Here is a 144,179-nt window from a genome sequence, read left to right on the forward strand (position 1 = left end):
GAAAAAGTATTGTAAAAGTCATGAAAAAATTGCTTAAAAAAGGTTTGCGCTATATGTTGTTTACTGCTCACATTTGTGACAGATGTATTTACCAGTGAGCAGCATGATGATGGGAAATGTAGTTCTGAGAGGTCCATGGGGGTATGGGACACCATCTTGAGGCAGGGAATGTAATTTAAAAGTTTTAAAAAGTGGTCAAAATGTAAAAAAAATTAAAATGTAAACAATACGCACAGCTTACGTAAACAGTTGTAGCAGCACATGGGAACAGGTAACACAATAAAATAAAAAGGTCCTTCTGTGCCCTTTAACTGGCAAGAGGATGAATTGGTGTAAAAATTCCAGAAAATAATTAACCACATGGTGATGGAGGTTGTATGGAAGTGGAAGTTGCATGAAAATGAAAACACAAGTACAGGTGATTAGAGTACAGTATGCATAGTACATTTAGAGGGCAGTACCAAGGGATTGGAGTAGTGAAAATGAAGGAAGGGCTCGTCTCTGAGCCACATAGAATAGGAGCAATCCATCAATACATAGTATGGAGTATTTTTTTTGTGCTCAGTGCAGCCCCAAATGGCCTGTGTGGACTGTGGATGTGTCAAATGTAAATAAACTGTACTAAACATTGGCCATATCCATTGCTTTCCACACCATCGACCTCTTACTGCCTTTCGCACACTAGGCCTCTTATCAAGTCCTGATATTTTCCTTAATTTCAAACTCTTTTCGTTTTAAACAAATTTGTCAGTACAGTTGCTTTGCAGGGATGTTAAGTAAATGTGAACTAAGTGTAAAATATGTTATATATTTTAAAGTAGTTGTTTAAAATTGTTGTTTTGTTGTAGATGGAATTCTTCACTGCATACATCAAGAGGATTAGTCTGATTATTAATACTCTTCCAAGTCTTGCTCTCTTCAAAATAAAACATTTGTTCGAAACCCAATAAATACTCATCCACATTGGAAATACTAAATGGAAAAAGTAGCTTACTCCACTGCTAAACCAGCCTCTACCCAGGTTTAACTTACCCTCTTATTTACTTTAAGTGTCACAAGTGATGTTTTTTGTTACAATTTGGCACTAGAGTAATTCGTTTTTTCTTTTTTTCTTTCATTTTTACACTTAGCTGTTTTGTTGTCTCTGTGTTTGTGTATCACCTGTGGAATCGATTGATTTGAAACAGTGTGCACGTATATATATATAATATATTATATATATATATATATTATATATATATATATATATATATATATATATATATATATATATATATATATATATTTATAGAAAACTTTTTTTTCAAGTAAATAGTTAAAATTGTACAACACCTAAATACATTATAAATACTATACAAACATTAGAAAACATCTATTTTCCTGAGCTGATATAAAACCAACATGTGGTCCAACATGACAAGAACATTGGAAAATTCATCTCCCAACTACTGGGTCATTTATTCAAGCTGTTTTGAGGTTGTGGTTATATTGTCTTTTTTTTTTTTTTTACTAAGTATGTATTCTTTGTCTCATTTGATTCCATTCATAGTAAACATTACTTATCTAATACTTACACTATTTATGGTGTCTACTATGAACATTTAAATAATCAGTCAAGGCCTATGAATCCCAGAAGCTAGGACTAAACTGTGAGAAGATGGCGTAAAAGTTTCATACTGATTTCAAGACTCAGTTTGCCTAAAATCTATATATTGATCCTGTAATTTAAAAGCATATCAGCCTTTTCTTGGATGAAGAACGTTAATAAGAACAGTAATAAAGTGGTTTAATGGTGCATTAAATTCTTGATTTAATGCCAATATTTCTTGAAACTACTGATAAATAGTAAACAATGCTATTTTTAAAGCCGACTTGCCACACACACATGCAGTCTACATCATATAATTGTTTACTGTTATAAGGAAATCAAATAGACATTTACACACCAATAATTTAATACAGAGAGTAATTGATATAATTGTTTTGTATGGCAAAGCAAATTTAATACACTTATCTAAAGCCTCACTTCAGTTACAGTAGGGGTGGGTAAAAAAAGAAAAATCTTCGACACAGGACAGACTCAACTAAATATTTTTGTTCTAGTGTTTGAGTTTCAAATTTTACACGTCTCAGCAACTCCGGAGTAAAGGCATCTGTGAGACTTGAACATCAGAAGTTTAATTCTGTGTGCTTACCATATCGAACCAAACTAGCAGCCCTCGAAAGTAGGCTGCTAATTTCTTAAATGGTTGATGTTTATAAAAATACATCAAATAAGGAATAATTTATTCTGTGAAGAGATGTAAACAAAATCTGTATGCCAGTGTCACAAGGATCCGTTAAAACATTGAAAAATTTTAAAAATGTGTACCTCTAATTGGTATAAACATTATTACTGGCTTCTCTTGTGTTTTTGGTTCTTTGCTTTTTATACTCTAATTAGGGTCCAGGGATATACACATGTTCATTGTGGTGTGAACTGAGCTACAGTACAGGAGGTGATTTCATTCCAAGAAGCAGCAGCAACTTTTAATTCTTTAGTGTTCTTTGAAATACCAACAATACCAGCATATTCCAAATTGAAGAACATACAGAACGAACAGATCTTCAACAGGAGAAAATGGGAACCAGCGATAACACTAATCTGAGGTAAGAAAACAGACTTAAAAAAATTAGTAGTGACTAGTTTTAGAAATAGGGAAAAGGTTTATCTTTTTATTATTTATTTTTTATTACAACTTATATAATTGAATTATAAATGACTTCGAATTTGGTGGATATTTTTACGTTATATTTATTTCTTAATGAAATGTGAACAAAAAAGATACATGCTTAATAACACAGGAAAACATACCAGATCTGAACTGACCTACTTCTACCTGATTTTGTTTCCGGGTGGCTGGGTTCAGAGCTTGCAGGTTGCTCCTTCAATTACAGTATTAGCTTCAGGCAGATCTTTTTTTCTGTAAATACCACTGTAATGTGATACATTTAGCAGTAAACACTTAATGATTATCACCAAGTGTGTTTGGCTCAATATAAATAAAAGTACATTTAAGTTCTAATATAATTTCTATAACATCAATCCAAATACACTTTATTTTGTGAATTTGTGTTGGCAAGCCAAACATCCAAATACTGAATCTATGATGTCCCAGGATTCCCAGCTATTATTAAAGCTTGTTAAAAAATAAACCTCTGAAAAACACAGACTTTATACGACACATTGAAAATGACCTGCCTCCAAAAACATATATGCATTGCACCATATTTGATTGTATTTTGTTATCATTAAGTACAAATATCAAAGAATTTGGTGATTCACCACTAGTTGCATGTTGGGTCAGCTTCTGCAGCTGTGTTAGTATAGACATGCCTGGGAGGGCATTAAATTTACACAGTGCTGGATATTTTAGTGTGATATGGTACAAGGGACTATTCACCATCAACAGCCTTGGAGTATACAGTGTTGTATTCTTCCTAGAGTCTAATGGGAACAGTAATACTGAAATGACATTGTCCCCAAACTGGTTCAAGAGCAGTTCCAATATATAGTTCAATTGTATCGGCAAAGCTGCTCTTGACCTAGTAAGGATAACATAAGTATGTTCAGTCTAATGTAAACTATATCCTTTAAGTCTTTAATGCGTTTTAATAAGCTAATATAGCACAGCTCTTAAAAGGCACTATATTGAATAATCTAAAAAGAGAATACAGCCATTCTAGCTACAGTATGTTAAATTATCATGAGTGGAACAGTTTTCCCAGTTTTGAATGCCAGGGTGAAGTTTACTGTTACAGCTGTTGGTTCAATTTATAAAATCTCTGCCAGTGTAATATTTGTTTTTGTGATAAGATTATATGTGATATATTATATACTTTCCAGTCACAAACTCTTGAAAACCATAACATACAGAACACAGTATAATAAAACACACAATGTAATTTGATTTGCACCAGTGCTGTATGCACTTTCAATTACTCTCTAGGGAAAATTAAAAATGCATGCTGTTGTTTTTCATTTTTAACATAGTATGTTATATTACAAACACAGAACAAAAAATGCTTACTTTTAAAATTGAATACATTCATTTTAAGGAAAACAATAATGTGTATAGTTTAGATTACAGGACACATCAAAAGCTTTGCTACAGGAAGCAACCCAAACACTAATATAATTACATTAAAGAAGCAATTAGGTACGGTAGAAGCAGAGCCCATTTCACCGTGCTGCTTTCTTTCCTGTACATCAGTGAATTCAGGGGAGAGTAATTCCATCTCAGTTTGGATCATTTACACATATTGATATCAGTGCAGTTCAAACTGGCTACACAGACCATTTATTTGGAATAAGGATGCAAGCTTGGGATGTTGCTCTTTATATTTTGTAAGGCTTTAGACCATGCCAAAAAACCAAATAGTAAATTCTGAGCATAACATATTATCAAATGTCATAAAATTAATCCTTGAGATGGAACTGTGTAAATATTTTAATGAGGCATATTGCTGTGTGTGCAGAAACGAGAAAACTAAAAAAAACAGCTGAACAGACATTGGCTATTATGAGCATTGTCAGTTTATGTTGGATAAAATGGTTGAAATGTTTCTGGCTATTTTTTTTCTTAAACATGTTTTAGTGCCTCAATAGAACAACTTCAATACTGACTAAAATGAGATATTTTCATGCTGCACTTCACATGCCATCTGCACAGTGTTTGACTTTCATCACGCTTAGACCAAGGAAGGATGAAGTGATTATACAATACTGTGGCTAAACCAAATTTAACAACAAAACATTTCCCAATAGATGGCTTCCTACTGCGGCGCTTCTGTACCCTGATAGAGAGGAACTTGAAGTAAAATTGTCACCTGACTTCCAGGTTTGCTATGTCTTTCCTGGCAGTAACTTGCAAAACACTCACTCATCTTACATTACATAACCTTTCTGACGCACTGTTCCAAAGAGTACCGAAATTCATGAAATGGAACAGTCCTTTTTGTTCTTGGCAAAGGACATTTATACACATACACACACACATTTCTGTTGATGTGCAGTTAACACGTTATAGGGCTTGCAATAATTATTTCCGGAAGTTCTGTCCTTGGTACTACATTACATGACCTCCTTCCAGTAAACTATATATATATATATATATATATATATATATATATATATATATATATATATATATACACACAGCTCTGGAAAAAATTAAGAGACCACTGCAAAATTATCAGTTTCTCTGGTTTTACTGTTTATAGGTATGTGTTTGGGTAAAATGAACATTTTTGTTTTATTCTATAAACTACTGACAACATTTCTCCCAAATTCCAAATAAAAATATTGTCATTTAGAGCATTTATTTGCAGAAAATGACAAATGGTCAAAATAACAAAAAAGATACAGTGTTGTCAGACCTCGAATAATGCAAAGAAAATAAGTTCATATTCATTTTTAAACAACACAATACTAATGTTTTAACTTAGGAAGAGTTCAGAAGTCAATATTTGGTGGAATAACTCTGATTTTCAAGCACAGCTTTCATGCGTCTTGGCATGCTCTCCACCAGTCTTTCACACTGATGTTGGGTGACTTTATGCCACTCCTGGCGCAAAAATTCAAGCAGCTTGGCTTTGTTTGATGGCTTGTGACCATCCATCTTCCTCTTGATCACATTCCAGAGGTTTTCAATGGGGTTCAGGTCTGGAGATTGGGCTGGCCATGACAGGGTCTTGATCTGGTGGTCCTCCACCCACACCTTGATTGACCTGGCTGTGTGGCATGGAGCACTGTCCTGCTGGAAAAGCCAATCCTCAGAGTTGGGGAACATTGTCAGAGCAGAAGGAAGCAAGTTTTCTTCCAGGACAACCTTAGTTTTTGTACCTCTGTTTATTGTTATGTGATTTACTTGTAAAGAATACTGCAATAACTTTTAAATAATTACTATATATATATATATATATATATATATATATATATATATATATATATATATATATATATATATATATATATATATATATATATGTATATATATATATGTGTGTGTATGTATATATATATATATATATATATATATTGTGTGTGTGTGTATATATATATATATATATATATATATATATATATATATATATATATATATATATATATATATAGTAATTATTTAAAAGTTATTGCAGTATTCTTTACAAGTAAATAAGAGGTACAAAAACTAAATACATCCTTATTTTAAAGTGAAATCTAAGCCAGTTGTAAAAAGTAATTTTTAACATGTTGTATTATATGTGATGATAGTGATCTGTTTAAATACATGTATAATTTGTAATACTTGATTTTCTAATCTTAAAATGATTTCCATGAAATTACATTTAATTAATATAGTCAAGCTGCTGAACCATCTAAAAATGGTATATCAGGGTCATTTAACATCGTTATACGTAAAGCTAGAGTCATTTATATGTAGACCACGGGGCAAGTGACAATTATATTGTAAAGAAACTGCAAATAACTCAGAATTCATCCCTGTAGGAGACAACTCCAGGGTTTCAATGATGGAAATCGTATTGCAACAATTATTATGGGAAATGTTTAGTATATTAATTAACATGCTCCTAGTTAAATTGTATTTACTTTCATTTTTGAACAGTTAATATTAACTGCTTGTATAGTTATGATATCGTGTTCATTCAGTGGAATTTGACTTGCCATGTCTTTGTTTGACTGAAGGACTGATTAGTTTAGAGACAGTGCAAGAGGGTGTGTGGACAAAGATGGTGACTATATTTGTTGTTCAGCTGTGTATTGATTTAATTGAGTTCACTTAAAATTCTACAATATCACAGGTAACATGAATACAACACACGTGCAACTCTATTACTCATTATGCATTTCACCCAAAACCTTAGTTGTTGGAGAAAAAATTTTGTAAATCTTTTTTATTTGACTTAGAAGAATAGAGTAGATAAGTATGTGACATTGAATTTGATTAGAAAATGGATCGGAGACCATCGCTTCTGCTCTGGCACTTGATAGGCAGGCAGCCACTCCTACTGTGGCCTTTGAGGATGGTAGCTCCTCATACTTTAGCCTCTGGGGATTGTAACTCCTTCCCCTCCAGCTTTCGGGGCTCCAGCACCTCCCTGTCTTGCTTTTCATCCATGTCTCCGTTGGCTCCCCTCTCTGGCTCCCTCAGCAGCACCTCCGGCTTGACGTGTTCCCCCAAAAACATTTTAAGGATTTGGGGCATCAGCTCTTTTCCCAGGGGTTCTCCCCCCTTGAATCTCAATCCCCTCCTGATGTCCCACCTTACCTCGGCAAAACGTAGTGAATCCCACTGCAACCACCATTTGTTGCTGAGTGACAGGCAGGAGATCGAGACAGAGGTTATAGGTGATACGCCCTGCAGGCAAACAGGTGTTATTTATATAGACACACACACTACAGCTCTGGTAGTGCACTGAAGAGGTTAATGTGCGAAAATAAAAATAAACTACTATAAAAAAAAACTGTAAAATGTCTGCTCTTGCGCTCTGATAGTGTAAGGATTATATGGAACAATGGTCAAAGGTGCTTTGGACTGTTGATGGATGGAAAACGGCACATGTGCCTTCTACCAGTTTTGTTGGCAATTCAGCGCTTGTCTTCTTTCTATTCCTTAAGGATATTATCTTCAAGTATTGCTCATCCTTGTTAGACAGCTTTTTGGGTCTTCCAGTCCTGGGTTTATCAATGACTGATGATATTTCTCTGTACTTGTTGATTATACTTTCAGATACCACACCTTGAAAATCAAGTGGTGCGAGCTATTTCACGCAATGCTTTTCCTTCTTTATGCAAATCAAAGTTATTATAACAGTACAAAACACTAATGGAGGCTTTGAGTAAATTGCTGATGCTCATGGTGCATTAGAGTAGAAAAATGCAACATGTCTAAGACAGTAGTGTATAATTATTTTAGTTTTACTTACTCAATGTGAAACTTGTTGCTGGTGCTGAACAACAATTCTGTCAGGACGTGGAGGTTTCTTCACCAAGCACACATGCATGTCATGGTCAATGTTCATCCTGGCTCGGTACTTTGTTTTCATTGATGTCATGGCTGAAAATCCGGTTACACATACGTAGGTTGTACTGAATGGGACCAACACTTTCAGTGCTGCAAGAAGCAGTGCTGTATTCATCGGCGCACTTGCACCAAAATATCTCCAGCGGCATTTCAATGAACTTGTGCCCCCACAGATATGAACTTTCCAGAGTTGTAGTTTCCTTTTGACTGCGTCCATTCTTTCACACTGGGCAATAAAATAAATGCTCCTACCTTGCATAGTTTTATTCAGCTTATTCATTTCACTGAATATGTCTGTGAGGTGACCCAGTTTTACCAGCCACACATTATCTTTCAGCACTTCAGCAAGTTTGGATTTCTTATCAGCTAAGAAAGTAAATCTTCCATGAGATTAAATATACAATATAACCCTCTCACCTCTGTATACATGAGCAAGGAATGGTACTCTGTGCCCACTTCCTCAAAAAGTACAGCAGACCTGGAGTTTATTGCTCTGGAATTAATACAATTAATGAGTGTTACCGCTGTGTTCAGAACACTGTGAAGACCTGGTTCAATATCTTTCACAGCAAGCACCTCTCTGTGTAAAAGGCAATGTGACCAAATAGCGCGAGGTGCAACAGCTTTTATTTTTTGCACAACACCAGAATGCTTTCTGGTCATTGCTGTGGCTTCACCAGTGCAGACCCCAATGCAATTAGTCCAGCTGATTTCTGCTGAAGTCATAAAATCATCAAACAGTTTGAAAATATCACCTGACTTTGTTGTTGTCAAGCTCCTTGCAAAACAAAAAGTCTTCCTTTATTCTGTTGTTCTACACCTACAGAACATAGGCGAGTAAATAGGACATTTAAAAAATTTTCACGCAGCCGATCAATGCACTGGGAAACTCTGTCTTCTGACATAAAAGCGATCCATCGTTTGACAGTGTCATTTGACATTGATATTTTTGCCAGTTCCTTGGCTGCCTACTGTCCAATCATTTAGTTTACAATGGCACACTCAAGTCCTCAGCAATCGTATGAGATTGTTTTGCTTTAGCAATTTTCCGTGCCACTATGTATGATGACACTACAAGCTTTTTATCTGCGGTAGTTGTATATTTCATTACGGCTTTAGTACCAAACAGTTCCTTAGCCTTTCACTCAAAAAATTAATGTTGCTTGTTTTTATATATTTCATAATTAAATGTCTCTGTAATTTGGAGGGTTTCAAACATTCATTGGACAGTACTTGTGCACAAATTACACACTGCGGTTGAGGTCCAACTCAATATTACTCAGTTAGGTATAACTATTCAAGTAGCTGTCTTTGTATTTCCTTAATTTTGCAGGGTAAATAATGGCTTTTTGTTTTGTTTTATTTTTTATTCACCACCTCCTCGCTCTTCTTCAGCACTTACAATTGAACTTTGTGAAGGAAGTTCTGTATTGTCATTCTGTGGGTTTTATTGTTTTGGTGCAGATAGCTAAATAAAAAATATAGCCATATCTGGTATTTATTGTGTGTGTTTCCAATGATTTTTCCTCCGCTTTGTAATTTGTCGTGCTTCCACTGAAATAGCTCTATTATACCATAAGTGACCCAAGAACATGTTACTTAACCTGAATACATGTTAATTTATGCGCATGCTTATGACATGCTGAAGCTAATAGGTTTCAGCATGTCATAAGCATGCAGTGAAAATAACACATTCTCTGGTTTATTTTTGGAGGACCCCTTGAAACCTCCTCAAGGCCCCCCAGGGGCCACGGACTCCCAGTTGAGAACCCCTGAGAGGACAGATCTCAAACCCCAGTGCACTAGAGTGGACATTTTGAAAGTAGCTTGGAAGCAGACTTAAAAGTTATAAATGTAAAAAGTTGTCAGGATGTTAATAATGAAAATAAAAATTACATTATTTAAACAGTTGTAGAAACACATGGGGATGTATAATGCTATTGGAATCCCAGAGTATTTTAGTATTGCAGAAAGTGGTGTGTGTGTGTGTGTGTGTGTGTGTGATAAAGTGATTGATGCCCTGAATGACCCGCAGCTAGTCTAAACAAGATCAGCTCTACTGTCAACTTGATCAGCTCTACTGTCAACTAGATCAGCTTTACTGTCAACTAGTTCAGCTTTACTGTAAACTAGATCAGTTTTACTGTAAACTAGATCAGTTCTACTGTCAACTAGATCAGCTCTACTGTAAACTAGAACAGCTTTACTGTCAACTAGATCAGCTTTACTGTAAACTTGAGCTTCAGCTTGTTTGATCGTAATTAATTTAATTTTTATATAAACTTAATTTCTGTTTATCTGTGTATGGTTTGGTATACGTTTTACTGGGACTGCTGTCAGCTCTATTAATATTATAATAAGGGTAACATCCTATATGTGAAATATGCCTATAAACTAGAGTCTCCACAAATCAGACAGTAATGGTAAAGTCACCATACTATTTATCCTACTGGTGGTTTTATCAATCAGGTAAAAAAAAGCTGTTAGTGTAAGAGCGACCTGTAAACACTGCCACTCCATACATAACCCCCATGACAAACTGTATTGGTAATAACAATGGTGTAAAAATAGCAGCCTTCCTCAGGTACAGGTTTAGGGGAGAAGACTTATTCTGTAAATGTAAATCTGCACTTTTTGTTTTGTTTCAATAGCCATTTTACTTTAAAATAATTTCTTAGACTCATAATGCTATTATTACTCAGTATATAATCAAGGAAGACGATTGCCTACTGATGCAAATAAGATGCATAAAGTACCGAACTGTGTAATTATAACACAAACACAATTAGCACTCCACCCTGTATTCAGTTAAGCTTCTGTACGAAGAGCAAAATATTTCTATACCAATATTTTTAAGAACTATCTGTTTTAAAAACAAAAGACATTCAGTAGTAAATTAATATTAAATCAAATGACTATTTTCTAAACAAAACTGATTGGTTCAAATGGTAGGCCTACAGTAACAGTAGCCCCCAAATAACAGAAACATTGAAAAGAATAATTAAATTTCATTAATGAGCATTCGTGCATTACACTTTGAACCTCCCCTAAAAAATCTTCAGTGTTTAAATACAAAGCCAATATATGATGTTGCAAGACCACATTCTATATACACGTTCAAACCCATTCAAGTAAGCATCAAACCTCACTGTTATCTATTTTGAAGTAGATCCTAGTGTATGATCATCTGTCTTTCCATTATGTGCTTTGTGTGGCAGATGAATAAGGCCTTGTACATGCTAAATGTTATTATATCCAACTTTTTTCCTATCTTTACCTACTGTGCAAAACAAACCCCCTTTTTGTGCATAATGGAATGTATTCAAAACTTAGCACCTGTTGATGTCAGCTCAGACCTTATAGAGTGTTATATATTTATCCTTGTACCAAAATGCCTTAGTTATCAAAAATTCTGGACTTGTTTTATAAATGTTGTTCTCTATATACAGTTGTTTCTTGTTAATCATAACCTTGTTCAATACTAATGAAGTCAATCTGATGTGATGAGAATTATCTACTGACAAAACATTTCTTTTATCCATAGTCATTTGCCACTTTGATTTAAATGACGTGTGCTTTGTTCACCAGCTATTTTTGTAAGCAATAATCATTTGAGTAGTTTGTTACAGAGCTGTTCATAAAATACAATGTTTGTTATAACTTTCACAGGCACTAATATAAACAGAATCTGCTTTTACAAGTTTTAATGGAATCTGTGTGACATTGAGCATTCCCAAAAGTCCATATGGCATTGTCACTCAATATCTACCATCAAAGGCCAATCATAAAAGCATGTTTATATAAATGATAAATATGTAGTATAAAAAATGATTTGCCATCGTCAGATTTCCCTGAGCTCTTATACAAGGACGCACTGTTCATATGAAGATGCCTCTGAACATTTTACAGGACACTCCAGTTTAATGATCTACTTTTTTCAGAATAGAATAATCATGCAAGTTTAACAGTGACGTGGGTTTTGAAGCCTTATCATTCAGCAAATTCCTCTGTGGTTTGGAATCAGTTATTTAAAGAACTGTCGAAGAGAATTCCTCACCACATCTAAACAGACAGATACTCTAAAAGGCCTAACCTTTCTAGAGTATCTGTTTACAGAGTAAAGTATGAACTGGTGGAGCAGGCCCCTTTGGAGCATGCATTAAACTGGCATAAACATCAGAGTATTAAAAATAGCTTGACTGTGTAGCAGATGGGTTCTTTCTACTGTATATTCCATTTTTGGCAGCCTGTGGAAACGAACTGTGGATTTATATCGCATTCTAATTTAAACTGAAGTGTTTTAGTTTGACTTTAGCCTCAAGTATTCATTGAAGATTTTTTTTAAAGACTGGGTTAAAATGTCAAGAGCAGCTGTTAACAGTTGCGCTAACGTAATCTTTACAGTCAAGTGTATTTCTCTCCACAGAAATGTGGAAATCGATATTTGCTTTTGGACAATTCCTCTATAAATCTGTCACTACAAAATATTTATACACGTGCCGCCTGTTCTGTCAATATCATTGCCTTTATTGAATTCGAAATAATTTTGATCAACAGTCTTCAGTTACCCTTTAAAATTTATTACAACAGCTATGGGGCGCAGATTGCATGTGGGCATTGAGACAGAGCAGCTACCTCAGCTCTCAACAACAGCCACTTATAACCAGAATCAAAGGATGTATTATTTTGGATTTTAAAACATGGTCAAACAGTCGACATGATGTGATTTAAACATGTCATGTAAACAACAGTCTGTTGTGAATAGTTGTCATGGCAGCCATGTGCAAGGCTTACTCACCAGGTGTGAATTCTGACTTGTAAAATTACATTACATCATAATCTGGAAGTGGTCGCAAGTGGTGGAAAATGATACTGCGGCTGCTGTAGGCTCAGAATAGCAGCTTTTCTTTTTTTGTTTCTCAAGGGAAAAACAATACCAGGATAACCATGTTATCAAATCTCGTAAATACCTTGTACTTAATAGCATTTCATTTAAAAATGTGTTTAGCTCAAATATATATATATTTTTTTTTTTAAATGGGAAACTAAATAATGTATTGTTTAATATTAACATAAAACTATGCAAATGTGCTTTACGTATGCCAAGTTTAATTTTTTTTAGCAGTATTATGTTTTTATTGATGTCTGTTGCTTAGAAAAGGCTTGATCAGATCACTAATGGCAGGAATAATCAGTACTATATGCATCAGCATATATTCACTGGAGAAACAAGTGATTCAAGATTTAGATTTTAGTTTCTAGAATTGGGTTAGATTAGGGTTAGATTAATAATAATAATAATAATAATAATAATAATAATAATAATAATAATAATAATAAATAATAATAACAACAACAAGCTGAACAACCAGAGAAGGTAAGTTCATCAAGCAAAATGAAAAGCAATACTTTAGAAGAAATAACAGAGGTATTCAAAGGGTCCAAGTATGTAGGACAATTGTTTTTTCGTTATGTTGTATGAACCTACTGAGATCAGATCTGCAAGAACATGCACCCTGATTAGATGTATTACAGTTCTATACATTCTATGCATTATTTGTCTTTTGCTCTTAGATCCATTAAGAAATGCTTACATTGTAAAAAATAAGTGGTAGGTCCAAAGCCATTCTTTTACAAGACATACACCAGCATTGCGTCAACTGACTCTGCTTGTCATAACAATACTTAAAAGGCTTAAACATATAAACAAGAACTTGCTGAGGTTCACTTATCATGACCTGCTCTTAAAAGCCGCAAAGCCTAAAATATCCATGTAATTTGAATTAGAAGACAATGAACTTGTGCTGTTCAAAGTTCATGCAGAGTGTAATAAACAGAAAACTGCAGGGAGAACATTTTTGGGGCAGTGATATTAGCTCTGATTTTGACCAATAACTCACAATTTATTTTGATAAAATCAGAGCACTGTCAGGGGGGGTGGGGGATATCAATAAACACTACTGTATTATTTTAAAGTAAAATGCCAGCCTTCAACCTTATATATTCCTGCCGCCTTTGCAATTATTACAAACAAGAGACTATACAAACATATCTATATGCGAGATCCAGGTTAAGCACCAGGAATCTGCTCTGGTACCGTGGATATGCTACAGTCTGAGCTTTTGTATAGATTTGGGGTGGCTGGTACTGGTCCTTGGAAAAGAAAGCATATCAAAGACATATACAATGTACTAAAGCCAAAATACATATAGGCAAGTGTGATGGGGTGCCAGTTCGTCTCCTGTAATTTGTGTTGATTATCATTTTTACTGTTTTCATTATGATTTTCATTATGTTTCTTGTTTATTTTGGATCGGCAGGGATAGGGTTAAATTCCTCCCTGCCAAATACATGTGAGAATGTGGCTAGAGCCTTAATGGGCTAATTGTTAATTATTGATTAATGGGGCTCCAGCCACAGACTAAATGGCAGATGGAATGTTTGTTCGGGCGGCGGGCAGCGGGCGGCGGGCGGCGGGCGGCGGCCTGTGGGCTGCAAAAAGTGTCGAAGTACTTGATTAATGTACTTGTGATTTATTTTTGTTTGAAACTTTTTTGTGTTTGTACCATTTTTTGGCCCTTGTGCCTTTTTATTTCTGTGTTTTTGCTTAATTAAATAATTTTTGTTTCACTGCATTTTCCTGACTCTGAGTTTTCCCTCTGTGGCTGTCCTGTCACAGCAAGTCTATTGGAAACAGAGTTAGCAGTATGAAACAACTGTCTGGTTGCAGAAACACTGTAAGAGGTATACAAGCATAATTAACTATAAATATAAAAGGAGTTGTTAACATGAGGGTACTGTCTGAATTAAACATGTGGTCACATGAGCAAGAAGGGTGACCCATTTATCAGCATATGCCACTTTTGATGGCTTTACAAATCAAAGATGCATAGATTCATTGTCTCATCACATTAACTAGCTGGTGAGTGGACCTATAAGCAAAATAAAAGTAATCTGTAGTTGTGTAGAAAAAATAGGTGGTCAGAACTAATGTTTCTAAGTGGCTTCCATTATTTATTTAGAATAGCATGGTTCTTAGGAATATCCCAGAAAGTATTTTTTTTATTACGAACAGTTCCAGTATATGTGTACAATGATTTTATACAAGCTGTTATATCAGTGGTTACTCACGTAATGGGATATGATACTGAGTAACAATGAACCAATCAATTTGAGTGTGCTTGGTATAACAGATAGTATTCCTACACACTGAGTCACAGTGGCCTGAATATTTTATTTGTAGCTTACATCATTTGAAAAAGCAGTTTGATCATGGACAAATTACTTTTAGTTAAAAGAAAATCATGCTAAGAACTTTTTTTCTTTTTCTTTCTGGAATACATAGCTTCCTGTTGGTATCTATAGAAGGGTACCATTGCGGTCAGGGCAAATTGTGGGAATAGCAAACGCAGGACACCGGATATTGCAGTTCAAGGTGCTTGGTAACAAAATAATTAAGCAAAACAGAAGCACTCAAGCAACAGCTATCTCAGCGCAGACCAACAAGCATAACCTGCTGCTCTCAGTCCTTCTTCTAAACTAACAGAAGAGACAAGTGGCTCCTTGAGGCCAGGGCTTATTGATAATCAAAACAATTAGCACCTGCCTCATGGTTTAGCAGGGATGGGAGTTGAACTCTATCCCTTTCACATTGCGCACATACTTTTTTCAAACAAAACGAAAAACAAACACCCTATGTGCACGTGCAGGCCCTGGCCTGCCACAGTCGCTTTACTTCAATAATGGATTAGGTTAGCACCACAAAGGCAGTCTTATGTTGGACAAACACCACTCTAAGGCTATGGTGTGTATCTAGAAAATGAAAGGTTAAAAAATGAGAAACCTGCTGAAATGTAGGTATGAAAGAAGAGAATTGCATACAACATGAACTGGTAAAAGTTACAATGCCTGGTATTGTAAGGGGCACTGAGCTGGTATAAATTACTGTACCAAGGTTCCACTGTTTTGTCTTGGTACTGTGTTTTGCATTATAATTTTAATCCTGATGAGACTTTGGGAAGCTTTGTCAGAAATCCACTAGTTACAAGGATACAGAAAATCTATTTTGATTTGGGCTGAGGATTACTTTCCCAGGTCAAGCAGCTAGCATTACTTTAAATTGCATATATTGTCAATTTTATATATCATCAGAATATCTAATTATAAAACCATTGTAATTCTCACCAGTTACCAAGTTATATGAACTATGTGTCAAAACAAAAAAGTTGTTCTAAGTTGATAAGCAGATATAAGCAACATATAAATCCTCAGATGATGCGACTCAGCCATGGGTGCTTAAAAAGAGTTTTCAGATATTGCAGTAACAACCATCTAATGTATTTGTTTTACTGTACTTTTAAGCATGCTGTATTGTAAGAAAACAGACAGGCTTTAAAAAAAAGAAAAAAAAAAAAGCTTTAAAAGCTCTTGATGTTATGCTTTTGTCATGAGATGTTGGTGTGCCAGATTCACTTTGGAAAGGTTATGATGAAATTTAAGTACGCTACACAAAGGATGACTAAAGGATCCTGAGTTAAATTGTTTTCAAAAAATCATTGCCATTATAAACCGAGCAAAATATCAAATTGCCTTGTATACAAGATCTTACTGTCTGCACACATACTACTCGTTTATCTTACCTGTACCAGTATATAACTGCCTTTATGCCCATTCTCCTATATCTGCACGGAGCTACCAGTGCGTTTGGCAACCAATCCTGACCTACCCAACTGAGCATTCCAGTGAAATAGTCCAAGAATCACAGCACAGAAATGAATAAAAATACACTTTAAAAAAAACAATTAAAGACAGCAAATACAATGCTGTCTTCTTACAGGGGAAGTCTCTTGAGTTTTTAATCACTAAGCAACAAAAGAAAATGTAACAGACTTCAGTTTATTGATGTACAGTGTTTGGAACAAAAGCTCTTGAAACACGCATACATGGTAAGGTCCACTATAGTGATGGGAGAACCTGACTAAGTGCCACTCAACAGATCACAGTATTGCACTTAGTCATAGGACTCATGCCCCAAGGACATTCGTGAAACTGCAACCAGATCCAGGACGGTTAAACTAGAACTCCTTACTAACAAAACTGCATTAAATTAAGTTTCTTTTCTAGAAATTACTGAGGAATGCAAAACAAAAGGACTTGAATTTAATATTGTGTCCAATTCTCAATCATGTTGAAACTTTAAACATAACATGTAGGGGCTACTCGTGGCTAAGAATAAATAAAGGTTGTTTTTTTAACACAAAGTGCTTGCTGTTGAATAATGTGATATTGTGACAGCTTATATGTTATCTTTTTAGGAAGCTATATAAAGGATGTTCCGTGAACATTCATGCTCTACTGTTCCATGTAGAAATAACCAATCCTCTATTTATTCCATTCAGCAAACCAGTGGTTCAGGCAGGGAACTCACTTTCTCATTTGTTATTTGATAAACAGCATATCCAATGATCAGCTAAAAAGTGCTTTATATGTTACCTCAATCCATGCCTGTCATGCCTCAGAGTTCATCTCCTCCTCTCCAGCCTTCTCCTGTTTTTTGGCTTTAAGAGGGAGGGCAGCTGTCCTGCCTCCCTGCCCATGGTTCACCTACAGTCAGTCTCTCCACTAAATTATAGGCAGGTATACCTCAAAGGGTAATAAATACGGTTCTTTCTATCGCATGCGTTTTCCAGATTGAAATATAAACCACAACATTTACTTTTTTTTTCATTTTATTAGAGATCTGCATCCAAGTATTCTGTTTATAAAACAAGTTCAATATTGAAATATAAATTAATCACTGAATTTGGGAAATTACTCACTTTATTTCATGCTCCACATGTGCTTAGCGAGGTATTGTTATTTGTAACTCTGCGTCAGTCATTATGTTGTCGAATTTGAATGAATGCAATACAGATTCCAGAATTTGCTCCAGTGTAAATAATAGATAAGTTATTAATGCTGTAGTGTTGAATACACAAAAGCTATTCAATGATAAATCTTATTACACGTCTTGTGCAATGGTAGTACATGTTTTTAATACTTTATAGGATAAAGGTAAAATGATTTGGAAATTAAAACCTGATCAATTTACTTTTGAGGATTTTATTGTAATGATTTAACTGTTTACAATTTAACAATTTACTGGCATCCCCTGCCCATACCCCCACACCACTGGAGAGTCCTGTCTTACTCGCATGATATTTCTTTAGGATACAGTCTTTGTCGAAGACTATAAAATCATAGTCAATCACGTGACTCCCACCAAGTCCTACCTCTGCTTTCTTCCTAGGAGTATTCTGAAACTGGCTTTTAAAGGTTGCTCAAGCAGCAGTCACTTGGAAACATCATCTTTTAAGGCAGGAACCTGGAATATTTGTGACCCAATTAGTTCTTGTTACACTCCATTTATTCCAACATAGACGCACTGTCCTGACTAGATTTTATACAATCTAAAAACAAAAACAAAACAAAAACAACAGCAACCTAGTTTTAACCACTCAGATACTTTTTAACATGTGTTCCCCCTGTAGTCTGTTACTCCTTCATGCGTTATGTAACCTGTCCTAAGAAATAAAACAACATGGTACACTCTGCTAGTGAAATTGGCTTTAAGAATGGTATTCAAGGATAAAAGACCCTTTTCACTTTCATTTATCTATTCTACTCTCTTCTACAATAGTCCAGCACACAAGTTTAGGCTCACTCTTGCCCCCACGTACAAACACATGCATCTATTTGCGCAACTATATGGTACAGTCAAATGTGCAGAAATGCAATTTTATGATGTGTGTGTGTGTGTGTGTGTGTGTGTGTGTGTGTGTGTATATATATATATATATATATACTATATTATATATATATATCTATAATATATATATAGTATATATATATATATATATATATATATATAGAATGCTTTCTGTTTTATTGCTAGACTTTAAACTCAGCACTTGTCTTTCTAGTTATGAACAGACACAATTACAGTGAATACGGTAATAATGAAGTATCAGAAATACCTATATATTTAGTATGAAGGAAATAACTTAATTTGATTGTCAAGCTTAATTTTCAATGTTCAAAATTCTATGAACTTTGATAGTAGATTAGTTTGCCCCAGTGCATATACATGTTTGGTACATTTTCTATAGTCCTTGAATTTTGTGTATATACTCAGAGTGTAAGCAGGTTGTGCAAAATAGATGTCAGTTGTATATTGTAATGCAAGGACTTGCGAAACATAAAATGCAATAGTGTCCATGAAATACCAGCCTGTAACAAGTTAATTGCCTTTTATAATTTCCAGAAAGTACAACTGAACTTGGCTTAAAGTACAACTCTAACATTTTCAATGGGTAGATAGACAGCTCCCTCATAAGCATCAATTTGGTAATACACTGCAGAGTCAAGCCAAGATAGCACTGAGTTCAAATTCATAAGTGCAAAAAAAGCCATATGCAAATAAGTGTAAATCTGGCATATTTGTAATGAAAACTAAATTAAAAGGATACCTGTTAGCTCAAAAATATTGAAGTCACTGTAGGTTAAGTAACTTTGTGGCACACTTGATTTCCATATTAAAATACTTGGAAGTCTTCCATAAAGATTAACAGTTACACAGTATTAGCAATATGTTTGGTCCACCTTTATATAAAAAAAGAGTAACCTCCCTCAAGGATGAAAGCTTTGATAAAGCTCTGACATTTTACTAATTGTCTTGGCATATTTTCTTTCATGGATTTAGTTATAAGAAGATATCTGTGGCATAGATGTAAGCAGGTCTAGAATTAAATATATATTTTTACAACAAAACCTTGAAAAGGCTTATATAAAATATATTATAGCCTCTGATACTGTGTTATATTGTGTGTACAGTGTTGAATTATGTGTTCTATTTTAGTAATGAAACAGACAGTAATCTACTATAGTAATACTACAACTTTTAATAAGAAGGAAAAAAAAAATAGACAAGAGCAAGAGCTGTAGAGGAGGGGGCTGCAAAGCAATTCAGACAGTAAATTGTGTCATAACAGCAACTTCTAAAACTATCAAAATGTTCTGCTATACATGGTGGACAATAAAATTACATCAGAATATATATATATATATGAGATCCCTTGATTATGTCTGAAAACAGATTTTTTTTTTACTACATAGAATATAAAGAAGTAAACACAAGTGATGGAAACAATATTACTCTTTTTGGCCAAATGCATAATAATTTAAATAAAGTAATTGCAAATCACACAAAAGTGGTCCTGAACTTAAGGTTATTAATCTATTGGTTTAGAGTTTAATGACTATTTCTAAAGCCTCATTATTGTGTTATATAAAGCCTAAAACACAAAGTGCTTTCAAAGACAACAAGCATAGTGAACAAATCTCCCGGGGTATTCCGTAGTTCAAAGTAGCCTTGTGCGCTCTTACACTAAGACACAGTTGGCACTAAGCTAGTGATGCTGCATGCTGAGTTTGTTTCAGGCATATGTTACAAATCAAAGGATTAAACTGGAGATGTTCTTAATTAAGCCATTTAACTTACTGTATAATGGGATTTTAGCACATTCGTGCTAGAATTCCTTAAACAATGTATAAACAAATAAATGACCAACAATTTGTAAAACTGAATACATTAATATATATCACTTATATTAGGAACATGAAAAAATAGGCTCAGTCCTGGAACTCCTCCTGTTTTCTCTCTACACCACTCCCTGGGTCCCCTCATCTCCTCCCATGGCTTCGTGTATTGCTTTTATGTTGATGCCCAGATCTGCTTTCCCACCTCTGACTCCAACATTTCCTCCCTTATCGCTACCTGTCTCTTGGCCATCTCCTCCTGCATGCACTTGCATCATCTCAACCTCTCCAAATCAGACTCCACCCCCCCCCATGCTCCCCCACCGCTGATCTCTCTATCTCTGTTCCTCTTGAATCCACAACCCTCTCCCCCTCCTCTTTCACCAGAAAACCTTGGTGTCCCTTGATCCCTCCCTCTCCTAATCTCTGCACATCTTGACTGGCATGCTCCTGTCTCTTCTTGCTCAGCAACATATGTAGAATTCGCCCCTTCCTCATCGATTACTCCACACAGCTCCTAGTTCACCCGTCCAGTAGTACACAGTAGTACACGTCTGCTCCAGCTCATCCAAAACTCTGCTGCTTGCCTTGTCTTCTCCCTTCCTCGTTTCTCTGGACTGGCTCCCTATTGCTGCTTGCATCCAATTCAAACTCACCTAACGCTGTCTTGACCATTCTGATCATTTCTCCCTAAATCCCCCCTCTCTGAGATGGAAAGACCAATATAATCATCCAATGACTAGCCTGTAAAAATGTAATGTATTGTAGGGGTACTAACTCACATTTAATATACTTATGAAAGGATTTTTTTTATGGCAGGTAAATCAACAGCAACTTTTCGGAATGAGAAAACATTACTTTATGTGTTTTAAGTAGCTGTTAATTTTCAAAATACAGTTACCAACAATATTCATGATTTTATACCAATATCATTGACATGGTTATTTTGATGTAGGATTCAGCAATGGCACTTCAATGTACACATTTGAAAATTGCAAACAGAAACCTGTAATGGACAAATGTAATAGACAACTAACTAAATATTTAAGATTTATTTTAAATCTCTTCCCAAAGGAAAGTCTACAGCATTTACTCACAGCAGATGCAGGCATACCTAGGAATGGGTGTTTACTCACCTAACATGAAAGTTTTAAATTCTACTGGCACATGTCAAAAGCTCAATGGGTTTTGGCCAAAAGCAATATGTTTATACCAAGACAAATGTGTATACAGAATGTCACAGTACACTGTACAAAACACGTTGCTGTCTCACAAACTGTATTTAGAAGTTCCTTCATCACCCTTCCTCTGTTCACCTCATATGACCAAGCTCAACTACAAGTGTGTAATGAACTGCATTATCAAACAAAACAATGTTCTAATGTGTAGTTTTATAAAATCTAATGTATTTTTTTCCCCTGTGTTTACAACATTATTGACCTGGTGCCTATGGCAACAGAATAAGAGGCACAGCTAGCAATCAGTTGCTTTTTTGTTTCCAGGGGAGTCAGTTTGGAGCAATGTGTGGAAATTTATAGCTTAATCACAAAGTTCCCGTCTGTTTGCCATAAACTGAGGTGACGCCAGCTTATACAGAGAGGTGCTTGTTTCAGTGCGTAGCATTGGGCTTTCTCTGTGTGCGGCACTGTGCTCTACATCTGTTCCCAGTTAGTCTTTTTTGGAGGTTTTTCTGTGCATAATGCGGAGGTTGTATTTCATTTGAAAACAAATGTTGATAGTGGAAGTTCTCTAATTTTAAATTAAATAAGTTAGAATCGGGTGAAATTCTCAATAAAAAAGTACAGGTACTCCTATGCGCAGCTGGGTGGAGTCAACCTGGGATTTATTTTACCTTTTTCCTACACGTAAACATTTTAAAAAAAAAAATAGGAGAATTTGTATAGATATCAGTACACAATACATTTTTTTAAATACAAAGTAAGCTTTCAGAAATAACTGATCAATTATAACCAATCCGCCATAAACAAGGAAGCTGAAAATACAGAAACCTTTGTGTGCTCTGCATGTATCACTCAGTCATGTACTGTAATATAGCACTTAAGTTAAACCTTAAATGACAGGCATTAAGAAATACTGCAGCAAAGCGACAACGGTCAGGGGTTTGAAGATTCATCAAGGGACAATGGAATGCTTGAGGGAGAAGGGACAAAGGCCTTGAATTGATCAGTACTTCTCACAAAGTCAGCAGAATGAAACCAAGTGACAGGAAGCAAACCACAGTTCACAGGATATCAGCACCCCTGTCATAGATGTGAGGAGGACTTGCATGCATACAACTAGTGATGAACCTAATGATCCTTGCGAACCCGGTCAGACGAACCAGCGTAAGAGAGAAAAGAAACTCATCGGGCACAAGCCTGGAGTTAAATGGCCAAGAGCTTCTGAGAAAGAAGTAGAGCAAGCTGTGAAAAAAGCAAGGGCATCATCATCTCCAGGGCCTAATGGAGTTCCATACAAAGTGTACAAGAATGCTTCTTCTACGAATCCTGTGGAAATTGATGAAAGTGGCATGGGAAAAACAGGTTGTACCAAGAGCATGGCGCCGAACAGGTGGAGTCTTTATACCAAAAGAAAAGGATTCTACAAGCATCGGTCAATTTCGTCCTATTTCTCCATTAAACGTAGAAGGCAAGATTTTCTTCAGCATTATTGTGCAGAGATTGTCAACATACCTGTTAAACAACTGCTTCATTGACACTGCAGTACAAAAAGCAGGCATTCCTGGTTTCCCAGGATGCTTAGAACACATCGGCGTAATCTGGCAACAAATTCAAAAAGGAGAGGAAGGAACTCTATGAGACATTCCTGGATTTGGCTAATGCATATGGTTCAGTGCCACATGAACAACTTTGGGCAGCATTTCATTTTTTCAGCGTACCGATGACAATAACAAATTTTAGTGAAAGCCAACTTTGGAGATTAGCAATTTAGTTTTTCAACTTCAGAATTTGGCACTACATGGCAATGCCTAGAAGTTGGAATAATGGCAGGATGGACCATTTCTCCACTGGCTTTTACCATGGCAATGGAAGTAATTATTAGGGCATCAAAATGGGTAGTGGGAGGAGAGCGCTTGGCTTCTGGAATGCGACTGTCACCAATTTGAACATACATGGATGATGTGACAACAATGACTACAACCATAGCCTGCACTAATCTGTTATTGGGCAAATTAACCAATAACATTGAATGGGCACGAATGCAATTCAAGCCCACTAAATCAAGGAGCATCTCTAAAGGCAAAGTAGTAGATAAAAGGTTCTACATTAATGGTGAGGCAATACCAACAGTGTCCGAGAAGCCAGTGAAAAGTCTAGGGTGATGGTACGACGGGGATCTAAAGGACACAGTTTGTGTGGGAGAAGTTAGACAACAAGCAGTGGAAGGGTGGTGAAGAGCATAGACAGCAGCGTTTTACCAGGCAAACTGAAACTGGTGCTTTCAGTTTGGTGTACTGCCAAGACTGCTGTGGCCACTGACTGTGTATGAGGTTTCCTTGACAACAATTGAGAAGCTGGAAGCTTTAATCGATTCATACGTCAGGAAATGGTTGGGAGTTCCACGCTGCCTCAGCAGAGTGGGACTTTATGGTATAGGAATACTGCAGCTACCAATCTCTGCTCTAACCGAGGAGTTTAAGTGCACCAAAGTCCGACTGGAAATGACATTAGTAGATTCACGTGACAAATGCACTCCTACTACATGGCGCAAGGCAACCCCAACTCAATGGAGGAAGCTGGTAGTCAGTGAGGTGCAAAAGCAGCAGGAAAGGATCAGATATATAAAGGCCATTTTCCCAGGGAGAATGGATGAGATGGGAGAATGTGGAACAACACAAGATCGGCTGGCAAGACCTGTGGACAATGGAACAGAGCAGGATCAGTTTCCTCATCAGATCAGCATATGTTCTCCCATCACCACAGAACCTAAACCTCTGGGTGGGTGAGGCTCCCTCATGTCCTTTGTGTTCATCACCTGCAACATTAAGGCACATTTTGACAGGATGTAAGGTGGATCTTAGCCAAGGACAGTTTAATTGGTGCCATGACCAAGTGCTGCGATGTTTGGCCTTAGCATTGGAAGACAAGCATAACCTGACCAATAAGTTGCCACCAGTTCCATCAAAACATTACACACAAAAGACAATATTCCTCTGTCCAGGAGAGCAACCACCAAGAAAAGGTGTTAAAACCAAGCCTCGCCCAGGACAACTGGAAGCTGCTAGAGACTGGAAAATGCTGGCAGATGTTGGTCAACGGCTTATTTTTCGACCTGAGATTGCCACCACTAACCCTCTACCAGATATTGTCTTGTGGTCTGGATCAGCATGCCTTGTTCATCTGGTAGAATTAGTGCCATGGGAAGATGCTGTGGATGAGGCGTATGAGAGGAAGAAACTTCGGTATGCTCTAGCTGCTGAAGTGGAACAGTGAGGATGGAGAGTCCAAGTTTACCCAGTGGAGGTGGGTTGTCGAGGATTTGTGGCACATTCTACAACCCAGTTTCTCAGAGACGTCGGCTTCAGTGGTCAAGAGTTGCGTTGCACATTGAAGAACTTATCTGAAGCAGTAGAAAGGAGCAGCAACTGGCTGTGGTTGAGACGGAAAGATTCTGGATGGGGATCTCAAGCACAATAGAAAGCAAGCAACGCTGATGTTCAGGTAAGTAAGCTGGGCTGAGCTGAGTGGGGGATGGAGGGGGGTGATGCTGGGACACCAGATCACATTAGTTTACTGCAAAGGTATGTCTTAGTTGGTGCTTACCTTGGCGAGAGCTGAGTTCAAATCAGCATGAAGTTCAACATCTACTCTCATTTAATGGAAATCACTATGCAGTAACTGTTGTAGAGAGGGTGTTTTGTTTCTTTAAAAAAGGTGAAATGTTATGAAAGAAATTGTATAAAAAACAACTTTGCTATGAACAAGTTAAATAATGCACAATAGGGGCTAAAATACACCTCATTGTTTTCATGTAACAGGCTCTACTCTTAAAGAAATGTACTTCACTTGGTCATTTTAATTTCATTTTAATTCTCTGAAATCATCCCCATACCTTCCCCACCCTGGGCACTCGCCTACAATAGGGCCTGGCTATTCTACATTGATAGCCTTGAATTAGAGCATATATCCTTGTTTAATTTGTTTTACTTATTACTTATCTACAATAATAGAATATATCTGCTTCTCTGTTGTGTTTCTGTTCAGATTAATTACCATTAACTATTCCAGAAAAAAAAATGAAGTCTTCTCAAAGCTTCAATTGAAATGTGATTGAATTATCAGTGTTACACGTACTGTACACCTTCTTCAATTGAAATGTGATGGAATGATGTCAGTGTTACATATACTGTACACCTTCAATTGAAATGCTATTGAATGATGTCAGTGTTACATCAGTCAAAGCTATGAGAAGTCTTTTCAGTTTTTTTTTTTTTTTTTTTTTTTTAAACACGTTTGCTAGTCAACATGGCAAATACTTAAAATATTTATAAAACTGAAAGTTTCAGTTTTTATAATGCCATTTTCAGATTGTTTTCAATCTAATACAATATGCTAGTGGACTGTGTAAGAGTGGATAGAATACATACACATTAAATGAAAAGCAGATACAATAAGCCCCGGTACCCATTATCGGCATCAAAATAAGTTCCAGTACTAAGTACCGGCAGAATTTCACCCCTGGTCAGAATGCTTTCAATCCAGTGGCCAATGATCCTGTAATGCATCAAGTATTAGCACAAGGTTTATAGCATCTGATCCTAACTACTAATGCTATAAAGGTGGCTAACTGCATTTTTTCTTAGTTCAACTTGTCTTCTCTCTGACACCCCATTTACGTATGTTATACCTTTGATACACCAGCTCAGCTAATCTAAATGTCACCCGTGTCACCCGAGTTGACCAGATCTGTGGTTAATGTAACAGCAAGGAGATTTAAAATCATGCCATCACTTTACATTAAGTATCCCAAAATATACTGTTTTTCACTGTAATAACACACATGATAATGTAGTTACAATGTAGCAATAAATTTAATTACAACATGAAAAATGCTGACAGTTGCTTGTGTTTCATAACTGTACAAACTAACAAATTATGTGGCTGTGAATTTACAATTATTGTATTATAATACATTTAACTACATTGCAGTTACAGACAGCTGTGTAAAGTTACTGAAAAACATACTAAAAGTGCTGTAATTCAAAAACTTACAGGTAGTTGTTTTTGCATTACCAATAGAGAAGAGTGGTCATTATTCACTTTTATTTTAAAACCTTTATTCTTTCTGTTGTGCTCTGTCTAAGATTTGATTCTCCTACTGGGGCACCAATTTTAAGCTAATATAAGCCCTCCTCATTTGCATAGTGCCACTAAAAATAGCATACTTAAGAATAAATGCCAATCTACAATCAAAGTAAATTGAATAGCATGACAACAGTGACTTGATTTGACAGTAAACAGCCTTATATGACAAGCAGAAATTATAACTTGCAAGATTTGGAGTTGTATGTAGAAATTGGATAGACATGTGAGAATTGCCTTCTGCTTTAGAGAGCCAGGTATTCAGATAAATAAGCTCATTGGTTTATGTCAAATAAGGACAGGAGTCAGGCAGGTTAGGACACATCCTGGGTAGAGAGAGACACTGATGTTATTTAAATGGTTTATTTCAGGTTATTTTTTTTATTTTTTTTATTTGATAGACATCTCCTCAATAGTTGAGTACAGAGTGCTTTCAATACACAAAAAAAGATTGTATCCAAGCTTTTGGACTTGCGCTTTTACTGTTTACTAAACACCACAGAATTATCATTCCTGAAATTACTTATTTGTGCTATGAGAATTAACATTCCTTCCAAGGTCATTCTGTTCTTAAGACTGTTTCAAACAGCAGGTGTCTGTGCTGGACATGCCACATCTTGTCAGATATGACAATCTTTTCATTGAGCTATCAAAACATGTGCATCTCGAACTGTTTAGGGCTTGCTGTCAAATGCAATTAAATGAAAACATGAATGGATGGAAGCAGGTGGCAGAAGGATAAAATCATTAGTAGGAAATTCCTTCCACACAAAGAAGAATACAGGAAGCAACGCAGTTGCAAAATGTTTTATTCAATTGCAATCAAATGCGTATTGAAATAATAATACCTAAAATACAGCTGCATTTTCTAAACCAGTAAATAGAGACATTAAAATTGAGACAGGGCCATAGATCAGCAAGTAATACTGTAAATTGTTGGAATGTTAACTCTTAAACTGCTGGTTTCTCTAAAAATTCCATTAATAGATTACATTAACAGCATTAAAATGATGACAAAAAAAAAAAAGCTTTAGCTGCTCTGCCCATGAAGGACTGGCTGACACCACATTCACCGCCCATGTCTCTATAAGTGACAGACTACATCACAACAAAACATTTGTTGTGGGCCATCGTCAGTCATACTGCATTAAGAATCCCAACAGAAATGACAAAAAGCCTTTTACAAAGAAAAGTAAACTAAAAGATATTTTTAAAGGTTTGTGCTGAAGTTTTTTTAAATAACCAGTTTTCTGTGTATTTGATAATCGTTTAATTCCTACTGTGATGTCTTTAGTAATATTAAATGTAATAGGCTATGAAGCAACCCATTTTGTTCCTTATATTTAGCCTCATGATCCCAGGCATAACTAAAGGAAAGCAGCCTTTAAAAAAAGCCATGGCAGCGGCTCACAAAATAGCTGTATTGTCAGTATTTACTTAGAAGAAAAATAGTAGCTGACATCTAGTCGAGACTGTACATTCTTTTTGTGTCTGGCAGAACTATGTCTGTGCTTTGGCTACTTGGTAAACACTGGAGTGAATTCAATACAAGCAATTAATACAGCTATAAAAGTTTCAGTTTTATGGGGTGGTAAGTACCTAATACATTTTCGCAGTGTCAGTTAAATAAAGAAACAAACAAACAATATGAAAAAGAAGTTTACAATAGTACAATGTTAGAAAACTTTTTTTTTTTTAATTAATCTTTTGTTTCCTGTAAATACCTAGCATTTCAAATATTTCCTTTAACTAAAACATTATTCTAATAATGATCTGGAGTAAAAAGCCTTGCAAGAATTATAAGATATAATCTTTTCTTACCTTTTTTAAGACAATTCATTTTGTCTGTTTCAAATCTGGACCTATAAAATGACTTGTTTTCCTGAATATCTTTAGCCTATTTTAAGCTATCATGTCATTGACGTAGCTCATATCTTCCAAAAAACATTAACTTTTGCCTTCACTTTACTGGGGGAATCCCTCCTCTACTGGGACAAGAGGGTAGTTTATCCAAGTTGTATACCAAATTCAAAAGATAATGTGACTGTAGAGGCTTAGTGTGGGTAGATGTGTATTTACATTTGAAAAAAGACTTTCAACCTCAGCACTGCAAAGAAATTCTCCATGGCAACCTGTATAGAGTAATGTACTACGCAACTGTTCTGGATGAGATATAAGCCACAAGAACAATCTGTTTTTTTTTTTTTTTTTTTTTTTTTTTTTAAAGTTGGTTTCTTTGAATTACTGATTTTCATGAAATTGGCCAAGACGGGAGTAATTGTTCCTCATCAGATTTAAGGCGGTAGAATATTTTATATAATATACTATAAGAGTTTGAACCTGTATTGAACATGAACTTGCCTGTTTACCTTAATTGTCTGACTCCAAAATCTGCTTCTAAGACAGTTGTTATAATTTTGCTTGGATTTTTGCAGGGAAAGAAAGACACTAACGTAAATAAATAAATAAATAAAATTCCACCGCTCCTAAAACACAATCACAGGATATAAACAAAGTGTATGACGTTCACTTGATTTTCAGTTTACCAAAAATGCATTCCGGCTGTGATGCCTTTGTTTTGTAGCACATATTTGTTGTATTCCAGGACATGACAGGCTATTTATGGACTAACAGAACTATTAATATATTGTTTTCCTTTTTCTCAGTGTGCCTATAAATACCAATGCTGTAAACTGAGCTGTTATATCATTTGAATAGACCCATTGTCAGTGATTAATTTTCTTTCCCTTGTGACTCAACTGAATACTTTAGTAAATACTCGTTAATTTACGCAAGTGTTCTGATTATGTATCATGGAGCTAATTTAGTTGTCGGTATTCAATTAAGTTAATGAATATGCGCACAATAGGTGAACTATCTATAATCTTCAGTTACTGAGGTCCAAAACAATATGATGTGGTAGGGTGGGTATTTGTTTATTCCCTTCATGTGTCATATCACTGTGTGTCTTAAGTGTGGAATGCTTATAAAAGGGTTTTATTTATTGTTTTAGTATTTGATTGTATATGAGCAACATACTAACTATAACAAGTACAACTTAAATAATTATTTTTTAAACTGTTTTAAGAATAAGAAATATACATGGAATTTTAGTATCAGGCATTGGATAGATAGCCCACAGCTGTAAACAGCTTTGCTCTGTCTTTGAGTTTTAAACATGACTACAGTCAAAATATGCATATTGTTCCATAACATAGTACTTAGATATTTTTTTTCTCTCAGACAGCTATTGTGTACAATCACAGTTTCAAAATTCCTTGGATGTTGTCATGTTCACCTCTCTGATCTATTCTGAGATGAAGCGTGCTATTCAGGGAACTGCTGATCTATAAATGGAGTGGCAAAGGTTGCCATGAACTCAATGTGACTGTCATTAGCTAAGTTGTTAAATCCCTTATACTTTTGAACTCTGTTAACATTTTATTAGGTTTGCAGTGTCTAGGGAATCTGGATGACAAAGAGGGTCTAAAAACAAAACTTGAATCCCCTGAAGACAAAGTTCAAAATGAGTGTTGATTATATTTCCAATGTCTGGCACATCTAACAGTCTGTTCTTAAAGTGGTCCCACTTCCAGTGTGTTTTTCACATTTCCCAGCAAATATTATGAAGTGACATGTATAAAGTGGAAGAGTGTGTGAGTCTGGAGTGTTAGTATCCTGTCATAGGACAGCAGTGCTCAGTTATGTCTCTTTTAATCCATTCTACACTCTTCATTTTTTTAATTGAGTAGTGGGGGGAGGGGGGGGGTGTACTTTTATAACATTACCTGTTATTTGAACTCTGCAGTGTCATCAGACCAGAGTTGTATTTTAATATTGTTAAGTACCTGAGTGATGGCAGTGTAATAACGAACTGATGCAACAAAGAAATAAACTGCTGTACATACACTACTCACCTGCGAAGTGTGTACTGCAGTTTTAAACACTCCACTTAAATAACATTAGGAAAAATGTTGCAACACAAACATGCCAACACAAAGTAGATTATTATAAGTGTTAAAAGTGTTTGGTACAAGGTTTCAATAACAGTTGATATATGCTCAAAACTGCTGATTCTCAAAGTATCCACTGCTCCACTGTTTAAGGCTGACTTTGCTTTCCCTTTTATTGTTGGGAGCTGGCACTGTTGAGTCATCAGATAGCTTTATAATGACATCAGTTTTACACTGTATAAAATGCATGCAGTGTCTGTACAAGGGGATCTCTCAATAGATACTTTATTCTGTTTAGAATATAACTTTAAATTCAATAAAACTGGTAAAAGCATATTTTGAAGTTATGGATGAAAGAACACTGAAAGTATACTGAAGCATACTGAATGTGTGATAAAGCATGTTTACTTGGTTAAGAGCAGAGTACTGCATAGTATAGTGGCGCTTTGAAAAGAACATTGTTACTCATGGTAAAGCCTGGGAAATGCATAACAACAGCATGGAAGGAGTATTGTATTCTGCAAAAAAACATACTAGCTAGGGTAAACTTTCACAAGGGCTCTCAGGTATAACAAAGTGTAGTATACAATATTTAATTTAATAACTTTACACTAATTTACTTAAAAATGATTATACATTTATTGAAGACCTAATTCACAAAGCTTTACATTAAAGTAAGTCTATTTTGAGTATTTATTACGTTTGATATTCCTTTAACTAATCTATTGGTTTTGAATTTGTAAACAACAGTCCAGAACAGTTTAATGCATGCACAATTTAATTAAATTAAAAAAAAATAGATATATAAAAAACTGTCAAGGTTAAGCTTTGCTAATAAAATATAAGGACATAAGAAAAGTTACGAACCAGAGGAGGCCATTCAGCTTGTCCGGTTCCTTGTAGTTGATTAATTTTAACTTGGGTCAAGTCTTGTCATAAAGGATCCCAGTGATTCTGCCTCAGCAACATGATTAGGTAACCCATTCCACATCGCCACCACTCTGCATAAACCAGTATCTCCCACTCCCACCACTAAACTCAATTTGATACATTTTCAGTCAACTTGAGACTTTCATTTTCCTGCATTTTCTTTTAATGCCTAAAAAAAAGTGAAATGCATATTTGGTATATGTTGGAAGGCTTGTTTTTTGTTCAATTTCTACTAGTGATTCTGGGTCGATGCACTTCATAGAATCATTTTCTAATGTGTTTCCTCTTTGTCATTCTTTATGATCGGAATTTACTCGTAGCTTTGTTGTTTCTCATTATGTTTTACTACTGCTACTGATATCTGCCTTGCTGTCATTCCAGGGCACCCTGTACAAATAAAGCTGCATTATAATATGTTCTCAATCAATAATATTTTACAACTGTTTTACAATTTACTCATCCATCATTCATAAAGATATGATAGTGAGAGCGAAATAAGGTACACTATGCATTAAGCTTTCTCTCTGTTGGTAAAGGATTGTGACGTGTTCAGGAATCAGCTTTTCTGTCATCACAGCTGACAAAGCCGGTACACTGCCAGAAAATGACCTCCAGTCTTATTTTCGGGCACAGGACAATCTGAAAAATGTAAACAACAATTTGCTTCTCTGTCAGAACTTACCTGGATCACATAGCAGACTGTGATATATGATTAATGCTGTCAATTCGTACAGTTACGTCTCCTGAGAGCATGACGACAACTTTATCTGAGATAGTCGATGGGTCTTGTAGTTAAAGCTTTAAGTCTTTTCGTTTTTAAGAACCTACATTTTGATTTTTTTTAAAAAAAGCTATTTATGCTCCGAGTACAACAGAATTGTTTGTTGTTGCTGTGCTGTCAATGGACTCCTTGTGACATTTGTTCACCCAAACTACAACGTTTTGCTACCGCAGGATACAGGATTTGGAATCCCAGTGAAAATGAATGGCAAAGAATTCTACTTGTCATACAGTACAAACTACGAAGTACTGACAAATATGCACTGAGGCTGTGCTTGCATACTATAGGAAAGTGGCAAAAGTGACACTGAAGGAAAATTCGGAATAATATGTAGGGGGGGGAGGTCTGCTATTGATTATACTTTGTTTATTTTCTGACTCTAAATATTGTAATGGGAAAGTTATTTCAACTTTATCCAATTTATTCAGCTGTTATTTTTGTGCTACATGAGAACTGCATTGCAGTTTTAGGTTAGTGCTTGGTTTGATATTTGGCTTCAATCGTGCAGGCTCCTATGAAGTGGTTCTTAAATTAAAATATTTTCACATTAAATAAAATTCAGAAATATCTCGAAAGCTCAGTTATTGTAACCCCTTGCTGTATGTGCACAGTAAAAAAGTAAGTCAATTATTTAATCGGAAGTCATGTAATAACACTTTTTTGGGTGTAAAACTGTATGAAGGTAACTTCATGTAAATTCTGAAAATACACTGCTGTGGAAAACCTGTGTAAGTAGAGATAAGAATTATAAAAGATATGGAGTTGAACTCAGTGAGGACTAGATTGTTCTGAGAGTTTCCCAAAATCAGATTCTCCCAACTGAGAAATGCCTCAGATATTCTTAATTAATCTGAAATTCTACAAAGGAGTAGCACATAATGGGATCCCCTAATAAATGCTGTGTTTTATCACAGATAAATACAAATCTAAGCATGTGAAAGCAAATCAAGTATTCCTTTGTATTGCAATATTATAGATGCACTGTTAGCTGTCATGAACAGTGTGTTGTCATGATTTGGTGTTCCTAATTTTCCTATTTCTTTTTTATTCTTATCAGTTTCCTTAACTAAGAATGTAAGATAAACAAGTCATCTGATGATGGACAGTGGATACTCAAATATTACAATTTAGAATTTCAAAATTCTTCACTGTATTTAGCAAAACATAATATATGATGTATTGTAATTTTACTTCTGGTACATAGAGTCATTTTCCTTTAAGGTGATCCATTACAGAAGCTTTTAATAAGAAACATACATGGTATTTTGAGAATACAATCTTGAATTTTAAGGAGTAATGTTGTTCATTTTTCTTTTTTAGGTCTGAATTCAACCTAAAATGTCCTTCAGTGCTGTGAAGCAAATTGAAAGATGCAACGGTGTCCTCCTTACTATCAGTAGCACAACCCCACTGGCCCACTGACTTTAAACTGTAGCATTAGCTACAAGTAAAATAGACTAAAAATACTGTTAAACCTTTACATTTACATACATGTGACCCTACCCCCTCTTTTATGGCACTGTAGTAACAGTGATTATACATACCATCATGAAGTTACAATGCAACAATATGCTATATAACAGAATACAATTTTTTGTTGTTTTGTAATTGTATTTACACATGTGGTTGTGTATTTACAACAGAAATACAATGGGTTTACAGTGTAGTTAGACACACTTAAGTTATCAAATTAAATGTTAAGGAAAATTATGTTTAAATGCTAATGAAATGTCTGCGTGTAGATTGAAAGAAGACGCACCTACTTTACAGGTATAATGATACAAGTACAGTAAAACAGATGTGCAGTAGAACTATGTTGGTTATTGTAATAGAAAACAAATCCCCTTAGGATCGAAAAGAGAAATGATTGATGGGTAAAATGTTCAAAATCTAACCTCTTTATAACGTTATGTGGACAGCTTAGAGGGCGGGTCCCCGTGGTATGAAAAAAAAAAAAAACTTAACCAAAAAAAACCAAACATCATAAAACACTGAAACATCCAGTCGCAAGCAATTATAGTTCTGCTCTTAAAAATAGCTCGAGGTCTTACAATCTGTTTGGCATACAAGACAAAGCAAAAAAGTTGAAAGACTAAAAAGCAAGGAAATAGGAACCAGAAGTTAAGCTTATGTAATGTAAATTATTTCATATTTTCATTAAAAGATTGCATATATAACTTTTTTTTTTTTTGGATGTACACAAAAGGTTTGAATGATGAAAACATGGGGAACTTTTAAAGGGCACACGTCCATGCAATGTACTGTACCTGTAAATACAGCCATGTGAAATGTCTTATATCTGATAGTTTCTATCAGATGTAAATTGTCACATTAAGTAGCTATACTGTATAATAATTCTTATTTAATGATATATTATAAAATATATAGTGTAGGGTGCTATAAGGTACAAGCAACTACTCTAGCTCGTATATACTTTGTGTTGTGCAGAAGTATTTTAAAAAATGTATGTTCACTTCACACTCTTAACTCTTCTACACAAATGGATTTTTTAGCAAGCTTACAGTAGTGCTCCAACAGATTATAATTACTGCCGAAAATACTTTATTGAGAGATGTTGGTCAAGTTCATATGAAGTGTATTAGTGGGGCATTATCTTAAAACTCTTAAAATCTTAAAAGCCATGTAAATACAAAATGAAGCATTGGTAGCAGTATTGAATACACTTTGACAATAATACACATCTTCCAAATGACCAGCTCTCAATCAGCTAGGTTATTGGGTGAAAATGAGAAATGTCTACAGATAAGAGAATAACAAGAATGGCTCCTGGTACCTGCTTGTTCAATCTATCAAGAGCTTGTTACTTAGGAGTACTAGCAGGGTCAGCGCAATTGTTTTTTTGTTTTTTTTTTTGGGCTAAGTATTTGGATATTAGGTTGGCTTAATGCAGAGGATCCTAACCTGAGGTCTGTAAATAAACCCCAGCAGTCCCTGATAAATTGCACTGACCTATTACTATACATCCAAACTACAATGCTAATCTTCTACACATGCATTACAGAAAACACAACATCTCAAACAAGCTCTGTGCCTTCCTATCAGTGTTCTCATTGTGTTTGTTATGCCTGTGTGCCTTTATCATATGCTAACATCGCTCAATACTGCATATGTTAAAACTGCAAATTGAAATTATAATGTCATTTAAGAAATTGTTGTATTTTCATCAGGATATTATTTTTATTAGGATGGTGTTTTTAATGACAATACCTATGGCTATGGATCAACTCTTTACATTTAGTCCTTGGGTATGGGGTATGGGGGGAGAGGAGAACATGATAAGATGAGATGTTATAGATTCAAATGCACATTAAACCAAGGGTGTGATAAGGGAAAGATATTAACCTGACAGTGAAGATAAAGGTGCTTAATGCTGTGATCATTACCACCAAATGTGTGGATCTGCACACTGGAACCCGCTGGGCAGGTGACAGCAATTACATGGATCTGAGAGAACACTGCTCTGTCAGATAATGGGAAGGCAGTATAGATAAATGCTTTGGAAGAAAATGTATTTAACCACAGTAGAATTGCACACATAAAAATACACAGCTGATCAAACAACATGGATGAACATGAAATGATATCAAAAACGTGATGGGAGAAAAAGATACAGTTTAGATCAAAGAAGGCTTGTTGACAGTGATGCAAAGTCAGGGAAGGAGAAAGAATGTGAAAAAAAACTTAGGTAATGTCATGACCATCCAGAAGGCAAAAAGCAAGAAAGAAATGCAATAAAAGAAATAATTTGAAAGTTTACTACAATTAAAATAAATAAATAAATAAATAAACAAGAAGCAAATTCGTCAGTCACTCATTTTGCTAATTATAACCTTGGGAATCAAGCTGTTAAATATATCTGTGCCGAGTTCAATATACATTGAGATAGATTGGCACACTAGCTTAGTCTGGAGAAAGTATAATTGCATTCTAATGTCTCAGACGTGTTACTGTTGATGAGGTCAATGTTAACCAATGTGATTGTAGTTTTTCCAAACTGCAAATTGAAGGGAAGACGTTTTGAATGCATGCGTAGTAGGGCACTAGATGTGAATGAGATTTAATAGATCAAAGGTCTTGAGGCTTGCTTACCAGAGATGCGTGTGAGAGATTTGAACTGGAACAAACATACTGATTGCTTTGGAGATGAAAGGGGCAACATCAAATGATCTGACCAAGCTGTAATTTCGATGTAATGTACACAATAAGCATGTTTTAAAGTTGCCTTGTTTCGACAAGCCACACACTGTATTTGTCCATGTGAAAATATTTTTTACGTGATTACCCATTTATTCATTTAACATTTTTGTCTTTTAATTAGATTTTTCAAAATATAAACTTAGAAGCATGCAAAATAAACAAGATTGTGACTGACTGATATTATACAATGTTGGAGGTAGAATTACTATATTATTTCTGGTTAGAACACTAAAAGACATGGAAAATGTAGGGATAAAAAGAGAGTGTGGTAGAGAGATATCATTTAAATAGTGTTAGAGCCATCGCCGAATTGACTGGATTGCATACTATGAAAGTAGGAATTCCCAACAGATTTATAATGGTTTGAGATAGTTCTCTCTCCCTAAAACGTAATGATGCAAAAAGAGGGCCAGTCCTCATATGAGGAAAGCTATTACTGTTGAAAACATGGTTTTGTTTTCTTTCCCCTATTCAGTGCATCAGTAGTGAAGCTGCTAATAAGAGGATGTATTATTGGTTGTTGTGTATGCTGCCATTCCTCATTGAGCACTGTGCATGCAATGGCCATTTCAGAGTAGTTTCACAGACCCTTGAGGGTTATCTGCTCCATCGTTTTTTAGGCAACTGGTTTGTCTTCTAACTTCATCTCACGCTAAAACATTGGCCAGCCTCTGGAATACGGACAAAGAAAATGCTACAGTGTTGGTTCAATACCCAATGCCATTGATTTTATTCTACACCAGAAGTATTGTGTGGTTTCCAGAAAAGATTTGACTGGTTCTGGTAGGAGTGCTTTTTGTTTAAAACAATGCCATTTTATGCAATAAAACAGAGTCAATAGGAAGTAAAGCACATGGTTTCAGTTACTTCCCGGGGCGAGTAGCTATTTGTTAAAGTTCATGCACAGAATGTTAAGTATCTTCCATTCACTTATTATTGATGACGTATTATTGATGTTATATAAAAAAGAAAAAAAAGAAAACAACATTTTATTATAGACTGGATCACCTATTCAGTAACACTTTAATTTGGTTGACATTTGCAGGTTGTAAGCCATCATTTTGTACTTTTTATCTTGTGTATCATGTTTTACTGCTTTAATTTCCTTATCATGAATACAGAACACTGAGTACTGTTATGTAGAATTATGTAAGGAAGCAGTCAATAAATCAGAACAGAGTGTTGAGTCAGAGGACACACAAGTCACAAGTGAATTAACAAGAGGATATGACTCATGTGTTTAGCAAGTCATGAGCAGGTTTAACTGCTGAAGCATTTCAGAACAGTAATCAATGCATCTGTTTATAGTAAACACTAAGTCAGCTGTTCCATGTGTATTGAGCCCATTTCAGAATGTGATTTGAAATTTGGTTTGAGCAATTGCTGTGTCATTGCTGTTGACAGATGTAACAAATACTACACTCAGACATTAGCGAGTACACCTTGACTGTAATAACCTTGTATTGCTGTTGTATTGTTGCAAACACAATTGTTTATATCATTAACCATAGGCCCCAGTCACTAACTACCAGTGTTATTTTAGAGAATGCATCTAAATGTTAAAAAAATTCTGTTTCCACAAATATGGCACTGAAACATATGTAAAAAGAAGTAAATCCATAAATAAAATAATAAAATATACATTTAATAAATGCTAAAACACACACACACACACACACACACTTGTATTCCCACATGGTTCAAAGGCCCAAGGTCTAACAGATACTGGAAAAGAGAGCTTGGATAAAAAATTGACTTTCCCCAAGCTGGTAAACACAGCCTGGTGGAAATTCCAAGACATTCTTTTCCTGTGATATCCAAGCAGCTGATGACAGATTGCGTATTCCAAAATAGTGTTTTTTCAGCTAATAACATTATCATGTGGCTATGTTGTAATATCTGTCAAGCTTTTTTCAGGACATTTCCTGCCTATGTTTTGAGGGGTTAAATGAAAATATTGTGTGTTTGTTTTTTTTTTGTTTTTTTAAGTACTATGACCTGTCATTTTATGTTTAAAGTGACCTTACAATAAGGGCTAGTGTGCCTTGTCTTTGGTAGAATAAAGGAGCATACAGTAATGGTAAAATAAAGTATCACTGACTGCCAGGCTTTTGAATGATGAATAGTTAAATGCAGCTTTTATTAAAATGCAAAGCAATTGGGAGTCTTTACTGATTAACGTTTTTGTATGCTTTCCAAATGAATGTGCAAATTGTCAAAACGGCCTTCTTCACCACTAAAGGCATTAACCAGAACTTCACTTTCTTATTTTATTTCAAAATTGAAAATAGAAAGTTTAATGTTATGGAGGGTGTAAGTTTAAGTAAGGGTATTTCAACAATGTATAATACTCTACCAACATGAAGATAAAACATGGATTTTGGAAACAGGTAAACATACATGAATTAATTTTACCTTTTATTTATTTAGTTTTTTTTTTTTTTTTTTTTTTTTTTTTTTTTAATTAAACTTGCAGCTAGACAACAGACCCTCTTCTTCTCTTATTGGTTTTCCCCAATAATTTAAAGATGGGACTTACCTATTTCCTTCTGTCATGAACCATCTCCTTTGCAGCTGCATCTCACTAAGGTGATAAAACTACAGAGGGTGGTTGAAAAAAAATACACAAATGCAATGTGTAGCACACACTTGGTGTTTGAAGTTCTAAGTGAAAAATTGCATCGCTCTGTTCTAAGTTCTGTCATGAAGTTTCTTTTTTCCTCCTCCACCTCCTTTGTAGCTGCATCTCCCTTTTGGAGCTTCAATAACTGACAGCTGTCAGAGTTCTCATGCCAAAGGAAGGCAGGACCTGTAAGGCCAAAGGCTAGATCTCGGACCACACCCTTTAAATAGTACTGAGTACTGTGGCTTGATTCATTCAAGGGTTGGATCCCAAAACCAAATCTGTTATCTTGTATACTTCCTTCATGAAGTGATGTTGCAAATACAAAGAGCACTGTTTGAGTCTTTTTATTCTAAATTATTACTTTGTGGTTTGACCTTAAAATATCTCTCAGTCGGTGTACAGAGGTGCTAGCTGAGCAAACGAATGAGGTCTACATCTGTAACACAGGGATCATTGTAAACTGTTAATCACAAAGCTGCAACCTGTGAAAGAAAATTACATGGAGATCAAAACGACTTTGTCTAGCCTGCACTCCCTTTTTTACGATATGTCTAGTGCAGGTGTCTGCAAATCGTCCATAAAAGTGGTTTCATTAGTGGTTGCACTTTAATCATGCAGTGTGTGCCAGAGGAGATGCTGAGAATGGAAAGATCCAGGTGTCTGCACTTTTCTCATCTTGTCTAGTAAAATGTATTTCCTTATGTATTTGAAACTAAATGCTGCATGATGCTTAATGCAGATTAATCTAATGCAGATTGCTAGGCATAATAAAATAAGGTGATTAAACCTCAGGAGTTGATTGGAAAAATATACATGCAATATGTAGCACACAATTGGTGTTTGAAGTTATGAGTGAAAAGTTGCATCTCTATGTTCCAAGTCAGTTGGCTCAGATTTCCCAAGCAGAAAAATCAACCCTAATGATCCCTCAACATTTTCAACATGTATTATTGGAACATTAACAATATAGTAAATATTCCATTAAATATGCCAATAACATTTGTTGGTATTAATTTTACCGACATAAAAAATGAAATTAGAATAAGTTCCTGTAAGATATATTAAACTTATCTGACACATCTGGTGTAGATAATGTATGATCCATATCTGTTAGCATATAGTTAAAGTACAAATGCAGAGAACAAATGACAAACCACAACACAGTGAGTATGTGGGAATGCACATCTGTTTCTCTATAGACTTCCAAACATATGAACATGAGTGAGAAAACAGCTGCAAAATGCCCTGCTTGTGACCCGGAACACATCTAATTTATAAGTCATCAAATATTTGTCTGTTTCATGTTGGAACTACCATATCTGGCAGACATATCTTTAATATTTGCAGGAACTTTCCTGAAAGAGACACCAAATGTCAGTCACAAAACCTTACAAAACAGGTGTCTGGTCTTCTAAAGGGCTCTTTTCAAATATTTTTACTCCAATTTGTAAGTTACAAACAAAAACATTTGAAAGGAGAGAAACACCCATTTATGTTATACAATTAGTAAGCAACAACATAATAGTTCTTTGTGGGCTACTCTTGAATTGCATATTCTCTGTGTGCATCATTCAAAGCAGAGTAGGGTTGTCACCTTCCCGTTTTTAAACCAGCGTTGTCGGTTGCCAGTGAAAATACTGAATGTGCCGTTTTCCCCCACTTGTGACAGTTAAGCACAGTGTTCTTACTGGGATGCATATAGCTGGGTAATTTTTTGTCCATCTAAAGATTACAGCAATATACCTAATCAATTTAACCTATAGGCGACAGCGGATGCCCGATCATCTGTATCTATCAATCAATTCCCTGCCTAACTTCATCATTACCATGCGTCCTCCCTTACACACATAAGGTAAGCCAGACGATAAAATACCATCAAAATAGACATTTTGTGATTGTGTTACTTTTTGTTCTCTAAAATGTTTTGGTAATTATTAGCTATAGTCGGCACTAGGATCCTTTTTGTTGGTGATGGTGGTGGTTAGGCCCTATGGTAAATCTTGGAAAATAGTCAAGATTTAAAAAAAATAATAATTAAAAAAAAAACTTTACTTAATTGCATTGGTATATATAGAGCAGTAAATATTAGATGTAAAGGCTAAAAAACACCCAGGGTTTTACTATTCTGTGTAAAACCCTGTTATCTTCTAATAATAATATTATATATCATTATAGATAGAGTACAACATTTGGAAATTATTTAAATAATTTGTACTCTGACTGTTAGCTCTCTTTTTAAAATACAATATTCAACTGCAGTGGTACGAGTAAGGCTGTGTTCATACTGAGTTCCACAGGAGGTTGGTTCTGCACTCAGTACAGTTTGGTTCACTTGGAGTGTAGCATTACCGATATTATTCTATAGGCTATCCACCTACATAGTGCAGATTTAAACCAACTGACTGCCATTGACAAGCATGTTTTCAAATTGCGATGATCATGTAAATATGGTATTCTTCATACGCCATTTTTTTTTTTTTTTTAACTGGAGCAGAAAACTACCATATCTGGCTAAAATGCCTGTGGTTTTGCTATTCTATGTAAAACCCTGCTATCTTCCAATAATAAAATATTAATAAAAACAAATTATCCTTAAAAGCCTATGCTTTTATCATGCCGGTGCTAGGAAGACTCAGTTGTACCAGCACACAAACATAGTTTGAGATTGCCCTCTGCTGGTTAAAGGTGTGTGCCACCTCATCATTAACTAATTAGACACTAAGTAGGGCATAGTCAGGTCAACCCCTCGCTGTTACATCTGGAATACACATGTGAAAAATTGCACTCCAGTTGCACTGGTGATATAAAAGAAAAAAGAGAAAGCCTCAAGCAAAGCTAAGCTGTGCTGTCTCTGTCACAGTACTTCTAATTAAAGGATGTCTCTTTATATAATGTCCTGCTTCTTGCTGTAAGTATTATACAAGTCAATAAGATTTAACATGAGTTAAAGGGAATAAGGACAACACAGGGGAGATTTGATCAAAGCTTTTAAAATCCTAAAGGAGTTGACAACGTTAACCCTCGCACAGCACAAAGACCAGGACTTACAGACGGCTGGAATTGAGAGGAGGCAGACTTAGGACAGAGGGTAGGAGATGCCTGTTACACAGAGTTTTTATAGGGAATGAGTTACCAAGCCACGTTTTTCTGCTAAGCCATTAGGAACCTTCAAAAGTTGACTAGCTTGGACAAACATTGACGTGCAAAATGTTGTGCCAGTGCCATAGTCTGAATGTTGAACACATTGGGGGATATACTTAAGCCTTGGAAATAAATTCCTTAGTTATTCATTTCAGGTTTTGATTGGTGTTTTTCTCTATCAGAAGAAAATGGTACTAATGACACTTTGGAGTTAATGGCTTAGTGAAGTTCCCTCACTGTTGGATGTTTTCAAAATAAAGCACAGACAATTCTTACCAGAGCAGGTTGTGACAAGTTAAATAAGCAGTATGATTATAGTAGAAAGGAACAGCAAAACATTAAACAAAATGATTTAAAACTATGGCTTAAAGATTAACTCACTTATACATTACTCTCTCTCTCTCTCTCTCTCTATATATATATATATATATATATATATATATATATATATATATATATAATATATATATATATAGTTGGTCACTTTATTAGGATCTGCCTAGACGATTGGATTTGCCATTGCCTAGGTTTGGCCCATATTCTTCTTATATACCTCAGATCCCTTGGTTACTCTGGAAGGCCAAAGAAATGCATAGTTTACTACAGCACTGTTGTTGATCAAGTCCACCCAACAATATTCTGATGACGATATCTTTCAAGATGATCCAATTGAGCATGTTGGGACAAACTTTCACAGCACATGTTTCATCACAGTCCTCTGCCTTCCTCTCTGCACAAGGCTTTAGAGCTCCAGTTTTAACAAATAAAACACCACCAAATAGAATACACAACTACAGCCAAAAATTCTACATCACCCTATAGAATTAACACATTTTGCTTCATAAAGTCAAAAGAAACCTGCTGAATAGTGCAATGTTAACATATTGAATTGTATACCGCTTTGTAGTTTTCCATATACTTAACGAAAAACTGAAAAAAATTTAACATGAAATACCGTACTACTATTATGGCCTAATTTTGTAGTTTCTTTGATCACATGATGCTAAATAGAAGATCTAAATTATGCCTACTATAGCCTACCATAATTATATGCAATGATCAAGACAAGATATAACATCTATTTTTTAAATACAGTACAATAATGATTACTTAGATATTGTATCCTCACAATGCTGCCAAAGCCTTTTCACTCCTCACCTCATTTTGCCTCCTATTTTTGGGAATGGTTAGCCTGTTCAGCTATAGTGACAGTCTATCATGAAAAAAAACATCTGGAGTGATTTTCAAAGCTAACTGTTTAGGGCTTGTCTTGACACAAGTATATTTTTCGTGGGTGCCTTTCAAATACTGTAATAATGGGAAACTACAATCAAGAAAGATAACATTTGACATTACAGTACACTTCAGGCGTGTGAAAGACCAAGCTGTTTTTTTATACAGGAAAGGAAGTTTTGTTAAAGCGTAGATTTGCATGCTTTTTCGAATAAACTAAGACAAAGCACTTTCAAAAACACTTTTGCTGCTAGTAGTTTTCCCCTCTTTGTTGTATCCACTAACCCAGCAAATAATAATTAAATATTAACAGGTTCATAGTTTCCTCAATTATGGCCACATTCTTTTTTTAAGGACAGTTTTCTCCCCAATTTTCTCCCAAATGTAGAATGTTCTAATATGTTCCCTCACCGCAGTAATTCCCCATAGCTCAGGAGAACTGAAGGTTCTATCAAGCCAATTTCCTCTTTTACACCCGGGAACTCAAGAGCAGATATCAGCAAGCTATCGGCCTTGGGAGGACAAAGACCAGCCCTGCAGGTGTCCACTTCAGCTCACAAGGCACCTGGCCAGTAAGGTCTGACAGCATGATTAATATTTTCTAAGCAAAGAATGTTTTAACATTGCAAAGACTTAACTACAAAGTTAAAAAAAAACAACAAAAAAAAAAAAAAAAAAAAAACCTACACATCAAAGTATATATTGAAATGTGAAGATATAACCATATACATATTGAACACTTTTTCGGATAGTATAAAGTTTTTAGAATAGTGTGTTTCTTAAAGGTTCCTTTAACAACAAAAAGTTTTTTTTTTTTTTTTTTTAATATATAAATAACTTTGCCCAAAGTTAACGGGTTTAATAATAATAATATATAATAATAATATAATAATAAAATAACCAGACTAGTCCAAAATGAGTGACCTAGTTTTCAGTAATAATCATAAGTCATTGTACCTTCTTAACATCTGAGTTTTGTACAGTATCATTTGCTCGTAATGATGCTTTCACAGCATACAGTGTCTCAGTGTACAGAGTTACAGCATGAAGAAACTTATTGGCTGTATTATATATAATATATAAAATAATAATTATTAAGTTAATATATATATATATATATATATATATATATATATATATATATATAGAGAGAGAGAGAGAGAGAGAGAGAGAGAGAGAGAGAGAGAGAGATAGATATATATAGATATATATATTCACACAATTTAATTTTGTTTTAAAACAATGTTATTTATTGGGGCAATTGATATTTAACATTTTTAAATAAATAAAAAAAAACATAATTACAAAAGAACAATGAGCTGAAGATTCACTGCGAAGGCAGTTTCTTTAGGATAAAAAAAAATACAAACATAAATACATTTTAACAAGTCTACAGTTGCAAGCACAAACTCAGAAAAAACACTTGGCTTCCTTTGTTTAGATGCCATTTTAAATACAGAACAAACTTGTTATTATCCCGCTGTGGAAGTGATACCATACCACGCCTGCTACAGGCATAAACACATACAGTGCACCAAAGAAGCGCCACACCGACCGAGAATAAAATCCGCCCCAGTGTCAATCTTTCTGTTGCACCAATTAGAAAAGCTACCTGGAGGCAATTGCCAAACCCCTTCCTTTTTATAATATCCGCCCTTACTGATACGCAACGGACTAATGATGATAAACTACCAAAATTAAAGCATAAATTTGGTGACACTTGTCACATGCTTGGTTATACGTCTAGCATATTATTAAACGTTTTACCACTTCTTTAGAGTTTATATCTCATCCCTTATATATCTCTTGAATGGTTTCCCTTGTTTTAGAAACTGCTGGAACAAATGTTTACTCAAAGTCACAGATGTTGTATATTATAGGGATGAGAAAAGGAGTTGCCAGAGAAGCCAACTGCATTTCAGTACTTCTTTGGGTTATGGAATCCATATGTTCTGTGAACAGAGTGCTCCCTCCGAGGTGGCTGACTGCACACTTCAAAGGCTATGGCAATTTAAGAGTTCCCAATCTAAAAACAAAATTAAATAAAATCAGCTGTTCAGCAGCCACATGAAAGAAGTGGATAGCCTCATTTCCCACACTATAAAACATGCAAATGCTACATCTGTATCACATAAATCATTATGGAAACAACTTCACCAACATTGCATCTGTATCTACAAATGCGCATGTACAGTGCTACTTTATCGGTCAATGGCAATTTTATGATCTGCCTTCCAAATCCATAGCAACACTTTCTGCTCAGATTTTTAATGCCCGTTATACAAATTGATGTGTATGTGCTTATCAGTGTCCACAGACAATGTTACTGCAATAACTTTAGAAACTTTTCACAAAACAACCTCAAACTTGGTAGAAAGGCAGACAAAACCAAGGTTCAGAACCCAGCTGAAGCAGATGGATTACAAGTTTGTCAAGTAACATAAAAACATATGATGTGGAAATGTATTAGCACCACCTAATTCTTTAATTTTTTTAGTTATAATGCTGCAATCTGCAATGATATCTCTTGGTTTCCCAGACGTCTGCGGCATTCAGACCCGAGAATACGGACAAAAAGATAAGCTACTGTACATCTCCTTTCCATTATTTTTTTTTATAGCACCTCTTCCCCCATTCACCCCTTAAAAGAAATCAACCCGCTGCACACAAAATATTTATTCCCCTGCAAAATAAATCCTTGTCTAATCAAATATGCATTTTTATAATCTGTTTTAATTTTAAGACGCTTAACTTGGCTCCTAGAAAGATAAAAAATAAAAAAATTATAATTATTAAAACAGAAGAAGCCAAATTCAGAAATCAGATAAAAATGCACATGTGTAGGGGTAGATTTATTCTAAATAATAGGTTGGGATTAGGGGCAGGTCCTTCTTTTGCCTCTTCTTGGCAGCCTGTCGGACTTTTTATATTAAAATATATATTATATATATATATATATATATATATATATATATATATATATATATATATATATATATATATATATATATATATATATATATAAAATGTTGTTTTTCCACCCCATTATTTAATAATACCACGCTACAGTGTTTTTGTTCTTTGGTATATTGCACCACCATGTGGTCACTGCTGGGAACTGCATATACTGCATAAACTCCCCTTTTGGAATTTGAAATATGGACTGGAAGTGTGAAACAGTGTTATTTAACCCTTTTAAATGACTACTTAAACCAGTGGTGCACAACTCAGGCCATCCTGGTTTTTGTTCTAATCATACCATAAGTTGGTTAATTGGACCAATTAAGCTTCTAATAAGGTCCAATAAAGTACTTTCGAGTGCAGTTGCAATAAAAACCTACAGGGACACCGGCCCCCCAGGACCGAGCTGTGCACCACTGACTTAAACCATAAGCAAAAAAAGAATAAATTAAAAAAAAAAAAAAAGTATTTATATTGCAAAAAAAATACATTTAAGATTTTATTTATTTTCCTCCAAAAGACAGCCCTTTTACAAAAATAAGTGCATTTGGAACACACAAAAAACAATGTAATGAATTAAAAAGATGTATGGTTGGCCACACTTTATTCTGTTAATCTCAATTTAAGCGGTTTGTTTCCCCAGATATTTCAGTTATAAACATTTGTCCAGATAGTGCAGTCAAGTTGATGATACAATTCAAATAATTTAAATGAAGTGGTTATAGAGCAGCAAAGGTTAAAAATGTTATAGGTCCTCATGCACATTGTCAGGTGAGAGAGTTTCTGAAGAACCCTCGTCTTCCATGTTTTCCTCTGTAAAATACAAAAGAAAAGTAGTAGTCAGGAATGATAAAAATTGCTTTGTTGGATAAAGTCTGAGATTTGTCAAAATCCATGTGGTGAGCAGAAGTACATTATTTGACAAACGTGCACAGCTTGGAAAGTCTTACTGCAATTTCAAGGTTAAATGCGGAGACATTAAAAGCATGTGTGTATTCATCATGCATCTTCGGTTGTGCAAGACTGACAATACTGTATCTGCATATTTTATTATATTTGTTTCTTCAACCATTGCCAGTCTTCTTTAAAAAGAAATACAACTCTATAAATAAACTGCTGTATTCTGGTACCTTTGTTGTAGGTCACACTGATAACAGCTAGACTACTGTATTGAGTTTGAAATACATCTCATTAAAAGAAAGTCTGATGTGCAGCAGCCTTAAGAGTAAGTAGTGGGGTTCCAAAAAATATACCATTATACATCCCCACGTGTTACTACAACTGTTTAAAGAATATACCTGTAATTTTTCTTTTCATTGTTAACAACCTGACCACTTTTTACACTTATAACTTTGAAGTCTGTGTATATGTGTAATTATATATTATATGTGGGGATGAGCAACTATATTTTTCGGAAACCCTGCTACTTACTCCAAGTAGTCAGGTATCAAGAAGCTGCTGCAACTTTTCAATATCTGCACATTCCACAAGTATAAAGAAATACAAGCAAAGCACCAATAAATTTTCCATGAAAAAGAGGGGGGGGGGGCATATTGCTAGTGCTAGGAAGAAAATAGCTTTTAAAACCTTAGTTAGCACTCACACTTTGTTTTTATAAATTGATTCCACTTCTAAATACCTTCATGCAGTTAGAAAATGGGTAAACACAATACTGTTAACATAACAAAAACAAATAAAGAACTGCAAAAAAAAACAACATTTTATTATTATTATTAATAATACATAACAATAATAATAATAGTTTATTTAGCAGACACCTTTACCCAAGGCGACTTACAGAGACCAGGGTGCATAAAGTATGCATCAGCTGCAGAGTCTCTTACAACAACATCTCACCTGAAAGATGGAGCACAAGGAGGTGACTTGCTCAGGGTCACACAGATTGGACCACACAGCCTCCTAACAGCTAATAGAATTTATGATTTCATAGGCCAGTTCCACCTTGCATTGTTAAAGTACACAAGCCCACTTCCAAGTAAGCCAGGTTTACCTGTTTTTTCAGTTTTTATGCAGGCTCCATCTTTGTCTTCAAAGCCTTGAGAGCAAACACATTTGAAGCTGCCTTTGGTGTTAACACAGTACTCATTTTCACGCAAGCATGATTTGTCAGGGAGGCTGCATTCATTTGTATCTGAAAATATAATAAATATCAGTATCACTTCCAAATACAGAGATATTTATAGTACTCCCTGATATTGAAGAATGAGTATGGCCTTTAAAAACAGGAGTCAGATTAGGAATATATTTTCTTATGAAAACCCAAATTATATAACAGCTACTGGTACATTTAAATTTCAACTAGAAATGGGAGTTTGTGAACAACAAAACAAATAATTCAAAGTGCACCGTCTGTAGGGTTCATGTTTCTTGCACAATAAACTTGCTCTAGAGAATCACAGAACAGTTGTTAGACAGCATGATGCCAATATCGCAAAGTGTTGGTTCTCTACCATCTGGAAAACAAAAATGTTACATGACCCTAATTAGGCAGCCTTGTAATATCATGGGTCAAAGTGAAGGGCTCTTAAATATTGCACAAGCAGTTTACATAAAATCACAAATCTGTGTACGAGATATTAGATGTTAAAGTAGCAAAAAGATTATATTAAAACAAGGGCCAAGTTCTTAAGTGGCCAAAGCCCCTAACTGGGATGCTTAATACTTCATTATACACATTTATTGTCAGGCTGCCATGTCAAACTGCCAACTTAATTAGGCAAAAAACGTGTGGTTATGTGATTGTCTTAATGCTCTCACCTGTACACTTTCCATCTTCCTCAGTGTATCCAGATGAACAGCCTGTGCATTTTTCAGGACCCTCTCCAGTACAACTTGTACACGCAGCATCACAGGCTAGGAGAAATAAACTATCAGCCTATGCTAACAATTTAACAATTCTCCAGCAGTTATGTTTAAATCTTTTTTTTGTTATACCATTCCCTATTTTAAATATATATTGTCATCATAAAATGCTGAAAACTACAGAATTAAAAGGACCATTGTATGTTTCCATAATTTACCCACTCCTTATGTGAAATGGTGACGGAACTGAAAAGCCATGTTATACAATACTCTTGGTGTGAACCACTTGGGGCAACATGGGTGAATCAGGTAAGATACCTATAAGATACCCTGTTTAGGAAACAAATAGGCATCCTTTTGCATATCTGGGGTACATCATGAGTCAAATCTCTATGTACCATAGTCTTTATGTTGTTTTTTTAAACTTGTTAAAATAAATACATTATCTTGAAACTGCTTTTTAACAGGTCTTCTAAAACCAACCTTTGCAGGAGTAGGATCCTTCTTTATTGTGGCAATACTGGTTTTCTTTACAAGGAGATGTCTCATTTGCACATTCATCTATGTCTTGAAACCAAAAATATTGCAAATATTATTCAATAAGGGTAACTCTCAGTTCTACAAAATCACCAACAATGTAACTTAAGCTGCCAATATGGTCTCTTTGTTGGCCACTGCTTTGTTTTTAACTTCATTAATACAAATATGGCACACACACACCTACTTTACAAATAAAAATTCTCTTTCTATAAAGTGGAGCAAGTTTTGCACTGCAGCAAAAGTACATCTGGCCCATAGTTTCTAAATTGCAATACAAACAGAAACAACTGGTATGGGCATTAAATACCAGATACCTTAATGTATTGTTCTTCTTATTTCTCACTGATATATTTCTTACATCAACTAGATGTTAATGATTAAAACTGGTGCACCAGGAGGACTTGAACTTCAGGCACTTTTCCCCTTTTTTTTCTTTTAGTGTAACATAACCATGTAAAAGTTACAACAATATAAGTGATAATTTCAGGGAACTGCACATCAATTTCATGAGAAGATTATCAACTTACCATTGCATGCTTTTTCATCATCCTGCACCCAGCCGCTTTTGCATTCATTGCAGTCCTTGTTAGTTGGGCCAGAGCACGTTTGGCAAGACTCGTGACATTCTGTAGGTAAATTAGTGGAATTGTAAAGACTATAAGACTTGTTCATCACAAGTTATTAAGTTATCACAAGTTATTAAGTTAAAGAAAAATTAAATGTTGGGTAACAACACATGACGTAATCCATGGTCGTTTGGTTCCTAAACAGGTCTGTGACCGAGGAGGCCACTCTATAGCCTGGGAACATGTTATCCGAGTAGGTGCAAAAAAATGTCTTGTAATAATGTTTTATTATTATTTAATTTTTTTCTAAAGATGTGTTGTTGATAAATGACCCAATATAGTAAATACAGGCGATGGATTTGTACAATTCAAGCAGATATATCACCATAAGAGTTGACTTTAATTCTGTTGCATCCTTTTATTACCTCCACCTGAATCAGTACTGTGAAGTAATCTACACAATTACAAACTATCTGAATACCAGGAAATCTAAAACCAGGAAATTTACGATGGTCCCAACCTTTTGAAATCATTCACCATTAATCATTATAACCAGGTATCACCCAACACTTGCATTGATTATGATAGCTATATATATATATATATATATATATATATATATATATATATATATATATATATATATATATATGTATATATATATATATATATATATATATATATATATTTACCTGTGCACAGAGAGAATGTGTCATTTCTTTCTTTATTAAAATATCCATCATCACAGTCTAAACAGAAATCTCCTTTGTATCCTTTATTACACCGACATTTCCCATCCCCTCTTCTAGTGCCGTCACCGTCACAGTCACCATTGTCATGACATGGCCTCTCAGACCCTCCAACACAAGCTAAAATGACAAAATAACAAAACAAAAGCACAATCGTTTAAAGACAACATTTCACAAAAAATGAGAACTCTTGCCGCAACACTATCAAAGGGGTGCAGGGCTATTATCATCAGTCTGGTTGGCACTTGTTCAGTGAGACGAGAGCCTCTGTGCCCTTGGGAAGTGTGGGGGTGGAAGCCAACTTGCAAAATTGGTTATCCTGGATTATCACCTTAGGGGCTGTTCCTTGTGAGGCATCTGTGATTTTTGTACTATTGAACCAGTGAAACCACATTCAAAGGGTTCTCATAAATTGGATAGTACCTCAAAGACTGACTGCTATTTTTTTTTTTTTTTTTTATAAATAACTTGTCATGGCATTTGTCATGATCACCATTTTTGTTTACTTTTATGAAAAAGACCTAGTCTCATTTAATGAGTAAGTGCTTTCCAAATACAATTTACAAACACACTAATCATGCCTGAAAGTAAATCTGTAACAAAGCATTTAATTAAGGGTGTAGCAACTACTGTTGAATACATATTTTTACTCCGCGCACAGCAAATCAAAGGAGCAGTGAATATAGGTGCTAATAGAATGGCAGAAATTAGATTTTAAAAGGAAACAAATCACTTAGGCATATTAGCGATCTCATAGTCAATAAAACAGCTTTCACCCAGAAATCTCACAGCAATCCTATGACATTATGTAATTGTACCATGAATGAATGCTCTGTAAATTTGTCCCTATTTTTGTTTCGGTTTAAATGACAGAAAACAGATGGAACTTTAAAAATACAACTCAATTCTGGAGCTTTTTAAATTTTTAAATCCCACAGTGAGGTAGATTCGGAACAGTAATTGGAATGAATGTGCTTGATTTCCATTACATGAGAGTAGATGTTAAAACTTCATGCAGATTTGAACTCGGCTCTCGCCAAGATAAGCACCAACCAAAACTTAGCATGCAGCACGACAACCGTTTGGATTGAGCTAAGTAGGGTACATCTCTGGGGTCTTTAAAGTGGGCACGTTCCATCCTCTGTGTTTTGTCAACTAGCCCACACCACCTCAAGAGGGCTCAATGGTGATTCTAGCGTCCCAGCATCACCCCCTTCTCCGTCCCCCACTCAACTCAACCCAGCTTAATTAGCAGTACATCAGCGTTTCTTTCTTTCTATTGTGCTTGAAATCCCCAAACAGAATCTTTCTGTCTCAACCACAGCCAGCTGCTGCTGCTGCTGCTCCTCCTCTGCTGCTTCAGGTAAGTTCTTCGCTGTGCAACACAACTCTTTGCCACTGAATCTGAAGTCTCTGAGAAACCAAGTTGTAGTGTGCCACAAATCCTCGACAACCCACCTCCAATGGGTAAACCCGGACTCTCCATTCTCACTGTTCCGCTTCAGCAGCTAGTTGAGCATATCAGTTTCATCCTCTCATACAGCTCATCTACAGCATCCTCCCATGGCACTTAACTGTACCAGGTGAATAAGGCGTGCTGATCCAGACCACAACAGAATATCTGGTCGAAGGTTAGTGGTGGCAATTGCAGGTAGAAAAATAAGCCATTGACCAACATCTGTCAGTCTTTTCCAGTCTCTAGCAGCTTCCAGTTGTCCTGGGTGAGGCTTGGTTTTAACACCTTTTCTTGGCAGTTGCCCTCCTGGGTAGAGGTATGTTGTCTTTTGTGTGTAATGTTTTGATGGAACTGGTGATAACTTAATAGTCATGTTATGCTTGTCTTTGCTGTCAATGCTAAGGCTAAACATCGCAGTACCTAGTCATGGCGCCAAGTAAACTATCCTTGGCCAAGACCCACCTTACATCCTGTCAAAATGTGCCTTAATGTTGCAGGTGATGAACACACAGGACATGACGGATCCTCTCCTACCCAGGGGTTTAGGTTCTGTGGTGATGGGAGAATATCATGTGTTGACCTGATGAGGAAACTGATCCTGCTGTTTCATTGTATACAGGTCTTGCCAGCCGATCTTACGTTGTTTCACACTATCCCATCTCATCCATTCTCCCTGCTTGACCTGGGAAACGGCCTTTACACACCTCATCCACTCGTCCTGTTTTTGCACCTCATTGACTACCAGCTTCCTCCGTTGAGCTGGGGCTGCCTTGTGCCATGTAGGAGGAGCTGAAGTGAGACCAAGACCCCCTCTTCCATGCTGAACTTGACCCATGACATCACCAATTCGAAAGGCAGCCTTTGCATCTTCCATGGCTTTCTTTGCCATCCACTTTCTTTCAGATTAACCAATACTCATGCCAACATTTGAAAAGTATGTGTAAAATTAAAAGTTACATGAAGAACCAATTTCTGGAAAGACACACCAGACGTGATGCGGTAAACAAAAATGTGCAGCAATGCGGCAATTAATAAAACCCATACTTTATCTATCTTTCACACCACAGGCAACATGGAGGTGACACCAGGGTGACCCTGGAGCAACGCAAAATAAACAGGGCTGAATCCTGAACTAGAAAGACAACAAGCATTGAATTGACAACAGAACTGGTAGAAGGCACAGGTTTCGTTGTCCATCCATCGACATTTCAAAGCACCTTTGATCATTGTTACATAGTCCAATTTCTGTGTTCTTGTGTATATTTTAGCCTTTTAAGTCTTGTTCCCCTTTCTTAACAGATGTATTCTTACTGTAACACATCCTTTAAGTCCTGATTTCAAGAATGACCTTCATACTGTTGATTTGATGGACAACAACACCTGTGCCTTCTGCCAGTTCTGTTGTCAGTTCAACGCTTGTCGTCTTACTATTTCTTAAGGATATTATCTTCAAGTATTGCTCATCCTTGTTAGACAGCTTTTTGGGTTTTCCAGTCCTGGGTCTGTCAATTACAGATAATGTTTCTCGGTATTGCTGATTATGCTTCGGACACAACTTTGGAAATAGAGTGATGCGAGCTGTTTCACTCAATGTTTTTCCTTCTTTATGCAAGTCAAGGTTGTTGTAATAGTAAAAAAAAACACTAGTAGAGGCTAAATTGTTGATGCTCATAATGCATTGCAGTAGAAAAATGCAACATGTCGAAGACTTTTGCACAGCAGTGTAAATTAAATGTATAATTTTAAATAAATACAATTAAAATCAGATTTCCTTCCTTGCTAATGTCAGTAATAAATAAATAAATAAAATCTCATTACCGTTGCAGTCAGGACCAAAGGTTCCCCGAGGACAGCACACTTCAATATTGTCTATGCAGAACCATTTTAAAAGGTCTGGGTATTTATCCTTCCTGTAATATGAAAAAAAAATACACAATGGAGGAAAGTAAATAATAATAATAATAATAATAATAATAATAATAATATAATAATAATACACCCTATAGACTATGTCATTGTGAAATGTCAAATCTGCAAGGTTTCTTTTCTCATCAGATTTTATTCCCCAGACTCCAGCCCACTAACATGTTTTGCCTTTATTTAACGTCTGCCCTGAAAAAAGGGCAAACCATCCAAACAGCAGGAAGTATTACTGCATTTTACTTGTTACCTGAATGCATACTTGCTTACTGAATGCATATTACTATTAAATTAGCATTTAAAAAAAAAAAAATTATGTAAACGATACACTCGCTATATGCATTTTTCACAAAGTACAGTGTAACTGGAAATTACAACCAAAGAGACAGACAAACTCCACTAACTTTTTGAACCACCAGTTTTCAAATTGCTCTTCATGTTCTTCCACCATGTGGTTACATTCAAAGCTGCTGCTGTCACAGAGGGTTTCCAGGATCTCCACTAGACGAATCTCACTTGATAGTGAACAGAAACAAAACGTTCAGAATAAAAATCATTCATTTTTTAAAACACTTTTTAAATTGAATTCAGTTTATTAGCATGAGAACAGCGAGGAGTCACAATATAATGCAGAAAAGATTTTAATGGTCCCCTGCACCTTAAATAAGCAATCACAAATGTGCATTTTTGATCATTCGGGTTTGCATACATATTAAACATTAAATGTTTTAAGCGTGGATTGTTCCACTGACGAGCAAGGTTGTCTTTCCCACTAGTGTGACCTAACAAACAAACTTAGCATATCTGCTGACCCACCCAAGTACATTACCCTCCTGGAACTGTTACTTTTTAAAAGACACATTATTGTACATTTGATCATTTTCACAAATAAATAAATAAAATACCTAGTTTCATATTTTGATAATGCTCTTTCCTCCCAGGCAGTGTTTCCTCCCCCGAAATTCTGTTTAGCTGTTTTATCTAAACCCTAGAACAAAAATCCAAGTTTAATAACAAACAATAAATCAATCAATAAATAAATAATATCATTAAAAACTACTGCCAAAGTCTGTATCTTCAGTATTAATATACAGATAATGTATGTTCCTCCCAATTGTATAATTAGTCCCGATTAAACCCAGTAAAACACTTTGGATGGAAGGATACCCCAACCTGTCTGAACCCACTGGGGTTGTGTGTACAAAAAGTGTGACAAGTGAATGTGCCCGATGTCTACTGACTATCAGAATTAATGACAAATAACGATTTTTGATTAAAGGAATTGGATTGTTCAAATTACATTGAACATGCAAGCTATATCTCTATATCATTATTTATATCTATAGTATTGATAACACATTTACTGTTTTTCTCTCAGACAAATAAAGTCTAGGCTAAATCACTTAAACGTGTTAATTGCGCACTGCAAACCTAACCACCCTACAAAGCATATAAATATGTTTTTGAATATGTCTTTAAACTTACCTTCTCAAAGTTGGCAACTATTGTCCGGCAAGTTGCACAGGGTGTTTCTGAGTCGCCAGCGAATAAACAGGGACTGTGTAAAATTATACCAAGTGCCAATAACGCTACTACATTTACAAATTGCATTTTTTTAAAAGGAGTGATTCGTGTAGAGGTGACAATAAAAATGAGTATACTAAAAAATGGAATCCATTCAACTTTAAACACAATACTGGATTATTTGATTCTTCTCAATGCATAAATGCACACAGAAGAACCCCAGATGTTAAAAATTACAACGTTCAGCGCCACATGCAAATTTGCAACATCCCGGTTTAAAAAAAAAAAAAAAAACACACACACACATACTGTACCAGATTTTGATTTCCGCGTCAGCATCACATTACTTGTGTGGCTTCGCCTGATTTGCAAACTGTGACAGCCAATCAAAGGCAGAGCCAATTAGACCTCGCCACGCTCTGGGACAATGTATGACCCGGGTGAAAATTTTAAAAACACAGTGCAGTAAAAACCGAAAGAGGGAGTATGCTTTCCTCATTAACTGTAATTAGTCGGTTGTAATGTTTTTGATTGCAGAGCTTCATTATTTCGGGCAGTCTGAATAAAACACCCCTACAAATACAACGGTTTCAACACATTGTATTCTGCTAGGCTAGCCTTCTGTCTCGGACTCGACATCAAAACAACAGAGGTTTAAAAACACAAGCGTTTTAATCGATTTAAAATAAATAAATAAATATTAAACACGTTTAGATATGTGTCAGAGTTGTCGTAGTCACACAAGCAAGTTAAAAATAATAAGCGCACTGACGGGAACGTTTCGTGTTTCCATGGTTACGGTGTTAAAAACGTCTACCTTTCAACTTTGAACCTGAGAGAGAAGATCATGCAACATGGCAGAGAAAAGAAACTCCACAGGACAGTCCCTGCTGTTTTTAATCATCTCTGTAGTTTCTGTTCATTTATTGATATGCCCCTACACTAAGGTAGAGGAGAGTTTTAATTTACAGGCACTGCACGACATTCTTTATCACAGACTGGATTTAGAAAAGGTATGGAACAGAATAAAATGCATTCACTTAATCGATGAGATGCTGCATGTTCTCAATTGGGAATAGGGGTGTGAACTAATTATCATGTTAATCGCATAGTTTCATTGCTACATTACGTCTAAGTAGTAGTAATAATAATAATAAACAGTGTTTGGTCTGTCATTAATGTGTTCAACCCGATCCATGCATTGAAAATTTAAAGTAATATGTTTTTTTTTGTTTTTTAGTATGACCATAATGAATTTCCTGGTGTTGTCCCAAGAACATTTCTTGGACCACTTTTTATTTCAATATTGTGTTCACCAGTAGTGTATATCCTTTCGGTTCTTGAAGCATCAAAGTTTTACTCGCAGATAACGGGTAAGAATACGTTGCTGTTTTATCTTTCATAAGGTCAATTTGGTTACACTGATTGCTAATGTCATTAAGGTGTGTTGAAAAGAGTTGGGGTGTAATACCGATATACTGTATAGTAGGTTGTGCTAGTGAGCTGACAACTTTGAAAAGCTCAATATTACATGTGTTTTTTTTTTTTTTTTTTTTGTGTGTGTGTGTGTGTGTACTTTGTGAGTAACAAATGTTGTTCATCCTATTTTAAAAGTTTTTTCCTCTTTTCAAACAGTGAGGGGCTGTTTGGGTTTCTGTGTGACATATGCACTCTGGAAACTTCAGAAGGAAGTTAGAAGGCTCTTCGGCTCAACTGTGGCATCCTTATTCTGCTTCATTACAGTCACTCAGTTTCATCTGATGTTTTATAGTACAAGAACACTACCAAATGTGTTTGCCTTGCCCATAGGTGAGGTTATCTGCATATAATACATATATTTTTACTGTTAAACCATTTTTGTTTTCTGCATGTGGATTTTTAAATAGCATCTTATAATGAACATTCTGTTTCATGTTAGCTCAACATTGAATAGTATAAGGGAAAACCATGCTAGATAATTAAAGACAGGGACCAGCAAAGCTAGGGTAAACCTATGGTTTGCTCTTCAGTTCACATTTTCCCAGTTTCAGAAAGTTGCTCTGGTGCACACATTCACCTTGTGCTTTACTGTAGGAAGAGCACATTCTGATTATCAGTTTTTGTTCCACCTTGTGCTTTACTGTAGGAAGAGCACATTCTGATTATCAGTTTTTGTTGTTCTTATAATTAGTAGGTTATATCTGTAAAAACTATGTGAGTTTATAGCCTTAAATGGCTGGGTAATTGTAACCTTTATTGCTTAATGAACTGTTGAGTGTTATGATTATTAATTTAATATTTGTAACCCTTTCTTATCATTACAGTCCTGCTGGCTTTTACTGCTTGGTTGCAACAAAATCATGGCGTCTTTATCAGTCTATCTGCCCTGGCAATCATTGTATTTAGATCTGAACTCTGCATATTCCTGGGCCTTATGTTACTGATGTCTTTGATAAATAGAAGGCTTTCTGTCTTACAATTGTTTTACTACACAGTTCCAGCTGGTATAATCTGCCTTGGTAAGTGCATTCTGACTCATTGTATTGTATAATATAAGATACAAGCTTTTTTTACACTTGAACCTAAAAGATAAGAACCTTACTCTTTCAGAAGGACCCGCCAACTGAACACAGCCATTTAAATGAGAAACAGTTCATGAAGGGAGTTTTACTAGCAAAAAGGTGTAGACTTTTTATTAACAAGGAGCCTGAACACAAGTTACACTTAACATTTTTGAACACCCTCCAGTCCATATGTGTTTGTAACTTTGTTCTGCTTTATAGCCACTAAAACCACATTGTGTTACCTAAGGTAATTTATTGGTAACCATCTACACTGCTGAAGACAGAAACTGAAAAGCCTGTCTACCAGGCTAAGAAGTCTGTTTACGTTGTATTATGTCAGCAATGAGAATTTAGTGGAGGAACACTTTGGACCATAATTTGTTACTCTTTAGATTTGTATTCACAGATTCACTTTATTTATTTTTTTGTTTTGTTTTTCTTAAGGCCTGACAGTTTCAGTTGATTCTTTTTTCTGGAAACGTCTGGTATGGCCTGAAGGAGAAGTACTTTGGTACAACACAGTTTTGAATAAAAGCTCAAACTGGGGAATATCCTTTTTATTTTTCAGGTCTCATCAAGAGGTCTTTAATTTTGTAAGGTCCAGAGTTTATATTTCTAACCTGTGAGAACTTTCAGTTATGTAATACATAAGCAAGACATTGCACTTAGAGCCAGACTGCTGTAGTAATGTTTAATAATCTTTATTTTTATATAGTGCCTTCATAGTGGACCACCATCACAAAGCGCTTTACAACATACTTTGTGATGGTGGTCCTGACACAAGGTGAATGTGTGAATTATGCATCAGCAGCATAATTCACACTGCAGAGTCACTGACAACAACGTCTCATCCAAAAGGCAGAAAGGGAAGTTAATATAACACAATAAGTCAATGGCCTAGCTAACTGGTGACCTCCTGGTTACAAGCCCATTTCTTAAACCACTGGACCACACAGCCTCCATATATATATATATATATATATATATATATATATATATATATATATATATATATATATATATAGGAAGACAACAACGTCTCATCCATATGTTTGAAAGGAGGTAGAACTGCAGTGTATAAAAAAAAAAAAAAAAAAAAAAAAAAAAAAAAATGAATGAAAAGGGTTTTTGTGGATGTGCACGGGACAGAAGGTTTAAATTATTAAAAAGATTATTTATTTCAGGACACTTCAGACAAAAGCTCTTCTTTAGCTGTGTAGAAGGGCTTTTGTCCGAAGCACCCTGAAATAAATATATTTATTCATCTGATCCTTTTGTTTACACACACACACAAAAAACCTTTACATTTATTTTTTATAATTTTTGAACATATATGCTTTGACCCATTCATGTATCATACAGCAACCTATACAGTATTCTCAAATTCTGTGTGGTACAGCAGCATGGCTCTGTGGATGCAATATGTATATCTAGGGGTGTGATTTACATTATACAGTAGTAGAATTAGGTATATTTAACTTTTGCACATTGAACAGAAGGTAAGTTTGCCTCTGTTATTTAGACACACAATTATTTGCCTTTCCTTGACTCTTCTCTTCAGACTTCTCCATTTCTGTGGTATTTCTATTCAGCTTTGCCCCGAGCACTGGGCTGCACTATTTTGTTTGTTCCTCTTGGTGCAATGGATAGGAGAACACGACTTCTGCTTCTACCAACCGTGGGATTTATTTTATTATATTCATTTCTGCCTCACAAGGAGTTACGCTTTATAATATACACGGTTCCAGTCTTTAACATAGTAGCAGCAAAAGGTTGTTCTTACATGTAAGTATTTGCATTTTTTTTTTTTTGTACAAGATGAAAATCAGCAGAGATTGATCTGTTCTCTAATTTATTCTATTTTAGTGTTTGTAGCTAACAACATAATTCCAAAAATGTTTCATGCCATGTACCTCCATTTAGTAATTCAGCCCTAAATGTGTAGTTTTTAGAGATATGTTAATCTTTAACACCAATGAGTAATTTATTTCTATAGTTAAAAAAATAGGCCCTGTAATTACAGGTTCAATCCCAGTATTTTGTTTTTTATTTGAACATTTTTACTAATTTTAAATACATTTTCAGGATTTTGTCAATGTACAGTGGCTTGTGACAGTATTGACCCCCCTTGGCATTTTTCCTATTTTGTTGCCTTACAACCTGGAATTAAAATGGATTTTTATTTGGCTTTCATGTAATGGACATACACAAAATAGTCCAAATTGGTGAAGTGAAATGAAAAAAATAACTTGTTTCAAAAAGTTCTAAAAAATAAATTATGGAAAAGTGGTGTGTGCATATGTATTCACCCCCTTTGCTATTAAGCCTCTAAATAAGATCTGGTGCAACCAATTACCTTCAGAAGTCACATAATTAGTTAAATAAAGTCCACCTGTGTGCAATCTAAGTGTCACATGAAGTGTACACCTGTTCTGAAAGGCCCCAGAGTCTGCAACACCATTAAGCAAGAGGCACCACCAAGCAAGCGGCACCATGAAGACCAAGGAGCTCTCCAAACAGGTCAGGGACAAAGTTGTGGAGAAGTACAGATCGGGGTTGGGTTATAAAAAAATATCCAAAACTTTGAACATCCCACGGAGCACCATTAAAGCCATTATTAAAAAATGGAAAGAATATGGCACCACAACAAACCTGGCAAGAGAGGGCCACCCACCAAAACTCACGGACCAGGCAAGGAGGGTATTAATCAGAGAGACAACAAAGAGACCAAAGATAACCCTGAAGGAGCTGCAAAGCTCCACAGCGCAGATTGGAGTATCTGTCCATAGGACCACTTTAAGCCGTACACTCCACAGAGCTGGGCTTTACGGAAGAGTGGCCAGAAAAAAGCCATTCCTTAAAGAAAAAAATAAGCAAACACGTTTGGTGTTCGCCAAAAGGCATGTGGGAGAATCCCCAAACATACGGAAGAAGGTACTCTGGTCAGATGAGACTAAAATTGAGCTTTTTGGCCATCAAGGAAAACGCTATGTCTGGCGCAAACCCAACACCTCTCATCACCCTGATTCCAGGTTGTAAGGCAACAAAATAGGAAAAATGCCAAGGGGGGCCAATACTTTCGCAAGCCACTGTATATACAGCATGTTGCATGCACAAAACCCACAGCTTATTGTCAGCCATTATATTTATGAATATACTTTACTGGCATTCTTACCATTAAATGTTATATCTGTTTTGAATTGCAGATTAAATAACTACCAAAAATCTTGGATTTATAAACTAGGCACTTTAGTTGTAATTGGCCATTTAATGGCTAATACTGCATACTCTGGCATGTCACTATATGTCTCCCGTTTTAATTACCCTGGTGGAAAAGCTATGGACAAACTCCATGAATTATTACCTTCAACTTCAGGTTTGTACAATTTTATGTTGTATTTCTGTAGTATTTTATTGTTTCTTCACAACAGCTATATCCCAGTGATTAAGACACATTTTAATTTGTTGTTGTGTTTTAGGGGCAACAGTTTTAAGTACAATTAAAATACAATTAAGATCTGTCATCATTAATTAGGATGAGTTATAATATCCATTTAGTTTGCTTCTGAGGCCAATTCAATTTAATTCCAGATGTTTCGGTTCACATCAGCGGGGCAGCAGCACAAACTGGGGTTTCACGCTTTCTGGAGCTTAACAATAACTGGAGGTAGGCTAAAGCACAAAAACTATCATTAAGAATGACTTTGGCTTGGTTTACATGCAAAAATAAAAATAAGTCATGTTTTTGGCACGCTATTTTGATAGTACCTTACGGGCAATTTAGCGAGAAATGACCTGTCACAATTCAAGTGACCTAATTAATATTAAAATATAGGAGAGTATATAATTACATGTTTGTCAGTGTTCCAATTTGGTCTTATCTACTGATATTGTGCAGCTTTCTTAAACTGGGTTTACAAGAAGTTTTTGGGATGTGTTAAAGAACCACAGGTGCAGCCTGCCTTATTTGGCCACAAAACAATATAAAATCAAAAGAAAGAAAACAGAAACTCAGACATAGCATTACACTGATATCAAAACAATACCAACATTCAATAAGAGAGCGCTTTGTACTATGCATGCATTATTTGCTAAAGACATATTTTCCTTATGGTATATGAACCGAGCTAAAATCCAGCACATTAGGTTAATGATAGATATCCAGTCAAAATGTTTACATTTTCAAAATACTTGTAGTAAGTCTATAATAGGCTACCCGACTCGCCCACATTTCCCATTTTTCCAAATGTACTTGGTCATTGTAGAGTAATATGTATGCGCCCAAACATCCTTTATAATGCCATACTGCTATGTCCAAAATCACTGTACTCGAGCATCTCTTTTGAGCCAGAAAACATGACTTCTGCATGTACCCTCACATGTGCTCAGAAATGTACCGGCACATGCCCTTTGAAGCATAGTATAAGCTACATTACCTCCGCTTGGAAACACACTAGTCTGTGTGACAAACATGGTGTGTCTAATTTTCTATAAGGAAGGAACTTGTACCAGCTTTTGTTTTGTGTCGTAGACATCTTTCACACTGTACATGTTTTCTTCACAAGTTGTATTTGATGTATTATTATGATTAATGTTGCATATTGTTATTTCAATATACATCCCCAAAGTCTTAGATATAGCTCTAGCTGATTAGGAATGTTTGCAGAATGGACACGTATCACAAACTAGCAAATGAGATTCCGAAACAATGTATTTACTTTTGGAATTAAGTCTTTGAGGATGATCAGACCAAAAATAAATAAATACTGCAATTTTTCATCCTATGTATTTGGTTTTCATTTGCATTTCCTGACGCAACAGATGCACACCGTTGAGTGGGAAAGTCGAATTCGGCCACAAATTCCATCTCCCTGTCAGTTTCAGAACAATCTGATGTTGAAATATTGTCTGGCATTATTTAGGACGTTACCTGTGTAAAGTCACACTGTTAATTACACAACTTCAATATGGCATTGGATCAGTATGTTTTTCTTTCAGTTTGTAGATTTTTGCTTGCCACTGTAACTGTCTTAGGGTGTTTTTGTTATTTCTGTATATCCAAGGTGTCTGATAACAAAAACACCCAAGTAGACACAGTTACAATGGCAAGCAAAAATCTACAAACAGAAAGAAGAATGGGAATACACAAGTTACAGGCTGAATTCGAACCACAAACGTTATTATAATGAAACCTTATGTTGTATAGTAAATTATGCATTATGTATTTATTTGTTTGCTTGCTTACAGTGGTGGCCACATTGATTGCATCGCCTTATTTTTACTTTTACTGCTTTATCACCATATTGTTTGATTTTATAAACTTTTTTGTTACTGTTGAGTTGCTATTCATGGTTGTATTGATTTCTAATATGATTTTCTCTTCGTAATACCAAATTATATAGTCAGGAAATATACAGTATGTTATGTTTATATGCCAAAATGAAATGTGTTTATACTACATATAAATGCAGATTTTTTTTTTTTTTTAAACAATTGATAAAGGCATTCAAATCTAACATTTGGTGCTGTTATTAATGATAGTATTAATGTCTGTGTTGTAGGTATGACAAAAGGGAAGATATTAAACCAGGCAACCCAGAAATGACTAGTTACTCACATGTCCTGATTGATGCGCAGCCAGCCCAGCTGGTTTACTTCAAAGGCACGCACAAAACTCTGGCAAATATACCTGGCTTTAGTGAACTTGTTGTAAATGTGTCTTTGCTACCTCCACTGTATGTAAAACTTGAAACAAAGTTAGTATTACTAGAAAAAAAGTCATTAGCGTGAATATATTGAAATAATCCCAAGCTGTACTTTGAAAGTAAAATATATTGTACCACTTCTTTTATTTTTTTTTTTTCTAAGTTAGTTTGTTTTATTGCTATTTCAAATACTTGAACTCCTATTTTGATCAGTCAATGCAATGTTTTTCTGCTCTAATTTGATATATTAGGAGTATATAACATGAGTATTTTCTCTTAAAATAACCATGAATCATAAAAATAGTACATGTAAATACCAATACAAATCTTTTTTTTTTTTTCTTAATATGGGGGGTCCATTACCATCATTATTGTTGTAAACCTTGAGTAGTTCTCTGTAAAAACCTTATTTTTTTGTGTTCCTTATGCTCATCTAATATCAGGCAAGTCTTAATATCACATTTTTAAGTATTGCTTTTTTAATGTACTAATACAAAATTGTAAGCCTTATTAAAGTCTATCACACTGCTTTGCAGTTATTAACTATGGTTTTAGATGCACTGCACTTACATATCTTTTGCTATACTTTCAATACATCTTATTTTATGCAAATGATAAATTATAGTTAAGATGGAAAATTATTTGCTCATTAAAATGTCGAAAGTACACATACAAAATAACCTTAATCAGAAACATAAAATGTACATTTTAGGAAATAAACCATAAACTAATCTGTGGAGCATAAAGGGGTTAATTTGAAAGAGATTACATTGTGCAGACTGACCTGCACATATAGATTTTATTTTTTACCATGTACACTTTAACTGACAGATATAACTCATCAATGTTAAAAGGGAATACAATATATTATACATTTGAAGCACTGAAAAAAAAAGATAGAATTTTAGTTAATTTGTGCTAAAGAACATATATACTATGCTTCATGACAAATGGACATGTAGTTCTCATGCTGAAACCAAAAATGTGACAGTATGATCACAAGTTTCCACTTTAAAACAGGAATGGGTACCACTGGTCCTGGAGGGCCATTGTACTGTATACCATATTGAACAGGTATTATGAAATAACTAACAAAGCCCTGGTCTGCAAGGACCAGAATTGCCCATCCCTGCTCCCTGAACTGAGGACTCCAAAACCATGCAATGTTAGGTCTTGTAAGATAACTATATGTTATTCCAGTAACTGTGTCTAAATAAATAGGCTTTAGTTTATTTATATTTTATAGTAAATATTTACTGCCGTAAAAAATAAAAATACAAGAATAATCTTTTCCGTAGCTTACGTACCCAAGTTTTGTGTTCCAATTTAAGTCCATGCCCCTACCATTTTTCTTGTTGCAAGGCAATGCAAACACCTGGATAGTCATATTGCCACCTTTGCTACATCAGTATTTTGTTCCATCTCATAAGTGGCAGTATAAAGAGGAAGGGCTGTAATCCCCATATTGGAAAGACTTTTTAGAGATGTGTCATCCTTTTACTAAAATTTCTTATATTACAGTCAGTGGTTTAATTATTTAAGCATGTGCTCACAATTACTCACAATGTTCTCAATTGGGTTATGTATTAGCTGCTAAAGATCATAATAAAATGTGTTTTATTAGCAAGCCCTTTTCCATTTCTATAGGTACAGTTTGGAATTAGTTTCCTGAAAAGTGTTTAATGACCCAAAATAACCTACACTACAATTACATATACAAATAACTTTGAACCCATCCGAGGAGAAAAATGCTTTATTTACAATATACCACATAATTAGTATGTTTCCAGTCTGAATGCTTACACATAGTTATCAAATTCTGTATGGAAATGAATATGTATAAATGTACACTATATATTCACTGGATTTTGACCCATAATTTAAACCTCAGTAAAACATTTAATTATACAAACAACTTGTGCTTAAGAGAGATAAAAGTATAATTTGAACAAAGATTGTTTATACATTACCAATATGCATTGTCTGTTACATACAAATGCTTTCAGGAATTTAAAAAGGAAACTAGTCTTCTAAATTTAAACAGTACCATAAGCCACATATTTTCACAATGAAAGGATCAAATAAAAATTACATTACCATTTAAAAAGAAAAAAAAATAATCTGGTCACAGCATTTCTTTTTAGGGCTGCATTTACTTTACATTTTTCAAGAATCATTAAGATAGCATCTAGTAACTACAGCACATACTCACTTTAATTCATGGACTACACCTCGGGTAAACCTCTAAGTATTTACAGCATTTTTACCTGAAGAATTCTGCATAAGGCACAAGAAATTAATCTTTACACATTTGTAAAAAAAAAAAAAAAAAAAAAAAAAAAAAAAAAAAGGAAAACTGTACAAAAAGCAAAACAAAATGTACAGTACATACTCCTATAGCAAAACTCCCACTCCATCAAACAGTAGTTCAGGCATTCTTCAATACTGAAAATATATTAGGGGAAGGTTTACTTTTAAAAAGATCCGTCTTTCTATATTCTCTAGCATTGACCTTGTTTGATTCAGGCTACAGCTCTTGCTAGCTGTACTGAATAGTGTCTCTGCTGGAATGATGCTTGGGGGGCATCCGACATATCTAATAGCTATTTTGGCAAGGTCTGGCCATAGGAACTTCTTCAGGTTCCAGTAATCAAGAGGATCACAGCTTTGATCCACTATTTCTTCCTCCAAGTACTCAAGTACAGTCAGTTCTGAAGACTTTGGTCTTTCCTCTCTTATTTTATTCCTGATATCATCCATTAGGGCCCACAGATTGTCCTTGCTACTGGAAACACTGTTAGATGGAGCAGAAACTTCGCTACAACCATTGGAAACAATAGGCTTTCTCTCTCCTGAGGTAGAATACAATAAATCTAGTTCTTTGACCAGGTCCTGTTTATACTGTTCTGCTTCTTCCTCTGTAAATAATGAGGTCTTATAACGGGGGTCCAACATAGTAGCCCAGATGTACCTCAGGTCGTGAAGTAAAGAGGACATTCGGCTCACCATGCCATCTTTCAAAGATTTTAGCATGTTGTCTATACCCATGGTTTCATCAAACAACATATCTATCTTTCTGTTTAGAATGTGAATCAATGGAATAACTTGTCCAAGTGTAGCTGTTCGGGTGCTCATCTCCCTGCAGACAACCTCAAATGGTTTTAAAGCATGGCACACAGACTGCATCACTTCCCACTGATCACAACTGATCAGTTCCCTGAAGTTGCACTCTATAGACAACTCATCGATTGCTTTCTTCTGTTCAACTAAACGTTCAAGCATGTAAAAAGATGTATTCCACTTGGAAGGGATATCTTGGACTAGCTGATTTTCAGGCAAGTCGTGCGCTTTTTGCAGCTCTGCCAATTTCTCTTTTGCCTTAGCTGAACGGTGAACACGCTCACAAATTTTTCTTGCAATGCTGAGTAGATTTTGAACCATTCTCTGACTCTTTATGGCTTCACTTACAATGAGATCAATAGTGTGTCCGAAACACTGCATGCTTCCTTGTTCATTGTCATCAAGGATATTTGCAATACTCTGATTATCCGTTACAGTGAAGCCAATTTTCAGACCAGAGGAAATAATCCAAGTGTCCCACAAGTATTCTAGCTGTTTTTTAATGTCCGTGAGGTTGTAGTCACAGTCAATTTGAGAAACATTCAGAAGAGCGGAACAGTGGAAATCTTGCCCTGGAGGTCTAAAAGATGATTCAAAGGTTGCCCAGTGAGCAGTAAGAGTCAAGTACTCACGTGTCTGGTTGCTAACCCAAATTCCAGCTGTGAAATGAACAATGCCACCTTCAGCCTCCTTAAGATGTGAAACAATTACTTCCTTCACATTCTCATACATTTCAGGAATGGCTGTGCTGGAGAAATAGGTTGATGAAGGTATGGAATACTGTGGTTGAAGGTATTCCAGTAATCTGTTAAATCCATCATTTTCCACAAGTGATGATGGTTGAAGGTCCAATGCAAGCATTTCAGCAACAAGTTTCGTAATTTTTTTGGCAACTGGATGGTGTTCATTGTATCTTTCATTGCTGTCTTCAGATGTAGTAGCAGTAGTAGTTTCCATTGAATCTGATCCAACATGGCTGCCTGCTGAGGAAGATACCAGAACTCTTGAGACATTGCCCTTGTTTTCAAGAACATTTCCATGAAATCTCTGCATGTGCCGGAACAAGCAACTTGTCCCAAGGTTTGTAGTCTTTTTTCCTCTGCTTATTGTGCGACTACAGTGCAAACACACAACATTTGTTGGATCTGTAGTACAAATAGAGAAATGATTCCACAATTTAGATGTCTTTTTACTAGTAACAGGTAGTATGTGTGGCTTTTCCTCAGCCATGGAGGAGTTTTCAGTGATTTTAGATGACAGCGCTTCTGCAGCAGCTAATGTAGCATAGGGTGATCGAGGAGATGAAGGAATATTCTCAAATGTGCCTTTTTGGTTCTTGAGAACATTAGGATGACGCCTCATCAGATGCCTCATCAAACAGCTTGTGCCAAAATCTCCTCTTTTTCCTCTGCTAATGACACAGGGGCAGTATCTACATAAAGCTTTAAGATGATCAACTGGAGACACAATAAAATGATGCCACACTTCTGATTTCACTCTCTTCATAATTTTCTTATTTTGTTGGAACACTGAACTCTGGTCTTTATTTAAACTTGGACCCTCAGACAGATCATCAGGTGATGAGGTAAGCAAAATGTCTTTCTCACTAACCCCTTCAGGAAAAGACAATGCTGTTACTGGTGTGTCTATTAATGCATGATCAGTAGACAGGTGATAAAGTGCATCATCAGGCTCCTCTTTAATGTCCATGCTTTCATTGATATTCTGTGGCACCTCATCAGTCATCCCTTCAGGAGAAGAGGTTATGAAATTGGAATCTTTTTTGAATTTTGAATCCCCTGTGTCTGGAAGCTGGAACGTTGGTAACAAAGTGGGGGGTGTTGAATAATGAGGTGGAATACTTGAACCATTTCCATTCTCTTCTATCACAATGTCACGGTGGGCTCTCCACATGTGTCTTATAAGACAGCTTGTTCCCAGATCTTTTCCGTTCTTCCCGCGGCTGAATTCATTCATACAATGTATACACACTGCTTTCGAACTGTCTACAGGAGATAGATAAAAATGTTTCCAAACAGCAGATCTTCTTCTTGAGTTTGAATTTTTTGTAGTAATCATGACAGACAGATTCTCCATTGCATCTTCATTATGGTTATTACTGGAATGTGGGGAAGAAGCCATGCAGGTCTCATCTTTGACACACTTGTCTGATGTTGGGGTCATTGGAAATACCTCCTTAGATGGAGTCTCTTCCGTCTCACCTGGTGAACATACCATGGAAGTATTCTTTTGAGATGTCAGTTCCCCATTACTGGATGGATTTATGGGAGGCAATACAGAGGTAGCAACCGAATTAAGAATGGAATTTGAAGAGCATTCATTGTCCTGTAAAAGTACCGTAGGATGAGCCCTCCGCACATGCCTCATTAGACAACTTGTGCTCAAGTCTTTTTCATTCTTACCCCTACTAAACTCTTTCATGCAGTACATACAGATTGCTTTGGTATTATCCCTTGGAGATATTAAAAAATGATTCCAAGCAGGTGACTTTTTCCTTGGGTTAACGTTATTTCTCATTGATGAGAGAAGACTTTGTGTAACAGCATCCATTGCTACATCATAAAGCGTACTAGTGTACCCTGTAAGTAAATTTCCATAGTCATCATTTTCTCTAGCAACATATCTGCCTGGTGAACCAACAAAGGTCTCGTTCTTTTCCTCGCTACTGTCATTTATGCAATTTTCTGGCTCCTCTTTAATATTTTTGCTTTTGTTGATTTTTTCTGATGTCCTGTCAGTCATCTTTTCAGCTTTTCTCTTCATAGTTTTTTTATTTTGTTGTAAAACTGAACCCTGGTCATCATTCAAAATTGGACCCTTGGTTTTTACATCTGAAGGTGAGGTTAAAGTCTTAATGTCTTTCTCAAACACCCCTTCTGGAGAAGGCAATATTGCTGTTTGTGTGTCCACTGATGATTGTCCAGAAGCCAGCTCAGGAGGCATTTCAGACAGCCTTTCAGGAGAGGTCAAGGAGCACGATTCCTTAGCCAATGCCCCTAGAGAAATTGCAACAGACTTTGCATAAACTGCTGCATCACAAAGAGTATTAGTGTAACCGGTAAGCATAGTTTCATATTCAGAATTGTCAGGTTCCTCCTTAACATTACCACTTCCCTTTGTATTTTCTGGCTCTCCATTATCTTCTGTAAAGTCATCATGTTTTGAATTTGTATCCTCACTGTTATGAGACAAATTCTCCTCACTATCCATTTTAGGAAAATGTCCTTGTTTTTTTAAAAAAAAAAAAAAAAAAAAAGGTCTGTTAAGAACTTATTTTGTGACTTGGAAGCATGCGTCTTTTTTTAATAGATTAGGATATTATAAAAAGTGAGGTCCATCACTTAATCTTCTACACAAGTCCACGTGAGTTTTACTGTTCCAATCACAGTAATGTTTGTGGCACCATCATGCTTCCTTTTGCTCAGGATGTGTTATGTTCATCTTTATAACCTAAAATAAAGATAAATATAAAAGGAATTAATATTTCATGTATGTTGTTATAATTGTGTCTAGTCAGTCGGTATTCAAAAGGTCTGAAAACATTAAAGTACCTTGAGCTAAACAATGTGCTGAGAACACAATTTATTTTTTAAAAAGCAGTGATTTGTTATGGTACTGATAGAGCACCAACATCTGATGTCACAAGAGCAAGTCTTTAGTTTCCAATTGTTGCTTTTCCACTCACAGGTTAAGTGTCCATGTAGTCTTCACATGACCCATGAAATACAATGGTGTGCTAGAAATGCCATGTTGCAGATATCTTTTCAGAGAGTTCTGTATATTTTGTTATACAGCTAAACTGTGCTTTTAAAAAAAAAAGCACTACTAAATTAAATACTTGTTTATTACAATGGAGTGTCTTTTAAAATGGAAAAGTGACAGATGAAGTGATCAGCTTTATATTGGGTTAGATTTACTAGAATTAGGGCCTATTTTGTTTGCCAACTCAATGTACTTTAAGATTCAATGCTTGTGTACCAAATTAAAACTCATAAAATTACACAGTTGTAAACTCAATAATTAAAAGTTACCGAGCAAAAATAATTTCTATGCAAAAACTGTTCTCAAATAAAACTTTGACAGACACAAAACTTTAGAAAGCAAAAAGAAAACAAAGCAGATTATGCACATGCAGGCATAGTGATCTCTATGGAAAACCATCTGGGTCAAAAACGCATTGTCCTGCTTTAGACAGCCAGAATCTCATGGGACAGAGAAAGGGCAAGCAAATCATTCTGAAATGCCAGTGCCCAACTGGAAATGTTGTGTAGTGATTTTTACATAGATTGTATATATTATATCTCTTTTGTTGCGACTTTGTTATATAGAATGTAATAAATGTGAACCAAAGCGAGTCCTCCCTGTCATTTCACAACGCCATTCCCACATTTGTTTTATTTTAAGTGTTTAAAGTAAAAATTCAGTTTTAGTTTACTTGTTCAGCTACAACAAGGCACACGTAAACCTCATATTACTTTATGAAAACATGTCTATGGCTACTGTTTACTGTGAAGAAACAGCAATGTCAAGGAATGAAAATAAAAAAGTAAAAAATAAATAAAATGCAGTGTCATCTTTATGTACCCCCTATTTATTTCAGGAATAAACAAAACAACATTTAACTTGAACTGCTATTTGGCGTCCTTGTTTTGTTGTTAATTCACTGGGGTAAAGTAAGGTCTTCACAACGTATTCTTTACTCCTGGGAATTTTTTTCTATTTTAATGTGTTACATATTGTAACATCTTGCTATAAAATAAAGGCACACACGAGTGTCGCCCCCTACCTGTACCTGCGTTGTGAGCAATATAACGGCGCAGTAGTGACGTCAATTCACCATTCCTCAATTATCAAAAGTAATTATATTTAATATTCTTTAATATTGACAACTTACGTTGTCATTATTCAATAAATTCACTTGCAATTTGAACCTTAACACTTATTTTATTTATTTTTTTACAGATACCAATACCCATCTATTATAAAGTTACAGGAAAATAATTCCATCTAGGGTTTCTGTGACATCATAAACCATGTGACTGCACTGATAATCAGTAGCCTATCGGCATGACACCGACAAAGTCAAGAAAATATATTTTCCTTCAAATTTGACGCACTTTTTGAACCATTTTTTTTTGCTCCTCAAAAATAGCCTGCGTCTTAAATTCGAGTACAGTAGTGATGCATGCAGGGTTCGACATTAACCATGGCCCGGTGGCCTGGGGCCGGTAGAGAGCGCTGTTTGGCCGGTAGTTATTAAGCACCACAGGCCCGACTGGGCCAGTTACATACATACGTGGTATATATATATATATATATATATATATATATATATATATATATATATATATATATATATATATATATATATATATATATATATATATTAGTGCATATGGCTTCCATTTCACGAATCCAGGAAAACGGGCCAGTGTGTCAAAACGCTGAAAATTAATTTCAAAACCATTTTTTAAAAACATAACTTCGAACTAATCCTAACTTTCCCGCCGTGCATCATATTTGTTGTACAGTCAGAATCTGAGACTGCGTACCGAAGTGCTGTGTTGGTGGTACTCGTTCCCATGGCAAATCTTTTATAAATCGGGTTTTCTACAACTAAGCAACCAATAAGCCAAAAGGAAAGTGCTGAAATCAATAAATCATAAAGAATGCAATTATGAAAAATAATGAAGACAAAGTGTGGAGGCTTCACTATGACAGAGAAAAAAAAGTTTTGCCTTGTTTGGCATCAGTTTCCCCAGACGTGCAGAAAACAGCAGCTTTATTTGTTGTGAATTAAACATTTCGTTTTACATCATATCCAGTCTCACAGTAAGATGCCCCGATGGATACCCAGATATGCAATCGAATTGTCTAACTTTTTGATTTGGGATCCAATGTGTTCAGGTCAAAAATGCCGTTTAGAATCTTTCCAGGACTGGTTGGTATCACTCAGCAAGATTGGCACTGACTTGGGAGAGGCTGCACAAGTGACAACGCTCTAACTAGGATTGTTATTATTTTGTATAATGAATGTTGTTTTAATAGTGTTTATTATTATGATTAGGGATGGGAATTTCGTATAGTTTCCTATTTGAATACATTTGTGTGTATTCAATTACCCGAACTCTGGTCCCTTACTCTCCCAGCAGTAAAAGGCAAATGCTTGTGCACAAGCAGACAGCATAACAGTGTAAGCTGGTAAAGTTTAGCCGGGTTCACAAAGTGTACAAACAATGTGCAAGATGAGATTTCTTCACTCTGTACCCTATTTCCTTAGGCACAAGTTTTCTTTGTTTACTGAATTAAAATACACAGAACTCAATGAGCAGCAACGTCACAGCGCATATCTCTTATTAAAAGCAACAGTAGCCTAATATTGGCAAACTACCAAATAATATTTTTTGCTGTAGTGTATTCAGAATAAAATAAAGCCTATCATATAGCAACTTAAATATTCTACATCTGTTTAATTCTAACAAATAATACTTATAACAATCTTAGTGCAAATATTGTAACCTGGCCAAAATAGAAAATACATTCCAACATTACAATAGTTTAACATTACTAATTAGAACTAGCCATCAAGTGCTGACATCAGATGAATCAAAGTCAAGTTACTTTGTTTAATAACCTGTAAATAATTCAAAACAAGGATAGGTTGTACTTTTAATGGTCAGTGCAAAATGTTGCCGTTACTCCATCCATTCACAAAAAGTCAACAGTAGATGTTTTACATTAAACTACAGTCCAGAAATAAAAAAAAAAAAAAAAAAAATTCCTTTCCAACTCCAAGTATCTTGCATTTTCTTACAGTCACTGTGTTGTGCTTAACATTAAGTATGTCTTTATATTCATCAAAATGTTAAATTACAGCTTTCTAATTTCAGTGTTACCCAAGTTTGGATTACCGTACTTCTTTTAGCAATTGCTATATACATGTTTAATGGCTGAAGTAACATATATTGAAAGGCTTGGTTTAACCGCTTTCTTTTAAGACGTGGGCTCTCTTTGGTTACCACACACAGTAGAAACATACTGAAAATAAAAACCATCATGAAAAAATATATAAATATATTGGGCCAGATAAAATTGCATCAGGGCCAGTAAAAACACTAGCTCAGTGGCCCGAGAGGCTAGTACTTAAAAATCTAAATGTAGAGCCCCGGCATGTATTAAAAATCGACAACAAAAGACGTGACTACCCGAGTACACAAACAGCAACGTGACTGACTGCCGAGTAAAGACAAATAAAGATCTCACTGCAAGAATACACAAGCAGCAACTTAACTTACAGAAGAGAAAAGACGAACCAAAACATTACTACCCAATCTCGAATCATCCATGACAAATAGACAGCCATTTTCAAAGAAGCGTCATTAGCTTCCAGAGGAATTCAAAGAGAGATGCTTTCACAATTTCAGTGTTTCTGGCAAGCATTATCAGCTTGGACAGATCGGAAATGCTGATCAGACCCTCGTATTTGACATGACAAGCAATATCACAGTTCACAAACTGGGAGAAAAACAGGTGTGTGTAATCACGACTGCAAATGAGAAGCAGCACATAATTGTTATTATTTGTGATAGACAGCTGCAAACTGCCTCCATATGCATAATTGAGTTTGTAGCGTTATAAATGCATATTTATTTGATGTTTTATTTTTTGTGTCTTTTTTGCATCTTAAATTCGATGGAATCATACAGTATGTGTGTAAAATGTTTTTATATATATATATATATAATATATTATATTATATATATAATATATATACTATATATAGCGAGTTTCTCGCTCGCTGGCAATATTGATGTGTGTGTGTGTGTGTGTGTGTGTATATATTATATATATATTTTTTTTAAACATTAAAAACATTTATTTCTGTGTTTAGATTTATTCCCCCCACCCCCCAAAAAACAGGCCTTGTCACAGAGTTGTCACATTCATGTTCAAAGTGGCTTTATTAAATTTGGGGGAAATCAAGCATGGCAACATTCTGGTGCAAAATTATAGTATATGTTTGTCCAATTAGAATTGTACACATGTAAATGCAATTTATTTGATGATGCATGTATAAAACTAAACAATTTTGCAACAGGTTTTAAGTATTTTACACTATTTTTAAAGCCGGCCCAAATCCGGTTCAGTGTTTCAATATGCAAATCTGATGCTCGTCTAAATTTCCATTGGAATATAAGCTTTATGTTTGTAAAACTGTTACCAATAAGGTTCGAATAATTTGTACTTGCAGATAACATTGTAAAAACTAAAGATTAATCTAATGTATAACTAGCTAGCTAGTTACAAGTGTACACTTATTATTCTGTAACCATATAGATTGTGTATGTGTACTTCAATTAAGTACCACTGCATCTTGCTAATAAATACAGTACAAGGTGAACGTCTCTTATTACCACCAATGTTATAACAGTGCACAACATTCCCACAAATATGTAAATACGTTACACTACACAATCAACTTACTACGAGTGTGGAGTTAGCAACCTCAGTTATTTCAGCCTTCTAGTAGTGTGGTCATAAATTAGATGGTTTGCGGCTTTCATAAAACTATAAAAACAACACCATTGTTATTTTACTATATACAATAAATAATGTTAAACGTGATATTGCACTGCAACCTGATCAAGCTGTGCATCTACAAAATTAAACAGAACTGAAACATTATGTTTGTATAATTATTTATTTATTTTTACCTGCATCATACAGCTCACCTTACTATAGGTGTATTGACACGGCGTACAGTACACACAGCCGTAGTTCATTGGTTTAAATGCACAACTTAATGCTGCCACAATCAGCTACCGTAAACAATAGAGGCCTACCTCCGTCACGAATGCAGACAATAACAAAAACACAATTCGGAATCGGTTACTGGAATGTACCTTGTTCTGTGTGATTGATGCACGAAAATTGACGATAAAGTAAAACAAACTTCACGTTATGACTTTCGTATCCTGCATTTCTGCTAGATACAAAAATAGCTCGGTTTCACTACTTCAACAGCAATAGAGGCCCAGCCATGTTAGGCCAAACAGGAACTCAACCTGGCGAGGCAGAACCAGATCCTAGCAGCAGAACACTGGAAGAACCAGCCTGGGAACCGGATCAGCCCAACACACCCTCGTTTTTAACGCCAAAGCAACATAATGAAACCACTTTAAAATCTAAACATACATACCATAATGTCCAGAACTCTGTTACAGTCTAATTCGGTACCCAAACAGTTAAATTAAAAAATAATTAATTGAACGAAGAGTCAATTAGTTCGTCGCTTTGTCTCCTCTGCAGTTAACACTCAGCGGCAGCAGCTCAACGGCGTAGGACGCACGGAACGTGCTTTGTGATGTCATCAGGGTTTTCAAAATGTCGGCGCTCTAGAGACGAAAGGAAAGCAAGCAGTTTCGCTCTAGTTCAAGACATTGCACCGCTGTGTTTTTAACTACAAATCCATGAACGAAAATGGTATTGCAGTTTCCAGTAGATATAGATGTGTTTAATTGACATTCCATATGTAAACGTTAAAACGCACAATATCTCGCAAGTTTAGCGAAAAGCCTTTGAGCACACGGGGTTTCTTGATCCACTGGGTCAGGACAGGGGTGGGGCGGCGCCATTGATGGGTGGGGCACAACAAGAAACCTGGTTTGTAAATAGTTTGTAGTGATAATGTCGGTGGTTAAAGCATATGGACTGTATTTGAAAGTTATATAACAAAAGCTTTTTTAAAAAAAAAATTCAGAGTGCATTTTCAAAGTTATGTAAAGACTGTTTTTTATGTATGATTTGAGAAGTTAAATCAAATGTATGTTAACAAAAACTGACAAGACGTAAAACTGTGTATGACCACTATTTGGACACTAAATTGAGCCCTATATATTATTTGTCTAAATGTGTTGCTTTTTACATATTTTTTATTATCATTTCAGTGTTGTGTGACATGTCCCTAAATTATAATACTACTGTGTTTGCCCTTAATTTATATAACAGAAATATATTACAGCTAATCTCGTTAGTTTGTTTAATAATTACTTTAAATAATTAATTAGTTTGAATAATGAATATAGTTCACATTAATGTGCGTTAATCAACTTGAATGAATACTATATGACCATTACCATATTAGACCGACCAAACACAGACAATCTATTAGTTATCTGTTAAATAATCTGAATATTCATTCACGTTAATTGAGACCTCATCATAATAATTTTATTTAATGACGTGTATAAGATCGAGGAATTACAATGAACATACAGAACACCCTCAACCACAAGAAGGTAGGTTAAAATATCGTAGCAGTTTATTAGATAATAATAGTAAGGGTACAGAAAGGAAAAACTTAGAAAATCATCACGGTATAACGATTCACATACATATCAATGCAGCACCAGTAAACACTTTCATGGGATGTAGATTCTTCTATGTATATGTCGTTTCTCAATAACACAAAACTACAGTACAAGTAGAATCCTATTGCTTTCCTAACATTCGGTATAGCTTCAGCATTTCATTCTAACACAGTACAGTCACTCCTCTGTCTCAATCTCTACAGGCTGCGCGGCTCTGCCATGAGGTGATGACGTCACTCTGCTGGCAGTTCCCTCAGCTGACTACACGGACAGTGGGCCTGCGTCTAGCAGTCACAGGCTAAATACTCTAAAACACAAGCATCTATTCAAATGCAAAACACAACTTGTTCAGTTTCAGTTCTTCTAATAACACATCACAGCTAAGGCTGGACTACAACTGTTTACTAACAATTACGCAAGTATACTTTCAAATAAGCACTTCATATGACAATATGAGTTAAGCAGCTTAGTTACTTTTTAACAAGGTTCAAACTGAGGTTTTTCATACGCGCATTAAAAGCGCAATGTTAGTTTGGTTCCTTTATCTTCAAAACCGAAGTAGGGGTTTCACACACGTCCTGTGTGTTTTCTTCTTGAATGCTTCACTTCAAAGACAGACACAGTCTCGTTATGCTGTGATTACAAACTAGGAACAGAAGCTTGTGTCCTAGCCGGGTATGTTTCCTTTCGACGCGTAGATTAACTGACTCGCAGACATCTCTTTTTCCTATTAGCGGGAGTCCTGAACACAGAGCTTTCGTTGGCGTTCGTTTATTGCACAGTACAGAATCTTCTTGCAGTCAAGAGGTATAAAGCTTAGAGCTATCTTCTCTTAGGGAGCTATGTTAGACTCAGAAACCAATTCAAAGTTATTGCTGCAAATTGCCAGTTCTTATAGGACTTTTACACTGTCTTTCATTGTTTATGCCATGGGTGATCTCACACTGCATGGCTTTGCCCCATGATCTTCTTTATGACTTCCCTTCTGCTGTCTCCAGCTTTTTGTTTCCTCCATAAATTCTGATCCGATGCTCCGACTGCTCATGATCCTGTAGAGACCACTTTGTGTCGGGTTCAGTTAAAGTCCACTGGCCCGCGGCTCACTCCCCCTTATCCTTGGTGTAGGGTGGTTCGGCAGCTGCTCCAGTCAATAGTTCACATGCTGCACTGCATACTGTGCTCAAAAGTGAATCCAACAGATTAGTTCAGATATGTCCTTATATCAAAAAATAGTTATTAATTTCAGGCAATTGTGCCTACATTATGAAAGGTGTGGGAGAATGGCATGCTTCAGTTTGGCACAAAATGTCACCAGAAGCCTTGATAAGTTCCCAGCACAGCTCTGCAGGAGCTTCAGTCTTGATCTGAACATTCTTCTCTAGTAAATGCTGCCAGTTTTGCTGAATTCTGTGGTTGATAAAAGTTGAAAGCACAATAATTATTTTATATGTGATCTGAGACTGATTTGTACCCAGGATGCCTTTCATAAAATAAATGAGAGGTTAGTAAAGTAACACCAGGTCCCATAAAAAAAGCATTTTAATGTATTAGGATACATTGTGTAATGTTTCTTAATCGGAATACCTTTGACAAAAATTCAAATATTACATTACATTTAGTTAAACATTAAAACAAATGTATCTACATCTGTGTAAAATGTCCTTACTTGGAATGCCCTGTTTCATTAGGTTTAGGTAAGGCTAAGTGAAATTTGAACTGTGTAAAAAAGCTGAGCTTTCGAGCATTAAAATGTTGTATATTTTTAAACATATGTTATTAAAAACATGCATACATCTGAAACTTTAGGTCAAATAAACAGATCTGTACTTCATGTTGATTCTAACATTAGATGCTGTAGGTATCTAACTAATTCTAAAAGGGTGTTTTGAAAGCAGGGGGATTTTAATTGTGACACCTGCCATTCTAAAAGAATAGTTAAAACAAACATGCCAGTGACTTCTCCCACAACATCTGCGAGAACACAACATTAGAATCATAAATAACAAGAAAAAAGTTGATCACCATGAACTGTATACACATGTAAAAATTCAAGTTTGACAAACAGACATATGGATGCTATTTACCCCATACATACTTATGCTATCAATAACGTGTTACAGAATACCCTTTTCAAGTTTCAGCATAAGTGTATAAGCGGTTCTCAAGATCAATGAAAAAATGTAAGTGTGACATACAGACAGATGTTATTTACTCCAATATTCAGATACTATCTAAACTGCTCAAAAGTGCCCAAGGCAAATACTGTACATTCTAACTGTGGCCTCTTCCACAATTTACAGTCTGTGATTGTATAGATGCTCCTCCAGGGCAGGTTTGAGATACACAAAGAAGCTTCCATTGATATTCTCTCTTGATAAATTTGCCCAAAAGTAAAAGGCAAGAGCAGTTGTAACAAATATCTTCAGCACTATTTTAGTGAGCGTTCATATGGTTGTGGGTTTGTATAATCCCAGTCTGTGTTGTTCATTTAGCCAGCACATCCATCAAAAGTTAAGCATTTTAAATGTTACTTTACTGCATTTGCTTTTCTCAAAAAATAATTAACGTGATACACCATAATGTAATTCTATTACAGGTTGGTTTTATTTACATACAGAATTCCTATAACATATCTGCTGGATTACCAAAAGAACTGCATAGGATGGATGTAAGATTTCCTTTAAGATTGTAAAGTGTCTTGTAAAATTGTAAGGATTCCTCAGAATATTTTAATTTCTGGACACCACTCTTTGGGAATTGAAATATAGTTTAGCATAACTACAATATTCTAAAACGGGGTTGTGTTCAAATGTTCTTATAGGATGCGTATTGAATTGAATTTTTTTTTGGGGGGGGGGTCATAGAATGCACGTTCTCGCATTGTGTCATTTTTCTGCGCTGTGTAATTTACCTTTTTCCCCACAAGACCAAGAAAACATTTGCGTCATCTGCTTACTAACTACAGCTAAATGTTCTAACACAGAAAAAGGTGGGAAAAACCACAAACACAAAATGAAACAGGAATACCACTTGGCAAATCATTCATTTAAGCATTTAAACTTCCTCCAAAACAAACAAATAATTGTGTCCTACTAATAATACTGATGCTGTTTCTATAGTCTAGCTCAGAGCCAAACAACTTCCCTGCGAAAAAGTGATAGAATATTTTACTTCCTGACACCGCACCAATCAGACGTTTGTCTGTCCTCACGTACCATCGCCGTAGAGGCGTGATTGCGTAGAATGCGTAGCGGGTGGACCCTTTAGTGTAACCGCATTGTTGTTTGGGAGAAAGGTTGTTCGTTATTAGAAATTGGACACTTCGATTTACGAATGGTCCTTTTTAGTAATAACTGCGTGCCGAGAACAAGAACGACGTTCCAAACTGATACCGTCGTCACGGAAACCATACTGCTTTCTTTAAATAAACAGTTTAAGCCTTTCTTCAGCGGCGCCCGTTGGATCAGATTGTGCGGAATCACAGCCACTCCGCGGGCCACATCGCCATTGCTTTAGCTGCTACCGTTGTCTTCAGAACAAAACATTGAGAAGTAAGATTTATTTACTTATTATTTTCAATCAGCTGTACAGTACTAATTTTCTTAATCGAAAAATATCGTAAAACAAAAGTTGTGATGTATATAAATGCTAGGGCTTTTTTTTTTTTTTTTTTTTTTTTTTTTTTTTGTACATATGGTGCTTGTTTTGTTGGACGCCATATTTGCCTTTTCTGGTTTTATTATTGTGAACTGCCCCATCGCTCTAGGCCGCTGGCAGACTCCCTTTGTGTGTCTCGGTAAAATAGTTGGCTGAAAGAGGATATACTGGTAGACTTTGTTTCTGCCTGGGTTAGGCACCAACCGTACTCTCAATACAAATACAATATTAAACTGTAATGTTGCTATGTCCCATTGATTCAAACAGGCCCGGGAAAGTGTTTGGTGCAGTGACGTCACAGAGCTGGGCCGTATTCCAGGAAAACTTCTGTTTTACATGGGAAGTTCCTGGTTTTAAGTCGGTTTAAACGCAGGTTTTGAATGAGTCTTAAACAATGTGTTTGGCGTATTACTTGTACCTTTTATTCAACAATTTTGGGAACTGCTCAAACACCCTACAGTACTTTATGTTCTATTCTAATTATTTATTTTTTTTATGAGTTGATGTTAATTTTGGAGATTAACGGTTGGTTGGCTTAGAATATAACTGCCTCCCGTTTGAATCAGTATTATTAAATTCTGGTAGAACTGACTACTACTAGCTTCCCTCAAACAAATATGACAATACTTGTGGCGGTTGTGTTTATTGTCTTGTAGTTTTGGTGTCAAACCATATACACGAATTGTAATCTAATATTGTGGCTTGTTTTAAGTTTCATTACTACACAAGTAATAATTGTTTTCTCTTGTCGTAGATAAATTAATATCCATGTTGGTGATTTTAATGTCAGCAAAATGTAGTATTTCATGATAGACATCCTGTTAAGTTATTCCTGTCTACGTTATATTTATTTAAGTCAGTGTTTTAATAAAGTCCTGGCTAGCATAGGCATTAATTAATATAAACCACCTTTTGAATGTAAACATTAATCTCTCTTTTCTACTTTCACATGGAGACCTCTGTCTTGAAAGCTTGTGATTAGTTATAGTTTAGTTAGTCCAATAAAAGGTAGTACTCTCCTTCGCTATCTATTAATATCCATGTTTGTATAAATAAAAACTACTGAATTTAAAATCTAATAAATTACTTTAACTTAGAATTGTAAAATATCGTATGATAATTAAAAATAATGAGACTGATAACTTTTTGTTAAAGGAAGTAATGTGGATGCATCCAAAAAGTGGGATCAATTATTGACAGTTGTCACATGACAAGTGATTTTCTTAGAAATAACAATGTTGCTTACATGTCTCCTGTCTTTTTTTTTTTTAATTCCTCCCAGGTTATATTCAAAATGAAAAGAAAAGGGCGTCATCATCGAGTGTCTACGACAAGGCGTTCAGCTTCTCCTTGCAATATCAAGAACTCTCCCACACGGGAAACACTGACATATGCCCAGGCTCAGCGGATGGTAGACATGGAGATTGATGGTCGTCTACACAGGATCAGTATTTTTGACAATTTAGAGATCATATCAGAGGACGACCTTACAGCACAAGAGCTAACTGAATGTAACAGCAATAAGGAAAACAGCCAACGGCCAGCGCTGATAAGATCCAAAAGACTTAAAAACAATAATTTAAAAAAGAAAAATGCTGTTCTACCAAATGCACACGGGGTACCAGTTTCATCTAGTACTCTCCCAGAGCCCAAAATTCGTATTGTTGATTACAACCCACCTGTTGCTCCTCGGAGACCCCCTTCATATTACACATTTATTGAGAAATCCTCTGATGAGCTTGATAAAGAGGTAGAGTATGATATGGATGAGGAGGATTATGCATGGCTAGAACTTGTTAATGAAAAACGCAGAAGTGAAGGGCTGGGTGTTGTTTCTCAAAATGTATTTGAGTTCCTCATGGACAGATTTGAAAAGGAATCTTTCTTTGAGAACCAGAATCAAGGAGATCCCCAGTCTCTCATTGATGAAGATGCAGTGTGTTGCATATGTATGGATGGTGAATGCCAGAACAGCAATGTCATTTTATTTTGTGACATGTGTAATTTAGCAGTACATCAAGAGTGTTATGGCGTTCCATACATCCCAGAGGGGCAGTGGCTTTGTCGGCATTGCTTGCAGTCTCCTTCCCAGCCTTTAGACTGCATACTTTGCCCCAACAAGGGCGGTGCATTGAAAAAGACGGATGATGATAGATGGGGACATGTGGTTTGTGCCCTGTGGGTACCTGAAGTGGGTTTTGCTAACACTGTTTTTATTGAGCCAATTGATGGTGTAAGGAATATTCCTCCAGCAAGGTGGAAGTTGACATGCTACCTCTGTAAACAGAAAGGGGATGGTGCTTGCATTCAGTGCCATAGAGCAAACTGTTACACAGCATTTCATGTGACTTGTGCTCAAAAAGCAGGCCTTTACATGAAAATGGAACCTGTAAAAGAAGTAATAGAGGCTGGAACAACTTTCTCAGTGAAAAAGACTGCCTATTGTGATGCACACACTCCAACGGGCTGTGTAAGGAGACCTCTGACAATTTATGAGGAAGCCGAAACAAAAAATGGACTTTGTCAAAAAGGGCAAAAAACAGCTAGGACCAGATTAAAAGGAAAGCATAAAAACAAGAAGTGTAAAAAAGTTTTATCTGAACCACTGGGAGCTGTTCCTACAGTATCTGTACCAAGTATCCCATCTCAAAGGTGAGTTTTTAAGCATATAAGAATTGTGGGTTACTATCTGTTAATATCTTTAATTCTTAGTAATGTGAAAACCAAGTGTTTTGTTTCCTAACGTGCGTCATGGATGATTGGCAGTAAATGATGGAGTTATACGTACGCAGACCACCTGCTTACTAAATATAGTGTCGCTGAATAGATTATTCAAGAATAGGCCACATGTTTGTTCATTAAGTACATTGGCACCCTAGGTCCCACAGGGTACTCCATGTCTCATGAGATTACTGGCTTTTTCGCTGTTTTTTTAATCTAATGTATCTTTTGAGTTTGAACCAGTTTTCTTACTTTTAGGTTGAACAAAATTCTCAATCAAATTGCTGTACAGAGAAAGAAACTATTTATAGAACGTATTTTGAATTACTGGACACTGAAAAGGCAGTCAAGAAATGGTGTGCCATTGCTACGGCGTTTACAGTCAAGTTTACAGTCACAACGAAATGCACAGCAGGTAAGTAAATTTGGATTAAGGTAACTGCAGTGATCTGTCACATATCTGCCCTAGCCATTTATCTGCCATGATCAAACTCTTCAGCAACGTTAATTTATTATCGAACAGAGAAGATTAGATCAGATATTGTAGATCCTACCAAAGTTTTCGTACACTGTTATGTGATCCGTGCGATGCCATTGCAGGTAGTGTCATGTGAGCTGTTCAGTGTGTTGATATTTAAATAAATCCTGTTCGCCTGCAGGGCGTATAAACATCAACCTCAGTCTCGATCTGCTGCCTGTCACTAGGCAGCGAATCCACGCGACAGATGGCTGTTCTCAAAACAATAATTGTGTGAATATAGTAATTGTTACATCTGTTTATAATGGTATTTAAAATAGGATTCATTCATCTGCCTTTTTACATATCCACCCTTACTCTGGTCCCACCACAGTCGAATATGTGACGGATAACTATTATGATTATTCTGAATTTGAGTAACTGTTTCTTTTAAGCCGTCAGATGAAAAGCTCCTGTAAAGTCTTTTTTCTTTAGTATCTATAAATGTTTTTGTCCCATTCTCATCTGGGTTTGCCTTATTATTCCAGAACCTAATGTACAATGTAAACAGTTTAAAGTTACTAATTTTCTTGGTCTTTGTTTTCTGAAGAGGGAAGATAATGAGGAAAGCAGTGCTTTGAAAGAACAATTGAAGTACTGGCACAGGCTTCGCCATGACCTTGAGAGGGCACGCTTATTGGTGGAGTTAATTCGTAAACGAGAGAAATTAAAGAGAGAGGAGGTAAACTTTTTTTTTCCCCTGATTTGAAATTTGCCTTGTTGGCATGTGTTTTTTTTTTTTTTTTAAATCTCTTTCTGGTGTACCTATATATTGGAAGGAAGTGCCTACATCAGCATTACGTTCTTACACTTCACAGCTTCTGTCCTTGCAGATTTTCTCTGGACCCCACAGGCAGGGGCAAGAAAAGTAACACATTGAAGTCTTGGAAATGTACAATACTACAAGTAATTAAATGTACTGTAATACTGGGATTGGCATGTGGCAATGCATTGATTGACCTGAGCCATTTCCTGGAATGACACATGTCTGAGTCTCACCTGCCACAATCAGTCAGGGGTTTGTGGTGCCATGTATTGTTCGGACTTGTACGCAACTACCAGAGCAACCTCATAAGAGAGAGGTTCAAAATGTGATAGATAAATACAGGATTACAGATCAGATATAGATTACAGCTAAAACAGATATGATTAACACATTTTTACAGTAAAAGCTCCAAGTTATGGCACATGCCAGTCCCTGCAGTGGTGCATGGAATTAGCTTTGCTTGTGGCAGCTGTTGTTGCATTTGTGTTCAGTGTGATCTTTATGCACAGTTATGCCATTCTATGAATTCTGGTAAACCATTTTGTGTCCATTTAAAAATTGTACAAATGATGATTAATCACTAAAGCGGCGCATAAAACACACATTGCAAGTTTGTTGCAAAAACTAAATAAAATATATTGACCAGAGTGTTTGCTTGTACTGTGCTGTGCACATCTTGAGTTAAAACGAGGAAGCAATATGTACAAAGGTCAGGAATTCATTTATGTATGTGCAGTTTGTTTTGTCCAAAGGGGGTGTACTGCTTGTGTGGCTTGATATTGCTGTTCCCTTTTCTTGGACATGTGCTTACAACTGTATGTTTTAATTTCATTGGATGCATTATTCTTCTACAGATCAAGGTTCAGCAGGTTGCCATGGAGCTACAGTTGGTACCTTTCACTGTTCTTCTGCGGTCAGTGCAAGATCAGCTTGAAGAAAAAGATACTGCCAGAATTTTTGCCCAGCCAGTGAACCTCAAAGAGGTGTGTTTCTGATAATGTGCATCTGTCACTTTTTTTTTTATTATTATTTTGTTCTCATTGCCAAATAAAATGGTTTCATGTTCATGTAAATGTTTGCAAATAGACCTATTTCTGTGCATTCTATTTCACCCAGCATTTAAATCAATGTGTTTATATTAATTGAAAACCAACAAAATTAGCAAATGTAATGGAACAATTGTTGGAGAAAAAAAAAAAAAGTACCAGTAATTCAAATTTCTATACATTAGTCTGCCATATTGAGGCAGATTTGTGTTTGTACATGGTCCACAAACACTTTGTACAGAATTTGTGTATGAAATTAAACAATACTGTAATATACAAACTTGTTCTTAAAATGTTTGTACAAATTCTATTGTATATATAAGTTAAGCAGGTTTTCAAAACATGCCTACATACAATAGTTATGTATATATATATTTTTTTTTAACCTGCAGGTTTCTGATTACTTGGACCATATCAAACATCCAATGGATTTCTCTACAATGAGAAAAAGGATAGAAGCTCAAGGATATAAAAACCTGGATGAATTTGAAGAGGATTTCAACCTTATCATTGAAAACTGTATGAAGTATAATGCTAAGGACACAATATTTTACAGAGCAGCTGTTCGATTAAGAGATCAAGGGGGTACTGTTCTGAGGCAAAGCCATCGTGATGCGAAGCGGATTGGATTTGATTATGAAACAGGAATGTACTTGTCCGAACCACCAAAGATTGAACCACCTCTGCCTTTTTCCTGGGAAGATGGTAATTTTATTTTTCTGTACTGATGTAAAGGAGCTATTCATAATCCTTGATTGTTGTCTTTAATAGATTCATACAAATTTTGTAATGTTATCTTAATGCCTACCAATGTACAACTACATTGATTTAATGGGCAGTCTCATTTTCAGTCTCAGTTATAGATACTATTTCACTTCATACTCATGTTTCTTAAAAGTGTAGACATTTAATGTGATCCTCACAGTTCTACATAGCCTAAGTATAGTATTTGAGATAGCTATATCTAGAGACTTGTCTGTCTAGAGAACTGCTTATCCAATTGAACTTGGTTGCAACATTATTTACCACAAGTTATTTATGGGGGGGGGGGGGGGGGCTGTGGCAGCTGTTTTACTAATATAAGTGTTTCCTGCATTTTTGCCTCCTCAGTGGACAAACTCCTAAATCCAGTAAACAGAGGACACATGTCCTTGGAAGAACAGCTCAAAGAACTACTTGAAAAACTTGACTTAACCTGTGCAATGAAATCAAGTCCATCTAGGAGCAAACGCTTAAAATTATTAAAGAAAGAAATCTGTAACGTCCGATACGAACTTAGCCTGCAGAAAACTCAACCCAAGCAACCAGAGCCAAGCACAACTTGGGTTGAAGAGAGTACACCTTTAGAGCAAAATCTCGAGGAAGATGGTATGTATAAAGTATTTCTCATATACTTGCAGTGGGGCATTTCAAATTGTATTTCAGTTCTGCTTTTCTCTCTTAAATTAGTGTCATTTTAATTGCTGTTTTTCATGGACTTCCTTTTTTCCTGTAAGTTAAAGGCTAGTTTCCTGAAGTTTCATGTATTACAGAAGTAAGCTCTACTGTGGAAAGGAAGAAATAGTTTATCAACACAGATATATTTGTGGTAACTGTTTCCAGTTGATGAAATCCACTAAGTTATATTGTGCAACTAATGTAATTTTTGCAATATATATTGTGGCAGTACCAAAGAGAAATTTTTAGTTTTTTGTAATTTTAATATATACATTAATACACATGTGAACACAGATGTGGCCACTCCAATGTGTTTCGAGATACGCACAGACACATGTCGGCTGTACATCTATGACAAAATCTTCTCACAAGCACCTAGATCTCTTATTGGCTGGCAGTGATGACTTGATTTCTAACATTACAGGATTACATTTTTTTTAATGGGGAAAGGTATCTGACATTTGTTTCTTGTTAATTGATACTAGCCAAGGTGTAAAAAAATAAAAAAATAATAAAAACACTTTGCTGGCAGCTGCATCCTGCCCTCTTATTAGCACAATCACGTTTTGAGAACAATTTTTTTTTTTTTTTTTTTTTTTTTTAATATTTCTAAAAAAAGTTGTGATAATTCTGTTAAATAAAAAAGTACTTCCTACAGCCACTGTAGGGAGGCAACAGAAAATGTCATTTGAGGGGGAGTTTTATTTGGAAAAAAGCACTTTGGGGGGGGGGGGGGGGGGGGACACGACTAAGCAAATTCAACTCCTTATCTACAGTATACTGCAATAACTCTTGCAGATTAATTTATTTCCAAATAAAATTGGAGCAATATAGCCAATGATCTAGCAACAGTAAGAAAACCTAACAAGAAATTAAAAGCAGACAAACTTTTCAGCTAGTGGCTTCATGCAAGGTTTCTTAAAACTTTTACCTTTGACTGTTTTTGAGTTTCAACATTAACAGGTACCTTTAGCTGTTAAGTGTCATTTTTAATAATTTAAACAGCAGCAAATCTTAATACCACGTTCCTAAATCGGACCTCTTTGTAAACGTTCCACGTCTCTAAATCGGACCTGCAATGTAAAGGGTGTCAATTAATCTTCAATTAAGGTTTAGCATCATGGATTTAGTTACTTACAGGGCGGATTTCGAAACTAGTTTATAATGTTAGAAGCTTATGGCATTGAGTATTTAAAAGTTATTTTGGAGACATTTGCACCTCATGCCTACAGCTTAGTGCTGTTTACTGCTTCAATGCAGAGCTGTTGTTCCTCACAAACGTATCATATTGGGTAATGGACGATAATAATCTGATCAATAATTTAACGCAACAAAAGAATCCATGCAAGAACATAATTGATAATTATTGTTTCAAGACTACTTTGCTCAACTGCAGACATACACCCTCCTCTCTCTCACTCACTGTGTCCGATAGGTGCGCATACTCCTCTCTCTTACGTTCTTCTTTCTCACTTGTCAAAGATGACATATTTAGTCTAAATGTAGTACGATTTGAAAAGTGTAATATCTGATTATACTGCAGGCCACGAATCAAAATTGAGGGCCAGATCTCTGTGGGGGACCAGTGCCGTAGGGTGTACTTGATGTAGTGACACACTTGGAGCAAAAATCAAACTTAATTTTCTAGTATTAATCTTGTTTTGTCTACAAGCAGTGCCCGATGAATTATGAAACTCTCATATAAAATCATCTCCGCCAGCACCCAGTCTCCATGATAAAGCAAAAAGTGATCTTTCGGCCAAGGTGCTGGATGATGTAAGAAAGTGAGGCATGTCTTTATGAAAGAGGCTCTCAAGAGTTTTTAATGGCAAATTTCTGTTGTGCCACCTTTTTCTTTTGAATAAAAGTGGGAGATTCAAATAAAGTGAAATTATAAAAGTTGATTTTTCATGATGTTCATTAAATGTTAAGTCTCCAAAATTGGTTCATATGACCTATATCTAATATACTAACCAGAAAACACCAGTAGGATTAATCCTGAGTTGGTGTGGCAGTGTTAAGGTTTGCAACTGTTTGTCATTAAAATGAAAACACCTGTTTGATAGTGTTATTATTAAAAAAAATACAACTCCTAGAATAAGTCTTGATAAGGTTCAATATTTATTGTTGCAGCTTTCAGTAATTTGCAAGTATTGTCATTTTCTTTTACAGGCGACAAGTCCTTACCACCAAAACTAGAACCGTCTGATTCTTTGCCACCTCCTTTAAATTTGGACAGTAATTCAGAACCACCTACCCTCAAACCAATTGAACCTAACCCTGAGAACAATAAACTGCATAAACGAGTTAAGTTTGAAAATGAAATGTGTGGTATTTCTCCACCAAAGGAAATGTTTAATGGACACACTCAAGAACACTTGCTTAAAGACACAGATGTTAGTGTGGTGGCCACATCTACATTAGCAGACTCTTCAAGTGATGTCAACAGAAGGACATCTGTTCTTTTTCGAAAATCTAAAAGTGCAAGTCCTCAAAAACCTGGGAAAATCAGTGACGCACAGCCTAGTTCTCCTCAGCTAGGGACCAAAACATTTTTGTCTGTGGTTATTCCAAGATTGGAGACTCTTCTTCAGCCAAGAAAGAGGTCCCGAAGTGCATGTGGAGACAGTGAAAGCAATGAAGAGTCCCCCGTGAAACGTTTTGATACAGGTACAATCAAAACGGTAACAAACAGTAATATACTGGATTTGTATCTGCAACTTGTTCAGGGGTTTTGACTTCTTTGAATGTTTTAAGTCACAAATTACTTCAGAACTATTGTCTTTTTAATTTCACTTACGTTTTTGTAAGAATATGATGTTTCCAGATGATCTTGACTGTTTCCAGAAACCATTGCCTATTTTAAATATTTACGAGGTGTTGATGATTTGTTTGTGTAATTTTTAGTGCAAGTATAAATTGATTTATGGATTATTTATCTTGCTTAATCCATGTTGTCAGTCAGGCCTGCAATATATATTAAAAAAAAAAAAAATGTATCCCATATATTTTTAGGACTTACTAATGGTTTCGGGAATGATGAGTGCAAGGAGCTCACTCCAACCAGAAAGCTTGAACCCAGACGCAGATGTGCATCAGAATCCAGTATCTCTTCAAGCAGTAGTCTTTTATGCAGCACAAGGTATTTTCTTAAATAATGTTTTTGTTAAATAACCTAATGTCCAACTGCTAATCGTCAATTTTTGTCACTTGACTTTTTATCATTGCATATGTCTGCAGTGGTTTAAACTAAATTCACCAATTTTACTGTTTTGCTATCTTCACTTTTTGATGTGCAAAGTGGACTAAATTTGTGTCAGGAGGCTGGTTTCAGTTTCACTGAAGGTGCACAATCTGTGGCTGAACTTGTGTTGTGCGGCTCACAGAATGGAAGTTAGCTCTGACTTATTTTAACAATAGTGTAACATATACAGTACATAGAAAAAAAGGGTGGGGTAATTTTTTTCCTAAATGTAATTGTCAAGATGGAAAATATTTTTTTTTCCGCATTTATCCGCAGGAAATGGATTCCTAGCATCCCTGCTGATAAGTAGAGGAACTCCTATTTTGTTGATGGGTGCCTTCCTTTGAGATGCCACCTCATACATAGACATCATGGGTCAATTGCAACTTTCTACTTAAACCATTATTACCCCTTCATGGGGATGAACATCCCCGACGATGGGGATTTAGTGGAGGCTCCACTAAGTACGAACATACGTCCATACGTATGTATGTCACACATTTTTACATATAACTTCAGAACTGGTCATCCAATTGTGATGAAACTTGGTTTGAGCAGAAATCTAGGTCATGGGTATTTTTACTTTAGCTGTGACCCTGAATGGTTTGTCTAATCAAGGCAAAATCTTCAGAATTGTTTGCCAAATTATTGATAATTTCCAAGGGCAGTTTTTCTAAATACAGTGAATATAGGTCACGTCATATTACTGACACCTGATTATAAGCATCAACAGTTTACTCAACCTCCAGTAGTGTTTTCTACTATTGTAACAACCTCAACTTTTATAAAGAAGGAAAAAAATTTAGGGAAATAGCTTGCAACACTTGATTTTCAAGGTGTGGTATCCGAACATGAAAATACTGTGTTTGTCCCAGCACTAATTAAGTAAAACATAACATCAGAAAATGTACTTTATTAGGTCAGGTTTGCTTAGAAACTGACAATCCACAGCCTCCCCTTACATAAGTTTACCATGTTTTTTTGCACATAATTTTGCAGTTTTTGCTTTTCCCAGTTATGCTATGTATTTATTATAGTTTGCCAAGTTTATTAATAATATGCTGTACCGTTCCTTGCTATTCTTTACTTTGCATACCTATGCTTTACCATGCTCTCACTGAGGCTTTATTACAATGCTGTGTTTTTACTATGGGAAACTTTTAGAATGGCCAGTGTGTTGTGTGCAGAAGGGTGATCTTTTACATATTAAATTTGTTCTTCAGTTTGTCAAGTTTGCCTTTAGCCAAGGGAGGGTCCTCTATCAAGTTTGAGAACCTGTGGTCTAAATGTAACAGTTATCCAGTGTTGCAAACATTGAGCCAAATGAGGCTATTTAATAATAACCTCATTCAAGTTTGACTTTGACTAGAAATGCATAATTGCTTCCATATATAAAACAATGGCTAACACATTTTGCAGTATAATTACAATTTGGAAGTGTCCTTTTAATTGTTATAAATATTTGTATTGGTCCAGTAGATGCATGGGATATTATATTACTCCAGTTGTACACCTACACCAAAAAAATGTTGACTTGTATAATGTCGAACAATATTTTTGGATTCAGTGCTACAGAGAAAATAGTGTTAGGTTATTATTTGTTGTAATATATATTGTTTCATTCAGATCCATTGCTTTGCAGATGTAGAGTTTGATTTTAAGGCACATAATTTACCTGTATTTTGTACTCCCATAAATAGTCATGGAGTATCCTGTGTCTCTATATTTATTGAAAAACACTGTCACATTCAAACATTGCTGATTTCATTTAACTTGATATGTGGGTAAGAATTCACCAGTGGGTCAAACCAGGGACTAAAAATAAAATTTAATGCAATCCTTTTTTTTTTTTCTTTTCTTTTTTCTTTCAAGTTTGAGCCTTCCGAAATGTGGGAAAGGAAAACCGGCACTGGTACGAAGAAACACTGTTGATGATAAAAATGAGTTAATAGCTTGCATTGAAACTGGAAACTTTGCTAAAGCAGCAAGAATTGCAGCAGGTATTTGTTATAAAAAATCTGTCAGTTTACAGTTTTAACCCTTTGCAGTCAATTTATTCAGCGCTCGTCAGGCGTGTCGGGTCCAGTTTATTTTCACACGCGCTGTTTATAGAGTAAAACGGGTTCAAAAGGCATTGAATCGCAAAAAAACTCAGTTCTGTATCTACGGCCAAGCCCCACCCCTTGTTCGCTGTATTTTTCACATACCTCTTTATAGACGTGCATACTGATAAATCCTCTCCTGAATTCTCGTTTTATCACCAAACTCCTCAATAATGCGATTTAAGTCATTATTTTATTACTGTAACATCTCAAAAAGCTCTGCAAATGTCTATGATATTCTTTGAGTGCTGGATGCAGAAGCAGCTACCTCCATTGTTATGTCCGTGTTATCTCTGTAATGCATGGGGCTATGAGATATAACCCTTTTTTCAGTTTCATTCGGCCATCAAAAGGTTTTCTTGGCTTTTTCCGGAGAAAAAATGACTAGAGACCTGTGCTTTACATCTTTTTGCTTTGCTTTTTAACTCATCATAACTTGATTGTCATTCTTCCTGCTCTCCTAGAAGTTGGCAACAACAATATATGGATGCCTGCTAATTCTGCAACTGTTGTCCTGGAACCTCTGAAACTAGTCTGGGCGAAGTGTAGTGGCTATCCCTCCTATCCTGCACTGGTAAGTTGAAGCAAGGGAAAATGTAATAAGAAGTTTGTATGTCAACATTAAAAAAAAATGGGGGGGGGGGGGGGGGGGGGGGGGGGGGGGGTTAAAAAAAATGGGGGGGGGGGGGGGGGGGGGGGGGGGGGGGTGTGTGTCATGGCCCTTGTCAATCCGTGTTATTAAGTAATCAGTTTAAATGTTAGATAGTCATGATTGGAAGGGGCTAGTTATCACTCTTGCTGGTCTCACCCCTTGGTGCTTCATTTATATTGGCGTAAATGCAACCCCTGTATTGCCAAAATACTAAATTATTGTTTTGGTTGGGTCTAAATATGACCATATCTAAGTACATGTACAGGCACCTCCAAAATTATTGGCACCCTTGATAAAGATGAGGCTGAATAAAATAAACAACACTCAAATATGGGAAAACTATATTCTTTTATACGAATACAGTTGCTCAGAGAAAACATTTATTTTTAACAACTAATAATTTTTTTTTCTCAGGTGTCAAAATTATTGGCACCCCTAAAGATTCTTAAATTTAAAATTAAACAAAATTAAACCTGCATTAACACTGTACTTTACATCTCAGTCTTAAGAAACTGTATTGTTGCCTTTCATGGCTTCCTGTTTCACTGGGGTATAAAAATGAGGTAACATGCATGTAAAATCCATTTGTCATCCATCACCATGGGGAAGGGCAAATAACTCACAAATGAAAAGAGACAAAAGGTTGTTGACCTTCATAAATCAGGCAATGGGTACAAAAAATAGCTAAAAACCTAAATATACCACTAACCACTATTAGGGCAATAATTAAGAAGTTCAAAACCAGTGGAACAATGGTAAATCTGCCTGGTAGAGAACGCAAGTCCATCTTTCCCTCATGAGCAGAAGATTGTTTGGGAGGCAAAGAAGAATCCAGGGGCCACGGTTGGAGAATTACAGAACTTGGTTGCATCTTGGGGTCACCAAGTCTCTTTGCTAAATGGCAATGGCACTTGGATTGGAGCCAGGTGCTATGGTCAGATGAGACAAAAATAGAGCTCTTTAGCTATACACACCAATGGTGGGTTTGGCGTCGAAAGAAGGATGCATATGCAGAAAAGAACCTCATACCTATCTTAAAATATGGTGGTGGATCTTTGTTATGGGGCTGTTTTGCTTGCACTGGTCCTGGGGCCCTTGTTAAGGTCAGCGGCATCATGAACTGTACCAAATACCAGGACATTTTAGCCAAAAACCTGGTTGCCTCTGCCAGAAGGCTGAAACATGGTCGCAAGTGGATCTTCCAGCAAGACAATGACCCCAAGCACAGATCAAAAAACACAAAGAAATGGTTACTTGACCACAAAATCAACATTGTGCGATGGAAATCTCAGTCTCCAGACTTCAATCCTATTGAAAACCTGTGGGCAGTCCATAAGCACAGACCAAAGGATATGAAGGATCTGGAAAGATTCAGTATGGAGGAATAGTCTAAGATCCCTTCCAATGTGTTCTTCAGTATCATAAAAAATGATAGAAAAAGGCTCAATGCCGTTATCCCTGCAAGGGGAGGGTGCACAAAGTACTGAAAACAAAGGTGCCAGTAATTGTGACACTTCATTTTTTTGGAAATTTATAATTAGAGAAATGTGTAATTTTGGTTGATTTCCTTGAATTGTTAATAAAGTACAATATGTTCCACATGTTGTCAAATTCCAATATAGCTCATTACCTGAGTTGTTTATTTTATACAGCCTTTTTTACTCATCTTTATCAAGGGTCCCAGTAATTTTGGAGGTGCCTGTTTTTTTTTTTTTTTATCACAATGGGCTATTTATTTTACTTTAGTCGCCTTTTCTCCTCATTTTTTTTAGATAATAGATCCAAAAATGCCTCGGCTTGGTTGTCACCATAATGGTGTGTCTATACCAATACCTCCACTGGATGTTTTAAAAGTAGGAGAACAAATGCACTTCAAGTCTGGAGAGAAACTTTTCCTTGTTCTTTTCTTTGACAACAAGAGAAGCTGGTAAGTGCATACTGTTAAACATTGAAAATTGAAGCTCAATAGATTCTATAACTTCGTATCAGCTATTCTATCTATCTGTCTACCTCCATCTATCTTATAGTTTTGAGAATAATCATTAATTAAAGTAATTACATGTTTAATTATCTTTTTGTTTTACCAGGCAGTGGCTTCCTAAATCAAAAATGGTTCCTCTTGGAATTGAGAAAACTATCGACAAGTTAAAAATGATGGAGGGTCGAACCTCCAGCATTCGCAAAGCTGTACAGACTGCCTTTGATCGAGCAATGAATCACCTAAGTCGAGTACAGGGGGAACCAGTTAGTGATTTTAGTGATGTTGATTAAATCGGTGCTAACTTGACATCTTGCCTCATTTGGACTTCTGCTATATTGGGCTGATTACTGTTTCTTAATGAATGTGCTGGAGGTCTATTTCTCAATTATTGTACTTAGTAACTGCATTCAGCAAGAGTAATTTGCTAAAATGTTCACTGCCATTCTTAATTATGACCTTTTCCATCACTCATTGTAGTTGCAAGAGCTTTTTTCCTAATCTGAAAATGTAAATGTGTATTGTCTGAAGCTTTAATTTATTCCATAGATATGGTTGTTTTTTTGTTTTTTTTTAATTATTTGGTACAGTGTATTAACTGCAGTGTGTGTCTATATATATGTGTGTGTGTGTGTATATGTGTATGTATGTGTATATATATATATATATATATATATATATATATATATATATATATATATATATATAAGAAAGAAAGATATGTACCATATCACCATGTGGGCTTTCCCGGTGCTAAATGCATTGTAAAATCCTACAAACAAATCAAAGACTGAAATAGGGCTATATCATACTGTTAAAGTGTGATTTCAGTAACTGCTGTTTGTTTTTATATCTTGTCTGAATTACATAAGTTATTGTCTGTTTACTTAGGCTTCTCCAAGTGGCATTAACTATTTTTTTTATATATTAGTGGTTTTATATTTATAATTTTAGTATTCTCAGTTCTGTATATATTTGTATAGTTTAAATGCTTAATGGGAAAGCTTGAGTAGATGTAAAAACCTGAAGTGTATCATTTTCATTACACCAAATATTTGCTGCCCAGATTATTGTTACTTTTTTCAGTAAATTTTTTTTTAATTATTTTTTTACGTGGTATATGATTTGTCTCTGTAAAATGTGTGTTATTTTAGAAACTATACTTTTTTTTTTTTTTTTTTTAATCAAATGTATTTTGTTGTATGGGGACCTGTATTTTACATTTTAGGATGATGTGCCTCGTTTTTGTTTTTATTTATTGTAAAATTATATAAATTTCTTTATAAACTAAGAATTTTGAGTTGTACATTTTTATTGGCACACTAAAATGTAGATTAGATGACACATTATACAAATTGTTAGGGATATTGAGTATAAAGTACTTATGGCATTATCAGATTTTGATATCTTGTCATTTTGACAATTGGAGATGTTGAGTTTGTGGTATTTGTTAATTTAGTCGGCAAGCTGGGTAGCATTAGATGTTGGAGCACATTTTGTATGGTATATTATGTGCATAAATTAGTACATTCTTTTTGTATTATTATTGAGTGGGAAAAAACAGCATTACGGGTGGGATTAAAAAAAAATAAAGCTTGGTGGGTTTCCAGTACTGCATTTGTATTACTTTTTTTATTTTATTTTTTACATTGGAAATAAAAACCTGGTTTTGATTCATGGCGAGCAAGCTCTTTAATTGACAGCTAATTTGACCTAGGCTATAACTGTGGTTCAGAAACAATTTTCCCCATATGAATGATAGTATCTGTGGCATTTATTGAAGTCATGTGCCCTAGAACACTCAAAGGCATGATTACAATGGACAAAATGGAACGTTCATTTCTGAGAAATAGCTATATGCTGAAGGATCGCCTATATATTTAGTAAAAGTAAAACGGAAATAAAAATAAAATACATTAATAAATACATAAATCAATACATAGACATGTATTTCTTGATATTTCTTTATTTTTCAATATCAAATATAAACACTGCCATTTACTACTGTATGAAACAAAAATAAATACTCAACAGTTCTTGTTCAGTTTTATATAAGTGAAGATTTTTGTACATAAAGGTTGTCATGCTTTCATATATTTTTACTTTCAAATTAAAAATAGTATATTGCAATGACCTGGACAACTGCTTTGTTGCAGACTTGTCTGGTCTGTCTTATGTTACATGTGTTGTAGGGGAATGGGTCACGTTACTTAGCATGGGAAGGGGGAGTGAATGAGTGGGGAGAATGTGTGTTGCTGTTTTCAGGGGTTGCAGAGCCGGACAACGGCGGGAAACGATGGGAGGTTATGTAATAAGGGGGTGCATGAACCTGGGGACTGGAGACAGTACATATATATACATATGCATATATATGTTCGAGTTGTGTGGAAAAGTATGTATGTTCAATGAAAGTGTCATTCATCTCAACTACATTTTCACATAAAAAATGTGTTTATTACACAAATAAAACATTAAAAAAAAAAACATTAAGGTTACAATATAAACCATGTAGGAATCTAAACGAGAATCTAGCACAGCACACATAAGCACAGCTGTAAAAGCCAATGGGGTCAAGGTTGCCCCAATTGTTTCTTCTAACACAAGCTAAGATAGAAGAAACAACTGGCGCAACGTTGACCCCATTGGCTTTACAGCTGTGCTTATGTGTGCTGTGCTAGGCAAGGTTGCCCCAGTGGTTTCTTGAAACTTGGCTTGTGTTTTTGATATCTCCACTTTAAATGGCTAGGCACTTTTGATAACTTGTTGTTTTTTCACATTTCCAATGTGTTTTTATATGAGATCTGTAATACAGAAAATAATTCCTACCAGTCAGCACCTGTTTGAGTGGGGAGATGCTACTTTTATAATTACAGAATACATGTCTGATATTCTATTTACATAACAAAAGGGACAGTCCATTTAAACAAAAGTGTGTGCTACATCTATAGTGTTTCCATTTTTTGTTCACCTTGTTTATACATTTTTATCACTAAAATGCTGTAGATTGACTTACGTTGCTCAATTTTATTGGGTTGCCATACATGTATTTTTAAACTTTGTTTTCCATGGCAGTAGAAGTAGCTTTAACCCATTTCAAGCAATATGTTTGACTTGTATACATCATTCATTGTATTGTGGCAATTTATAATTCACAATTCCATTTTACAGTTTAGGAATTACCCAGTCTTTTTTTTTTTTTGGTTATTAGTAACTTCCATCATCTACTGACAGATGGCGCTATTGCTCTATATATTAAGATATTTATTTATTTATTTTACATTATCATGTTGGTTCCACTTTATATTGACAATCTATATAACACACTACACTGGCTTTTATTGAGATGTGCTGCTGGACAACACATGGACAGAATAATCATTTTTGTAAGTGCTGAATATATAAAACAAAATTATGTACATTTCATTTTTGTTTTTATTATACTTTCACATGTTACAATGCATTGATCTCTGTAAACCTCTACAATAGAAAAGACCAACATATATATTTTTTATTAATTTAAAAGCTTTAAAATTGTATCCACTTGAGACCCACAATTGTTATATTTTCCACATTCAAATATAATTAATTTGTGTCTGTTTACTGTAGTCTTTCACAATTTAGCCACCTGTACATTCCTTTTTTTAGAAACTTAAACATAGTGGTGTAATTCAAGCTTCTTGTCCCTTGAAAGTGCCTCAGCTGAATGCACGTCTATATTCTTGCTTACTGCAGTAGCAGCTTACATACCTGCTTACCAAAATGACATTTTAAAAGAGGGTACCTTTTCTTTGTAGTTCAGCATTTTTAGATAACTATTTTTATAAAAATACACTTTTAAAGTAAAGTTTGAGAGCAGCTTGTGTTCCTGCTGAGGCCATCTGCTTGTTTGTTTCTTATTAGTCACTTGTTAACATTGGTTTGAAATTATACAAATATTCTATTAAAGTCATCTTAAAACTTTCAACACTTTATTTGTTATACTGTAAATTCACAAATGTGTACCTCATTTTATTTTCACAAAGACAAACAGAACAAATCAAGGGTCTATTGGTAGCTTGATTTCCTAACTGGTCACTGGGGGAGATTTATCAAAAAAGAGGAGGAACAAAAAGCTTTGTGTGTTTTTCAGTGGTGCAATCGGCACCCTAATTTCATATTTGATTATCGTATAGGCATTTATCAACGATAATCGATGCATTGTCGTATTATTTTTCAAAATAAACCAGGAACATTAGTTTTGGGGTTTTTTTTTTAAATATAAAATCCAATAACTAAAAACACTGTTGTGCATAATAGTTAAACAAAAAGGCACAACTTGCATTCAAATTAGAACACTTCTGATTATAAAAAAGAAATACAAAGGACTTGAGTTTTTAACAACTGAAAAGTATATGTGTCCCTCAGATATCCCTTTAACATTGTAATAATAATAAAAAAAATACTATATTTTAATAGAAGTAATTTCTATCTGAACTATGGTTCTTCATTACTGTTAACGTTTTATGTCCAAAAGCAAAGCAAAACATTTGAATTAATCGCACAAATCCTGACTAATTGAACTACCATACTAAAAGATTTCCTCTAAGATCCTGTGGAAGTGTGGTGGGTAATTCACTGATACATGGGAGGCAGAAGGATGTTTTTGAAAACAAAGCACAGGTGCCAAGTTTTTTTTAGTTATGTTTTTACTTCTTTTAAGCCCGCAGAGGGCGCTGTTGTCCATAGCCTGCCTACCAGCGATGGTAGACAGGACCATAGGAATACCAAAGTCGGTAAACAGTTCAAGTGTGGGCGCACTTCCAGGTGCTCAAAAGAATAATCAAAAACAAAAGGCGAAAGAAAAAAGGAAAATGAAAGAGTAATCACACTACAAATAAAAGGTGCTGCACTCAGTAGTGTTACCCTGGCTGTCGCTACCCGCACGGCCCGGGTCTCCATTCTACACTTGCTGCTCTTTCAGTCTGCTGTCAATATACATATGTGGTCTGCCCAAGGTTTTCTCGCTACCACTACTTTTTTTTGTTTTCTTCTCTTTTAGATTTCTTTCACAGTTTTTCTCCTGGCAGTTTTGGGTCCTGGACCAGAGACCTGAGGGAACAGTAGAACATTATTTTATAAGGCTAGCAATCCCCCCCAAGGCCCGCCCGCCTCTCAGCTACTTAGAGAGAGGGAAAGCCCACACACCCTCTCTCCCACCTCTCCATGTCACTGCCATGACCGATTATTGTAAGGCTGCTGCCCTCTTCCTACAGCACTATGAATGCACCAGAAGAGTCAGCACAGATCTCCCCCTGTTACAGACCCCTTTTAGAATTTCTCAGACACTCTTACTTTCCCATGTGTACTCAGTCATTTACACATTTTGTTCTAACTGGTGGATATTGCCAATAACGTGTTTGCCATTTTATCATTTATCATTCTTACTTTACTTTTGTGTCTTACAATAGTGAGTTATACAGAATCCCACTGTCCTTCATTTCTTGACACACTTTGTTACTATTAAGGTTCTTGGTCAGTTGAAAAAGAAGTGTAGTTTCTGTTTATTCACCTTTGTATCCTATTATCCTTAAATATCTGGTCTACTCGTCATAGTTTGAGCAATAAATAACTAGACTTAAAGGTTTAATCCACATCCAGTGCTGCTTACTACTTTTACAAAAAAACATGATAAAAAGTCTTGTCCCCCTGCATAAAAAAAAATTCTTACATCTTGTACTATACCCTTATGCATTTTGACAGACTACATTTTTATAAAAGATAATAGTGCAGATAAAAGTGCTGCATTCAGTCTGCAAAAATCGCACACACACACACTAACACTCAATACATTATAACACAATTCAACATAAAATACATCTGAAACAGATGCACAGCCTTACATTGTATGCATAAATTACAATATAAACATAACATATTTAGCAATATTTAAGATCTTTACAATGGTTTTACCTGGCAACTTTGTAACACAGTGTGCTATGCAAAACTACCTTAACGAATTCAAGAAAATTAAATGGTAATAAATGTTAGCTATAACATTCTCATCTCAAGTTTTGAATGCTAATAAAACTTACATATTGCATGAGTAGACTCATCGAACATATTTTAATTTTAGGATGCAATTAAAATAAAAATAATAATTAAAGTCTTGTAGATGATAGCTAGGGCTTTCAGTGTTTCCAATACATTTTATCCACCTATGATTGTGTTTTTGAGGTAGGTTGAAAGGAAAACGTATTACGAATCTTACAAGCAGGCTGCACAGAAAAGTCTGTTTCTGTCATTATTGTCATTAATTATAATTGGTTATTTAATAATTCATACAGTAGTTCCTGGGAAAGCCTGAGCAACTTTCAAATTTGCATATACCTCTGCGCCTTGGAATATAGAACGAAGAGGCAACTTTTCACAGTTTTCTGTTGCCTCAATCAGATGATAATTGCTATGGGAGGTACACACAGGGCACAGTTGGAAAGCAAGTGAAGCATGAAGATCAATCTCCCAGATCAGTTTCATCAAATAACTTTGACTGAGGCACCCTAATTAGCTGAATTCTCAATTGCTGCTTCCATCAGATGGCATTTCCTAAGAAATTGCTTGATAAAAGTCAGCAGGTGAGCCCCCGTGACAAATGTGGAGCCTGAATGCATTATTCTCTACATAAAAGCATTACCTGCATTCTGAGGAAAATGTCATTCTGTGAAGGGGATTTCAATGACACAGAAGATAGACATTCACAAGTGCCTGATAAATGTACCCTTAACCTTTAAAAACAATCCTTTACTTAAACTCATGAATCTATGGCAAAAGTGTCACAAGATTTCATACACTACACGGCACATCTTTTGTTCATTTCCTATATTGTATATGCATACTTCCGATATTATTAAGGGTCTGTGTGTTTTATGTGCATTGCCATCTTGGTTGTCTTATTATTTTGAATGTCTTAAGTATGTAGGACAATGCACAATAGTACAATAATTGTTAAGTGCAGAAACAGCACTGTTCTTAAATATCCATTATTTTACAATCTTGACCATATTACCTTACACAGTTTTAAATGTCTCTATTTTTCAATCTTTACATGTTAGCCTGCGTAGTTCAGGGGGTGTGCAGAAGGGGGCTTCCAATTTCCTGTCAGTTAGTATCTATTCTCTATTTAAGCCCTGATCACTTGCACCTTCTCTGTCTAGTGTTTCGTTTTTGTAGCAAACGCTCAGACGCCGTCTTTTCATGCTTCACCACTAATCTACACTTCGTTGCCTTTCACTGGATATCAATTCTCCCAAGCGCTCCCAAGATATTATCAATTATTTTCCTACCTGCTCCGGTGCTTCTTCTCATCATTCAGCTTCTCTATTCGGCTGCAGGAGCTCCAGCGTTAGTCTTTCCTGCTCAGTCCAACTTCCAGCCCAGCAACAGCACCGTCCAAACCGCAGTTTCATTACTCAACTTGTCTGCGTCTTTATTAGACAGACTGGCCCTCCACTAAAACCTCCAAAGCCCCTTCAACAAGACATCGACATTCCCGTCGTCAGCGTATGCCTTGCCATAGCTCCTCTATTTAAATCCACCACAAAGCTCTGTCAGCTGAATCTTTCTTTACTCTTCGCTTGCAATCAAGCGCCCCTCCCCCGCTCCCAGAGCCAGAACAATATACTGTTCCTTCAGAAGATCCTGCCCTGGATTTCTGTTAGCTACGTTCAACGTTTTAAAGACCAATCCGGTCAATTTCATACTCCATTTCAACCTGTGGCGGCTTGTGCTTTCAACTGGTCACAACATGCTCCAACAACACTGCTGTTCTGCAACTTTCCATCGGCGCCTCTCAGTCCGTGGCTACCACAGCAACACTCTCATTGAGTGACTGCAGGGAGTGGTAATTCGCCATGGTGACCAGGCAGCTTCATCAGGCACTGCGAACTCCGTGCCTCAGTACTGCAATCTTCTGGCTTGCTGCTGCTGCTGGGCTTTCACAATCTGCGAGGGCTTGTTCAACTCGTCGAATTGTAACATCTAAATACTGTGTTAACGTATTCATATACATGAATAACTGTCCTAAAACATGCAACGAAGATATTTAAATCTAAAAGAATACACAATTGTTGTTTTACACAGACAAGGATTTTAATCATAATAACGAAATATATTCTACCCGGCTTCACTCAGTTAATGGTTAATTCCAATCATCATGGCTTCCCTTTACCTTCAGGGGGGTTCTTACCATGTGAGTCAGAGCGGACCCCTGGCCACAGTATGTCCCTTTGCAGCTCCTGCGCTTATCTTGCCTCACTCAAGGCTCCGTTCCATACTCTGCCTCAATTCGGGACGTGGCTGCTCGGTGCTTGAGTCCCATACTAACCTCTATGCCTTGTTCTCATTTCAGGTCCCAGGCAGCGTGAAGTCTCGGCCAATTGGGGGTCTAACGAGCGCCCCTTTACAGAAGTCTCAGACGCTGGGTACCTCTCTCTCTCTATCTCCTGTCCAGTTTGTCCTTCTGGTCTTTTGTTTATGTTATGCGCGGGCATGTGCTGTCTTTTGTTTGTTTGTGAGCAGGAGCCCTCCCGGTCTTCCTCCAGAGGGGCGGCTCCCCGAGTCCTAACCCTTGTATGTGTTTTCGGTTGCTGGGTCCTTTGCCCCTGGGTTGTGTCGGCATCACCGTCCCCAGTCAGTGACCACTTTCTGTATCCTGTCTTCGGTTGCTGGGTCCTTTGCCCCTTGGTTGTGTCTGCATCGCCACCTCAGTCAGTGACCATCTTTTTATCCGGTTTCCGTTGCTGGGTCCTCTGCCCCTGGGATGTGTCAGCCTAGCCGCCCTCAGTCAGTGACCACCTTCTATCCTAGCTTCCATGTCCGGGTCTGCTACTAGAGTAGGCCTCACCCGCTCTTGTATCCTAGGTCAGGTCCTCTCTGTCTTACTTACCGCTCCCTTCTGCTTCTTCTGCCCTGTCCTTACACCCCCAGCTCACGCCCTGTGAATTTTCCAAAAAAAACAAAAGTGGTATTGTATGTACATTTATTTATTTATTTTTACATATTTTGAAAACCTATTTTGGTTGTTCTAAAAATATTCTCACAGCTCAGTGTAAAAAAAGAACTCTTACTCTAGTAATGAAATATAATTGACTAAATCTGTTGTTTATGGTTAATTAAATCTCTGAAGATAGTCATAAAATTTTTGCTGCTGCTATAACTGTATTTACATAAAGGAAAGTCATTACATGTTCAAAATATTAACATAAAATACCACACATTCCAAAGGCACTGGCCTTGCTTTGCTATTAACATTTCAGAATAATTTCATTCATCTTCGTTTGTGTGACACTTATCTTCTGCCGGCAAGGTTACCAAGGCTGACATTGATGCATTCAGTCAGTTTAGACCTGAGTGTACTAGTTAATGAACTTCTTAAGGCTGTTTTATTTTTTACATTTTTTTTTTCAAAATGTGCATAGACATATATATTAGAAAATAGAAAATGTGAAGCTTTCAATTCCATTAGGAAATGGTTACCTGTAATTAATCTTGTGTCTGCCTCTGACTTTACTATTTCAAATGCTAACCATCTTTTCAGGAGATATGTTCTGACTGTGGGTCAATGTTGTAACATGTTTAACAGAAAATTATTTACAAAAGGAAAAAATATACAGATGTATAAAGCAAATGTTGAAGCAAAGTTAGTATGTGGGGTGGATATACAGTGCCTATGGAAGTCTACATCCCTTTTCAAATTTTTCACCATTTCTTGCCTTATAGCCTGGAATTAAAATGCATTAAAATAGTTTTTTTTTTTCATTTATCTACACACCCTACCCCACAACTTCCAAGTGATAAAATAGCCCAGGTGTAACCAATCACCTTCAAAAGTTAAGTGGCCTCCACCTAAATTGTAGTGATTCACATGATTTCAGATAAATTCAGCAGTTCCTGTAGGTTCCCTCTGCTAAGTAGTGCATTTCAAAGCAAAGACTCAACCATGAGCACCAAGGTGCTTTCAAAAGAACTCCGGGACAAAGTTGTTGAAAGGCACAGATCAGGGGATGGGTATAAAAAATTATCAAAGGCCTTGAATATCCCTTGGAGAACAGTCAAGATGATTATTAAGAAATGGAAGGTGAATGGCACTGCCAAGACAATGCCTAGATCAGGCGGTCCCTCCAAACTGGATGACCGAGCAAGAAGTAGACTGATCAGAGAGGCTACCAAGAGGCCAATGACAACTTTACAAGAGCTACAGGCTTTTATGGCCAAGACTGGTCAAAGTGTGCATGTGACACCAATATCCTAAGCAATCTACAAATCTTGCCTGATTGCTAGGGTGAATAGGAAACTATTACTCAAGAAAGCCCACCTTGAATCCCGTTTGATGTATGCAAAAAAACACTTGTGATTCTGTAGCCATGCGGCAAAAAGTTTTCTTGTCTAACGAAACTAAAATGGAACTTTTTGGCCTAAATGCAAAGTGTTATGTTTGACGCAAACCCACCCAAAGAACACCATTCTTACTGTGAAGCATAGCGGTGGCAACATCATGTTATGGGTCTGTTTCTCACAGACCTCTCTGTTTTGGTCACTTGGCAGAGAAAATGAATGGAGCAAAGTACAGAGAAGTCCTTGAGGAAAACCTGCTGCCCTCTGCAAGAAAGCTGAAACTGAGATGGAAGTTCACCTTTCAGCATGACAACGAACGAACGACCCAAAGCACACAGCCAAAGCTACACTGGAGTGGCTAAAGAACAAAAAGGTTAATGTCCTTGAGTGGCCCAGTCAGAGCCCCGACCTAAATCCAATCAAAAATTTGTGGCATGACTTGAAGATTGCTGTCCATCAACGCTCCCCAAGAAACTTGACAGAGCTTCAACAGTTTTGTAAAGAAGAATGGCCAAATATTTCCAAATCTAGGTGTGCAAAGTTGGTAGAGATCTATCCCAACAGACTCACAGCTATAACTGCTGCCAAAGGTGCTTCCACCAAGTATTCACTCAGTGGGGTGGAGACTTATCCAATTGTGATCTTTCAGTTTTGTATTTTTAATATAGAATTTTTTTCTCAATAAAAACTCAGAACATTGATAGATACAATACATAGAAAGCTTTGATCATTTCAGTTGTATTTTCTGAAAGAAGGTCTGCATTTTTTTCTAAAACTAATAGGAAACTAATCTTCTTTAATGTTTATTTGTAGTTTTCAAAATGAGCATGTTTTTTTTTGCTTTGCACAGAGATAAAATGCTTAAACCCCCAACCCCAAAAGGTTTGCATTGCAGTGGTCCACCAGATTTTAGGATAATACATAGCCGGTCCCTGACTTCAAAAAAGGTTGAAAAACACAATTTTTAAATGGTGGAACACAGGGTGCCAATGAGATTTCGAAAGACAAATTCCAAAGGGGAATACTTTTTTCAGTGAACAGTCCATTTACTTTACTCACTAAATGCCTGCACATCCATCTGTTTAGCTTGAGATACATTAAACAGGAAATCCCATAGAGGGACTATACTAGCAATTACTATCTAGTATGTGCATAGGAGGAGAGATATGGTTCAGGGTAAACAAAAGACCTGCCACCAGTTTATAACCCCCAGGTAGGTGGCAACAATTGGGACAACTTTAAAGAGAAAGATTTAGATTGTACCCAAGTAAAATGAGAACTTTATAATCAGTAAGGTCTAGTAAGGGCACTTCAATCTTTTCCATATTAATTTTAATTGACAATGAACCAGCACATTGGATGGACCTGAAGACATCTGAAAGAGTTGCAAAAATGTTGCTTGTCACCAAGCTTAATAAGATAAAACTCTAAGGGGTACACAACAGGTAAGAAGACAAGCTTTCCATGTGTGGAAGGTGTGAGAAGCGATTAGACACTGCAGTATAATTGGCTCATTTTAATAGGACATAAGTCAAAAAATTCAAGCACTATTCACAGAAAATCGGCATCAAAAATGTACTTTGCTGTACAGGACTCAGCATGTGTCTCAGCAGATTGGATTACGTGGTGTAAAGATGAGGTGATATTTAAAGGGACACCACAAGGATCAGAGCTTGGGCTCTTACTGTTCCTCATTTATATACATGTCAATTCTGCCAGTCCCATCTACTGTACACATACATACAGACAATATAGTGAGGCTGGCAGTTTCCCTGTTGCATGATTTGAATGCTTAAGAAAGCTGTTAAGTCCCTGTACATTGAATTATCCAGGCAAGTTCAAAGCTAGATAAAGCTAGATAAAGCAGAGATCTGTGCTGACTCTGCTGGCGTGTTCACGGGCTGCAGGAAGAGGGTGGCAGTCATCCAACAACCGCCTGTGAGTCATGGCAGTGACACGGGGAGGTGGGGAAAGTGGGTGTGTGGACTTTCCCCCTCTCTGAATGGCTGAGAGGCGCGTCTTGGGAGATTGTTAGCCCTATAAATTAACGCTCTGTTGTTTCCTTAGATCTGCCCTTTTAAACGCGTAGAGTGCACAGAAACGCTGGCCCACGACCGAACGGCACGGAACGGAGGTTCAGAGCGAAACAATGAGGGAGGGGAACCCTTGGGCAGATCCCTCAATAAGGATAGCTGAACAAGCTAGGTAGCCGGCAGCGTAGGACGGTGATCCGGGTCGCACGGGCAGCGGCGACCGGGATATTGCTGCTGAGTGCAGCTCCTTTTCTTTGTAGTTTTGTTATTGTTTTATTTTTCCTGTTTCTTTGTGCCTTCGATTTTTGTAGTATTGTTTTGAAGCACCTGCGAGTGCGCCTGAACTGTTTACCCTTGCTTGGTATTCCCATGGTTCTCTTTACCATAGTTGGTAAGCAGACCACGGACCAACAGCGCCCTCTGCGGGCTAAAGAAACCCAACGCGCCCCTGAAATAAAACTGGGCACCTGTGTGGTGTTTTCAATTACACCTGTCTGTCTCCTGGTCAGTGAATTACCCACACCCCTTCCACATGCTGATTTAGGGAAATAAGGAAAAAAAAAAAAAAAAAAAAAAAAGGGCATAAAAATGACATTTGAAGCTACATCTTTGTAAACTTTTAGCATAATCTTCAAGAATACTTTCTTTAGGTGCACCGTGCAAAGCAGAACATGTTGGATATAAAACATGGTCCCCAAAGAGTATGTGAGGACAAAGAAGAGGAATATCTTATCCATACTTCATGGGGTTTTGAAATCTGAAAGTAGGAAGCATTAATCAAGTGATAGCAGTAAATTAGCAGAATGGTCTTTAAGGGATTTGAACACATCATTCTGATTGATGATTAGGTTCCGAAATACAAATATGAAAAATCTGTAGAGAATTATGATAGAGTTAATAAGTATTAACAACAAAACTTGTCTTATTAATGTCAGGTTGCTCTGAGTTGGCATTGTGTGTATAGTTAAGTTAGCTGGATTTTTACAAACAAGAAGCTATTTTGTCTCAAGGATTTTTTTAATAATGAAACACAGTGCAGCACAGTTTGTTTGTGAAAGCCTACAAAGACAAGGTTTTGAGAATAAATTATATATATATATATATGATATTGCAAAAATTAACTGATCATGCATTAGTTTTTTTTTTATGTTTTACAGGATATATAGATATGTGTGTTTGTGTGTGTTATGTGATTTAAATAATGTATATTTGCAAGTCAAAAATAGTGCCATGGATTATTCTTTTCTTTTGAATAATTAATAATTTTCCTAATATCCTTTTATAAGTTTACCTGTGTTGCATTCAAACATGTTTTTCAAAATGACTGTTATGTCTTTAATGTGTGCCTGCATTATTGCTATATTTTAAAGAGACAATCAATCAAACGTTCTTGATTTTGCAGTTTAAATTAAGATACCTGAATTTTAGCACACATTTTTGACTGATTTGCTAATGCAGTGGCTTTTTATGTGAGGTGTCCTCCTGGAACTATACATCTGATTGGAGAGGGTAAAAAAACAGAGAACTAATATGCACTACACTGTATTTAAATCTCCCCTTCAGTGGGCCATTCTGAAGAATAGACTGCTTCAGATTGCCTTTCTGCTGCTCATGGTGGTCCTTTACCCTATTGACAGTGTTATGACAGGTGATTCCATTTTTTTTTTTTTTTGAAAAACCTGATACTTATGACTTCTGACCTCAAGTAATTTATAAATATGTCTAATCAGTATGTGCTTTTGCATATCTTTCTAAGAAAAATTATTAGTAATAGGCATTGTAGTATTAAAACAATGGCCACTGCATGTTTTGCACAGTAATTGTCTCAAAGAATGAAAAAGATTACTGTTAAAAACTGTATATTTAGAAATTGAAAATATTTTGGTATCTAATAGGATGCTTTAATCTGTTTGTACAGTTATATGGTGCAGAATTACTAGTGGTTATTGTAATTATGTCTTCTTCTAGGGTACAGCGGCATTAAGTGACACAAATAATCAAATTCCTTATTGTTTTACACAACACAATTATATTTACTGTATACATATACTATGAATTATGGCTGATTACAGACTGGGTAACCTGAGGTTAACAAAAATAAACAAGTTTACTTTTCTCCTGAGAGATTTATGACTTATTTTCTTGACATTCTGTTTCTCAAAAAATAACCTCACAGTTCTACAGGCTTCATACAGTATGTATCCCTGTATCCATCCCATCATATAATTAAAAAAAAAAAAACTGATTGTCTTAACCATTCACATTAAGAGCTCTGTATACCCCAGCAGAATATCAAACACTGTAACAGTATAGTAGTTTTTTAAAAGTGAGTTTTTAATCTTGACTTAAAAACTGTAACGGTCCCAGCTTCCCTGACAGACGAAGGCAGAGCATTCCATAATTTAGGAGCTCGACAAGAAAAAGCTCTACCTCTCGTGTTGTTTTGTTGATCCAAGGAATTAGAATTTCATGTTTCTATTTAATTTTCCATTCTCTTCAATATGTAGCCACCTTCCCATTCAATTCCTCCTTTTTTCTTATTATAGTAACATTTGAGGCAGCAGCCAGAAATAGTTATACCTCTAAAGTTAGGGAGAAGGTATGTTGCAATTTTCTACACTCACTTTCTTGAAAAATGTATTTGGTTATTGGACAATTAAGATTTATAAACTGAATATAACTGTATATTATATTAAGATGCTTGGCTCTTGTGAGGTGGTTAAACTGAATACTTGGAGGGAATGCTTGCTCAACCCATACCTCTCCCTGAAACACTTAGACATAAAATGCAAGTTGACCAACATATTGCTTGCTGTAATAATACGATATAAAGCCAGTCCTACTGTATATCAATTGGATTAGACCACAAGCAGCCTGCCGTGAGTTTGAAGCCCATCATAACATACAACATTCTATACTGATTTAGATTGGTGACACATGTCAGTAACTTTGCTAGGCAGAAACAGGTCAAAGCTATGTAGATACGCTCACATTCTCCAGTTATCTCACAGGGTAAGTCAACTTGTGTTAAATGGGGCCCACTGACATTCTCACATCAGCTGTATGTTTTGTGTTCTGATGGAACAAAGGAAGCCCTGTATGCTGGAGGAGCTTGAGAAACATGAAACAATATTCAGTCCTCTTTTATCTCTAGGATGCAATGAATGCATGATAGCAGGTGCCCAGAAGTGAACAAGGCCTTACTGCATAATCAGACTCCATTCTCCAGATGTGCTCCTGGTGTTACGTGCAACGACTTCAAAAGAACTTTAAATCATGAGAAGGACAAAACAGGAACTTCTGACTCAGGTCCACCAGATGGCACTGAAATATTGTAAGCTGTATTTACTGAAAGGAAAGGAACAGACTATCAAACAAATCATTTTTAGGTAAAAATCAGTATTACTTTGTCTTTAAATAAATAGATTAAAGCAAATGTAACTAAATAAATAAATGCATGAATAAACAAAGAACATATTTAATATCTTTGCACATTACACAAAGTAAATAATTGAATTCACAAGATACCAGTACTGTTATGACAATGTAAATATTTATGAACCCCACTAGATACTCCCTTCCCTGTTAACAATTAGGAAGTAAAGATTTAAATAATGGATTTACAAACACAAAACAATATTACATAACTGGCTATTACTTTTAAGATATGGTACAGTATGATATAAGATATTTAGGCCTATAAGATTTGTTTTTCAAAGTGTACTGCAAATTCATATCATTAGCTAAACACTAGATGCTATCTTTCATATTCCTGGGTGACAAGTACCTGGTCCAATATTATATAATATTATATTATATAACAGCTTTATAGGAGTATCAGATGCTGGGTACTCCCCCCCCCCCACCCCCCTCTCTCTCTCAGTCGCTGGGTCCTTTGCCCCTGAGATGTGTCAGCCTCAGTCAGTGACCACTTTCTATCCTAGTTTCCATGTACAGCTCCACCGGTTTGCTACAAGAGTCAGGGTCTCACTGGCTCCTCTATCCTAAGTCCGGTCCTTTCTAGCTGGCACCCTGTCCTACTAGTTGCTCCTTTCTGCTTCCTCTGCCCTATCCTTACACCCCCAGCTCACGCCCCGTGAAATGGCTTTTAAATGGTATGTATGTAGAGTGAAGTTAACGTGAATGATAGTTAAAAAATGAAAAGAAACCAAGTTATAATAGATAAATCCTCAAGAGCCAAGTTAAACTGACCGCCTTTAACATTTGAGGCAGTAAGGTTTCTTTTTTTTCTAACTAATTGCTCATTTTAAAAATGACTTTACTTGTAGATAGACACGGAATGGGTATGCAGAAAGCTGCTATAAACCTATCTTTCGTAAACACATACCAGCTCTTTTTTTAAAATTTTTAACTGTTTTTAACTTTTTTAATTTTTTTTTTTTTTTTACAGTTTTGAAAACAAAAGAGGCTGCAAATTCAAAAACACTTTCAACTAATGTTTAGGGGAAATGTGTACGTTTTTTAATGTGACTGATTTTTTATGCTGGGCTATCATTAAGCCTAGGATCCCTGGTTACTTTTTCTGGTTTACTTTTTCCAGAACCTGATAACAGCATTTTGTATGTATAGAGGGATTATATTGCATAAAAGCTCATGAAATCCTTTATAGGCATCATGTTTCCAAATCACTTCAGTATGTCCCCAGATTTACTTTAGTTTAGCTAAAAGTTTAGCTAATATATCCCTGACTATTTAATCTTTATATGGTTTGGTGAAGAAAATCATCTGGGTTGTTTACCAACTGATATATTTAACTGTGGTAAGCTATTATTATTGTGCACAATAATTAAGGCTAAAAGACACCAACAGTGATCTAATTGCAGACAGTTGACACCAGAGTTGACCCTAGCTGTGCAAACCCATTTGTCTATTTACTTACGTAGAGATGTCTGCTGTGTGTATCCACTGAAAAAGTACCATCATTAGCACCCAATTAAGGAGATAAATTAATTTAATAGTCAGGAGTCATTTCCTCACAACATAACTGGTGAAAACTGTCCATGGAACATTTCTGGGAAGTCTTTGAAGTGTAAGATAATTAGTTTTGTCCAGCTTATAAATTAGGGCAGTTTTACATTAGTCATGCACATACAAGAATATTATATTCCGAAAAGACCTTTATCAGTCTTTGGGCAATAAAAACAGGACTCATTTAGCATGTAATATACTATGTGAATGGATTTTGAGAATGCACTGATTGTGTTTAGCATTTGCGTTTTAGTCTGAAAAAATGCCAACAAATGTTTTTTCATTGGTTATTGTGTATTTAAATAACTGTATTTACTGTAATACCGATATGTCAGTTTTAGGGCTTTTTGAATTTAATTTTATTAAAATTTAAAAAAAATTGACAGACAATTCTACAGGCATATGCTGCACTTAATATAATGCTTGTAAATAAAACAAATTGGTTATACAAAATTTGGTGTAGACTTTTCCTTCAGCTTTATATTTAAATTATTAAGCAAATAGAAAAGTATTTGGAAAACAAATATGAACACTGATTTAAAGCAAAAACTGATTGCGGAGGTTAGTTTATTTTTTTTATTTTTATGAATGAATAATATATTACATTGACTTATAAACAATATATGAATAAAGTTAGTGGAATTGTCCTAAGAGTTATTATGCAGTGTCAGACACAGTAGTACCAGTAATTTGATTTTATGATCCCAGTTACAGAAGCTAACACAATTAATTCAAAGCTTACAGAATTCTTTCAGGTGTTTCAGCATTCTAAATAGATATTTCTGCCCATCTTTGACTTCTTTCACTATGCTGGTGGTTTCCATTCTAGTGCATTGCCAGGCATTTTACATAAATACAAAAGATAATCCAAAACTTTTTTACTATGTTCAACTAAAGGGTTTATGCTGAGAAGTGCATAACCACTGTTTTGGAAAGTCTTTTTGAAATATTCTCTTAAAATATCCTCAAATTTACTTCCATCTTAAAATATTTGACATTTTGTGAATATCAACATTTAGTTTACATACTTTAGTGTATGTAATGTAGAGAAGTGTAAAAAGTTGTCAGAAAGTTAACAATGAAAAGAAAAATGACAGGCACATTATTTAAACAGTTGTAGCAACACATGGGGACGGATAATGCTATATTTTTCAGGAACCCTGTCATTTACTCTTTAAATACAATTAATTATTTCTAGAAACAAATTAATGGATTTGTGTAATAGCTCTTCTGTTGCTGAATATTAATAATTAGCAGAAAATGACATACAATACACTACAAAAGAATGAGCTCTGTGAGCAGTTTTGTTCCCAGGAGACACAGCACCTCATCAGTATTCTTATTTTCAAGGGCATAGCCATGATAGACAGGGCTTAATGTGTATGTTGGTAGAATTGGATTTGATCCTCAAGGTTGGGCCAGGGGGTTCTTTTTTTTAATTTAAACTGTTTTTTTTTTTTTCTTCAAGAAACAAAATTACTTATCAGGAGCATGTATTACCATCTGTATTCTGGGACTGACAGAGTAGATATTAAAAATAAATTTACAAAGCCTAGTGGCTGGGTCTAGATATAGCCAGCATAAGAGAGGATAGGAAACTCATACTTATTGAACTAAATATACAGACTTCTAGATCGAGGCAACATGTGAATCATGAAATCCACCCTACTATCTATTCAGCAGAACTGTTACTCATGAGAGTTAAAATAATACTATATTTTACCTTGGGCCACTGACACTCACTGTTATATTAATATTGTGATTTGAGACTAGATGGATTTGCACTTAAGGGACATTATAGCCTTGTGACATTACATTTAGATTCTGACAGCAACACTTCAAAGTAAACTGATTCAAGAATAATCTATGCAGGAATTCCATTTTATTGTGACATGTCAATGCCAGCTCCCAAAAGCTATGGACATTGACACAGTGTGAATACAATTTAACTACAAAATATGCAGTTTAATTTTCTTTATTAGCAAACATGTTAAATAATATAACATTCACAGTCTCCGGAGGTTAATGCACATTGGACGTAAATCCTGACGGACCATATACTAGTAAAAGCAGTTCACTGAGATATAAAACATTCAGATTGTTTTTCCTGGAATACCTTGTGCCAACTAATGGAAGGTTTTATTATAGTTGGGCCATGTCATTTAATAAAATCTACCGTATGACATGTAATTCTCGAATATTCATAACCTTACCATGCATTTATTTAAAACTGTTTTGAAATCATTTAAATGAGGTCTAGTATTCAGTAAACAATTATTTAGCTTATTATTTTTTAACACTCTTTACCCTTAGAGAATGTTTATTAACTCTCTTGAACACATTTCGTATGGCCTGCTATTTTATAAAAATGCTCCTCTATGGACATACAGGTTGACTCATAAACAATGCACCACAACTCCTGATCTTCATTCCAACCCTGTTCTAAATTGTTTAACTGAACCAATTAACCCTCCATCCAGACCCTGAAGTAGATAATTATCTCATTTTACTAGTTAAATCTGCAGTGGAATGCCCCATCCAGGACTGTGGCCACCCCTGATCTAGGGTATTTCACAAAATACTAATAAGGTCCTCACATATTTCACTATTACCTGCTACAATACATGCTTTAGCCCAGTCATTAACTCTTGTATTCCCTATTCTGAAATATTGAGATCTAGTTTAATGATGTAAAAAGTAGAGGATCCTACCATTTATAAACATGATTTTTTTGCAGATCTCATTTCAGTATTTTAAGTAGCAAGGTTATTAAGAGGGTCAATAAACCTGTAGGAGAAAACACCAGCAGGAAAAACAAAATTCAAGTTAAAGAGTGGCAGTATTTAGATTGTTAAATAGACTGCATCACGTTAAAATGTTTCTAGCATCTAAATGATATATACCAATGTGATGGTATACTGTAAAACATTATACTGCTATCTGTGATGTTAGCGCAGAGCCAGAATGTAAATTTGAAGTCATTTACTGATTCTGCCATGCAGAAGAACACTGAAGGATCACACAGATTAAGTAGATGAGTGCCTATCATGTTTGATGATTATTTTCAGGATGGTACAATGTGATTATAATGAACATAAACCAAGGAAGGTATTGATATGTGTAGTCTCGAAAAATACATTATTTAGGTTGTGATGATGATAGGCAGTGGAATTAAAGACATCTAAATTGTGCTGGATCATATCTTCAGAGACAATAAACTTAAGCAGAAGTAACAAACTGAAAGATACTATCATTTTTATGATATTTGGTAAACTGTGATAAACTATGCCATATACCAAAAAACCCAGGATGTGAAAATCTATCCGAAAGTAATGTAAACAAAAATACATTTTGCTATAACATGCACTTCTTTAAAAACTGTACATCTGAGGGAAGCATGGGAAGAACATCGCAATGTGGCCAAGTAAGATAATGGCAGAGAAAGCTAGCTTCCAGCCTAGGTCTATTACAAAGGTATTTCTGGAACATTCCAATACGGATTAGAAAAAGATTCACTATCATCAGCATCAGATTCCAGTACTAGCAGGCTTGTATCAGATAGTAGAAGCCGGCTGTAAATATTCTCATTTTCACTTTCCAGTATAGTAAGCCTGCCAGTGTCCACGGTCAATTAGACTTTAGGGTAGCAAAGGGTAAGCACCTGATTCACTGCTGCTGGTTCAAAAGCTGTGTTGCTATAGACTAAGAATATGATCAACATCAAAAAGCAGTTCAGAATCCATTGACTGATCTTTGTACCGCTTGACTCGTTTGAATTCTGAATAAACTAAAAGGAACAATGACAACTAGACAAAGCAATAAAAAAAAGTACATGTTTTCTTTTTTAATTTGTTGTTTTCCTATTTATATTTATCATACAGGGCATTCAACAAATCCTTTTACAGTAGTTTTAACAGGCACTATTTCTTAAATACATAAGCTAATATGTTCAGATACAGTAGGAATTATTTTATATTTGCCAGGGTATTGTTATGAAACTGTTCTCAAAACCACACACAAGCAATGTCTTAGGATTGTCTTCTTAAATAAATTATTCATGATCCCAGCTCATCTCTTCAGTAAGTGCGCGCAGCACAACTGGCAACAAATATCTCTCTTCAAAACTGAAAAATGCCATCTGGCTTCATTACTCCAGAATTGTTAATGCTTGTAACTAGCACTGAGGCTTTCACATACTTGCATATCACAACCTTGAGTGAACCATGAAGAATTTATGTGACTTCTTATCAGTGTTTTTTCAGTTAACGAAAAGTAAAACGAAAATGGCCAAAAATGAAAAAATAATCATTTTCCTTACCGAAATAGTAATAGAAACTGGAAAATGTTTAAAAACTCAAACGAAACTGAAATGAAAAAATAAAGATGAAAAAATGAATATTCTGAGTTGTGTAAATATCGTTCCAGCAAAATGCTATATAAATAGCACAGCCAAGATGCAATGACCACCTGCTCTGTGGCACTGTTACCCAAAGCACAGGGATGAATGTGTTTGCACTGTCAAAAAAGAGAACTGGAATTTGAAGTGATTAATAGTTTTTTGGGTTTTTTTTTTTTTTTTTTTTTGTATGCAGCAACTCAGCATGAACCTAAAAAAGTCTTAAATGAAGATACTGAAACTGAAAAAAAATATTCTGAAACTGAAATATATTTTCTAAATTTAATTAACTGAAACTAAAACTAAATAATAATTTAAAATGAAAACTAAATAGAAAGAAATAATAATCTTACTAACTAAATAAAAACTGAATCTGAATTCAAATGTTGAAACTGAAAAAAATGTGTTTTTTATATCCTTTCTCCCCTTTTATAAAACTTCAAATATATTACTATATAAACTTCCTGAATATGGAATTATAAATAATAGACAATATAAAATTAATAATATAAAATGATCATGTTGTGTCTGGATCACATGAGAAATCATCTCACAATCGCAAGATAATTTATTTCAATATAACAGTTTGAAAAGTTGAGATCGTGAGATGATTTATCTTGTGATCTTGAATGATTTTTCCACATTCTCAATGAGCCACCGTATAAATCAGCTGGGGAATTAAACATTTCAGAATATGTTGTCTGAAATATTTGCCAAAAGAGAAAGGGTTAGTCATAAGAACATAATTATTGTATCTAGATTAACAACATTGTTGCTATAAATGAAATAAATGATTATTATGGGACAAGAAATTGTCATTGTACTTTAGATCTGACTAGCTAGCTTTGAGAGGACCAGTACTGCTCAATGTGGTTGGTGGATTAAGTATAGACCTGGATATGATAATGACATTCATATGGAAAATCCTCTCTCTCTCTTGATGAATATATTTTTGGTGTAAAATCATTCATGCGATTATTTTATTGTACTATCACATACTGTATGTATCAGACTAAATAAAATAGATAGATTCTGCAATACAAGGAAATAGTGAGTAAGTGTTAGGAATAAAAAGAAGGGGCCAGCAATATCATGATTAAACCACCAGATGGTCGCTTAGAGCTGATTCATTAAAGTTGTTTAAGAATTTCCCCTAGACACCAGTGATACAGTGGCAATATAATGAGATACATTAGCTCTACATATTCAAATCAGGCTCCCCACTACTAAACACACAATCTAATACATATTGAAAATATGTATATTCAACATTAATAATAATTTTGAATGCTACACATAGTGTAGCTATTGTCACGGGTGGGCTGACCAGAGGTAACCACAATAAGCCTGCTATTAGAATTTGTAATGACTACACCACTAGGGTTTTGCAAGGACAAGGACCTTGATGACCAAGTAGATAACAATTTCCTCTATGCAGGTTCTTTATATCCCCTGGTTCCAAGACACACACACTGTATGCTTGGGTAGGTAAAAACTATTTTTATTGTTTCTCAACAGGGTTAAAATGGAATACTAAAAAACACACAGCAACAAGTTTATCCCTTTGCAGTCTGACGTTGGACCCTGTCCGACATCATCAAAAAGACGTAAAGTGCAGGTCTATAGTCATTTTTTTCTCCAGAAAAAGCCAAAAAAACCTTTCAATGGCCAAGTGAATCAGAAAGGGTGTATCTGATAGCCCCATGCACCACAGAGATAACATGGACATAAACAAAGGAGATAGCTGCCACTGCATCTAGCTCTCAAAGAATATCACAAATGTTTGCACAGATTTTTGAGATGTTATAGTAATAAAACAATGACTTGGATCGCATTATTGAGGAGTTTGGTGATAAAATGAGTGATCAGGAGAAGATTTATCAGTATGCATGTCTATAAAGAAATGTGAAAAATACAGCGAACAAGGGATGAGGCTTGACTGGAGATGCAGTACTGAGTGTCCTTGTTCAGGACCTTTTAAACATGTTTTACTCTGAAAAAAAAAAAAATTTAAACAGCGCATGTAAAATAAACAGCATGTGTGAAAATAAACTGGACCTGATGCACCTGTCAAGTGCTGAATAAATGGACTGCTAAGGGTTAAAAAAACAAAAGGTAAGTAAAGCCATAAAAACCTACACCAGGCAGTCCACTCCTTAAAAAAGGAAAGGTTAAACATGGCAGATAAGCCAAAAAGAAGGAATCAGTCTCTGATAGCTCCAGGGAGTCCCAAGAGACCCTTCTCCCTGATGTCCATTTCCCTCGCAGCCCAAACCCATCGTGGACCTCACCACGCCCACCACCTGGACCTCCAACCACTGACCAGCCAACATCTTTGATGAACCTGGAAAGGAGCAGGGCAAAGAAAATAGCCGTCAGGAAACGTACACTCAGGTAAGTAGAATTACCACCTCTACCCAGAGGTTCTGGTTATTTCCCCTTAGCCCCACATGTCTTCTTTCCCTCTCGTCACCGTTCCTAGAACCGCGACGTGGCACGGTGAAGACTGGAGCTGGTCCTCGACCCTCCACGCTAACTGGTAAGTATCTTTGGACCCAGATGCTGGACCTTGGGACAACGGTAAGTAGAACGCTGGTGGACCTTGAGCGACTCCTGGCAGGACTACAAAGTGATCGCTCAGTGTAGGCAAGTACAAAGTACACAAATATTAAAAAGTTAGAGCTGTTCTGGAAATTATTAAAGTGCAAATGAAATAATGTTATTTCTTCTCACCCTCAGACCCTTGGCCGTCTCCTGGGACCACAACCTTGACTTTACTGAGGAATGGATTGTGAAGTGCCAACCAGACACAGCAAGACAGTTACCTAAAATAAAAATCAATTTGTTTGTAAACCAAAAAATTGTCTTCAGTGTCAATAATTCTCTACACCAACCTGTTACCACAAAAAAAGGTAGCTTGAACACACTCCAACAGTGGCGGGTGATAATAAAACAAAATCCCCAAAAAATGCAAACTCCAAAGAAACAAAAATATCCCAACCCAGTCCCGCTGCATTAAGTCCCAAATAAAAAAACTCCAAACCCGTTCCTTTGTTCCTGCAGTCAACCTTAGACTACTCCCAAGAGTGTTCTCCATGCTGCTGTTCCTTTCTAACATGGCTGTCTCCTCACTATTCTTCCAGACACGGTGTGTGTTTCTTCCCCAAACCCTTCTCTGTCTCCCTGGTCCCTGTTCCTCCCTTTTTATAGTCAGTCCATGACTATCGTTGGTTAGACTGGCAGGTAAGGTGGGATTTCCTATCGACTGTGGGAAAAGTGCTTAACCCAAACATCAGTCACAGTGCACAGGAACATTAGCACTTGTGACATTATCACTAATTAACATTCAATGTTACCTATTATTTTGTTGAATTATGTCACAAAAATGTTTGTATATTTTGAATGCACCTCATTCTTTATGTTATTATTATTACATGAGAGTAGCTGTTATTTATTTCATGCTAATATTGGACTCAGCTCTCAGCAAAAAACAATGAGATAGTAGTGGTGGGGACCAGCCAAGACGTAGTTGCACTGTCATCTATATGAGCCATCATTGGTGTTGATAGCTACAGTGTAGTGCTGGCTTCAGGGATCAGTCTCTTTGCAGCCTCCCTGGCACATCAGCATAGCAACCCTCTGGAATGGGCTGGGGAACTTCGCAAGGGCCATCAGGTGGTCACCCCTTGCCTTCGGGGTCCCGGCACCACTCCCCTCCATTCCCCACCCAAACCAGCCCAGTTTACTTACCTTAGGCATCCATTTCTTTTTATTGATGTTACCTTCTTCCATCGCCTCAACCATCTATTCCTTTTCATTGATTTTAACTTCACCTGTCACCTTTATTTTGAAGTCCTCAGTCAGCCTCTTTTCTCCTCAGCCAGAGCCAGTTGTTACTTCTCTCTGCTTTCTAGGATAGAGCCTTCATTATATGCCGCAACTCCTGTCCACTGAATCCAAGATCTCTGAATGTGCAACAAATCCCTGACAACCCACCTCTACTAGATAAACCCGGACTCTCTAACCCTGTTGTTCCACCTCAGTGGCTAGCTCAGCACAGCACAGTTTCTTCCTCTCGTATGCCTGATCTTCGGAATCCCCCCATGGCACTGGTAGCTCCACCAGGAGAACAAGGTGTGCTGAGACTAGATATATGCTAACATATGTTTATATTTTAATATACATGCACTGTTCTATAAATAATTTGGAGGGAAAAAATGAAATTTGCTGTGTAGTAAAATTGAACATAATAAAGTTACCTGGATAATACAATTGATAAAACAGTCTAACATGACACAGTTGGAAATATTCAAAGAGCAAGTAGCTTTAAATGTCACTTTCATTTTGGACTCCCATGGGGGCACTTATACTCAGAGACAGGCACATGAGCTACACTATGAATTCAAAGGGTTAGCATTTTCTAAGGGAAGGTGTGTACCCAAATATAAGCACATGTGGTTTTTTGTATGATTTTCAGTATATATTTAAAGTAGGTGGGTATTGTAGAGTTGAAAGGTCTGTGTTATGACTTAAATAAAATGAGGAAGGGTGTTCAGTTCAGGTGGTTAGGATGTCCACAGAAGTTAAGAACAAGTTCCAAACCAGGAAAAGGGAGAAGATAACTCAGTTTTGGAGTGAACATTATTAAAAAATAAAGGGCAACCCAAAAAAGCTATATAAATTACTTATTTTGCTCTTTAATAGTACTCATAGTTTGTGTTTCTATTTACCTTTATTGTTGAAATGCTTAGTGTAATATAATCATGACATTTTACATCTCAAATAAGACTGATTTGCAAAAGTAGTTTGCTATTAGGTGATTCTGTTTTCTCTTAGTTTTCTGTTGAAATGTTGTTGAATAGTGCCACAGATCTTAGGAGACAAATCGGTTTTATACTTGGAAAAGGTTGCAACATCTATTCTTCTGGACTCAAGATGCCATGAGTGCCACCCCCCCCCCCCCCTGAAGAACCTTTCAATCATGGATAGAAGCTATGTCGTTCATCATCTTAGGGTACACATTTTAGATGCTCCAAGAGCTGTCCCAGTAGAAGTGAAAACCTGAGCAAGGACATTGTGAAGGGTCAAAGGTAATATCCATGACAGTGTCTGAGTTGTCACATTTTGCCGTATATCTGCTTTGGTGCACCCGTTTTGAGACAAATCCAATATACCTTATGATGAGAAAAATACTCTTTACTTTGTTTTCATAGTATTCATAACACAACACATTATTTCATCAGAACTGTCTAAAGGACTCACAGAAAAAACAATCTTCAATGTCAGCTTTTCTTGTTCCCTCATTCTAAAATTATTTATAGAAATTTTCAAAACTATCCTCAAGTATGACTGATGTATGTATACATTAATTATTTTGAATAGGTATGGTTCATCACTTTTTGTATTACACCATAAAATATAATGTTTTACATCATAAATACATGCAGTTCACTGAATTTGTTATTTGTCATATCTTTCAGTTGCACTTTTGACGAACTGTCTGTTAAATTATTGTTACACACTGCTACTGTCAGTGCAGTGATGGAGTTCATCCTGATGTACTAGTGTAACCAAACCAAATCTTCAGAGCAGACACCAACAACAGTGCTATATAGTCCACTGAAGGCTAAGCTGAGGCCACCTCTCTCTTTCACTTGTGAACCAATCCAGATGATGAAAGGATTATGTACTAACTTACTGTGTATCCTAGTCCATCCATTTTTTGTTTTAGGATCTTGGTATTTAAAAATTAAGTAACAAATATTGTTGGCTAAAGCCACTTTCACAAACAAATGCTGCTACTGAGCCATCTCAGAGACGTTAAAAAATTTCTTTAAAATACCCACACACAGCACAATCTATGCCAGTTTAATACCTTCATAACCCTTTCACAAAGCCATCGGGATCATGTGAGTAAAACCTGTTAGTCAACAAATCGTTTTCATGGCAACAGCAATTCACCCAAAAATGACAGCATCACTCACCATCCCTTCTATTTGTGAATTTTTTCACAAAACAAATCTTACAACATGGAAATGTTGTATATATAATTTATATTATCCAATATATCCGATATATATTATATATATATATTTATATGCCAAAAATATATATATTTCTCTGAATTCCACTACACCTTTTATACACACACCAGACGTCAAAAGTAATGTTCTTCTGGTAAGGAAATATTTAATAGAGCTTTTATTATATATATATATATATATATATATATATATATATAGCCTTTCATAGTGGACCACCATCACAAAGCTCTTTACAAGATACGAGATTAGGTGAGTGAACTATGCATCAGCTGCAATCACTTACAAGAACATCTCACCGGAAAGAGAGAGCACAAGAAGGTTAAGTGACATGCTTGGGATCACACAATGCGTCAGTGGCTGAGCTGGTATTTGAACCAGATACCTCCTTGTTACAAGCTGTTTCTTTAACCACTGGTCCACACAGCCTCCTTTGAGCCTGTAAAGCCTGTAAAGTTAAGAATTTATTAACTATTCCAGACTCCACTTAATACCTCGTTCTTGAACAACCATTGTACAATATTTGAAAAAAAAGAAAGAAATCATGTAACACCAACAACAAAAATACCCAACACATCCGGTATATAGTCATGTGGGATGTTGACTTTCAATGCACGCCCACTATAGAGCTTCAGTGCCGGCATAGCCATTCACACAAGAGTGAAGATGGTTCAGTGCTGTCAGAGAGATGGCATAAAATATGACGGCTCTTGTGATGGTATAGGCAATTCACAGACCAAAATGCTGCATCAGTGCTGGTTCTGAGCCATCTGTGTGAAAGGGGTATAAGATAAATAAAGGAATAGAGTAATCAGCAGGTTTAAAAAATGTTGAGAATGTAATATACTTAACTTATTCTGTGACATAGCTGGAATATAGTATTGTGGAGAAACAATATCACAAACATTGGCCATGAGTCAGTAAAAATTTGCAGTATTCACGACACAAGCTTAATTTGCCAAGCAAGTATTTTTACAGTAGCCCCTGCAGACATATTCACTAATCTGCTGTGCTTTGGGGTGCATTAAAATGAATACACTCACTAATGAGATTGAACTGACCGAGATAATGTGTTTCTAGACTTCACAAACACATCAGAAGCATGCAGTGAATCAATGGGAACACCATTCTGAAAATGTAATTGGATTTTTCTTTCTTTTTTTTTTAAAGCAGAGAAAACAACCAACACCAATAGAAGCAGCTAAGGTTTTAGGCCAAATAATAGCTTCTGCAACCAAGATTCAGGCATTTGTCATTGGAATTGTAGATAAACAGACAAGCAGTATCTACCTAAGGAATGCCAAGAGATGTCTAGATTTTTGCGTAGCTAGCAATCTGAGACAGATTAGCATCAATTGTAGTTCCAAACTAATAGAGTAATCATGAACTAGCATCAGGGAAAGCTCACATAAGTGTCTGGACTTTACTTTTTTTTATTTTGAACTTGTGTCCTTTATTTTCCAATTGATGCATTGCTTTTTTGTCAGATACTTCTTAGTATAAACTATGCATTTTTGTAATCCAATAATTTGATTTCTTTGCTGATGAGGATGATGATGATGATGATGGTATATGTTGCTCTTCTATTTATGGATTGGTACTCAGTTAATTGGCCTTGTATGGCACAGCTATTTTTGACTTTTGTATTCACCTCTTTAACACTCATAATGATCCCCAATTGATGATTCCCCAAGGGTTATACTTTCAGGTATTGAATGTCTCAGGGTTTTTCATACTTACCTTTAGAATTGATATCCTATACATGACCGTCTACTTACTCGCAATTAGTTTGTTTAAGTCACAGTATACTTTTCAGGCACAAAAAGTAATCTTGTCATCAATACACAGACTGAAAGTTTTATTTTACTCTTTAGTTCCCTCACTGGAATTCTTATAGAAGATCACTTGTAGTTTTCAGACACAAAATTAGTACTGTGACCCAAGCTGTATATTTCAGATATTTTTCTTAAATTAAATCATAAACAACTTGTGTGAAGTGCCTATACTGTAAAATGCAATAACTATATGAAGTACAATTAAAATGATCATTATTTGGTAGGTGTGACAGCTCAGAATCACACACTATATATATATATATATATATATATATATATATATATATATATATATATATATATATATATATATACAACCCGCAACCCTCTGTGCTCTTCTTCACCGAGAAGAGTTACGTTTCAGTTTTATTGCAAGTGGTGTGTTGTCACCCCACTGTGGAGACGGAAGGTGAGAACAATGCAACAGTCAACATAACACTCACCACAACGTGGTGGGCCAGTGTGGTGACCCTCTGCCTTCCAGGACATGGTTTCCTGGTTTGTCTGGGCTAGTCTGCTGATTTGTTGAAGCAGAGCATTTCATTCTCCAGGCAACTTCTCTCACAGACAGGCTGCCTTCAATCATGCTGATAGCAACCAGGCGATCTTCATTACTCAAGCGGGGCATGGTCGTATCTTTTGCTGTTCTTGTGTCAATTAAAATCATGTATTTTTAAATGGCTATTTATACAGATTATCTTAATCAACTCATTTTGCTAATTTTAACTCAACTCAAATATCAAACACTGAGGACCTGGCGTTTTGCCCTGAGCTCAGTATTTTGTTATCCCAAGGAACAATACTACTCAATAAATTGTTTTGACATGTTTTTTTTGCAACTGACCAAACGCAGTTATCCCAAGGATAATATATACATTTATAGCCAAGACAATACTAATGAACAAACCTATCTGCGCAGTTTTAAATGTTAACTAACATTTTTTTATGCCCAATGACTGCATGATTAAATATATATACTGTTGAATATTTAAATATATATATATAAATAATAATATATATATATAATATATACCTGTATTGACTGGTGTATTGACTGCAATTCACTTGTGCATTGGCTTTATTGCTTTCCATGCTTAATAATACAGGAACGAGTCAGCAATGGAATGCTAAATCAATTCTTTTTTAAATCTTATTTTAAGGAAAGCTCAGTATACAAGGGTATTGAAGAGTATTCAAAAGAGGACGGTTGCTTCTTTGACTTCCCCCAGTCCCCTTTACACCACCTCAATTTAATAGCTTCTTATAAATAATGTACAAAAGTGAGATGATGGGGGGTGGGGGGTTAAGTGTCTGGAATATATTCCTCTGAGAAATAGTATAATTGGCATGGCAGAGATTTGCTCTGCTTCTATTGCCTGTAGGGGCAGCTATTATATTTTGGCTTTTCTTCTGAAATGAAAGAGCATGAGCTGATGAATACCCAAGAACTGAAATGCATTGTTCATTTGGAAAAAAAAAGCAACCTGCAAAAAGATGCTAAAATGTCATATCATTTAATTTATAATGTCTATGGTTAAAAAAAAAAAAAATCATTTTCAGCCTAATTTGTATAAACAATATATTAAATGAAAGGAGACAACATTCTATGAAAGGTGCTGATAATTATAGCCAAAGTCTACATATTTATTACAAGATAATCGTAATTACATGCTTGAAGTTGAGCTAACATAATTTATTTTGAAGGTTTTAAAGAATTGTTTCCAGTGAAAGTACACTGCTTGTCAAACTTTATACTTGTTTAATTGTAACATATTCACATTTGTTTTGCAAGCATTGGTGTGTATGTCTCACTCCTTCTTCCATGTAAATAAACAAATCAATAAATATATATCTTACTCTACTAACATGTAGCCCTGAAAACCATGATAAATAATTTGTTATTTAACATGTAACATTAAAGTGGTAATAGTTAATGAAACAATGTTATCTGCCATGAACTTTCTATTTCAGACTTACATTCAATTCTTTGGGTGAAATCACCAAAGATGTGCAAGACAACCTGACATTCTGACTGACAAGACTGTTTAACATTATATGGTTGTATATATAGTACTTATATATATATATATATATATATATATATATGCTTGGAAATTCAGTGCCTGGACATTCTGCCCTGTGATTGTTTAAAAACTCAACGTAGGAGCAAAAATTGATTTAAGTAGTGCCCTCATATCCTTGCACCACTGGGCAATAGTCTTAGCCTGTCATGTGATTGGTTCATATCACTGTCAGTCCCACCCCTTTTCAAAGGAATGCCCTCCACCTCCACTCCTAAACAACAAGATAAAATGGCTGAATGAAAAAACTGCTGAAAGCCGAATCTGTAAAGAAAAATAAATTACAAAACATGCTACAAAAGATTGAAAAAAAAACTGGTGGTATGAACTTCAAAAACGTTTCCTGTTATTTATTTGTGTTATTTAGTTATTTACTTATGCTGTATCAGCTATATTTAAACAAAGTACTGTAAAGCCATAAATATTTATGACCTAAATATTTGGCGAATCACACTTATAAACCTATTTTGCTCCAGAAATGTTGCCGACCTGTTGTACTGGTATATGTATATGTATCAATATATTTACAGCAATAAGATATTCATGCCAAAAATGTTTACCTTTTTTTCATAAGCGGAAAACACATAATAAAAAGTTTGCAAATATTTATGGGATTACAGTATATAAAGTTATATTTACTATCCAACCTTGCCTCTCTTATTATTATGATTGACTCATATATTAAATATGTACTGCAGACTCAGCCGTAGTGGAAAATTAAATGCCCCTCGGGAAGACTATTGTTTCCTCCTGTGACTTCGATTACGTAAACACACCAATAGCCCCCTGATAACAAAGGAGGACACTGAAGCTCTTCATATCGGGGGACAATTGTCACGAACTATTGTCCTCGGAATCCCGTTAGTCCACTTTAGTAAGAGGTGATATCCTCTCCTATATATATATATATATATATATATATATATATATATAATATATATATATTATAGATATATAAAATTAATTTATTTTTAAATAAAAATACATACTGATTTACAGCACATTTGAGAAATACTTTAGACAAATGGAAGTGCATGTGAGATTATGTATTATTTTTGTTAGCTACTTTAAGAGGGTAAATGGCGTTGAAGATACAGTGGACACTAATAGTAATTCAACACATTCTAAATGTTTTATGTTTTATGAAAGGAAAATGCAATATTTTTTTGTGATTTGGCACTATTGCTAAATTAGAAACCATTTTGCTTTTAAGAAAAGGATAATGTACTTTAATTTGATGATGCAAGGGCCCTGCTTTTTAAATATACACATGTACAAAATATTTCTTTAAAGACTTCTTTAAATTATGAAATAATGTTGGATACAATGTGGTTTAGTATCTGGTCAATGCAGATATCTTGTTTATTTATGTATTTATTTTGTTTACTCAGTTTCTAGCACTAGGTGTCTAAGGAGTTTATTGACTCCAGTATGGAGTCAATAAATTCAAAATTCAAAATTCTAAAAGGTATTGACAATGTCGACCCAAGGGACTTTTTCGACCTGAAAAAAGAAACAAGAACCAGGGGTCACAAATGGAGATTAGACAAAGGGGCATTCAGAACAGAAATAGGAGGCACTTTTTCACACAGAGAATCGTGAGGGTCTGGAATCAACTCCCCAGTAATGTTGTTGAAGCTGACACCCTGGGATCCTTCAAGAAGCTGCTTGATGAGGTTCTCAGATCAATAAGTTACTAACAACCAAACGAGCAAGAGGGGCCGAATGGCCCCCTCTCATTTGTAAACTTTCTTATGTTCTATTGTTCTTAAGCATTAACTGTTAGAATAATATTCGATTAGTAACAATCGAATATTTGATTAGTGTATGAAAACATAATATTACATATTCATAATACTGTTCATGCAGTAGGCACTTGCAATTAAAACTCTTGAAAATCTGTTTCAGAGAAGATTGGCACCCAGCCTTTTTGGTTTTTAGAGGGAAATCTTGCGGGTCACAAATTACATGTTTAATATGTAGAACTTGCTTGTTTAAATAGCACATTTAGCTTTGGTTGTAATGGTATTTTAATTGTTCATTAGCAATTAATACGTTAATACAGACATTACTTTTTATATGCTGAGCTGTTATATCCCTTCACAATGTAATTAGTTATTATTGTCCTATGAAATGTGAGAGTACAGTAAAGTAGTTGGATGTGTCTGATATTGTAAGAATCAGTGGGGCTGTAGAGTAGGCAAGCTTGTATAAGCAATTGTTAAGACAGTAAACAGTCTGATATACCTGTTCAAATATTATACAACAGTATAGAAATACTGACTTGAGGATTGCTGTGATAGATGTGATAGACAGTCGTCTATAATATAAAACATATTTGTTTTTAACAACACTTTTGAAAAAAAAAAAAAACACAGTTACTTTAGAAAACACAGCAGCACCTGATTTAATATTTCGTTTCAGTTTTGCCTGTAGAAATTTCAGTCTTGTGTACTGGCCTTGTTAAATACAGGGCAATGCAGGAAAATGGAAATTTTGCATGTCCTGCTGGGTATCTATATTGCATAACTGTTTGCATTGTGCATTGCACTGTGATCAAAATTTGTCCCAGTGTTGTTGCTTTATAAGTTAATACTTCACAAGTAGGGTGTCTAGTATTGTATAAGAGATGTCATCTCATGCAGTTTGGGCAAGAGGACAGCAAAGTGAAGCTGAGCGGATTTGACATAATGACATCTCTTATACAAAAAGAGACAGCCTGCACACAACGTATTAACTTATTATGAATCATATAAATGAAGATTGTATTCAGGAATAGCTTTAAAGCCAAACATATTTGTATTCGTAAAACACAAGGTAGCAGGTATGTGTTTTTTTTTTTTTTTTTTTTTGTTATTGTTTTGTTTTGAACAATGGAATTAGGTGTGATGTTCTATGCACAGGATGACATCTGTACACACCATATTACTGGAATTTTGGCAAGTACTTCACTGTGATTGGTTGATTTCTGATATGCGAAACAGAAAGCTCATCCTTTAACTGTTGTGCAAGAGAGCGAGAGCGATGTAGAGAGATGTTTTCATTTCTCCAATAGATGCCACTGTTTCCTAGGCTTAGTTTCCAGTGTTCCTACAACTATAGTCAGCCATCAGATCATTTTTTGTGTGACAGGTTTAGCTTCACTGAGCTTGGGTGTAAAGTTTGAGGACAGTATTTGAGCGATAGCACACATTATTTTTGTTAAGCTGTTGTGCAGGTTTTAATGTTTAAAAAGAAAAAAAGTCACTCATTCTTTCCATATGGCAAATCTAAAATGTGAAAATGTTACAGAATGAAAGAGAGCTTTCTATAACATTGTTTTACTAACTTATCAAATGTATTTAAGCATTAATATCAGGTAAAAATTGAAATCCGCAAACTATGCAAGCACACAACATTTGTACACAGCAGTTATTCCTGGTTCTCTCAAACCAAAATAGCAATATACAATCACAAACTTTAAAATGCAGCATCTAAATAAATTAGATATAATTGTGATCGGCATGACAGGAGTATTTTAAGTTCTCACTTAGAATTTCAAATATTGCATGTGGAGATTTATAAATAATTTACATACATATTATGTAAGTACATATTCAAGCTTTATAGTCCAACAAGGTGGTGTGATGTACTGAGATATAATAGACCGGGACATTGTTTGAGCCTGTAAATTAATTATTTTTGGTAGCATTATTTTTATTTATTTATTTTTAAATTTTTTAATAAGGCTACATGTGTCAGGATGCATACTGTTCTGACAGGATATTTGATTAGTAATATATTACAGAAGCTCTTCTGCACTTAATTACTTTTTTTTTGTTTAATTTCAGGGAAAAATTACCTGCAAAATGTATATTTAATAAACGATAACTTTGTTAGCCTCATAATATATGTAATTTAGTTGTACTCATCAGTCCTGAAATCCAGAAACATGTTAAGGCACCAAGCTAAATGTTGTTACTTGATGTTGTAAGGAATATTTCAGGGGCCAAAAAACACATGGCACCTGTGACCTTAGCCATCATTCTCCTGCCAATTCCTCACAAAGGTCCCAGGCTTGCCTACTTTACCACACCAGAAAACATATAGGAAAGACACATGCCTGTATTTTTAACACAGCAATGAATACAAATGTAAACATTTGGATGAAGGTAGCTCATATAAAATATCTGTGCTCAAAGACAGTATAGTCGTGGGGAAAAGGAGGACATAGAAAAGGGCAATTCAGGAGAGAAAAGCTGGTCGTCAATGTTACAGTTAAACAAAATATTTCATAACAGGGATGATACAGAAATAAGACTGCTATTGCATTGCAGTTGTACCCATTGAAGGATTTACTACAAGCTTGATTAGCCTCAGCGGGTGGGTAACAAGCTCAGGTGTGTCTTATTAAACTCATAGCCAGGATTGCATCAAATTCCAAAACTATTGTGTATTTCCTAGAAAATAGTACCAGGAAAATATTGAATAGTAGACAAAAAATCGGGTATAAATCAGTAAAAAAAAAAATCCTCAAATTTTTTGGTAAAATTCGGAATATACCAGAAATGCGGAACACTAAAATGTACACTATTTGTGTTTTTCATGATTTTAAAACTAACAAAATGGGGTGGGGCTAAAATCAGAAGTGCCTCAAAAGACAAATACAAATAATAGTCTTGTATTGGCACTTGTGTTACTTGTGTTTAAAAAAAATAAAATAAAAAACACCTTGTTCTGGATACTCATTTAAACTAATTACTCAGCACATCCCAAATATTTCTAGTGTGTAAGTAGACTGTCCATCAACTGGTACAGTCCAGAAGTAACAGTGCATTCAAACTACATCATTTGCACATAAGATAGCAACATGAATCCAAGTTCCCTCCTTGGCTGTTTTAGTTTGGTATTCCACAGTATTATCTTGGGTCAGGTGCCTGATTTAAGCAACTAAAATAATAATAATTTGGCTTGGGTTCTGCAACATAACGTCAAAGAACTTGCTGTGAATAACAGTTACAATGTTGTATTGAAGTATTCATTGAAATCCTTTAATGTCAAATTTTAGTTTTGTGAAAAACATTTTTCATATTTGTAGGACCTTAGCTACATTACAAATCAAGCACATTGTTTTTAATTTGAATATCCTTGTAATGTAACTGAGCAGTCTTCTGAGAAATGCATTTTGCATTTCAAACTCATTAGAAAGAAAACCTTGGAGAGGTAATAGTGCTATTGTATTGATGCCTTAAACATAGTGTGACAGGTTGGCCGAGTAGTGACAGACCAGACAGCTGACAGAGACCCAAAGTCCATTATGTCACAATTTTTTCGCATTTCACGCAAAACAATAATAAGAACTATTTTAATGAAAAACATCGGTGCTCACAGATTGAAATAAAAGGTTAAAACAAAAACAGGCCATGAATGCAAAACTGACACGCAAACAAATACTGTGCTTGTCTGACCCCGCACAGTAGCGGGTCTTACTTTTCGTTTTACTTTGGAAATGTTTTTGTTTTTGTTTTTCCAAAGCCAAAAAAAAACTTCTCAAGACATGTTCCTCCTTTCGAACTCCCACCACCAACACAGAAAAAATATATAGTTATATATATATATATATATATATATATATATATATATATATATATATATATATATATATATATATATGCACCTTACATTAATTACAACTCCCTTAACCCTTTGCAGTCCTATGTCAGACCAGGTCCGACATTACAATTTTCCCTTTCCAGTCTAATATCGGACCCTGTCCGACATCATCAAAAAGACATAAAGCACAGATCTCTAGCAGTTTTTTTCCGGATAAAGTCTAGAAAACCTTTCAATGAGACCGATAGGAGCCGAAGAAAAAGGGGCGTATCTCATAGCTCCATGCACTACAGAGATAACACGGGTATAAACAATGGAGATAGCTGCTTCTGCATTCAGCGCTCAAGAGATGTTATAGTAATAAAATAATGGCTTGGGGAGGCGTTTGGTGATAAAACAAGTGATGAGGAGAGGATTTATCAGTATGCATGTCTATAAAGAGGTATGTGAAAAATACACCGAACAAGGGGTGGGGCTTGCCTGGAGATACAGTACTGAGTGTCCTTTTGCAATTCAGTGTCTTTTAAACCTGTTTTACTCTGAAAAAATATATATATATATACTTTAAACAGTGCATGTAAAATAAACAGCGCATGTGTAAATAAATTGGACCTGACCCACCTGACAACTGAATAAATGGACTGCAAAGAGTTAAACAATAATTCAATAAAAAGCCTCCAGCCACAATTTACACAGGTTTAGTGGGATGGGGCGAGTGGCACAATATATTCTGACTCATACATTATTCATACTACAGGTATAACACAGTTGATAACATATATACACTGTCATTGAAGTGACAGAATGTCACTACCTGACAACATTTAAATTCTAAAATCACTGGGTCAATTTTCAAAATTTTATTGCTGCTGGGCCACTTGACCCAGGTATTGGGGGCATCTATAGGAAGCAGTCATTTTCCCAATCATTAGTATTTGCATAGTGAGCCAGTACTAGAGATTCTGAGGGAAAGTCAATAATTATGATGATATAAATATACTAAAGAGGAAATTAATGATCATGTGCAATGCAACTCAAATGTATGCTTCATTATGCTGCAGGTTACAGAAATCTTTTTTTTTTTTTTTTTGTATTGGTGCGTGAATGTTTAACAAGGGAAAGTTGAGTAATTATTATAATAATTTAGAGGGTGTAATGATTTTCAGTTGTAAGTGTCCAGATTATTGACCCATAAGAAAAATGAACAAAATAAATTAACAACAAAAAAAAAAAAACATGTTCCATGGCCATTTTTAAAAAACTAATTGGATCAAGGTTTACCAATATTGACCACGAATCTAACAAAAAAAAAAAAAACTACTGAAAATTATCCGTACTGATACATTTTGGATAGTTAACAAACCATTTGGGAAATTTGCAAACTGTGGCTAAAATAGTGCATTGCCTGTTGTGACAGAGACAAAATGATTCTTGGTGATAAACCTCACTCCTGACCTGTGAGGGCACTGTGTAAAGGGAACAGAGTGCCCTGGACTGGATTCCCAGGGTTAGACGGAAGTCGTCCATCAGGAAATGGGGCAGAGCTACGGTACACTAAATCATCGAACCGGAAGGGAAACAATGCGGCAGCCGCGGATTGGAAGAGCGGTTGCAATCGTTAACCAAGGTTTCATGATTGACGGTATGTAAGGGGACGTAACGAGGTGAGCTGTTCCTTTGTTATGGTTAACGCTAAACCGGAAGGAGACCCGTATTGTAATCGTGAGTGTTTTGTTTGTTTTGTCAAGTCTAAAAACTGTTTGTTTGTTGTTATTAGACAGCTAACATGATCTGGAGCTGTCGCTAAAGGCCAGCACCAAACCCTGACAGCACTGCACTTGTGTCACAATTAAACTGTATTTGCACCACAAGCACTACAGCACTGTGGATTAAACAGAACAAAATGCAAACCATTGTGTATTGTTTGTTATCATTATTGCTTACTGTTTTGTAATCAGATTTTGAATTACAAAAATAAACCTCCATTTCACCAGTACTTTGTTGTCTGTCATTGTCTTGCTCACCCCAAACCACTTTGCCACACCCCTACATAATAATTGAAAAATAGAAGTTACTGCCTGCATTGTCTCATGAGAACTGTGTTCCCCGGAGATGGTTTTGGGTGCATCATTTTATCTTGAGAGAGGTTAGGCATCGATGTCGCCCCCATAAGAAGTGATGAAGTGGCAATGAGTCTTTAATGGCCTGTCATCTATACGAGGCAATATACTTCCTCAGCTTGGCAGAGGGAGCCTTCATTTCGCTGGCCTGCAATGTGTTTCCCAAATGACCAGTGCTGCAGTTTAGAGCTCCTTCTATTCTGTTGGAAGACTGTATTTTATAACTTGGTTACCTCCAAAATCCTTACAAGTGTTCCAGACAACAACCGGTGCTAGTTTGTACTTTTTTTCAGCAGACCATTCAATGTTTGCCTTAATGTTTCTCCATGGTTGATGTACTGTAAGCTTTAATGTAAACACACAAATATTTTTCAGTAACAACAAAAATGATTTTTGAGACAGAGGTGACATGGCATATATACATCTGATATTTTGGCCCAAGGAAATTCAGCTTACCTGTGCCTCTGTTAATAGTTTTTGGACTCAGTATTTATTATTGTTTTTCAGTTTGTAAATGCACACTTTCCAGTGTTGGTGACTGTTTTAATCACTGCTAAATCAATAGTTTTCTCGCCATTAGCCGTCATGGCTGATTTACCATGGCTTACTTGGTACTTATTACTTTAATACTCTCAAGAGAATAAAACAACCTTAGGCATTTAGCTATTCCAAAGTTTTAAAGCAGAAACTCAAGAGATAACACATTTATTATTGTATAAATGTTAGTTACTTCTATCTATTGTTACTTCTCCCAGAGTGCCTTTTATGTGGTCTTTCAATACTGCCATGTAAAGTACACTTGAAAATGAAAACTATAATTTGTGGCCACTGGTTATATTACTATGTTCCTTCACAAATCATGTTTATAGCTGTTTTTTGTTATGTTTTGTTTCTATTAATGGCTCACCCAACAGGATACTAAATAATCTAATGAAAAGGTGATGTATTTTTATGTGCAAACACGGTAACCAATGAAATGTTTTAAACATGTAAATTAAAAATAAAATAATTGTAAAGGATCTATGATGGAAACAGTTCCATTAAATATGCATTCAATGTGCTGTAAGCTGTAAAGCCTTATGGTGTACAATTCAAGTATCTCTTCAAGGGTTTTACGCTGAACACTGGACTATAAACATATTATTATGAACAGTTTCTAGTCTTGGAAAGATCCCCAAGGGAACTAGTGGTGAGGTATAGCAATCAGCAGTGAATCTACATGAGGGAGGTCTTGTTAGGCAATGGTAAAATACATGTGTAATAGAAAGGGCTGCTTGCCATTCCTTCACTGAAGTAGATTCAAAGTAATCAGGTCCAACCCCCACACCCCAACACCATTTGTGCAATAGTGGCATTCAAATTACCTGTGCCTCTTGACCTGGGCGCCCAGTTAAAAAACATTGAAGACCAGCTCAAACTGCAATCAGGGCTTTTAGAAATTATGCAACCAAATGTATGTATTTAACTCTTGATTTTCAGAACTGCACACCTGCCTCAGTGGCAGAGGAAGAGGAAAAGAGGCCCTGGTGCAGGACCTTATTGTGGGCCCCCCTCCCCAAATGTTAATTTAACCCTTATTTATAAACATCAAACAAACCAAATCAAGTGTTAAATATTTAAGTATATTTAATTGTCAGAATGTTAGCATGTATGAAACAGTACGTAATAAGAACGTTTTCTACTCGCCTACTTTATTTTATTCTGCGTACATCTTTACATCCAACGCTACACTATTTTTAATTATAAACAAAGTGGTTTAATCACCAACCCCACTTCCCCAATTCTGCGATCACAGAAATTATTATAGAATTCACGATTCTGCAAAGACATTAGCAGAAATTGTCTCAGAGGAAACCATTTTATTATTATTATAATTTTTAAATCAGAAATACAGGCATGTTGATTTTGCTGTAGTTTATTTTGGAACCTGCAGCAGCACCCAACAGCTTCCATAAAATTGCAGGATGAATCATGCACACAGAATATAACTGCAAATGTCTGTGCTGAATAGTACCCCAAAACCTTCCTTGAAGACATGCCTCTTACCAGCCTCGGGGGGGGGGGGGGGGGGGGGGGGGAAGTTAGGATAATTGAGACAATAGCGATACTTGTTAAAATGAGGGAGGATAGAATCTGAATTACTGGCACCGCACATTGGCAGCTACAGTGATACAAATGTGTAGCATCTGCAAACATAAATGCAAAGGATATTATTGTTAAAAAATAAAAAATAAATCTAAACTTTCGAACCCCTCCGTGGCCCTCTGAGTGCGCGGGCCCCGAGTGCAGTTGCACCTGCTGCACCTGCTATTGCTTCTCCACTGACCCGCCTGTTTGACTTGGCCAACTATAATCTATATTCAGCATATTGATCCACCGTATTTGCTCATGGTAAAATAGCAATGAGTGTGTGGGCTGGGGGATGGTTGTTGTGATAGTAGAGGTGAAGAACGCCTCTGAGAATAGCCTTCTTGTGCCCAGTTTGATGAAGAAAAACATGGATGTTCATAAATAAAAATATTAAGTTGTATCCGATTGTTTTTCATTTTCATATCAAAGCTGTTTTAAAACGGAGCCGCACATTTTGCGGTAGCAGTCCGAAATCTCGGCAGTTCTAGTGTTAAGAATAAAAAGGGTGCACAACTAAACTAATATTGCAGAAAGGAAAGGTGATTGGTGAGAGATCTTCATGAACAGTATACAGTTCATTGATTTCTATGATCAAACGATTACAACGACCGCAACATTATTAGTGTACGTGGCCAATATACTAATATTAATTATGGCTGATCACACAAAAGTGTCTACTTTGCATTAGTATTTTCAGTATTTGTTTCTCATTGTAATCAATTATATTTCATATCAAAATGCACAAGAATTTATTCAACTTCCCATTCAGAATGGAATCCAACATTCCAGTAACTAATTTATCAAATTAGTTTTACTGTGTTAATTTAGTTTAGACATGATCTACCAAACTAACAATATGTTATCTATCTCAATTGATTCTATATCCAAGTTAACTCTGAAATGGGGCAATGATGAAATTCTCTGCATTTATTAGGTAACTCCTTTGAATTATACATTTCAACAAACAAAATACATTTCTTGCAGACTCCAAAACAGGAACTTATATGCATGTCTAGAACAATTTATCCACTAACTTGACAAGATTAGCTACAATTAATTTCTTGATACTTGTTGAATAGATTTTCAACTAGGAAGTCAGTCTTCAGATGATGAGAACATTGCAGATTCTCCTATCTCTTGCTAGCAGAGGGAGAGAGCAGGGCCCTCGTCAGAGCTGATTTCAAACTTCTCAGGACATGATTTCAGCCATTTTCTTATCTGATTCTATTCCCATTTTAGAGCAGATTTTAGAATAGATTTCAGACATTTCTAGAACCACATTTCTGCCTCATTTTCTGACCTTGCTTTCGAAACATAACTTCAGACCTTGTTCCAGTCTTTTGAATTAAACCTTGACCCATTTTGATTGGATCATTGAATTCATGGGTGGTCTTTAACGTCACACAACCTGCCTAAACATTGGTTGGTTTTAATACAGTTTGTGATTATGCAAAGGAATTTCTCTAACTTTGACGAAGAGATGAGAGGGGAAGAGAAAAATATTTACTTGCAGCTTTCTCAAACAAGTTTATATAGTGCATATTATTATCCAGCAATAAACCAATTTGACTGCTACACATTGAAAATCAAATACCAAAAAATAGCCCTTTTCACCCACTGCTATCTAGGCAAACTATGGAATTAAATATCTCAGTACTGAAAAATGAATACGATTTTTGTTTGATTTTAATGTATTATACTGACTAACTTACAGTGTCATTTTGTACATTTTATTGTAATACTTTTCAGTGGTGCAATTGGGTTATGCCATTTCATGCATTAATTTGCATGTTTCCTACACCCTTGAAAACAATACCAGTTCCTCAGGTCTTTGGCAAACAAATTGAATCAATTAGACTATATCATACATTTTAAGTGTTATAAAATTGAGGAAATTATATGTGCAAGTTAATCCATTCACATCAGTATAATGGATTACCATGGCTTTGCAACAATTATTCTTTGCTCGAACAGGTATTAATTAATGATTTGCAAATGTAAACATATTGAAGGTCATTATGGATTGAGGATGGTTAACATAATTAAACCCAATTAATCAGTAGGACAGTAGAATTAATAACAGCTGTCTGATAGATTCAGAAATTGTAGGGTTATAATTTTGCAATACCATACTGCATTTCTTAATGATGATGATCAAATCTGAACCAGACTAAACAAAGCGTACTTACAACCAATTCACACTACCTAAATAATGGCTGATCAACATAAAACTTGGGATTGTCAACCACTTAATCCACAATTACACTAATTCAACAATTATCCCATACAAAATCCTATATGTAGTTGAACTAAATCCAAGTTTACACTCAAAAGAGATACTTACATTAGTCAGTGGGAAGGTTATTTAGCAACATGATTTTGCAAGTCCCCTAAAGTGGATTGTGATTAATAAACTAGCTGTACAAAAAAATCCAACAAGAACTTCATTAGTGATAATAGGTTTCATCACATCATGGATTTCAAGCTATTCATGTTTCCAGTCGCTCTCCTGCCCAAAATGCAGTGGAATAAGAGTCATTATAGTGGTTATCTAATCTTGGTAGGATAGTTGTTTCTTTTATCATCACTTGTGTTTTTCATAAAATTGTAGAATATGCAAATCTGTACCACTGGAGAATTAAAGTAATCAGCCATGAATTAACGAAGCTGACAGCTTTATTAATCTCGTTGGCTGCTGGCTGCAAATTACCTAATTAGAAATTCAACTACAGCACAGTCCCAATGTAATGACCAGTAATCAGGCTCAAAAACAGTATAATTCATCCCAGAAAGGGGCTGCTCTGTGAGATACTAACACAATTACAGCACGACAGACACTAAACAAGAAGATTGAAAATGAAGTTTATGGCTATAATTTTTAAATTTCATTCAAACTTTAAATAGTAATTTCATTAATTAAACTGAATATGTCTGAATAACACTGCTTATTAAGTTTTATCTGTAAAATGTGTTCAAATCAAGGTAAGATCAAGATAAATTTAGGGTAACCCAAGTTTCAACATAGAAGGTTGTGTAGTTATGGTGAAGAAATCTGCTGGATGTTCAACACTATATACATTATTAATCTCATCATGGAAAGGACATTTGATTATTTTTCTTTAATGTAATCTAAACAGAACATTATTGCATAATTGTTAATGTGGCGTCATACAATAAACTGTACCTCTGTGTCACAATTTTCACTAGCTTTCAAACTTTTTGTTTATAGTGATATTTGGGTTATGTCAGTCAGGTTCATTCTACAACAGGTGGAATGAAGCGTTACTAAATGTAATTGACTGTGTGTTGAGTATGCCTGGTGGAGTTGGTAAGTAGAGCTAGTTATCCTGTTCTATTCCAGTCATTTGTCATTTTAAGAGGAAGAAGACTATCTTACACTGCTAAATTAAAACAGTTTTAAATAACTGCATGGTGGTTAGAAACATTTTTTTGTTTTTGTTTTTTAGAGACCCATACTGAGTTTTTATCAACCCTGTATTATTATCATTGTTATTTATTTACCATATTCTGGTGATAGATCAAACTGAAGAATATGCTTTTTGATCTACACATTAATATAAAATGTTTCACTGTCATTTGTATCTTATCACATTTATATCATATTGTGCATAGAAATGTTGTATTTAAATTCTGGAGTGTACATTGGAGAAGTGACCTACCTGACAAATGACAGCATCTGATAGATGGCTCTACATAACATTTTTATTGACGACAATGCCGACACTTTGATTTTGCTTCTAATCATTGGCAGACGTAGTTTATCATGAGAGAAGCTTCTGATGATCTTGCCAATACAATATACAACATATTAATTATATCATACTAATTTGAATACAAAATAAGCCTTCAATTTCCAGTAGCACTTTAATGCTAATGGTTTTTAAATAGCCTGCAGATGTATATTACTTAAGTAGATTTTCATTCATTCAATTGTAATAGTTGTGGCAATACCTTTGTTTTCCCATCGCTCATGTATGAAGTGTCAAAGTAATTATTCTATTTACTGTACTCAAACTTAGCAGTACAGATTATTACTCTGAATTAATGTGTGGGACTTATCTAAAAGATAATTACTAGTCCTGGCCATATACTGTTACCTCAGTGCTTAACTAATGTGTGCCCCACACTAAGCCCACAAACCTGATCTATAGGGTAATCTACTATTAATAGCCTGAGAATTTAATTATTTTTTTGCCATTATTCCCTTTCAGTTTCAGTAAATGGATGATTGCTAGTTACCAGAATGAGAGTCAAATGTTGTTAACCATGTTTGTTAAAAAGTGGACACAAGGGAAAGAAATTAACAGCTTGTTCTGACAGAATTGATTACAGAACATAAAATAGTTTGCCAATCAGTTACATACTCAATGTTGTCCTTGTCTCTTATGAGCAGTGCAATTTTTTGCAAATAATATACTGCTAATTAGTTTTCAAAGGCAAAGGGGTAAGCTGTGTGTGTGTGATAGATGTGTATGGGTTTATTTACAAGTAGATCTAGTGCCTGCTGAGGTTGGCCTGGCAGTTTCCATGCTGACTCTGGAGCCGGTGGAAGCTCCTCCTCTTTCAGCTCTGGAGACGGCAGCGGCCACTCCCCCTTTTGCATTGGAAAAAGCAGAAGCGCCTCCTCTTCCAACTCTGGAGACGGCAGGGGCTCCTTCCCCTTTTGCACTGGAGGAGGCAACATAGGCTCCTCCCTTTCTGGCTCTGGAGATGGCAATGGTTTCTCCCCTTCCTGGCTCCAGGGACAACAGCCCCTCCCCTTTTGTCTCTGGGGACAGCAGGCCCTTTGCTGGCCACTGCAAAGGCCTGCCCCTCCCCTTCTTCTTTCTGGCAGGTCGTTCCTCCTTCTCAGGCATTCAAGCGGGTAGCTCTGCCTTCTGATGTTGGAGGAGGCAGCATAGCACCAAGTGCCCGAACTCCCCCCAGTCGGGGCACCAACCCTGGACCTTGAGGTATGCGAGGAGGGTGTACAAACCTCTGTCCCTAGCTTTACAGCAGACAGCTGGGCTTGGGCCTTTAGATGGAGCCGGGGACTCCACCTCAACACTCGAGGGTTCTCGTATGGGCATTCCTCTTTGTGGTGCCCAAACTCTAGGCAGCCCCCACAACTTCCAGCTGCCTCCTGCTCCCACTCTTCTGCCAATTTGTCCATTTATTTGTTATTTTTTCAACTGCAGTCCTGCTCTGAGTCTCTAAGGGACACTATCCCACTACAAACACTACGTGTGAAAGGATAGCATCACGGTCCAAGATGTTACCGGCAGGAAGTAGAGATCCAGAGACAGAAGCTGCAGTTCAAGCGCTAAAGCGCACATTTATTAAACTCAGGAACAAACTGCCACGATGGCCAAAATAAAGATTCAAATAAAACAATACTGTATCCAAACATTGTGGTCAGGCTGGGCATTCACCTTCACTGAATAGTTACAAGCAAAACAGTTTAAGACACAGGTTACATTCACCTAACTCCCTCTCCCAGACAAAGGATTTCTCCTCCCTTAAATACATGTGGTCACTCCCCAATTAGCACACAATTACATAACTGGGGAATGGCCACACCTGTGGTTGCTGGCAGGGACAGATTTAACCACATCCCTGCCAACTTGACATTCCCTCACACACACACAATATTTACAGCAGCAGGGTACAAACAATTATATATATATATATATATATATATATATATATATATATATATATATATATATATATATCTATATATATATCTATATATATATATATATATATATATATATATATATATATATATTAAAATGTAATTATAAATTACAATCTACATTGGAAATCTGATTTTGTAAAATATATACTTGCTCCCTCTCTCCCCTATTATAAGTCAAGCTCCACTGAAATGAGTGACGGTGCACAGTACTGGGAGTGGCCTCTTGTGCAGCCTTATAAAAAAGAATGTTCCTTTTAAATGTTCTGCTATTTCTTCTTACAATGCACTAGCGCCAATGGACTGAACCACTACAGGCAAAATACCAGAGGGGAAGAATAGTAAGAACCAATTCAAAACAAATTAATACTTTAAAATCTCTTTACAGAAAAACAACAACCCTTTAAAGGCCCAACTTGCAGAAAGGGGTACTGTATTTTATAATATGCCTGTGTCCTTTAGTTACCCCTCAAATACAGTATATGATAAGCATTATCTTGGCACTGAAAACAAACACTGCGGTTTCGTGGTGGTCAGATTATTTATAATCACTTTTAGTATTGCTAATTACATGAGCGTTATCAAGTGTCTCAATTATCTCTGCATAATTAACAGCAAACGTCCTGCCTGA

At 35.7% G+C, this 144,179-nt stretch overlaps 4 protein-coding genes across 9 annotated transcripts; 2 read left to right on the forward strand and 2 right to left on the reverse strand.

The window, feature by feature from the left end:
• Positions 1 to 46,867: 46,867 nt before the first annotated feature.
• Positions 46,868 to 56,665, reverse strand: LOC121319750 (cysteine-rich with EGF-like domain protein 2-B). 2 transcript variants are annotated; one of them, XM_041257522.1, is made up of 10 exons: positions 56,348 to 56,655; positions 55,768 to 55,850; positions 55,267 to 55,377; positions 54,761 to 54,852; positions 51,430 to 51,606; positions 50,699 to 50,797; positions 50,115 to 50,198; positions 49,587 to 49,682; positions 48,820 to 48,960; positions 46,868 to 47,621 (listed from the first exon to the last, which is right to left on the reverse strand). In XM_041257522.1, exons 1-10 carry the CDS (start codon positions 56,471 to 56,473, stop codon positions 47,554 to 47,556), a joined length of 1,077 nt encoding a protein of 358 aa, XP_041113456.1. In that variant the 5' UTR covers positions 56,474 to 56,655; the 3' UTR covers positions 46,868 to 47,553. The 2 variants fall into 2 exon arrangements, with proteins under 2 accessions (XP_041113456.1, XP_041113457.1); XM_041257523.1 differs by lacking the exons at positions 46,868 to 47,621; positions 48,820 to 48,960 and adding an exon at positions 48,984 to 49,282 and having other exon boundaries at positions 56,348 to 56,665.
• A 167-nt stretch (positions 56,666 to 56,832) lies between these two features.
• Positions 56,833 to 64,818, forward strand: alg12 (ALG12 alpha-1,6-mannosyltransferase). Of its 3 annotated transcripts, none has more exons than XM_041257519.1 (9): positions 56,833 to 57,399; positions 57,627 to 57,759; positions 58,022 to 58,195; positions 58,690 to 58,884; positions 59,374 to 59,477; positions 60,491 to 60,714; positions 62,136 to 62,305; positions 62,521 to 62,596; positions 64,491 to 64,818. In XM_041257519.1, the coding sequence occupies exons 1-9, from the start codon at positions 57,241 to 57,243 to the stop codon at positions 64,717 to 64,719; spliced, it is 1,464 nt and encodes a 487-aa protein (XP_041113453.1). In that variant the 5' UTR covers positions 56,833 to 57,240; the 3' UTR covers positions 64,720 to 64,818. The 3 variants fall into 3 exon arrangements, with proteins under 3 accessions (XP_041113453.1, XP_041113454.1, XP_041113455.1); XM_041257520.1 differs by lacking the exon at positions 64,491 to 64,818 and adding an exon at positions 63,751 to 63,981; XM_041257521.1 differs by lacking the exon at positions 62,521 to 62,596 and having other exon boundaries at positions 64,491 to 64,632.
• A 2,142-nt stretch (positions 64,819 to 66,960) lies between these two features.
• LOC121319748 (zinc finger BED domain-containing protein 4-like) lies at positions 66,961 to 77,309 on the reverse strand. The gene is made up of 2 exons (XM_041257517.1): positions 76,975 to 77,309; positions 66,961 to 71,225 (listed from the first exon to the last, which is right to left on the reverse strand). The coding sequence occupies exon 2, from the start codon at positions 70,983 to 70,985 to the stop codon at positions 67,074 to 67,076; it is 3,912 nt and encodes a 1,303-aa protein (XP_041113451.1). The 5' UTR covers positions 70,986 to 71,225; positions 76,975 to 77,309; the 3' UTR covers positions 66,961 to 67,073.
• Positions 77,310 to 81,404: 4,095 nt separating this feature from the next.
• Positions 81,405 to 96,891, forward strand: brd1a (bromodomain containing 1a). Of its 3 annotated transcripts, XM_041257524.1 has the most exons (13): positions 81,405 to 81,696; positions 83,085 to 84,454; positions 84,782 to 84,938; positions 85,591 to 85,722; positions 86,661 to 86,789; positions 87,245 to 87,557; positions 87,963 to 88,220; positions 90,462 to 90,959; positions 91,305 to 91,431; positions 93,406 to 93,533; positions 94,100 to 94,209; positions 96,060 to 96,214; positions 96,375 to 96,891. In XM_041257524.1, the coding sequence occupies exons 2-13, from the start codon at positions 83,097 to 83,099 to the stop codon at positions 96,556 to 96,558; spliced, it is 3,549 nt and encodes a 1,182-aa protein (XP_041113458.1). In that variant the 5' UTR covers positions 81,405 to 81,696; positions 83,085 to 83,096; the 3' UTR covers positions 96,559 to 96,891. The 3 variants fall into 3 exon arrangements, 2 of the variants coding, with proteins under 2 accessions (XP_041113458.1, XP_041113459.1); XR_005950747.1 differs by lacking the exons at positions 94,100 to 94,209; positions 96,060 to 96,214; positions 96,375 to 96,891 and adding an exon at positions 91,810 to 92,017 and having other exon boundaries at positions 93,406 to 93,482; XM_041257525.1 differs by lacking the exons at positions 93,406 to 93,533; positions 94,100 to 94,209; positions 96,060 to 96,214; positions 96,375 to 96,891 and adding an exon at positions 91,810 to 93,368.
• Positions 96,892 to 144,179: the final 47,288 nt, after the last annotated feature.

Source organism: Polyodon spathula, chromosome 8, assembly GCF_017654505.1.
Source record: "Polyodon spathula isolate WHYD16114869_AA chromosome 8, ASM1765450v1, whole genome shotgun sequence".
Taxonomy (NCBI): Eukaryota; Metazoa; Chordata; class Actinopteri; order Acipenseriformes; family Polyodontidae; genus Polyodon; species Polyodon spathula.

What these genes read in the sequence shown, in the direction of transcription:
- LOC121319750 (XM_041257522.1), bottom strand. Translation starts at nt 56,473, where the DNA reads ATGCAATTTGTAAATGTAGTAGCGTTATTGGCACTTGGTATAATTTTA. An exon ending in TTATCAAAATATGAAACTAG is followed by an intron (nt 55,378 to 55,767) that starts GTATTTTATTTA and finishes TTCACTATCAAG; the next exon opens with TGAGATTCGTCTAGTGGAGA. An exon ending in GAAAACTGGTGGTTCAAAAA is followed by an intron (nt 54,853 to 55,266) that starts GTTAGTGGAGTT and finishes TTCATATTACAG; the next exon opens with GAAGGATAAATACCCAGACC.
- alg12 (XM_041257519.1), top strand. Translation starts at nt 57,241, where the DNA reads ATGGCAGAGAAAAGAAACTCCACAGGACAGTCCCTGCTGTTTTTAATC. An exon ending in TGTGTTTGCCTTGCCCATAG is followed by an intron (nt 58,196 to 58,689) that starts GTGAGGTTATCT and finishes TTATCATTACAG; the next exon opens with TCCTGCTGGCTTTTACTGCT. An exon ending in GCAAAAGGTTGTTCTTACAT is followed by an intron (nt 60,715 to 62,135) that starts GTAAGTATTTGC and finishes TTTGAATTGCAG; the next exon opens with ATTAAATAACTACCAAAAAT.
- brd1a (XM_041257524.1), top strand. Translation starts at nt 83,097, where the DNA reads ATGAAAAGAAAAGGGCGTCATCATCGAGTGTCTACGACAAGGCGTTCA. An exon ending in AGCCAGTGAACCTCAAAGAG is followed by an intron (nt 86,790 to 87,244) that starts GTGTGTTTCTGA and finishes TTTAACCTGCAG; the next exon opens with GTTTCTGATTACTTGGACCA. An exon ending in AGTCTTTTATGCAGCACAAG is followed by an intron (nt 91,432 to 93,405) that starts GTATTTTCTTAA and finishes TTTTCTTTCAAG; the next exon opens with TTTGAGCCTTCCGAAATGTG.
- LOC121319748 (XM_041257517.1), bottom strand. Translation starts at nt 70,985, where the DNA reads ATGGATAGTGAGGAGAATTTGTCTCATAACAGTGAGGATACAAATTCA.